Below are 144,179 nucleotides of genomic sequence, written 5' to 3'. Positions count from 1 at the left end.
GGTAAGTTAATTCTCTGTTAACCAGAAGGTCAAATCAAGCTTAACTTCCCATTTCTTAACTTATGGTTAATAAGAAATTTACCTCAGCTTACTATAAAAGGAAGATCGCAGAGAAAATGCTCAAGTTTTCCTATGAGATTTTCTTACATTCTTTGTAAACTTGAAGGAAGGCAACATGTAGGATAATCAATGACTGTACGAGTCAGAGGTATAAATAAAGACAGCTGACAAGGATCTTCCATCGGCAAATCTCCAGAAGGCTGCCTAGCTAAAGTGGCTGTCATTTTTAATGAGCCACAGATCATTATTGTTGGCACCAGGGAACAATTTAAAAATATTCATTAGAGTTGATGAGAAATGGAGAATGGAACCAGAATTATGCTGAATATAATTTTGTTCTTAATGTGTGTATTGTCCTAAAGGCTAGAATTTACCTCCTAGTGCATCTGAGGACTTAAATAAGCAACAGAGCTGAGCTGAAGAAGCCTGTGAGAATGAGGAGATTTTGATATAGCATCATCCTCCATTAGAAGATGATTAGTGTGATGATTTTAGTAGCTCATTGCAAGGGGAAGCAAGAGACAGCAAAGTATACTAGCTAACAGGTCAATCAGAGAATGGGAAAATTTGGTTTGGTTCCCAAAGTCACTCATTATGAGATCCATGTAGAAAGCCATCAGATTAGAGATCTTACAAAATAGCTACTCCATAAATATTTCTTGAATGAATTGATGACTGATAAAATGAATCAATGTATAAACGAAAAGGAGTAAATCAAGAAGGTTAACATCTGAACCATAAAAAAAACAGGCTGTCAATATTAGGTGTTTGTGGTAAGGAGAATAGAAGATGATGAAATAGAGTTTTTAAAGATTCTGTTCTCACAAATTATTTCACATTTTCTCCAACTAAAAATGTTCCAAATGCCTAACAAAATTAAAATAATGTGTATTCTCAGCCAGGCAATTTGGATACATTATCTACTTTATGTCCCAATAGGCTCATTACTTAGATAATAGATATATCACCAATTAGATTAGAAATTAACGCCTTCCAGGACAATAATAACAAGCTCATGATATCACAAATTATAAATTCTAGGATGAAAATTTGAATTCTCTAATCTGAAGCCCAAGTCCTCATATTTTACTAAATGGGTACTGCCTCATAGATGAAGAGCTCATAATGTAAAAGTCAATAGGGTTGATATATTTGAAAAATATTTATTGAGAGAAACATGTCAAAATATAATTTCACATTATAATTACAAGTTGATTTGTAGTCATCTTTTTAAAACTTGATTATTATTTTATTTTATTTTATGTACCAGGGATTGAACCCAGGGGTGCTGAACCATAGAGCCACATCCCTAGCTCTTTTAAAATTTTAAGATAGGATCTCATTAAGTTGCTTAAAGTGTCCCTAAGTTGCTGAGGCTGGTGTTGAACTTGGGATCCTCAGTCTCCCAATTCACTAAGATTACAGGTGTGCCACAACAGGCCCAGCTTAACTTGGTATATTTTTTTTTACAAAGAAAAATTTTCATTAAAAATTTGTTCCCATGATGTAGGCTCCCTATTTACCTCTCTTATTGTTTCTCTTGCTGAGAAAAAACTTTTCAGTTTAAGTAAGTCCCATTTGTTGATTCTTGTTATTAACTCTTGTGCTATGGGTGTCCTATTAAGGAATTTGGAGCCCGACCCCACAATATATATATCAGAGCCAACTTTTTCTTCTATCAGACGCAGAGTCTCTGATTTGATATCAAGCTCCTTGATCCATTTTGAGTTAACTTTTGTGCATGGCGAGAGGAGGGGATTAAGTTTCATTTTGTTGCATATGGATTTCCAGTTTTCCCAACACCATTTGTTGAAGATGCTATCCTTCCTGCATTGCATGCTTTTAGCCCCTTTATCAAATATAAGATAGTTGTAACTTTGTGGATTAGTCTCTGTGTCCTCTATTCTATACCATTGGTCCACCGCCTGTTTTGGTACCAGTACCATGCTGTTTTTGTTACTATTGCTCTGTAATATAGTTTGAAATCTGGTATCGCTATACCGCCTGATTCACACTTCCTGCTTAGAATTGCTTTTACTATTCTGGGTCTTTTATTTTTCCATATGAATTTCATGATTGCTTTATCTATTTCTACAAGAAATGCCATTGGGATTTTGATTGGCATTGCATTAAACCTATAGAGAACTTTTGGTAATATCACCATTTTGATAATGTTAGTTCTGCCTATCCATGAACAGGGTATATTTTTCCATCTTCTAAGATCTTATTCTACTTCTCTCTTTAGGGTTCTGTAGTTTTCATTGTATAAATCTTTCACCTCTTTTGTTAGGTTGATTTCCAAGTATTTTATTTTTTTTTTTTTTTGAGGATATTGTGAATGGAGTGTTTTTCCTCATTTCCATTTCAGAAGTTTTGTCGCTGATATACAGAAATGCCTTTGATTTATGCGTGTTGATTTTATAGCCTGCCACTTTGCTGAATTCATTTATTAGTTCTAGTAGTTTTATTGTAGACCCTTTTGGGTCTTCTAGGTATAAAATTATGTCATCCGCAAATAGTGATAATTTAAGTTCTTCTTTTCCTATTTTTATGCCTTTAATTTCTTTCGTCTGTCTAATTGCTCTGGCCAGTGTTTCGAGAACTATATTGAATAGAAGTGGTGATAGAGGGCTTCCCTGTCTTGTTCCAGATTTTAGAGGGAATGCCTTCAATTTTTCTCCATTCAGAATGATGCTAGCCTGAGGCTTAGCATAGATAGCTTTTACAATGTCAAGGTAAGTTCCTGTTATCCCTAGTTTTTCTAATGTCTTGAACATAAAGGGATGCTGTACTTTGTCAAATGCTTTCTCTGCATCTATCGAGATGATCATATGGTTCTTATCTTTGAGTCTATTGATGTGGTGAATAACATTTATTGATTTCCGTATATTGAACCATCCTTGCATCCCAGGGATGAATTCCACTTGATCATGGTGCACAATTTTTTTGATGTGCCTTTGTATCCGATTTGCCAGAATTTTATTGAGGATTTTTGCATCTAGGTTCATTAGAGATATTGGTCTGTAGTTTTCTTTCTTTGAGGTGTCTTTGTCTGGTTTCGGAATCAGGGTGATGTTGGCCACATAGAATGAATTTGGAAGAGCTCCCTCTTTTTCTATTTCCTGAAATAACTTGAAAAGTATTGGTATTAATTCTTCTTTAAAGGTTTTGTAAAACTCTGCTGTATACCCATCTGGTCCTGGGCTTTTCTTGGTTGGTAGTCTTTTGATTGCTTCTTCTGTTTCATCCATTGATATTGGTCTGTTCAAATTGTGTGTATCCTACTGACTCAGTCTGGGCAAATCATATGACTTAAGAAATTTATCGATGTCTTCACTATCTTCTATTTTATTGGAATATAGGTTTTCAAAATAATTTCTAATTGTCTTCTGTATTTCTATAGCATCTGTTGTGATATTGCCTTTTTCATCCCGTATGTTAGTAATTTGAGTTCTCTTTCTTCTTCTCTTCGTTAGCATGGCTAAGGGTCTCTCAATTTTATTTATTTTTTCGAAGAACCAACTTTTAGTTTTGTTAATTTTTTCAATAGTTTCTTTTGTTTCAATTTTGTTGATTTCCGCTCTGATTTTTTACTCCTCACACTTCAGATAGAGCCCTAATTTCCAGAGTATACAAAGAACTCAAAAAATTAGACAATAAGATAACAAATAACCCAATCAACAAATGGGCCAAGGACCTGAACAGACACTTCTCAGAGGAGGACATACAATCAATCAAAAAGTACATGAAAAAATGCTCACCATCTCTAGCAGTCAGAGAAATGCAAATCAAAACCACCCTAAGATACCATCTCACTCCAGTAAGATAGGCAGCCATTATGAAGTCAAACAACAACAAGTGCTGGCGAGGATGTGGGGAAAAGGGTACTCTTGTACATTGCTGGTGGGACTGCAAACTGGTGCGGCCAATTTGGAAAGCAGTATGGAGATTCCTGGGAAAGCTGGGAATGGAACCACCATTTGACCCAGCTATTGCCCTTCTCGGACTATTCCCTGAAGACCTTAAAAGAGCATGCTACAGGGATACTGCCACATCGATGTTCATAGCAGCACAATTCACAATAGCTAGACTGTGGAACCAACCCAGATGCCCTTCAATAGATGAATGGATAAAAAAATGTGGCATTTATACACCATGGAGTATTACGCAGCACTAAAAAATGACAAAATCGTGGAATTTGCAGGGAAATGGATGGCACTAGAGCAGATTATGCTTAGTGAAGCTAGCCAATCCCTAAAAAACAAATACCAAATGTCTTCTTTGATATAATGAGAGCAACTAAGAACAGAGCAGGGAGGAAGAACAGGAAGAAAAGATTAACATTAAACAGAGACATGAGATGGGAGGGAAAGGGAGAGAAAAGGGAAATTGCATGGAAATGAAGGGAGACCCTCATTGCTATACAAAATTACATATAAGAGGTTGTGAGGGGAATGGGAAAATAAACAAGGAGAGAAATGAATTACAGTAGATGGGGTAGAGAGAGAAGATGGGAGGGGAGGGGAGGGGGGATAGTAGAGGATAGGAAAGGTAGCAGAATACAACAGTCACTAATATGGCATTATGTAAAAATGTGGATGTGTAACCGACGTGATTCTGCAATCTGCATTTGGGGTAAAAATTGGGAGTTCATAACCCACTTGAATCTAATGTATGAAATATGATATGTCAAGAGCTTTGTAAGGTTGTGAACAACTAAAAATAAAATAAAATAAAATAATAATAAAAAAAGAAGAAAAAAAAAGAAAAATTTTCATTACATCTTCTCCTAATTTTAGATCATCAGAAAGGGCTAGTGATAACAATATCCGCTGTGATGTTGAATGTTCACGACTGTCTGTAGCTTTTATATTTGAAGGATAGTATATTAGAATAATTCTTAATTGTAGTAGCAAACACACACTAAATTTTATAATGGCTTAAATACTAAAGTAGTTTATTTCTCACTCACTTTAATAGTACAAAATGGATTCTTCTGTTTGGAAGACAGCTTCCTTCCAACTAATTTTCCTAAGGGCCCATACTTCTCTGGTTGCATGACTCTGCAGTAATATTTACTTTAGGCTTACAGAGTTGCACAGTTAGTAGTTAAATTATTCTCAATTTTAAATAGCACTGAAGCTTAAAAACTTTCTTATATGTTTTACCAGAGTAAGACTACATTTTAAAAATGGAAATCCTCTGAGATATGAATAGCTCAGAAATGGAAACTGTTTGTATCACAGACCAGAAACATTAAAGCCATGAATATTTTCATTCACAAATTCCAGTCTAATTTTTCATGTGGGAACATCAAGATTTATGATTTATTGAAGGAGATTTCTCAGAATCAAAATAAAGCTGAGAGTCTGTCATCAAGAGGTTCTGTAATGAAATGTTGAAAGAACTTGGTGTAGACAAAGACAAATCACTCGAGAACAATGCTGTTCTAAAAAAAAAAAAAAAAAAAAAAAAAAAACAGATGCAAAAATCAGGGTAACAAAGAAACACACATATGCATGTCCCAGCTAACACTGTCCAAATGCAGTAACAAAGATAAAGTTTAACACATGAGGTTAAAAAAAAAAAAAGAAATGCAACTAGAAGACAATGCCATGTAAATAGGAAATAGTGTGATTATTATCTGGCTCTTCAAATGTCCTTGAAAGAGACGGAATGTTGTTTTATTTTAAACGTAATTTTAAATATGAATGGTAAAATCTCACTAAAACAAGAATAATGTACTTTTTATGAGATGAAGTCTCATTACATGGCCCAAGCTGGTCTCAAACTCCTGGGCTCCAGCAATCCTCCTGTCACAATCTCAGAGTAGTTGGGACTTAAAGGTATGTGCCATCACACCTGGAGACAAATAGACTTTAAGTTCTATTTAGTAGAGAGAAAAATGTTAGAGAAATTATTAAGATTTTAATAAAGACAAAGAAAGATGAAAATGAGAAAAGAAAAAGCCAGAAGAGAAGAAATTATATAGATATATAATTATAAATATATACATAATAAACAAAAATCTAATTAAACATGTAGTTATATATGTTTGCATGTATACATTATATGAACAATGTATGTATACACACACATATATAATATATATATATATATATATAAATTGACAAATATATAATATAAAAAAATTACATTCAAGAGGGCATTGAGAGGCATGCTAGAGTGAGAACTTCTGAAAAGGATATACTTCACAAAAGAAGCAAGAACACCAAAACACTTATAGCTGATATTTCAGAACTTAGGAAATTAAGATTCATAATAATCCAAAGACCACTTATTTAAGAAAACTGACTAGATCTCAGCAAAAAAGAGTGAGGATCATAGTGTTTTCACTTTCCCCACTCTTTCCCTTTTCCCAGCGCCACAGAAGCCCTGAGAACCAACAGCCCCAAGATCCCAGTGGGAAGAGGCAGCCTAATAGGCACTGGGAAAAAACATCCTGGATTTGGAGCATGCCAGAAACCTTTCTCAGGGAGCTGCCATCGTTGGCAGCACTGGAAGGACCCTGGCATTCCCCATTTGAAAGGACTGTCTCTATTGGATGCAGCTCAGACCTCAGTCATTGAGAAAAGTCTCTTCCAGGGACATCTGCAGATGATCTCTGATATCAGAGCTTATTAAACTTTGCCTGCAAAGGGTGAGATACTAGGTATTTTGGCTTTGCAGGCCCTGTGGTCACAACACCTCAGTCCCACATTATAGCCATGATTAATACTAAATTACTGAATGAAAGAATGGAACAAAAAGAGAAAGAAGAGCCTCAGGGATTCCTTCCATTGTCTCTGAATTGTAGGGGTCCCTTTCCTTCTCCTACAGGATTTCTCTCCTGTGCCTACTGCACAGTGCTCACTTCCAAGTTTGGGGCTGCACTGGGTTCAAGTAAAGAATACCAGAACCCCCCCCCCCCCGGCAAAAAAAGAACTCTGTTTTTAGTGGTATTTTAGATTTTTGTGTTCTTCCCTAATCTGTCTGCAAGTGTCTACATTTCAGAGTTTTCCAGTGACAGTCCTGGTGTTCTCTCCAGGTTTTATTGTGGAGTTGGTGGGAATTAAAGGAAGCTGACCCCCTCCTCTCTAGAACCCAGAGAATGTATCAAATATTACACTTTATGAAGACGAGGATAAAAGAAAAGAGAAATTTGACAGTTCATGGATCAATTTATCAATGTATACTTACTTGAGAATTCATAGCTTGAGTGGGATTCCTGAGTCTATGAAAGAACAAGATGTAGGGATTTGGTAATTTTGTGGTTGGTTAATTAAGTCACTGCCCCTATAACTTGTGAACCTTGTCCCTATGTGTAGGCATTGTCTGCTTTGGAGTCAAAGTGAATGATGCCTCTGGTAACACCCTAATACTTTTCAGTTCTCACATGAAGGTATAGACCTCAACCATAGGCAAGACATAGCTACATAAGTCACAGCTGAACTGGGTGCCTTCTGTTGATTTAGAAAAATATATATGCTCAATGAGTCTGACTGCAGGGAAAATTTAGTGTGTTTAATACTATATTTTTCATTACTCTTTTGTTTCCTTGAAATTGGTTTTATTATTGACATTAAGTTAGTCTTTGGCCTGGAAAAGAAAATAAACTAAGAAAATAGATAAACAGTCACTGAGGGTTCTGGATTAAATTTTGTCTCTCTCAAATTCATATGTTGAAATCCTAACTCCCAGTACCTCATAATGTGATATTTTTGGAACCAGTGTCATTGCAGATACAATTAATAAGATGATTACTACTAACTGGGTAGGGTGGGACTCTTGTGCCACATGACTGGCGTTCTTTAGAAAGGGGAAGTTTGAATATAGATGCTACGCAGGAAAAATATCATGTAAAGATAAAGAAAGAGATTGGAATGATGCTCTTAAAAGTCAAGTACTGTCAAAGATTGTCATCAGGCTGCAAGAAATTGGGGGAAAGCCATACGAAAGACATAAAATAAATTCTTTTTCATGACCCACAGAAGGAACCAACCCTGAAGACAGATCAATCTTGGAGTTCACCACTGCAAGGCTCTAAGAGAAATGTCTCTTATTTAAGTTTCTCAGTTTGTGATGTTTTGTTACAACAGTACTAGAAAACCAATACACAGAGAAATGTTAACAACTAAGGAAACATATTTCTAGAAATGTATTTGTGTTCAAACAATTTGGATATTTATTTATTTATTTATTTTGGGGCAATACAAAATGATCTTTTGGGATTCGTGCTATATCCTGTAAAAATAATAACAGAGTGAAGATATCAAATTGTTGCTGGCTATCTTAAAAGTAGATGTGCAAAATAGGCTTGAGAGTAAGTAGAAAAATTCTAAGGTCTTGATGTTGCCCTTTGCAAAAATAACATGAAAGAAAATAAAATGAAAAATGAGTTTTATTCACACACATCCAGTCAGTTTAAAGGGAATGCTGGCAGGGCATGATGAGTTGTGCTAATAATTATACCCTACATGGAGACAGACCACAGCTGGAGCTGGAGAAGACACAAATTACACAGGGAATATGGCACAAGAAGTTACAAACAACAGGAGCTCCTGTGTGGTGGGGGAGGGGTTGGGAGAATCTGAACTACTTAGGAAAACAAATGCCAGAAGCAGTGCCCAGATGGATTAGATAAAGACTGTATATGATAACATTAAAAATATTCTTGCAATATATTGCTGGCTTTTATTAATCTTTCACTACTAAAAGATAACCTATGAAAAATCATAAAAACAAAATATAGTCCACCATAGTGGTTTAAGGAGTTTGGGGAAATCTTTCCCCTGGAGAAACGTATATTAAGTTAGTAAAATTAATGAACACAATCATGCAACATATTTGGGGTTTAATCAAAGGGCTTACAACTAATTGAGGACCATCTATATCAAATCAAGAACCAGTTATTCAATGAAATCGATGGAAACTCAGTAAGAACAGAGGGAGGCTGTGCCATATGTACTGGGAACAGACCCATTTCCCTTAGCTCTCTATTGTAGAACAACTGTTCCTGAGGTCTCAGAGGCTCAGCTGTAGTTCCTATCTCCCACAGCTCCCAGGGGAGGAAGAACTATTCTAAGTGGTGTTAGTAGCCCTTGAACATTGCAAAATACCACATTGCACAGCTCCAATCTCAGAAAGTCCCATACCACTTGATTGCAGTAGCTGAGTGGTGCCTGTTTCCAGAGCTATGCAGGGAGGATCTGGAAGGGCAGTTGGGAAAGAGTATGGTCCAATCCCCATTTCCCTCACAGCTCCTTGTTGCAGGAGGCATGAATATTGACTGATCCCATCTTTCCTGACCATGATTTGATGCATAGTGGGTGATGTAGAGTGGGTGATGAAGCAGCAATTAGATTTCAGTATGAGGCTCCCCGCCCCCCACCACACAGCTCTTGCTTGCTATGCAGAAGGGATCTGTTAGGGGTAGCCAGCAGAAAGGAAATCTCACTGCCCTCCACCCAGGTTCTGCACCATAGATCAGATGCTATTGCTGCATTAGAAAGGGTAATTCTGTGCTCCTGTCAAAGGCCTGGGCTCAACTGGATCAGACTCTGGGAAAATTTATGCTCTAGGCCATTGTTAAAAACAATACATTATTTAGCCAGCAATTAGTGGAAACTAATAGTTGGGTGTGATAACAATAGATGCAGACCAGCCAGAAGTTCAATGAAGAGATGAGGGTAAGAGCACAGCTAAAATTAGTCCATCCTGGTGGGCAGGGAAACTGTGTGAATACTCAAGGCTGCACCCCATCAGGAGCAATTTCACAGGCTTCTTATTGCAGAGGAAATAGACTTCACGAAAATAGAGGAAAAAGAAAAAGATGAGAGCAAAATAAACCCCAAAATGCTGGTTCTTTGATAAGAGTGACAAAACTAACAAATCTAGTTTAGCTAAACTCATCAGAGAAGGCAAGAAGACGTGGTTTATTAACATCAGGAATTAAGAACATACATACTATGGACTTCACAGAAAGGCAGTGTGTTATAAGGAAACATCATGAACAACTGTATGCAAACAAATTAAATAATGTGGGTTACCTAATTATTTTAAAGACACAAAACATTAAAACTAAGATCATGGTTAATCTGGATTCTCAACTTGATTGGACTCAGAAACTTCTGGGATTAAGAGATTTCTGGTATGTCTATGAGGGTGTTTCCGGAGATAATTGGTGTGTGGGACAGCAAAGTGATAAGGAAAACCAGCTCTGAATGTGATTGGCACAGTCCCTAAGGGTAGGGGCCCAGATGGATCAAAAGGCAGAAGGGGAAAGCCAGGGATGCAGGCTTCCTTCTGCTTCCGTGGCTGTGTTTATTGCTGTAGCATGCCCAGGGGCATTAGACTGCATCTTCTTCACTCTTCTGATGGGGACTCTAACCAGTGAATCTCCTACAAGTTTCCAGGCCTTCAGTCTTGGACTAGAGCAAAATCCTTGGTCTCTCTTATTTTTAGGCTCTAGTTTCTTGAACTGAGAACTGCTGTTTCCTCTGGTTCTCAAGTCTGCAGGTGGCCATTGAGGGCCATACACCTTCTGATCATGTAAACCAAAGTATATATCTCCTGTTGCTTGTGTTCCTCTGGAAAAATCTAATACACTGTAGAAATTCCAAAAAAAAAAAAAACTAATTACTAAAACTGAACGAAGAACAAATATAAAATCTGAACATTCCTATAACAAGTGAAGAGAATTAATTTACAAATTCACAACATAAAGTCTAGGGCCCATTGACTTCACTGATAGGTTCTACTAAACATTTAAAATGAAATGGAGTCAAGTTTTGTGCATGATGAGAGATAGGGGTTTAATGTCATTTTGCTGCATATGGATTACCAGTTTTCCCAGCACCATTTGTTGAATAGGCTATCTTTTCTCCAGTGTACGTTTTTGGGAACTTTGTCTAATATAAAATAACTGTAATTATGTGAGTTAGTCTCTTTGTCCTCTATTGTGTACCATTGGTCTAAAAGTCTATTTTGGTGCCAATACCATACTGTTTTTGTTATATTGCTCTTAGTATGGTTTAAGGTTTGGTATCGTGATGCCACCTGCTTCACTCTTCTTGCCAAGGATTGCTTTAGCTATTCTGGGTCTCTTATTTTTCCAGATGAATTTCGTGACTGCTTTTTTTTTATTTCTATGAGGAATGTCATTGGGATTTTGATTGGAATTTCATTAAATCTGTATAGTGTTTTGGTAGTATGATCATTTTGACAATATTGATTCTGCCTATCCAAGAACAATATAGATCTTTCCATCTTCTAAGTTCTTCCTTAATTTCTTTCTTTAGTGTTCTGTAGTTTTTGCTGTAAGTTCTTTTACCTTTTTCATTGATTCCCAAGTTGTTGTTTTTTTGAGGCTATTATAAATGGGGTAGTTTTCCTCATTTCCCTCTCAGAGGATTTGTCACTGATATACAGAAATGCTTTTGATTTATGGGTATTGATTTTGTATCTTGCTACTTTGCTGAATTCGTTTACTAGTTCTAAAAGTTTTCTGGTGGACTGTTTTGGGTCTTATCAGTATAAAGTCATATCATTGGCAAATATTGCTAATTTGAGTTATTTGAGTTCTTCTTTATCTATCCATATCCCTTTAATTTCTTTCATCTGTCTAATAGCTCTGGCCAGTGTTTCAAGATCTATGTTAAAATAGAAGAGGTGAAAGAGGGCATCCCTAACCTGTTCCAGTTTTTAGAGGAAATGCTTTCAATTTTTCTCCATTTAGAATAATGTTGGCCTGTGGCTTAGCATTGAGAGTTTTTATGATGTTGAGATATGTTCCTGTTATCTCTAGTTTTTCTAGTGTTTTGAAAATGAGGGGGTGCTATTTTGTTGAATACTTTTTTCTGCATCTATTGAGATGATCTTATGGTTCTTATCTTTAAGTCTATTCATGTGATAAATTACATTTATTGATTTCCATATGTTGAACCAAACTTACATCCCTGGGATGAACCCCACTTGATTGTTGTGTACCATATTTTTGATATGTTTTTATATTCAATTTGCCATAATTTAAATGAGAATCTCTGCATCTATGTTCATTAGACATTGGTCTGAAGTTTTGTTTCTTTGATGTGTTTTTGCCTGGTTTTGGAATCAGAGTGATATGGCCTCATGGAATGAGTTTGGAAGTGCTCCCTTTTTTCCTATTTCCTGAAATAAATTGAAGAGTGTTGGTATTATTCCTTAATAAGAATAATATTAGCACAAGAATTAATATCAAGAATCAATAAATGGGATGATGTGGGGAAAAGGTTGCTGGTGGGAATTACATATTGGTGCTGCCAATATGGAAAGCAGTATGGAGACTCCTTGGAAAACTTGGAATGAAACGACCATTTGACCCAGGTATCCCACTCCTTGGTCTATACCCAAAGAACTTAAAAACAGCATACTATAGGGATACAGTCACATCAATGTTTATAGCAGCTCAATTCACAATAGCTAAACTGTGGAACCAACCTAGATGCCTCTCAGTAGATGAATGGATAAACAAAATGTGGTATATATACACATGGAATATTATTCAGCATTAAAAAAGAATAAAATCATGGCATTTGAGGTTAACGGATGGAGTTGGAGGATATTATGCTAAGTGAAGTTAGCCAATCAAAAAAAAAAAAAAACAAATGCCAATGTTTTTTCTGATTTAAGGCTGCTGATTCATAATGTGTGTGTAGGGGGGCAGGCATGGGAGAATTAAATAAATTTCAGATAAAGGCAAAGGGGAAAAGTGGGAGGAGAGAAAAGGAAGGGGACATGTGGGTAGGAAAGACAGTGGAATGAGATGGACATCATTACCCTAAGTACGTGTATGAAGACACGAATGGTGTGACAGTACTTTGTGTACAACCACAGATATAAAAAATTGTGCTCTATATATGTAATATGAATTGTGATGCATTCTGTTGTCATATATAACAAATAAAAATTAAAAAATGAAAAACTGGAATTGACACCAATCCTCACATACATTAAAGAAAATTTGAAAAACAAAACAAGGGAACACTTTCCTACTCAATATATGATTTCAGTAGTTCCCTGATACCTAAACCAGACAAAAACATCACAAGAAAAGAAAGTTTATGAATAACATCTCTTATGCATATAGGTGAAAAATACTCATCTAAATACTAGCAAACTAATCCAATGAAATTTTAAAACAGTTTGGCCAAATGGAATTTGTGCTAGAAATTCAAGGATGACTTACCACCTGAAAATCAATATACTACACAATAATAATAGAATAAAGGACAAAATAATATGACTGTTATTTCTTTTTTAATTACCTAAATTTCTTATCTGATAATTACTTTTAATTCTCTGTTAATTCCAACATCTCTGCCATATCTGAGTCAATGTGTCAGTTTGGCAATGTCTCAAGGTGTAAACAACTAATTCCCTTGTGATCCAGAAATTTTACTTCCACATATATATCCAAGAGAAATGAAAACATAAATCCACACAACAACTTGTGTGAGAATGTTCATAGCAGCATTTTTATAATATTCAAAAAGTAGGAACAACATAAAGATATACCAAATGATGAATCAACCAATAAAATATAGTACATTACCCTAGCAATTGTGGTACAAAGAATAAGATCCCTTATCTTTGGCAGAGACATCTTTATGCTAATGCTGAGAACCTGTGAATTGAATATTTTATCTTACATGGCATGGAGACTTTGCAGGTTGGTTTTAGGTAAGGATCCTGATAAAATTTTTCTGGATTATCTGGGTGGATCCAATATATACTCCCTCAAGCAGCCTCAAAAAGTAGAAGAGGAACACAGAAAAGTTGGAGATGTGACTATGAAGGATGGTCAGAGTTGCAACCTGGCTCTCCTCGCTGATGGAGGAAAGGGGCCACCAGTCCAGGAATGTCTGCCACTTGTAGAATTTGGAAAATGGAAGGAAATGGGTCCTCCATCATAGTCTCCAGAAAGAAAATCAGCTGTGCTGGCAAACCTGACTTTAATTTAATGAGAACCATACACAGAAATTGAAATTCATAAAATATGTCTTGGTTTAACTCACCTAATTTGTGATTATTCATCGTAACAACATCTTCACCCAGGTTGTACTCTAAGAGAGCACCCTAGACTGTGTAATTTATTAAGAACAGAAATTTGTTTCTCACAGTTCTAGATGCTGGGACCTTCAAGATCAAGACGCTGAAATTCGGAGTCTGGTGAGGGCCTTCCTGCTATCCTCCCAAGGCAGAAGGTCAGAAGGACATTCTAGCCCAGTGCTGCAGCAGGAAACCTTTTATTTAAGGGCTTCACCTCAGGCAAAAAGGAGGAGCCCTCATAGTCTAGTCACCTCTAGGAAGGCTGCACCTCTGATACTACTACATTGGCAACACTTGAATTTTAGATGAGCCACATTCTAACCATAACAAGGAGCTGTGGAAAACTGATATAGCAAAAGCCAAACGAAACCAAACAAACAAAAAAAAATGTTCGGACCCAGGCCAACATAGATGAAACTTATGAACATTATACTAAGTGGAAGAAACCAGATACAAAAGGCCACATATCAAATGATTCATTCATATGAAATGACCAGAATAGGCAAATCCATACAAACAGAATGTAGATTGGTGGTTTCTGGGTGCTGAGAGATGGGGAAGAATGAGGAACAACCCCAGTGCACGCAGAATTATTTCTAGGGGTGATGAAGATGTTCTAAATTTAGACCATGGTGATGGTTGCATAACTGTGAATACACTAAAAAACCACTGGATTGTATACTTCAAATGGGTGATCCTGTAGCATGTGAATTAAGTAAAGCTGTTTTAAAATGTGTTTTTAAAAAAGGAAGGCGAAGAGATATAAGGATTAGCTCAATCTTTCAATTTTACGAAAAAACATAGTGGTGTGTTTTGAGAGTTATGGGAACTCTAATAAGAGTTATGAGAATCCCCTTTCTGGGTTCCCAGGTGTATTTCCCCTGCCTTTTTATTTAATTTATTGTGATAAAATTACTTTATTTTTTGGCCTCATCCTTAAGACTGTGAAGTTCCTTAGGGAAATAGATGTGCTAACCTTTTTATTTTTAATTCTTTGCATATGGAGTAACCTAGTCAGTGTTTTGTGAATAGAATAGGGAAGAAAAAGAAAAAAAAAGACTGGAAGAGAGGTTAGAGAATAATGAAAGAAAAGCTGAAGAGAGTCCCAGTCCAGTTTACAAGAACTTATACTACAGAACTATAGTATCAAAAACCTGGATTTGGCACCAAAACAGACGTGAAAGCCAAAGAAACAGAATAGAAGACACAGAGACACCCACATAGATATAGTTATCTCATACTAAACAAAGACTTCATAAACATACATTGGAGAAAAAAAGTGTCTTCAACAAATGGTGCTGGGAAAACTGGAAAGCAAAAGGAAAATCGAACCCTTAAAAAAAGCAAAAGGAAATCGAACCCTTATCTCTCGCCCTACACAAAAATCAACCGTAAGTGGATCTAGAACAAAATGTAGGCCTGACTTTCCATCATGTTGGCTTAGGAACCAACTTCCTCAAGAAGTTGCAAGAAGTAAAATCAAGTGCAAGAACTAAAATCAAGACTCCATAAATGGGACGGTATCCAACTAAAAATCTTCCTCACAGCAAAGGACACAATCAAGAACATGAAAAGACAACCTATAGAATGGGAGAAAATCTGCACCTCAGATAGAGCATTAATCTCCAGGATATATAAAGAACTCAAAAAACTTAACACCAAAACAAACAAACAAACAAACAAATAGCCTGATCAATAAATGGGCAAAGGAAGTAAACAGACACTTCACAGAATAAGAAATATGAATGGTCAACAAATATATGAAAAAAACTAAACATCCCAAGCACTTAAAAAAAAGCAAATTAAAACTATGCTGAGATTCCATCTTGCTCCAGTTAGAATGGCAATTATCAAGAATACAAGTAATGCTAAATGTTGGCAAAGATGTGGGGAAAGAGATATACTCATACCTTGCTGTGGGACTGAAAATTGGTGCAAGTACTCTGGAAAGAGTGTGGAGATCCCTCATCAAACTTGGAATGAAACCACCATTTGACCCAGTAATTATTCTCCTTGGTATATACCCAAAGAAATTAAAAATCAGAATACTCCAGTGGCACAGCCACCTCAATGTCGTGAGCAGCTCAATTCAAAATGACTAAGCTATGGAACTCACTTAGGTGGCCTTCAATAGGTGAATGGATAAAGGAAATGTAGTATATACACAATGGAATATTACTCAGCCATAAAGAAGAATGAAATTATGGCATATGCCCATAAATGAATGGAAATGGAGACTATCATGCTACGTGAAATAAGCCAGTCTCAAAAAACTAAAGGCTAAATGTTCTCTCTGATATATGTTAGCACACAATAAGGGGGGATGGGAGGGAAGAATAGAAGTTCTTTGGATTATACAAACAAAATGAAGGGAAACAAAGGGGGATGGGAATAAGAAAGACAGTAGAATGAATCTGACATAACTTTCCTATATTTATATATGAATACAGCACCAGTGAAACTCCTCATCATGTGAAAGCGAAAGAATGGGATCCTAATTAGAATAAGTTATACTCCATGTATGTGTGTCAAAATTTACTGTCGTATGTATCTAAAAAGTACAAATAAAAATAAAAGAATGCCCCAGAGTCATAGTTACTAGATTTGTTAGGACATAATTACATTTTAGTGTAATTATTTTTAGTACTAGTACTACAGCTGCTATTACAATTGCTGTGGACAGAATGCTTGCTGCTGGCCAGACTCTCTGCTTGCTATGTGCTCTTTCATTAGGTCCTTATAGCCATTTCAGGAGTAGGGTGCTGTGAACTCTTGTTGAACATGTGGAAGCTGGGGCTTTCAGAGTTTGGTTGTGTGTCACTCAGCTCATTCACATCTGCTCTGGAGATGATTTACTCTTGTATGGTTTGTGCTCAGGGCACTTTGCTGGGTGAGGGGAAGACATAGAAGATTAGGCATGGCATAGAGCCACCCAGGAGAGAGATTAACTCTGCCAGGGGACACAGAAACATTACACAATACATTCTATAATGTTTGGGGAGGTGGCCTTCTTACTGATGCAAGGATGAAAAAAGCAAACAATAATTAGTAGAAGGCCCAAACAGCACAGAGGAAATAATTTTGAGAAGTCTCCAAGGCTGAATAAAGGTTCATAAGGGAAGTACCAGGATTTAAGTTGGAAAATTGAATTGGAACTGGAGTTGTATTGTGAGAAGGGTCTAAAAATGCCCCATTAAGGACTGTTTCAGGCAGTATGAGTGTTATAGTATGAACGTCTGTGTCCTTGTGAAATTCATGTGTTGAAACCTAATCACCAAGGTGGGGCACCTGGGAGGGGATGAGATCACCAAGGTGAAGCCCTCAGAAATGGGATCGGTGACCAGATAAATGCCAGAGAGCTAGCTTGTCATTTTTACCACCTGAGAACAGCTGCAAGGTGTTATCTATGAGGCAGAAAGAAGGCCCTTAGCACACACTGAAACTGTGGACACTTGGATCTAGGACTTCCTAGACTCCAGAACAGTGAGAAACAAATTTCTATTACTTACAAGCTATATAGTCTATGCTATTTTGTGACAGAATTCCAAACAAACCAAGACAATGAGGACACAATGAAAATTTGAGGAAAGGTAATAACATCTTCCATCCAACTTGGACCCACTCTCATATTATCATTTCTTTTAATTCCAGGGTAGGGAATGACTTCACCTCAACAATTACCAACTGCCCCATCCAAAGGAATACTGCAAGCATTAGATGGGCAAGTCTTTGGTTCTGAGCTATGTTTGATACTTGTATTTAGGGCTTACAATGGGGCATCAGAATGGGTAGATAGATCCAGTCCCGTGGAAGAATGCTCCCATCTCTGGTGCCAATCTCCTATTAGGAGCAGCCCCTGCCTTGGGCCCCATCTCTATCTCGGCTAATTGTGATCAGGACTCCAGAGCCAAAAGAAAAAGGTTAAAGAAATCCAAATGCATGAAATTACTACAGGGATCTGCAGGCATAGTAGTTCCGACACATTGATTAGTCAACTCCACATACAAGATGCACTTAAGGAATTGCACAAAAATGAAAACATCTAACATATTTGAAAAACCGTTCCATTCAACCTCCATTAATATATTCACACAATCAAATTGCAGGATTGAGAAATGAAGTCCCATTTTACTGCGACCATCAAAGGACAAGATGTTTGATTCTTTATTTAATTTTTAAGTTATCGTGTTTTAGTCAACTTCCCATCACTGTGACCAGAGGACCTGATAAGAACAGTTTTAGAGGAGGAAAAAGTTTATTTGGGGCTCAGAGTTTCAGAGGTCTCAGTCCATAGATGGCTGGCTCCATTGCTTGGGGCCCAATATGACACAGCACATCATTGCAGAAGGATATGGTAGAGGAAAATGTCTCAAGACATGGCACCAGAAGCAAGGACAGAGAGACTCCACTCACCAGGTACAAAGTGGATATCCCAGAAACATGCCCCCAATGCTCTTCTCCTCTAGCCACATGCTACCTGCATAGGGTTACCACCCAGCTAATCTCTACTGGTGGATTAATGCATTAATTAGGTTAAGGCTCTCATAATCCAATCATTTCACCTCTGAACCCCCTTGCATTTTCTCACCCATGAGCTTTTAGGGGACACCACATATCTAAACCACAACATCACCATAACATTGTCCATTTTTTAATTCTTTACAACATAACGTTTTAAAGTGTATGTACATGATGAAACAGGTAATAACATCTAGCTAATGAACAAATGCATTATCTCACATAGCTATCTTTGTGGTGAGATCAGATAGCATCCACTCTACATTCTTAAAATATATCATTAGTATGGAGGTTCCTCAGGAAATTAAGAGTAGACCTGCCATGTGTTTGATTCTTCAAGGAATCAAGTACACATGAGACTCCCATGTGTCTGCCTTTCTTGTTCATTCTTGTATTAACTTTCCCCAGTCATACTTTAGACTGTTTCTGGGGGAAAAAATATAACTAGATATTCTCAGCTTTTAACTCATATGAATGAAATGACATTTCCCTAAAGTGAAGTGTGGTATTTAGTCTATAGGGTATTATATATCATGACTAGAAAATGATAAATGATTTCCATCCTGAAAGCTGACTGACTCAAGGTTCCTTTTTAGCATTGTCATCAGATAAAGCTCTTCACTTAGAAATAAGTTGCTATTACTTGGACCAACTCTAATGGTACTTTTTTTTAATTAGCTACACATGACAGTACAATGATCTTGACAATTCATACATTTGAATCAAATGGGGTATAATTTCTCATTTTTCTGATTGACCAATGTGATTCTGCAACCTGTACATACAGTCACCTATATATACACAGCAATAATAATACTTTTTAACTGAAAAATTTCGCGTGATAGTTGTAGATCCACATGCAGCTGTAGAAATAATAGAGAGAGATGTTTGGCAAAATCTGACCAGTTTTCCCTGAAAGAAACATTTTGCAAAATTATAGTTTCATGATCAGGATGGTAACATTGGTTCAATTTACTAATCTTATTCAGACTTTCCCAATTTCTTGAATAAGTTACTTATGTTCATTTATGTGTGCATATGTACTTTTTTATTGGGTTCTACAGAATTTAATCACCTATGTAGGTTGGTGTATATACTGCAAGAGTAAATATATTGAATAGCTCTGACACCGCAAAAATCCTTCAAGTTTCCATTTTAGAACTACAACCACTTTCTTCTCCCAATGCCCTGGTAACCACTAATCTCTTTCCTATTTCTATTTTTTTTTAATTTAAATGAATATTATATAATTGGCAAAATCTGGTATGTAACCCTTGGGGATTGACTGTTTCCCCAATGAAGTGTAATGAGAATCATCCAAATTGCAGCCTGTACCAATAGTTCAGTCCTTATTTACAGAGTATTATTCCATAGCATGCTTTCAGAACAATATGTTTATCCATTTACTTGTTGAGGGACATATGGGATGATTCTACTTTTTTGGCAACTTCAAATAAAAATAAACAAACTTGGAGATGAAAATAACTTCAACAAATTCTACAATTAAATGAGTTAACTTTTGATCACTATAATAAAACACTTGAAATAATTAAGTTATAAAGAGAAAAGGTATATTTTGGCTCAAAGTTTTGTTGGACGTTCCAATCTAGGATTGATTGGCCTGTTGTTTTGGGCCTACGGTGAGGGCATTACATCAAGGCAGAAGTAAAGCCAAGTAAAATGGCCTATATCACGTGACAGGGAACAAAGAGCAAAAGGATAGATCCAAGTCCTAAATTGCCTTTAAGAGCATACCCCCCCATCACCCAAGCCCCTCACATGAATCCCCACTTCTTAAAGATTCCACCACCTACCAATATCACAACATTAGGGACCAAACCTTTAGCACAAAGACCTTTGAAGAACTCAGCATCCAAACCCTAAAGCAATATAATCTTAGATCATTTTGGGTCGAGTGAAGGGTAATTTTAATGCAATCAAGCCAAACAGCCCTGCTGTCGACAGATTTTTGCATGAACAAAATTTTTTTAATTTCTTTGGGATTAATGCCTAGAAATACAATTGCTACCTCATGTGGTAAGTGAATGCTTAGTTTTACAAGAATTTAACAAGCTGTTTTCCAGAGTGATTATATCTGTGTCTTCCCAATAGCAATGACATGTGCATCCTTGCCAGCATTTGATATTGTCAGTACTTTTTCTTTTAGCCATTCCAATGCACATGTAGTATATCTCACTGTGGTTTTAATTTTAACTTTGTACATGGCTAAGAAGCTAAACATATTTTCATCTTTTTATATGCCATTTGTATATACTTTTAAGTGAAAAATATCTTCATGTCTTTTGCTCATTTTGTAATTAGATTTTTTGTATTACTTTTGAATTTTAATAACTTTTTGCATGTTCTAGATAGTAGTCCTTTGCCAGACATCTAGTTTGCAAATTCTCTCTCAGTATGTAGCTTATCTTTTCATTCCCTTCACATGGAGTGTCAGAGACCAACATTTTCCACTTAAATGAGGTCCACTTTATTGATTTTCTTATGGTCAGCGTTTTTGTGTCATGGTATGAGAATTCTACGTAGTGATATAGTCCAAAGACTTTCTCCTGTCCGCCTGCCCCCCAAAAAAACCCTTTGTAGTTTAATGTTTTAAATATCAGTTTGTGGTTTATTTTGAATTAATTACTGTATAAGCTGTGAAGTTAGGTCAAGTTTCACTTTTTGCCTGTGACTGTCCAATTTACCCAGGGCCTTTAGATGAAAAGACTGTCCTAACTTAACCAAATTGCATTTGTACCTTTCTCAAAAATCAAGTGAGCATACTCAAATGAGTTCATTTCTGCATTTGCTCTTTTATTCCATTTCTCTATGTGTCTGTCTTCCCACTATGTCCACAGTATAGCTGTATTGTTAGTTTTACATAGCATAGAGTGATTCTACTCACTGTATTTTTATCAAGATTGTTTCAGCTCTCCTATGGTCTGTTATTAAAGTTGGAATGTTTGTACATATCTACAAAAAATAATAAAATAAACCTTGATAGGATTGTGATAGTTGATGTGAAACCTGATCAATCTGAAGAGAAATGACCTGTCCACTATTCTGAGTCTTTTAGTCCATACATGATATGTTTCTATATTTATGTAAAAATTTTGATTTACTTCATCATTATTTTATAATTTTCATCATGTAGGTCTTATATGTCCTTTATATAATTTAAGTGACTTTGAATGGTATTGTGTATAAATTTTGGTTTCTACATGTTCCTTGTTAGTATACACAGAATGATTGACTTTTTTCTGCTGATTTAGTATCCTGCGATATGCTGAAAACTGCTAAGTTTTTGTTTTTTGTTTTTTTTTTTTGTTTTTTGCTTTTTTATTTTCTTTATTTTTTTTCTTTTTCGTTTTTTTTTTTTTTTTGTTTGTACCATGGATTGAACCCAGGGGCACTTAATCACTGAGTCATGTCCTCAGCCCTTTTTAATTTTTATTTGGAGACAGGCTCTCAATAAGTTGCTCAGGACCTCACTAATTTGCTATGGGTACCTCTGAACTTACAATCCTCCTGTCTCAGCTTTCTGAGTCAAGAGGGTTTTTTTTTTTTTTTGTCTTTTTGTTTTGGACTTTTTTGTAGAGTCCTTGAGATTTTTCTGTATACAGCAAGGTGTTATCTGAAACAGAGGTAGGGCTGGGGGTTTAGCTCAATGGTAGAATGCTTGCCCAATGTGTTTAAGGCCCTGAGTTTAATCCCTAGCACTGGTGAAAAAAAAAAAAAAAACAGAGAAAAAGAAATACAGGCAGTTTCATTTCTTCCTTTCCAATATGTGTGCCTTCTATTTTTTTCTTGACTTATTGAATCATCTAGAACTTCTAATATTATGTTGAATAATGAGACTGGACATCCTTGCCTCCTTTCCTGTCCAAGGGAAAATTAATTTTTCAACATCAAGGCATCAAATATAATGTTCACTGTAGGGTTTTTTTGAACATATTCTTTAACAAGTTGAAGTGATTCCTGTTTAATGATTCACTGATCCCCCAAATAAGTGATGCTTCTATATTTGACAATTTTCTTTTTCTTCTGAATGATATTACATAGTGTGACACAAAGTATTAAACTTGTCCTGACTGTACATTGTACACTTATATGTTGTCAATTTTTCCTGTATTTGTATAATATGACAAGACAAGTTGGTTAAGTAATTGATAACTTCCCAGAATATTTTTAAAGCATCAAAAACATCTAAAATTTACCAGAGAGAAAAAAGATAACCTGGAGAGTAGCAAGAATAAGATCAACGTTTGTCTCTCACTGACAAGAAGAAGCCTTACAAGATAATGGAGTACTATTTTCAGGTGCAGGAAGAAAGGTCAAAAGACTAGAATTTTATATTCCATTCAACTACAGACAACTTTAAGAGTAAATTTTGATTTCTAGATCATCAAGAACTCAGAATTTTTAACCTGAAAGACTTTCTGCAAAAAGGAGCAAAAAAAAAATTGTATTTCAACAAAGTAAAAGGAAAAACAAAAAGAGGAAGAAATGGGAACAAAAAACAACAATGTGTATTAGGGTTTTCTAGAGGAACAGAAACAATATTGTGTGTGTCTGCATATATATGTTTGTGTGTGTGTATTTGTGTTTTTATGTATATATACATATGTTATGTGTAGCATATATATTTGATTATAAATGGAATCTAAAATCTAATAGATTGGCTTACCAATCAGAAGCCAGATAGTCCCATAATCACTGTCTGCAGGTTGGAGTAGCTGCTCATTCTCAGAAGCTAAAGCCTCAAAACAAGAGGGAACAATGATGGAGGCCTAGGAATTCCCTGGAGTCAAAGAGATGGAGTCTGCGGTCTTTGGTTGATGGAAGCAACAATAGACATACCCTCTGAGAAATGGAGCTTGCATTCCTGGCTTCCTTCTTCTGCCTTCTGTTCCATCTTGGCCCCCAACTTCTTGGACAGTGTCACTCACATTCGGGACAAGTCTTCCCCGCAGTTTGCTGTACCATATGCCAATCATCTCTGGAAACACCCTCATAAACACACCCAGAACTCTGAATTCCTGGTATCTCTCAGTCCAATCAAGTTGACAGTCCAGATTTACCATCATAAAATGACATTAGTGAAAGGTATCTTTGCCTAAACGAGTTATGCTTCAGCTTTACAATCTAAAGATAGCAACGAAATGCAAGATAATAACACGAGGGAGGCACTGTATCAAACAAGCTAAGACCCCTGCCTTGTTTGGGAGGATACAGACATTGATTTATTGTTTATTTGGTTCAAACATATGTGTTAATAACCTAAAGATAACACCAAGAAAATGTACAATGTTGTATTGGTAGGTTGAAACAGAACAAGCACTTATGAAAAATAAAATAAGCAACAAATCCAAGTTATATATTTGATTCTAAAATGTCCTCCTTTGTGCATATTTGTTTCTTTCAAAGGATTCAATTATATGAAAACAGTACCTGCCATGGAGACCACATCACAAGCAACAAATTTCATTATTTTGAATGTAACAGCAAAATTCTTACTTGGTATCTGATTTGTGTTTATTGAAATATCTCTCAAAGGATTCAAAATGAACTTCTGAATATAGTTTCTCTCACAAGTGGGAACTTAAATTTGCAGGAACTCTATTAAAACCACAAACTTTGAATCTTGGAATTCAAAGAACTCCTTTTGCTCTCCCTTCTGTATTGGTGCTGAACTCAATGGAAAAAGACTGCAGAGTAAGCTGAACAGAAGCTATTCAAATTGTCTAATGGTGGTAATAATTAATGACCTATACTGTTATCTCACCCAGCTCATATGGAAAGCAAGTCATATTAATAGTCATATTAACAACTTTAGATGAGATTTTGAATGTATTATCATTTTTATAGAGAAATAAAAGACAAAATGTGATGAGAACATAGAAACTCTTCAAGGAGCTATATTTTTCCTTTATAAATATGGAGAAAAAAATGTTCTAACTTAAATAGCCAACCAAAAATGATATACTAAATGTATCTATACAGGATAAGATTTAATAAATAAATTGGATAAATATTCTGACAGCAAAATATTTTTATAACAGTTAATGGAAATAATCAAGCGATAAAATATGTAGAAAGATTCTACTTTTAAAAGGATACACTTTAGGGGCTGGGGATGTGGCTCAAGCGGTAGCGCGCTCGCCTGGCATGCCTGCGGCCCGGGTTCGATCCTCAGCACCACATACCAACAAAGATGTTGTGTCTGCCGAGAACTAAAAAATAAATATTAAAAATTCTCTCTCTCTCTCTCTTTAAAAAAAGGATACACTTTAATAAAAATGTACATGTATGTCAATATCCATATCTATAGAAAGAGGAACAATGAAGGTCTCTTCCCCAAAACAAAAATAATTTCCTCCAGGGAGCACATCTGGAAATAAGAAAGAGAGATGCTTCTGCAGCTCTAGGAGCCTCTCAGCACCCAGGACGTCATCACAATGACTGATAAAGTGTTCCTGCCCACTTAGGACACCCATGCCTTCTGCTCTGTAAGCAAATCTTGATTCTATCTCTTGATTCTATCTGGATGTGCCAGATTTCCTGACTTGGCAGTGATGATTTGCTCCAGGACCTGAGTTTTCTAGTGCATTTGAGAAAAGTCACCTATTTTCAGATTGTCCATTTTTTTTTCTTATTTTAAGGCAGACTCTCAAGTGCTTCATGTGTATTAGTGTTCATTAGAAGGTTTCCCTTGCTCTTGATATCACTCTCCTGGCTGTCTTTCAACTGCTTAGGCCATTATTTTCCAACCAATTTCCTCCCTCCTGTTCCTCCTCTCTCTCTTCTGTATCTTTCTTGCTTTCACATACATGCTGATGAACCTCAAGGTTCTGTCCCTGGATTTCATCTTAGGAGATAGCATCCACTTAGTATAACAGATTTGACTCATGACTTCCTCACAACCCATTGAAAAAACTTCCACATTTTTCTAGCTCTTTCTGAACCTCACACAGTGTTTCAGGTTCTTCTCAGCATTTTACAAATACTTGTTCATCATATCCTAAACTGAAGCTATTATGTTAGGCTCTTTCTCCTCAAACACTTCTCCTTCCTGTATTTCTTTCCTAATTCAGCACCAACATCTCCCTCTCAGATATCAAATCTACCCATAAGTCAATTTCATCTTTATCATACATATTAAGCCAATCATCATGTTCTGTCAACACCACAACCTTCTCCAGTTTAAGTTCTCAATATGATTTTACCCTTGGCCAAAATTATAACCTTCTAAAGATCTTTTCTCATGTCTCTATAACTTCTACATAGGTTCTACAATTGTCTCACAATAGCACAAATTAGATTGTGTTCTTCTCTCTGAAACTTGACTTCTGATTTCTAACTTAAATCCCAATAAATCTACCCTGAAGCTTGGCCTACAACTTGTTTTCTCCAGCACTTGACTTGCTGACTTGGATGTGATTTACTGCTCTCCAGCTAACTTCCCAGCTCGAAGTTCATTGACAGATGAATGACCAAACATAGGCTGCTCTTTTTAATTTTGCCCTGTGTCACATAGCAAACCCAGAACAATGCTGGTTATATTGTTTGGCTCCTTGCTATTGGTCTGCATTTTGAGTTGAATATTGTGAAACATGAAGTAATGAATCTACACAGAATGTCAACTTCTCACTTTTGCAACCTGCTATTATTACTAAGTTATATGTTTTACATTAATACACAGTATTTTAAGAAATAAAAGCTACTTTTTTCATTGATTTTCTATTACCTGTGGTATTTGCAAGTGTTTTTTCTTCTTATAGGACTTATAGGAAAGTCCAGCATTCCAATTTTTTTGTTTCTTTGTTTCTTTCAGTAATGGGAATAGAACTCAGGGTCTCACACATGCCAGGCAAATGTTCTACCCAGCCCCTAGCATTTCAATTCTTTATGGCCACACTTTCTATGAAGAGTATATGCTTGGCCTACCAATCCTTGGTGGATATAAATTTTTGACATTCTCACTGAAGTGGGAGTTGCCCCAGCTACCCTCAGGCCTCTGCTCCCCAGCATGGCCTACAGCTAGATATGCAAACCAAGGAGGGTAGTGCAATTCCTCTTTTGAACATATTGATTTAGAAACAGAATAAATTTGAGTTTAAAATCTAGTGAGATTCTGAGGTGTCAGTTTATAATCACAGTCTCTTAATTCAAAATCAAGTAATTTTTTCAAAAAGCTAATCTTTTTACCTGAGATTGACTCTTACCTGTCATAGGACAACAGCTCAACAGTTTCTGGGTAAATTCTCCTTGGTATGAATATTATGGAACATAGCATAGCAACTACTGCTGATTGAACTGAATGCCACTTTTCTCCCTATTTGATGCATGCTGGCAACTCTCTTCCTTTCTCGGGTGAATCAGAACCAATCAGTCTTCTCAGAGTATCTTTTGACAAGGTTGTAATTCAAAGTACGCAAGCCTGGTAATATATATGGAAGCCCCTGTTATGAAAACTGTCAATCTTGCTACTTGACAGCTTGTTTTTTAGAAAGACCAAGTTTTCATTGAGAGTCTCATCTAATCAGATAGCCACTGCATTTTCTGATGTTTCCATGCTCATAGTTAGAGGCAGTTCTATGAAGTTTTGAATTGAAAATCTATACACATAAGCGTGTAGAAAAAAAAGATGCAAGTATAATTGCTGTAAGTACACAGAAATACACTTTCTGAATTCTTAATGTTTTATTTTACAAAACCATATTAAGAAATTCTGATAGAATAGCTGAAAAATCCTGATATAAGCAGAATGTAGTTCTAAATCAAACTTTATTTATAGTTGATAATAGAAACCAATAAATGTACAGGAAAATAGTCATGCTGAGGAAGCAGTTCGGTCTTTTTTTTTTTCTCTCCTCAAGGTATCTTATTTGATGGTGCTATTTTCAGAACGACAATCTGCTTACAGCAGAGGAACTCAGATGAACTCAGATATGAAGCCTCCCTCAGTGTGGCATGATACCCCTTGCCTCCACTCCATCACCTTCCTGCTAGTGACAACCTTATCTTCTCTACGGAAGGTAATTACTTGTCAGAGAATGCCAAGTTCCTGGTCTTCCTGCATTTTCTAATGGAAGAGATTAAGATGGTGGTATTCTCACAAAAAATTGGCAAGGGCCTTTGGGTGTTAAAACTTAATTTAATCTCTGGATTCATTTTGTTGAGTAAAAGCTAAGTACAGAATCATCCAGAGAGCTTGGAGAAAATATTCATGGTTTCCTCTCTCCACCTCATATATTCTGATACAATAAGTATCCAGTCATCAGCATTTCTAAAAATCTCCCAGGAGATTCTACTGTGTCAGTTTAAGAGTTTTGCAGGCTGTGAAGAGCTGGATTCAATTGTTTTTATTAACACTCTCCTAATTTCTAGGGTTTGACCTTATATGTAGCTCTTGAATCTGAGCATTTCTTAAGGATTTAAAAAATTAAAATATGCATTCCTTAAAAGGACTGTGGTGCAAAATCGTATTCGGGAAAATATGCTAAAGTGAATAGCTTTAAGAAATTATCTTTGAAACAACATCCTACAGGAATCAAGATGCACTGCCATAGTTACCAGTGCTAAAAGTCAGAGAGTAAATCATCTGTTTTATTAGTGGCAGGTGACTTTCCTTTAAATTGCCTTGCATTAGATCAGGGTTGGCACTTTTACTACATCTCCGAGAACAGAGTGAGCATGCAGTATTCTGAGATTCAGAGAAAACGGCACCTTCCAAGCTACTAAGAAATATCTCAAATTGAGGGATCCATTTCAGAGAATTTGGCAAGTTAGAAGCTTCCTTGCCAATCACATTGCAGACTAAACGTTATGCTTAGAAGTGATGTGTTTAGCTTGCCTACTTTTCGCCCATGTTCTCAAATGTCTTTGCATGACTGTGACCACTGAGGAAGCAGCAGAGCGTGGTTGAACATTCAGTGACCACAGTGGCAGGATATGGGCTCTGTTTGGAGTCTCACAATGAATTAATGAGAATGCCCCACTGTCTCTGAAGAAAAGAGGAGAGCCAAGTGGGACAGGATCTCTAGTCCAGAGGGACTCACTCCTGCAGCTCTAGTGGAGTAATCTGTGTGCAACTATTAGGAAGGAAATAAAACACACACAAATGGAATATAAATATAAGGAATTTCCCTCACCTTGTAGGGTCACTGGAGCATACGACAGTAGTGTTATAAAATGCAGCAATATTTTTTGGACTTTATGATTAAACCGGGACTTAACAACTATGCTGTCCAGATGATGCAAAAAACAATAAAATAAGAAATGCCATTTAGTATGATCACTTAAAGAGTTGGAGAAAATTCAAAACTCCTCTGTCATTCAGCTTCCCCTCATCTCCCTCCTCATCTCCTTGTCTTCCTCAACTCATATACCTGGGATCTATAACCTCTGAATATACATGTGCCAGAGTACTGGGTACACATCTGTCACGGTAAAAAGAAGTAATCTACTCTACATATTCACTGATTTGATTTTAAATTTAGAATTTTTAATTTCTTACATACATGACAATAGTGGAATGCATTACATTCATAATTATTTTTTTAAATAATGAGATCTGATGATATTAGGGGAAAAAACCTCAAACTCAGTTTGTCTCATGAAACTCTCACAACATTCCCCATACACCACACAAGAAAGCAGTTCTGCAGTGGACATCAGCTAGATGTAATTCAGATAGTGTCTTAATTGAATTTATCTACCAAGAGAAAGGGTCAGATCCCACAGTTTGAGGACTGAGATGTCAAGACTAATGGATCCCATTTCATATGCCAATTGCAACCCTAGATATGCTTCTGACTGACAAGCTTATAATCCAGGGGTTCCACACACCACTCCTTAGGTTTGATTAGTTTACTAGAGCTGCTTACGAAACTCAGGGAAATACTTATATTTATTGTTTTAGTATGAAGGACATTGCAAAGGATGCAGATGAATGAATGTATAGGGCAAGGGGTATGGAGCTTCCATGCTCTCTCCTCGCACACAACCGTCCAGGAACTTCCACATGTTCAGCGGTCCAGATGCTGCCCATTTTTTTCCCTTCCTAAGTTCATAAATGAATACATCATGTACAACCACAAGGATGGGATCCTAACTAGAATAAGTCATGCTACATGTATGGATAGTATGCCAAAATACATTCTACTGTCATGTATGTCTAAAAAGAACAGATTTTTTTAAAAAAAGAAAAAAAATTAAGACAGTGGGCATTGGTTATCAACATAATCTTCAGCCCCTGTTCTCTCTTTAGAGTCTGGGGCAAACCTGAAAATTCCAACATTTTAATAATGCCTTGGTCTTTCTATCCCCCATTCTGAAGCTATCCAGGAGCTGCTAGCCATCAGTCAACTCATTAACACATGAAAAGACAAATCACCTAGTATTTTCAGATTTATAGGCCAGGAAGTGAATGAAAGACCAAATACCTATTTTGTAAGATCACATGTGGCATAGCTATGCTGATCACCACAGGAATTACTAAGAACACATCTACAATTTGAAATAGGAATATCATTCTCCTATATGAAAATATTCTTTGCCATATAAATAGCTATATATACTGTATATCAGATACTGTTCAAAATACAATAACAAAAACAAAACAAAAAAACTTTGCCATACCAAAAAACAAAGATTGGATAACAAACACGTGTAATTATCTAAGATACACCTTGTGATTTAACAAAGCAGTAGCATTCCAACCCTGGCTACACTGGATCCTTCTTTTACATGTTTTTAGCACTTTCTACCTCATCTTAGTCCAAGCTGTGAAAATATAAGCCTTACATATCAGCCCAATCCATCCTTAACCCTTTGCACCACTATTGGGTCTCAACTCTCTATTTCTGAGATTCTGTATTTTATTTTATTTTATTTTATTTTATTTTATTTTATTTTAAAGAGAGAGAGAGAGTGTGTGTTTTAATATTTATTTTTTAGTTTTCAGTGGACACAACATCTTTATTTATTTTTTTTATTTTTATGTGGTGCTGAGGATCGAACCCAGCGCCCCGCGCATGCCAGACGAGCACACTACCGCTTGAGCCACATCCCCAGCCCTGAGATTCTGTATTTTAAATGATTCATTCTTAACCAGAACCTCTTGCCTGACTTGCACAATAGAAGCATAATAGATCATCTGCTTCTGGATCTGTGTATACTGTTCATCTTGACTTGGGAAGCAAAGTGTGACTCAGCATTAAAATCAACCCTCCACATCTAACTTCAGGTAGAAAATATTCCCCCATATACATACTTACTAAATATGTACAGACATTTTTTCTTGCTATTATATCTTAAACAATACAGTATAGTAAATACTTACAAAACGTTTATGTTTCATTGGGTATTATAAGTCATCTAGAGATCATTTAAAGCATGCCAGTGAATTTTTATAGGTTACATAAAAACGTTGTACCATTTTATATAGGAATTTGAGCATCCACAGATTTTGGTATCCATGGGAGTCCTGGAACCAATACCCCAAGGACACCTAATGATAACTATATATTACCTGCCTTATGAAAACTACTAGAATCCTTTACTACCAAGCCCAGATTCTTATAAGTGGTTATATCACATATATTTGGTTAAAAAATAAATAAGTTAAATATAAAATTAATTATTCAAGTCTATGGGAACCACTAAGGGTCCATGTTGGGTTTAGAAGGAGAGCAAAGCTCATTTAGACCAGTGAATACCTGATGTCTGAGTTCCTCTGCAGAACAGTTAGAAGTAACCACTCAACTTCATTAATTGATTCATTTTCACACTCTACCTATGGCTTGAGGTCATTTAAACCAACCTTAATGAAAACATCCAGTGAAAAGGAGCTCAGAAAATCTCAGACTGTCAGAAAGTGTTTTTTTTTTCTCCTTGGTTTAATGGTCATTTGCTTTTCCTGTTTGTTCTTTTTTTTAACAATATTGTGATGGTTTCAATCAGTCTTTTGACAGGAAATCAGTATCACATTGAGGAAAGTTTTAATAAAAAAAATTATGTATGATACAATGGACAAGGTAATGAAAAGAAGCAAAGAATGTTGAGCCATTCTGTGGCCAGAAACTGCAAGAAGCCAAAACCAGACATTGACCTTCAAGGGCAACAGAAGAGAAGAACTATAAAAACTCAACCAGGAAACTGAAGTAGCCATTATCAACCCAGGTATGGAGGGATCCAGGAGAAGAGTCACTCTCTTTACATCACTACAAGCCCTCTGGGTGCCAGAAGACAAGGATATCCATGGTACTGCTCCATGCAGAATCACACCCTGGGTAGAGATGGATGCAGAAACGGAGAGTGGGACAAGCAGGCAACAGCAGACAGTCCACTTTTCGTATTTCTATGTCTATATGAAAAACAAGTGTACTGACCCAGGAAAATCATCAAGTTCTACCAGCTACAGGGTCCTCACGGGAAGATGTCAATTCAGCAACGCTCACCTGAAGCCTAAATTGCCAAATACAATGAGCAGGAGGGTGAACCTCCTAATCTGCATATAGTTTCAGTGGCATACAGGGTCCCAGATGGAAGTTTCAACTTAATGACACCATGATGCATCCCTTAGTGGAAATATTTCTCCATTGGTTACTAGAACCTCCAAACCTAGTAAGCCCAATAAAGCAGGGATGGAAGCAAAAATTTCTACATCTCTCTCTCTCTCTCTCTCTCTCTCTCTCTCTCTCTCTCTCTCTCTCTCTCTCACACACACACACACACACACACACACACACCACACATATACACACACACAATTAGCTTATCAATTAAAATATATTACAATGCTAATGTAAGGTATGTATAACATGGAAAATAGGAGAAAAGAAACTCTTTTACTACCTTTTTAATTTACTATAAATCTAAACTTCTTAAAAAATAAAGTCTATTAAAATTCTTATTTTTAATTTTTTTTAAAAAAGAAACTTATTTCCCAGCCTGGGCTATGCATGCTCTGCAGAAAATGTTTACTACATCCCATTTTCAAATTCAATTTATGTGATGACATCACCACAATGAACCAGTCTGATGTTGAATGGATCATTAACACAATCAAGGTCTCTCTAAGCAACATATTGAGAGAGAATAGGAGAGCAATTCTAGCTTGATGTTAAAAGGCCAAAGGTATATTGTTCTTTTTTCAAAGCAACTGCATAAAACAATTGTGTTTCACTGATAAACTTTAAATGGAAAATGGTCAGATGGTACTGCTCCATGCAGAGTCACACCCTGGGTAGAGATGGATGAAGAAGCGGAGAGTGGGACAAGCAGGCAAAAGCAGACAGTCCACATTTCTTTGTTGACATTATTTCTATGTCTGTATGAAAAACTACAGTGCAAGTGCCAGACTCTGTTTTTCTACTCTAGTTAAAATATTATGTCCAGACTGGGTAGAGAGAAGTGATGGGAGGGGAGGGGAGAATAAGGGTGGATAGGAAGGGCAGCAGAATAAAATAGACATTATTATTGCTGTATGTATATAGGTGACTGTATGACCAATGTGATTCTGCAACCTGTACAATCAGAAAAATGATAAATTATACCACATTTCATTCAAATGTATGAATCAAGATCATTGTACTGTCAAGTGTAGCTAATAAAAAATATTATGTCCAAACAACATCACTGTCCAAGTAAGTGTGCAGTACTTCCCTGTTGGTCATCTTAGATCCTTCCATTTTTTTTGTTGGTCATAAAGAAGAGTTAAAAGGATTGAGATTCTTGGTATATTCCATTTATCTTTCAAGAGCTTTACTATGATAATAAATTCTGAAATATCCTTGGGATACTTATTACCTTGGGAATATAGTATTAACTTGTTGAATAACTTGGGGAGTGTGCATTCAAGAAACATCATTCTCTCTCATGTTACTTACCAAAATAATGTTCATTTTACAGACGAGGAATACAATGTGTGAACTCTGCATGCTACTAAGTCTACCTAGTCCAAATTTTATTCTAGGACTCAGGAAGTTACCACAAGGTGTATCCACAATACCTTAAGATCTAATGTAAGTTGAATTGAAGTCATGATAACATTTCACTATATTACATATGAAAAATACTTTGAATTAGGTGTTTTCCAGGTATCTGAGAGTTGGGATATAAACATTTTCCTTTTGCTAGTATATAATAACTCTAGTAAATGGTGGTATCTTCTCCTGAGGGAAGGCTTAAAGGAGAGTCACAACACATACATACATGGAAAATTTAGGGTAATGAAAATCTTTGCATTCCATTATGATTGTAGATACATGACTATGCACTTGTTGAAATCCATGGAACTGTGTACCATAAATACTGAACTTAACTGTATAAAAATAAAATTTTTCAGAATGTTGAAAGATTTATCATATAGTAACTTATTATTATATGATAAATAAATCTAACTGTATCATAATTCTAATACAACAACACTGAAAATAATGGGGGAGATAAGTTACTTTGAAAAACAGTGTTGACTTGGTGCTATAAAGGTTAAAGGTAAAAAACAACTGAACTACACATTCTGGGATCAGAAAGTTACCACCAGGTGTTTCCACAATACCTTAAGAATTAATGTAAATTAGATTACATTAGGAAGTGGATTATCAGTTCTGAATTTGTTATATAATAGTTCATTAAATAGATGATTAAAATAGATAAGGAAGACAGATCTGTCACTGTCAATAGTGAAGTTATTAATGTGTAAGAGGAGGGAAAAGTCTAAATAAACTCTGAGGTGCTGGGTTGAAGTTAATAATATCAAAATTAAGTCATATAAGTCATACTTACAAGTATATGTTATTTATTTACACATACATGTACACAGATAAATAATTATACTTACATGTGTACATCAATAGTATACAGGGATATATTTTCTAGCTTTGCCACTGATGGGATGAAGAGGCAGTAATGCCCTATAATGGACATACTCAGCCACCAGTTTTTGGTTTCTAATATCATTCTCCAAGTAAAAGAGATAGGGTTCCCTGTAGATATGGTTGATTCTAGGGTTGAGGAAAGAAAAATATAAGATGGGCTTAAAGCATCATGCAGTGCCAAAAAATAATTTTGGAAGGGCTTAAAAAATAACAATAACAAAAAAAGAGTTGCATGTCAAAAGGACCATGTGCCATTCTAAAAAGGTTTCTAGTAATCAAAAACTGGAGCATTTTGAAAAAAAATGAATAATGAAAATACTGAATTATGTGCAAACCATAAAATATTGATGAGTTCATATTGATGACTGGCTGGCAGAATGAATGAATGATATAAGAAATGTAGGAGAAAGTGCAAATCTCAAACTGAGGAATGTTCTACAAAACACTTGATCAAATACTAAAATACTTCTCAATACGGTCCAGGTGTGAAAACAAGAAAAGGTCATAACACTGTCACAGACCAGAGGAGGCAAAAGAGACATGATCACTAATATCCACCAGATTGGATATGAGAACAGAACAGTATTTCACAATAGAAGAAATACTAGTGAAATCTGAATAAAGGTTATAGTTAAATCTATTTATCATGTCAATTTCTTAGTTGTGACAAGCTTACCATTATCATATAAGATATAATATTAGGGGAATCTGGGTGAAGGGCCAACAGCAACTCTGTCCATAATTTTTCCAACTTTCCAGTAAATCTAAAAATAATTCTGGAATAAACACATTTAGATATTTAGATTTTTTTTTTTAAAAAAGGATACTAATTGCAAATCATTCTTCAACTTTCTAGTTGTAGTATCTGTTTTCTCTCATTCCAAGATCTTATGATCCTCATTGGGAAGATGGAATCCAGTTCCATTCATAGTATCTTCCACTGCCATCTCCAGGCTACAACTATCACTGAACTTTTCAAGCATTCTAATATACCAGTGTATTTCCTTGTGTCCAAATGAAAGGATTATTTTCCATGTCGTGTGAGTTAGATTTCCACTACCATGACAAAATGCCCAAGACAAACAACTTAAAAGAAGAAAGGTTTATTTTGGCACATGGTTTCACAGGTTTCAGTCCATGGTTGTTTAGGTCTGTGGCAACACAGAACATCATAACAGGAACACATGGTAGGGAAGATTTGTTTATATCCTATTAGCCAAGAGAGCAAACAAAAAGAGACCGGAAGTGTCTGGGGTCCCTCTATTCCCTTCAAGGACATGCTTTTGTTGACCTAACCTCCTACCATGAGGCCACACTTCTTACAGCTTCTATCACTTCCCAATAAAGCCACAGTTGGTATCCAAGTCTTGAACACACGAGCTTTTGGGGGATATTTCAGGTTAACAGCACAGGGTCTTCTGTGAAAGTTGTTTAGAGCGCAGTTAAGCTCTTCATATATAACAGATCCATTCCAACATGATTATCTCTTTGAGTTTTTCGAACTCCTTCTAGATGTTGCCAGGAACGGTCCCACTTCTTAACATCATGAATTGCTTGCTACCTCTGAATCCAGGCTCCAGTTACACAACTTAGCAGACTGATGTGGTAGATAAGCCAACAAATCACATTTGTGTAACTATGTCTCAAGTTTTGTGCATTCCAGCCTAATATTGTTGTAATTCACTACTACATATGCTCTTCCTGTCCCCTGCAAGTAAAACTTAGAAGATTATCTCAACCACCCATGTATTTGTCTTATCTTAACAAAGTGGGCTTAACCTTCTCTAGATTCTCCTGGGATCCAACCACTATTAACCTGAAGGGAAGAAGGAGTTCTGGGGATAGGTATAAGAAAAATAAACATCTCGTTCTGAGGAAATTTTCACTGGAGGAGAATTTTCCTGGAGAATGCCGATTCCCTCAAAGCTGAGGGAGGCGGGGTAAGGTGAGGAAAAAGATTTGGGGGTGATTTGGGTTTCAAAATTCTTTTCTCTTAATTTAGATACAATTCTATCCTTGTATTAGTTATCTATTGTGGCATAATAAGAGTACTACGGACCTAGAGGCTTTAAACTACCTGAATGTGTTACATCATCATCATTCCTGTGGAACAGGAAGTTGGGTGTGGAGTAGCTGTTTCTCTGCTTTAGCAACTCACAAGCTTAAATCAAGGCATTGGGTCTCATCTGAGTCAACACAAGGGAGGATCTGATTCTAAGGTCATGCAGTTGTTAGCAGTATTCTTACAGCCTGCCAGTCTGAGGTCTTAGTTTCTTGCCAGCCATCAGTTCTTTGCCACATGGTTCTCTCCATATGGCAACTCAAAAATGACACCATCCTTCTTCAGCGTTACTGAGGGGGAGAGTATCTCCCAGACAGACAAGAATTCCCATGTAACCTCATCAGGTGTGAATGATTCCTGATCATCCCTTTTGCCATATTCTATTGGTTAGAAGCAATTCATGGGTCCCAACCACCCCTTGACTGGAAGGAATCCCTCAAGATGTGTTAGTCAGATTTCCATTGCTGTGATAAAATACCTAAGAAAAACAACTTGATGGAAAGTTTTTTTTTTTTTTTTTTGGTGTTCACAGTTTCAGAGGTTTCAGTCTGTGATCACCTGAATCCATTGACTCTGAGCCTGTGATGAGGCAGAAGATCATGGCAGGGATGGTATGGTGGGGTGAAGCTGCTCACCTCATGGTAGAAAATAAGTAGAGCTAGAAAGAGAGAAAAAAGGATTGGAGACAAGACAATACTCTCCCAGGGGACATTCCCAGTGGCCTACTTCCTTCAAGTATGCCCCACTTCCTAAAGTTTCCAGTCCTCTCCCCCAACAGTGCCATCAGTGGTGAAAGTCAAAGTCCTGACGGTCTGTTCACTTCCTAACAGTCCCACCTTTAAACATTGCTGCATGGGAACCAAGCCTTCAATAATGTGAGCCCAAATCACAACACAAGAGCATGAACACTGGGAGGTGGAGATCAGGGAAGCCCTCCTAGAATCTGCCAGTCACCATCCCATGTCTTTGACTGCTTTCCGGTCCAACAGGACTATGATAATAAAGGACCTAGTAAGATTGGATATTTCAATGGAAACTCAACTTTACAACTAATAGTCAGAATGTGGGCTTGGTCCTCACCATGTCTGAAACAGAGAGCTCCTGAATGTCCTCATGCTGAAAATAAAACTACCACTTGCCCTAGCCAGTTGCTACTGACATGTTCTCTCTCATAGCCTTGCTAGATCTGTGCATGGATATCATCTGACTTTTGTTTCTATAAATTGTAAATACTTATGTAGGACCTGCAAGAAGCAATCTAGCTACTTTTTTTTCAGTTTGATGAAACTGCATAAAATTCCTTTTACTTTTTTCATAATCTGCCTATTTCTCATTGGGGTGGGATGCCAAAACCTGGAAGCTGGGATCCAGGCAGGCTTCCTGGGTTGGATACTGGTGACATATCTACTCTGGAGCTAAAGAAAATGAGGGAGTCTGTACCCTGCATCATGTGCTGGCCCTGGGTTCAATTCCCAATACAGAAGAAGAAAAGAAGAGGAAATCAAAGGAAAAGGAGAAGAGAAGGAGGGGAGAGAGAGGAAGAATCCACCATTGCTCTCACTGAGACTTTCTGATTTTTACATCCATATTTTTAGCTGCAAATTCAAGGACTTTAATATACCCTTTCCCTTTTGTGCATTTTCTTGCTCCACCTGGAACAGCCACCTAACCCCACTTCATTGTAAGCACCATGGTTGCCATAGTAACTAAATTCTACAGTGACTTGATTGCTCAATGCCTTGCCTTCATGTGTTTTTTTCTAGTCATAATTAAACATTTATTGTATTGTATAAAATCCCTTAACATTTGAAGCTTTGTTTCTCATTTTCATTACTGAAAACAAAGTGTAGACTTGTGAAAAGAGGGACTCAAGAAAAAAGGTCCTTATGGAAATTTCACTTTTTCAAGCAAAAAGAATGAATGTAAACCTGCAGTTTTATTGATGTGGGATTATATCATTGTATGCTACAGCTTTCCAGTGAATAATGGGAAATCACTTCTAATTCTTAAAACAGGTGGCTAGTCAAGGTTCCAGAGTAAGCCAGGAAAAATTTCCCCTTTTCACTGTCCCCACATGAAGCAGCAGTGAGCTTGAGAAGGGACATTAGTGCTGCTTACCCCCGAGGTCCCCTGGCTGGACCAATGAGGGAGAAAACCTACATGAGTTCTGAGTTAAGCAGCAGAGTTGAGCTGCTGGGGACTTCAGGGAACCGTCTTCCATGTGGGCTGTGGCCTTGGACATGATCCTTAACTCCTCTAAGCTTCAGTTTCTTCATCTGTTCAGTCTTGCTCTGCCTGTAGATAACTGTTAGAGATGCCAAAGGACCACTAAGAACTCAGCATGTCTGCAGAGGGCTTCCTGATCTGCTCATGTTTAGAGTTATTCCTCTCCAAGGAGAACGGTCTGTCCTCTGCCTTCAAGAATTATTCAATGTAGAAGAGGAATGCTAACAAAAATGACATGACAGCAAGAAGCTGAAGCAAAGGCTTACTGTTGGGCTGGGCAGAGTCGACAGATGTGGCACAATGTGTGAAAGTTGATGATACAAAGATGAAATCATTTTGTCAGACCTAGGCAAAATTTGAGCTGGGAATTAATGATTGGGGAAGGCCCATGACTGCATGTTTGAAATAAGGATTTACTTCAAGGACATTCTAAGGGCCCCAAGGAGATTTCTTCTCCTATACAGAAACCCTGCTTTGCACACCTGGAATACACCATTGCTCTCATTGAGAGCAAAGTTTGCAGCAAGTTTGCAACATTCTTTAAGACACTTCAGACAAGATACTCTTGACAAACATTTGCCCAGTAATGGGAACCTCCACCTATAAACTGAGGTCATAATAAACTGAGGCCAACTCCTGCCTAGCCCTTTAAGACCCATGAACTTTGTATCCCATTAGTGTATGTAAATTTGTCCCCTCAACCTTTAAAAACTTCCCCTTGCCTCCATCTCCCTGAAGGTGCTTATAGTCTACTATAACATGCATAATCCACTTGCAATGTTCTACTATTACCAAGTCAATATTATTCTTTGGAGAATCTCATTCTTGTTGGTTTTTAACTAGGTTGACAAGCATCAGCAGGCAGTGGCATGGTAGCTTTATGCTCTTCCAGGTGAGATGGACCAAGAAACACTACACAGCGAACCTGGGCATTGAACTAGAAGACAAAAAATGAGCAAAAGATATACATAAGACCTGTATGTATATCTAGAAATTGAATGAGATTAGGAATCAGAAGCTGGGATTAGCTAAGCTTCACAAAGTGTCACTCAGTTCTCACTTGGTGGACTGTTCATCCAGCAGAGAAGCATGTCCATTAACAGCCTAGGGAACTCACCTGATTATAGCTGGTTGAAATCTGCAGTCTACTTCTTCCTCTTTCTCCCCCACCTCCACCAGTGTCTCTGAGTCTGACCACTCTATTCACACCACCCCACTTGGCTCCCTTTACTCTGTGGCCTGTTGGGGCAATGCAACCACAGAAGGCCTACCCCTCCCTGAGACTCCATGCTATAGCAAACCATAAACTTTCATGATCTCATGTGATCCTGTGGAGTAGTAAAGCCAGAAATATCCAGTCATGCAAAAGGGCAAAGTAAAAGTTGAGCTGAAGGGCAGTGTTCTTGAGTACAGACTTGAGTTACTTGGAAAGGCCGACTAGTTGTACCTTGGAATCTGCTGAGCTCATGCTTAGAATGGAAAATACATATATATTTGAAAGTTAGAGAATAGAAAAGAAGCAAGCTGAAAAGAAAAAAAAATAAAGCACCCTGAATTTCCTCTACTTCCAAAAATATTAAATCTGAAATGCTTCAAATTCCTGAGTTTTGAGTGCCTACATGGTACCACAAGTGAAAAATTCCAAACCATAAAATTCTATTTCATGCACAAAATTATTAAAAATATCACATAAAGTTGTTTTAGGCTGTTTGTGAAGTATATATGAAACATAAATGTCTCTAGACTTCAGTTCCATCCCCAAGATGTCTCATTATGTATGTGCAAATATTCCAAAACCCTCCAATATACTGAAATACAAAACACTTCTGGTCCCAAACATTTCACGTAAGAGACATTCAACCTCTAGTAGGGAGAAGGACAATTTGACAGCATCTATTAAAACTTGTTTAAAAATTTTAACACTCACAAAATGTAAGCACCTTGAAAATGACAACTTGGTTTCCTTCACTGTTGTTCACTACTATGTTCCCATGAATACAAAAAAATAGACCCAAATACCCCTCTCTAAAATATTTTTGGAATAGATTCAACATATGACTCAACAATTATACTTCTCAGGACTTAGTTGCACTTTTCAGCTTTTGCTGTAAGGACTGAATTGTCTTAATATCTCCATGTTTTAGCATAAAAACCATCCCTTTCCACATGGGGCTGCAGGTCAACCCTGGTCTTCTGTTCTTGTGTGAGCATGCTTTGGGACTCAGTCTGGAAAAGTAGCTCTCTTCCCAGATACTCTGGTCTGCAAGCAGAGGGAAAGCACAGCAGGCCAAGTTGAGCTGTATTGCCTCACTGGGATGCAGCAATTGCCAAATGCCCAAGCCTATAATGGAACATGGAAGCATCCTTTGCTGGGAGGCATAGAGAAGGCAGAATAAAATGATTAAATGTAAACCATTATAATACAATTTACCACACTATTATAGGGAAATACTCCAGCACAGCCAAGCAAGTAGGGCCAAGGATATATTTTGGAGGATTGCTTATAAACAATGAAATCTGGAAAATACTATAATAAAGAAATGGATAAAACATACTAAGGGATATACTGCAGTGGTTGGATATGATAAGGTCAATTTTTGTGCAATAAGAAACCCCTCCAAACTGCCTGTTGAATTAAGAAACATTCCAAAATGACATTGAAAAACAAAAGAACTCAACGTCCACTCACATTAGGGAACTCACCTAATTATAGCTGGGATTAGCTAAGCTTAAAAAATCTTAATAAATCTACCCTTTAGTAGGTAGATTTATATCTTTACATGTCTTTAAGAAGAACGGCAAGATATTACTAACTGATAGTAGATGGGGATGAGAAAGAGGGAAGGCTTAAGTAAACTCAAGGCCAGAACTGCTATTTTAAAAAAATTAAATTTGTTTTAATTAGTTATACATGACAGTAGAATGTATTTATGCACTTTGATAAATCATACATAAATGGAGTATAATTTCTCATTTTTCTGATTGAACATATTGTAGGATCACATTGGTCATGCAGTCATATATGTACATAATGTTTCATTCTGTTATTTGTTTCATTTTATTATCCTTCTTATTCCCATATCCCCTCCTTTCATTACCCTCTACCTAATATAAAGTAAATCTATTCTTCCCTAGTTCCACCCCCTTATTGTGAATTAGCAAACACATCTAAGAGAAAATATTCTGCCTTTGGTTTAGGGGAATTGGCTTATTTCACTTAGCATGATATTAACTAACTCCAACCATTTACTGTCAAATGCCATAATTTCATTCTTCTTTAAAGCTGAGTGATATTCCATTGATTATATATACCATATTTCCTTTATCCATTCACTTTATCCTAAGTGAAGGGCCCTTAGGTTGGTTCCATAGTTTAGCTATTATGAACTGGAGTGCTATAAACACTAATGTGGTCGTATAACTGTAGTATGCTGATTTTAAGTCCTTTGGGTATAAACTGAGGAGTGAGATAGCTGGGTCAATTGGTGATTCCATTTCACGTTTTCTGAGGAATCTCTATACTGTTTTCCATAGTGGTTAGAAGATGGAAAGATCTCCCATGCTTCTGGATAGGCAGAATTGATATTGTCAAAATGGCCATACTATCAAAAGCATTATACAGATTTAATGCAATTCCTATTAAAATCCCAATGACATTCTTCAAAGAAAAGTTGTCGACTCTTGATAGAGACCACTTCTTCATCTGCTAAGACAAAAAGGGCAACTGAAAAATATAATGGCCAGATGGCTTTGCTTATCAAATGCAACTCATGCTAACAAATTCCTATTAAAAGCCAGCCTGAAATAAAGGGCTAAATTTGGTTTAATGAAATGTCAACATTGCTGGCGATGGTTTGTTTTATCCTGGGAAGAAGCCTGAAGGATCCAGACCTTGATTTGGCTCTGAGAATTTGTATAGATGCCACAGGTCATTCCATATTGGTTCCTGGACCCTAATGTGGTTTCTGAGTCACTATGCTCCCAGACTAGGGGATATGTTTTCATCTTGGTAACTTTGATTTTAAAAAAAATAAGAGCATATTATAACTCTTTCTACCCTGAATGAACTCCAGTTGAACCTGACAGATGTTCAAGCTTTTCATTTTCTCCTCAAGCAATGCATAATGGAGATTTTGTTACCAGGGTAATCACCATCGTGCTGTTTGCTCTATTAATCTAGGCTGTCTAAGTGTTGACTGTAGATGTATAAATGTGGTCTAAGTATCCATTTTCCCATGGACTTATCAGCTTGGATTTTCATTTTGCAGTTTTAGTCTCCAATATCAGTCTCTAAATTAAAAAGAATGTTCAACTGTCTTGGAAAAAGTAATTGTATACATGTATATATTTTTTGACTTATTCGATATTAGGTCATTGCTTTAGCTAAAACTTCAAGGCAACTGGGTTTTAGAATTACACAAACCCAAGCTGAGTTGGTGGTTCACTCACTTTCTGGTAGAAAAATCATTTTGTGGGGGTTAGGGATGTTGGTCAGTGGTACAGTGCTTGCCTATCATGCACAAGCTCCTGTGTGCATAAAAAAACACTTTTTTAATATCATTTCCTCTTCTCTAAAGTGGAGATAATGACAAGTTCATGCAAATTAAGTAGGAGAATTAAATAAGAAAATGTACATGGGAAAAGTAGTCGAGTCACGTCTTGAATACAAGTTATATTCCCTGAATGTAATATATATGTTCCACAGATTTTGCCATCTGATCCTGATTATCTATGCAAAGACAGGTAATGGCTTACTGACACTGATTAAGTTGGCATGAATTAAATTATTTCCTTTGAGATGCATCAAAGTGGATAGAGAAGCACACCTTCCAGTGTTACTATAGTAATGTTTGCTCTACCTATGAGGGGTAGACTCATACCACTCCACAGACCAATGGCTGCTTGGGTCATTATAGACCTCAAGTGCTCTTCACTGCTCCACTGAGTTGAGAGTGTTAACCAGCCTCCGGGATGGTAGGTTGAGGCCAGGAAGGAATATTGAGCATAAGCTTATTCTTGGCCAGGGGATTTCTATTTCTTATTTTCCACTTAAAACTACATAGCTGAATATTTTCTTTAATGGTCTCAAGTTTCTCATCTGAAAAACTTTGGTGGGGGGCGGCAGGTAAATTAGGTCACCTCTATGATTTCTTCTTGGATATATATTGACAAACCTTCTTGACCCTGCGGTTCTAATCTGGTAATGACATCATAACACAGCCAGCTGTCAGGTACATTGGAACTGGATGGTAACTCACCAGAATCTTGAGCTTCCTGAGGCTGTCCATTTCTGATATCTCACTTCCAGGAAACTGTCACTTTAATGATTCCCAACACCCTCCTGTATACATTTGCTTTTTTATATATAAAAATGTGGTAACTGACCCCCACTGGTCTACTTTGATAGAAACACTCTGAGAAACTGGCAAAGAGTAGTTGATTCACTCTGTTTCCCTGTTGATGGCCCATATGTTCAGCTAACTCTAGACAGAGTATTAGAGTCAATATGACCAAAGTGTTTAAGATCAGACACAAGAGAGCAACAATATTTGTTGAGAATCAACAATGGGCTATGCACCATACTGGAAACCCCATAACCATATTGATATTACTGTTGTCAAAAAATAAAAGAAAACAAACAAGAGTCTCATATATTCTGTAGTCCAGTAGACTTGTATTTAATTTCTAAGTTTTCTCCCTATTAACTGTGTGGTGTTGAATAAACTATAAGCTTTCCAAGATTTAGATTTCTCATCAAGAAAGTAATAATTTAATTTGCCTTACAAAGGCTTGTATAAACTAGAAATATAATCTATAAACAATAACACACTACCACTGGCCATTACTGAGTGCCATACGGAACATATGGAATGCCATATGTTTACATCTTCATTTTTTACTCCTTATTGATATTTAGCAAAAGACTTATTCTCTCAAAGTCCAGTCCCAATGGTTAAAAAAAGAGGAAAAAAAAGAGTAACAATAGTGTATATGTCTTAAGGTTGATGTCAAATGCACTTGGCAGGGTCCTAACAAATAGTGTTCAACAAATAATTGCTACTATATTATGGGTTCACTTCTCTTCTATATTTTCTGTTAAGTGTAATGGTGTTACATTTCATAAGATATTTTTCAGCTAATCCATATCAGTTTCTAAATATTGTTAGTTCAGTTCAGCTCTTGAAATAGACTCAAGACTAGAAAGCTCTGCGATTGTCTGAGGTAGTGCTAGGAGTTACAAAGACCATCTCCTGGCTTGCTGACATTTCTTGATCAATAGGAAAAATACTGCATATGTTTTTTCCTCTGCTGAAAACTAGCAAACTTACATTTACTTCAGATTTCTAGGCAGCAGTACTCAGTAGGTCTCATTTGCAATGCATAGGGCCAGGTACCAGAGGAAACATGAAAAGCAAGGTGTATGACAAAACGAAATCTAAATAGAAAGTTGCATTTCAAAGTTGAGTCTGAGATAGAAGCACTCTTTAAAGAACAGGTGAGGTTTTTTTCCCTATATTCTACTATGAGTTTTTCCTCTGAGATTAAAAGGCAGTCAGCTTCAAGAGGCTTTTCATTCCATTTATGTGCTATTTTTGTACTATTTTTCTAGTATTCAGCCCTGCAGTTCTTTTTCTCCCAGTCTTCTTCACGCTTTTTTGACTGCACGTTATTATCACTTCTGTGTTTGGAACTGGTCCCTAGGAGGCTCAGATTCTCACATCTTCACTTCTAATCCAGGCGATGCTTTTTCACCTTTGACAGTCTGCCTCTGACTTTACTTTTACATCTACTTGGAAGAGTTGGCTCTTTTTAATTGAATGCATTTTATTTTAAAATGTTATCTTCTACTTCTCTGTTGGCTCCATTCCCTTTGGGTTAGAGCTGGAGTTAGCATTAGGGTTTAACATCTTGGCTCATTTGAGATGCTTCTTGTGGCAGGCTATTTAAGAATGAGGTAGCTTCAAGACAGTGATGAGACATGGATGGGCAGAAAGCTCACTGAGGTGTTTTGTTGAATCTTTACTAGGTGTTCCTTTGATGTTATCACACATGGATGCACAATGAAAAATTCCACACCTGACCTCATGCGATGGGTTGTTGTTAAAACCCAGGTCCACTGAAAGCATTATATAGAATTGCCTTTGCCAGGGTGAACAACTGTGTGCTTAGAAGTTTGGAGCTTTCAGTCCCACTCCATACCTCTGAGGAGGGGAGAAAGGTTGAAGATTAACTTGATCAACAATGGCTATGTTGTGATCAATCATGCCTACATAATGAAGTCATTATAGAACTCCAAAACAACCGGGTTTGGAGATCCCTGAGAGTTGAACATGTGGAGTTTCCAAGAGAGGATATGGAAGTTCTGCACCCCTTCCCACATACCTTGTTTATGCATCCCTTCCATCTGGCTGCTTATCTGTATCCTTTGTAATAACTTACATAACTAGCCACTAATCCTGAGTTCTGTGATTAACTGAACCAAAAGAGAGGATTGTAGGTACCCTAGTTTATAATTGGTCACACTTAGAAATTCTAGAGACCCAGAGTTATGGCAGATTTCTAATATAATGGCTGAGTTGTTGGACAAAGCCCAAAATCAGAATTGAGTTGGAATGGAGGATGCCCAGTTGGTGTGCACTGGTAAGGAACAGCTTGCTTGGTGGGTAGGGAAGAAGCCTCTATAGATGTGGTGTCAGTGTGTGTTGTGAGAGTATAGTGGGAAGAATTTGGTTTGTCTTTCACCTATATTATCAAACAAATGCTATCAACCAATTAGAACTAATTAATATTTATAATGCACTCAATACACCACCAACAACAACAACAGCAAAAAAAAAAAAACATTTTTTCTCAAATGCACACAGATCATTCACAGAGACAGACCACATTCTGGGATACAAAACAAACCTTGACAAAGTGTTTTTTTTAAAAATAAACCTCAACCAGGCATGGTGGCACATGCCTACAATCCCAGTGGCTCAGGAGGCTGAGGCAGGAGGATTGCAAGTTCAAACCAAGCCTTAGCAACAGCAAGGTGCTAAGCAACTCAGTGAGACCCTGTCTCTAAATAAACTACAAAATAGGGCAGGGGATGTGGTTCAGTGGTGGAGTGCCCCTGAGTTCAATCCCTCGTAGCCCCGCCCACAAAATAAACACCATACAAATTACGTCTAGAACCATAATAGAAATTAAACTATAAATTCATCACAAAAGAGTGTCTAAATAAACCTTCAAATATTTAAACAATGCACTTCAGAATAACTCAGGGGTCAAAGAAGAAATCTCAAGCACAATACTTTTTTTAAAAAATGAAATAATGCAAAATGAAAGGGCAACATATCACAATTTGTAGGATACACCTAAATCTGTGTTTAATGTTAAATGGATATCTTAGAAAATAAGAAGGTCACTAAATCAATTATCCAAATATCTGCCTTAAGAAACTAGGGGAGAAAATGTAAATGAAACTTAAATGCAGAAATCAGTAAAAGAGAAGAAAGCCAATACGGAAAAACAATGAAACTAAAACCTGATTCTTTTTTGGCTTTTAAACTAGCTTTTAATTTTAAAAGTTAATATGGGCATTACAGGAAACAGAAAAACACAAGCAAAGAGCAAAATCATTCAGTCATAAGCAGCTTAGTTGGATGCCTCCCTCCAAGTTGTGTGCATACATAAACTATATCTCATTTTGTGTGATTTGAGATTATAGTGTGTCTCGTGCTTTTCTACCCTAAAATATGATTATTTGAAAATATATGTGTATATATTTTAAATTGATGCACCTCTAGCCCAATTAACAGAGAAAAAAGAGAGAAAACAGAGACTACCAGTATCAGAAATGAAAAAAAAAGTGACAACACTGACCTCATAATCAAGAACTGTAATTGACACTGAACAATTCTATGGATATAAATTCAACAAATCAGACAAAATGGATTAATTCCCAAAGAAGCAAAAGTCTATCAAAATTTACTATAAAAAGATTATTTAACTAGTAGTGTAAATATTTTTATTAGAATTTTAAAAATGTTTTCCCTGTGGTACTGGGGATGTAGCTCAGTGGTAAAGTGTTTGACTGGTTTTGATTCTAGGTCTATATGTTTTCACTAGCAAATTCGTCCAAAGATTTAAGAAAGAAATAATAGCAGGAATATTAATTATACTCATTTTTTCCAGAAAATACAAAGGATTTTCCAACCTGTTTTATATGGCTAGCAATATAGTAATATCAAAACCACACATATACAAAAAAAGAATCACAAAAAAAGGCCCAAATCCCTCAATAACATAAATGCAAAATTCTTCAACATAATAGTAGCAAATTGAATATAATAAAATATTATAAGAACAATGCATCATTACCAATAGGATTCATGCCAAAATGCAAGGCTGGTTCAATATTTGAAAAAATCAATCAACCTAATTCACTATATTAACAGTTTAATAGAAAAAAAATTATCATTAATAGATTCAGGTAACATTAAAAAATTCAATACCTGTCCGTGATAAAAATCTCTAAACAAATTAAATTAAACCAAGCTTCCTGAGTCTACTGAAAAACAAAACCAAACCTTACAGCTGGAGTTAATGACTGAGATCACGCTGTTTAATGGTAAAAGACGTGAAATCTACCTTCCCTCCTCAGGATTGGAAACAACATTCCCAGCATCTAAGCTGGTGGAATGAGGAAAGAAAATGAGGAAGTGAAGAAAAAGCAGCAGAAGGATGATAGGCGGGAGGGAAAGGGAGAGAGAAGGGAAATTGCATGGAATTGGAAGGTGAGCCTCAGGGTTATACACAATTACATATAAGAGGAAAGGAGGGGTAGGAGAAAAATTATATAAGTGGAAGAAACGATTTATAGTAGAGGGGTGGAGAGAGAGAAGGGGAGGGGAGGGGAGGGGAGGGGAGGGGGGATAGTGGAGAATGGGATAGACAGCAGAATACATCAGTCACTAGAAAGGCAATTTGTAAATCAATGGAAATGTAACTGATGTGACACAGCAATCTGTATATGGGGTAAAAATGGGAGTTCATAACCCACTTGAATCAATCTGTGAAATATGGTATATTAAGAACTATGTAATGTTTTGAACAACCAACAATAAAATAAAAAAAAGAAAAAGCAGCAGAAGAAGAAAGAGAGGGAAGAAAATAAAAAAGAAATAAAATCAGTTTGTATTCATAGACAACATAATTGTATACAATAAATTCAAAAGAATCTATAAAATCTCAATTATAACCAATATGTTAGTTTACCATGTTTGCAGGATACTAAGTCAACATACAGAAGCCATTTGTTTCCCTGCTTACCATAATGAACAATTGTGATTTAAAATGATAAAAACAAAACTATTTCTATTAACACCACACACAGCAGACCCATGAACAAATCAGACATCAGTGCAGAACCTGTGTGCTGAAAACCCCATGTGGGGAAGAACTAACACTGAAACAACACTGACTCTCAATTAAAAAAAAAAAATGTTTCATTAATGCTTTGATCTATAGATTTGTTTTAGTCTTAAAAACTCAGTAAGCTTTTTTAAAAAAAAATATTGGCAAGTTAATTCTAAAATGTATATGGAAAGTCAAATAAAACTAAAATAATAAATAATAAATAAAACTAAAATAATAAAATAAAAACTAAAAAAAAGTAGAAGGTGTAGATTACTCACAGATCAATGGAGCAAAAGGCAGAGTAGAGTCCAGAAACAACCACATCAATAACATCAACTCATTTTTTATTAATACACTAAGGCAATTCAAAGGAGAAAGAATAATCATGTCAAAAAAGAGCACTGAAACAACTGGACATAAACATGCAAAAACTGAACTGACATTTATATCCCTCCTACACTAATGGATCATGAAACTAAATATAATTTAAATTATAGATCTTTAAGAAAACACAGGGAAAATACAATACAACAAAAAAGCATGATCCTTACAAGAAAAAAAAAATAAAAAAGTCTTTATCAAAAATAAAATCTTAGTTCAGAGAAAGACTTTGTTAAAAGAATAAGATAAATTGCAGAGTAGGAGATCCATATCTAAAAATTCATATATATGATCAAGTCCTGTGTCTAGAATATACAAGAACATAACATGCAATAGTAAGAAAATACACAATTTTTAAAAATAAGCAAAATATCTGAACAAAACATAGGGATGGAACCACTATATGACCTGGCTATCCCACTTTTTAGTATTTTTCTAAAAGATCTAAAATCAGTATACTACAACAATATAGTCACCTCAATATTATAGGCACACAATTCACAATAGCTAAATTATGGAATCAACCCAGTGCCTATCAATGGATGAATGGATTAAGAAATTGTCTCACACACACACACACACACACACACACACACACACAAAAGGAGTTATACTCAGCCATAAAAAATAATGAAATTATAGCATGTCCTGGTAAATGGATGAAAATGGAGAATATCTTGCTAAGTAAAATTAGCCAAACTTGCAAAACTGAAAGGTCAATGTTTTCTCTCATATGTGGAAGGTAGAATAAAATAAAGGAAAGAGGGAGAAAAGAACACAAAGAACCACTCATATACAAATTAATAGACAAGCAAAAGGAAGTCTAGTAGAGAAGATGAAGGAGCATGGGAGAGAGGAGGGAGGATGGGAGGGTAAATGGGGAGGGAGAGGGGGTGAACATGAACTGAAATAGATTTTCATTCATTTATGAGTTTGCTGGCATGAAACTAATTACTAGATATAACTATAAAGCCCTAATAAAAAATAAACATACACACAAATAAATATAAAGATTTTGGCAGGGAGAGAGTTAACTAGAGTGGGAAAAAAATCCCTGTTCATAAAGTGAGCTCATAATATAGGGGTAGCAAATTAAAATATAATAATAATAGAAAAACTAAAGTGTTTTGATATGTCTTATGTAATGTGAAACAAACCAAAATAGAACGGACTGTTGATTCACTCCTGAGCAAGGATGAATCTTCAGTGCATTGTGCTAAGTAAAAGGAACCAGATCTCAAAAGCTCCCTGCTCCTCCACCATGGCCCATTCTGAATCAGTGTCTCTGGAGAGGGTCTGGGAATCTGAATTTTCTAACAAGGTCTAGGGTGAGCAGCTGCTACCTGCTGGCTACCACATGTGAGTGGCTCTGTTCTAGCATGTATCCATACCAACCTCATTGGCTGACAGTGTTAACAGCTCCATAAGGAAAGAATAAGGTTGCTGAAAGGGAGAAAACCTGAACATGCTGAACACTTCTATATTTTGGTTTGCTTATTTGTGTTCCTGAGTAGACAGGAGGATAGGAGTGTGGGAAAAATATTTCCTTCAATTTTATATTCTCTGGGCTTACTACAATCATAATCAGATAGTAGGAACTCATTTATGAAGATCAGAAATCCTGAGATCTCTGCCACATATACATATACATATCATGTGGGTGTATGTATGTGTATGTGTGTACACACACACACACACACACACACACACACACACACACACACCTACACAAAACCTTGGGAAACCGACCTGGCTTCTCTCTCAGTTAATCCAAATATAAATGGGAATAACAGTAGCAAGGAACACTATGGAGATGTTATGGGGATAAAAGGAGTTAATTCATGCAAATGATACAGAACAGTACCTGACTCATAGCCAGCTCAATAAACATTCATTATTTTTATTATTGTTGTTATTATTTTATTTTGTGGAATAATGTGAATTATAGTTTTATTCAGTGGGTGCCTCATTGCCTTGGAAGAATAAGAATATCAGCTGCTTTGTTGCCAGGAAAATGTAAATTTCACTAACAGACTGACTGAACATTTTTAGCAGTTTGGGGGTTTGCATTTTTAACTTCTATGTTGCTAGAAGTAATTGTGACTGAATATTTTTCCCCCTCTCAAAATTTCCATTTTTGAAATACTACAAACATAGCATTTACTGAGGCCATTCCTCTTTATTTTGTCAATCAAAAGCATCTCAAATTAGTGTAAAAGACATAGTAATGTTTCATTAACCTGTGTGGAAAAGACAGTGATATTACTTCTCCATCAGAAGTTATACCTGCTGAAAATATAGTTTACAACTATAATCTTATCCAAATATAAGTGAAAAGAATTTGATCAAAATGGCAAAATTTATCAAGTCTTATGACACTTCTTCTTTAGTTAGAAATAGAACATAAAGAGGATGATTCTTAGATGATTACATTCAAATCTGCAGCAATTACTACAAGTTTTATTACCTTGCACCTAAACACACCTTGCCTGGTGCTGAGAGCCAGTAGCCACATGGGGATACTCAGATAAAAATTAATCAAAATTCAATATAGTTAAAATTCACTTCCCCAGTTGCACTGGTCACACTTCAAGTGCTCAGTAGTGGCATGTGACTAGTGGATACTGTATTGGACAGAGTAGGTATAGAACATTTTCATCACCATGGAAAGTTCTCTTGGAGAAATACATTGTTGGCATTAGCCAGTTGTCAGAAGGGAACAATGGATTTTTATCTCCATGACCTTTGAGGAGTTTCTTGAATTGGTGCATGCTTTTTTTTTCTCTAATTCTTACCATATTTTTAAATGACAGATTTCGTGAGCAAAAAAAGTGTCCTTGTGAAGTCCATGAATAGTTCTGAACGTGCAGAAAGCTGGTCGCAACGGACAGCATCAGCACTGTGGAGGCCCACGTGGTGGAACTCAATTAAAAATAACCTCACACCTGCTCATTTGCTGAGCCGAACTATATGGGAAATGGGATTCTGCACTATTCCCAGCATCCACTCACCCAGACAGGTGCTCTGTCCCCTCCGCCCACCTTATGCACCTGGTCTGCTTTCTCTAAAAAAGGTACTGGAGGGAAATTGTGCCATATTGTTGAAATGCTGAATCTATGAATTATACAGGATGCTTCTTTAAGTTAGCCAGTTTCCTTTTCAAGAAATTACAAATGAAACTTACTAAGTTTCAGTCTATTTTCAGGAGTGGGAGACCCTGATCAAACTTCCTCTTACTGTAGGAATATTGATGAAGTAGATCTAGATGACACTGAGGATGTTTTGCAATTGGAAGAGAAGCTGAATTGATAAAGGTAGAGATGTTGAACTGCTGTTCTGTATTTCTATAATAAAATACTTAAGGCTAGTAATTAGAGGTGAGTTTGGCTCAGTATTCTGGTAGCTGGACCGTGAAAATACCATGGCACTACCATCCTGGCAAAGACTTACTGACTGCATTACAACATGGCAGAGCAATAGAAAGTGAACCTGTCATGTACAGAAAGGGCCAAGTGTATGGGTAGTTTATGACAACTTACTCTTACCATAACTAACCCACTCTGTAATAGCAGCATTAATTCCTCTGAAGATGAGGCTGACAGTGATTCAATTACCTCCCACTAAGCCCCATCTTTTAAAAGTTCCTCAATTCTGCCATATTGGGGGCAAGCTTTCAGTACATGAGTCTCCAGGGAACACTCAAATCCTGCCCAAACTATATCAGGAGGTAATAGGAAAATCATTTCTAAAGGGCAATAGGAGGCCACAGGGATTAACTTCTCACAGGAACTGGACAGAAGCAGACACCAGGTGCATCAGAAAGCCCCTGCTTTGGGTTTTCCTCAGCCGGGAGGCATGTAAAGGACCCATGGGCAATGGTCAGTACTACAGGTTAGGAAACCATTAGGTGGAAATGATTTTCCTACAGGTAGGAACTGCTGACCTCCCCACATTGCTCCACTGTGGGATCCTGAAATTATTCAATCTGGCTCTTGACCTGAAGATATCAGGAATATTCTGGGACTCGGTCATGCTACACATTAATAAGGAGAACGTGGACTGTTAGCTGGAATTTCCCTTGTTCTATGCTCCACTGACTCATTCCTTCTGGATATGTGGACAACAATGGAGATGTTCTTTCAAACAATTGTGAAGCAACAAGAGAGGAAATATGACCATATGGTAATACTGACCAGGGAAGGCTCTCAATTCCCCAGGTTCAGCAACCTAAACCTAGAGGTGTCGTGAGCAGCCTGGGCTTTACCTAGGCTCACAAGACTGCCAGTTTATGATGTGCAATAAGTCACGGCTGTCATTTGGACAGGACTATTTCAGGCACAATTCCAGAGGAGGAAAAGATAGAAGCTTAATACTAGGTGTTGATTCAAAGAGGGCAATTTGTTAAGAGGCTTAAGGGCATAATAGTGTCCAGGTCTAGTCAGTCAGAGGGCTTCTTTCTGTGAAAAGGAGAATCTGACTTGTGGACATCTTATCGGTACATGGCATAATGTCCTCTTACTCAGAAAGGCCTTATCTGTCTCTTCCTTAAGGACATATTCATGATCCACATCATTTTCCTGTTCCTCATGGGAAACTCTTCTTGCTGGTCAGTTAATCTCAAGAAGTCATTGCTCCTTAAGCCACCAACACTGGGGCACAAACATGTCTTCATGCTCCAGCTCATCTCCTAAGAGTTCATTGAGATAGAATCAGAGATTCACCAGTGCTGTTGGATATATTTCTGTGCTCTCACACTTACTGGAGATAAGGAAGGCACAAATGATTGATTGGGAAGAGGAATCAGATATATCCAACTTCTTTAGAAAAATTAGTATAGTAAGGCATTAATATCATCTCCCTCTGTCTCTGTCTCTGAAGGATGTGCCGTTGTTCTACTTCATGAACTGATCCCCTCTTCACCATCAGAAAGAATCCTAGTCAGTAAGTCTCTAGGGAACTACTTGAGGACAGATTCCTGATCCTGTTGGAGCAATAAATCTATCTATCTATCTATCTATATATATATATATATATATATATATATATATATATAGCTAGAGTTTGTTAACAATATTTTGTACCAACGGTATTTTTTAAATTAAAATTTCTTAAAGAATTTGCTGAATGCCTACCCAATGTAGGTACATATTAAGGACAGTTATTCTATCCCCTTGAAAAAAGAGTGGGCTTTTTATTCATGCCGTTGTATTTTGGTTTATATTGACCAGGGACACAAGGTGAAGGACACTTGGACCTTCCCCCAGCTCAGCTTGTGGCTGACCCTCCAAGAATCATTGAGTTGTTCTTCCAAAGCAACCAGCCGGTGGTGGTAGCCCGTGTTTCTGCTTGCATATACAGTCTAATTAATTGTGGCCATCTGATCGTAAATATCCCACTACAACAAACAACATAAAAACAAAACAAAAAAGTAGAAAAGGGAAGAAGTAAAGCTAGCTAGAGGCACCAAAGGAGACATGAAGGGGAAAAGAAAAGGAATGATCAGCAAAACAAAATGATCCAGAAAGCAGGAACAAGGACTTCCTTGCCCCACCTTTGAACATCACTGCACTGGGAACCAAGGCTTCATTACATAAGCCCTTGGAAAACATTCCAGATTCGAACTATAACATCACCTATCAGTCTGTTCTGTCTGGTAGGAGTAAGACCTTCAGAGGAGAATCCCACTGAAAAGGTCTGTGTTACAAATCCAAGAGATCCCCAGTGATGTTAAAGTAACTTCTCCTTTTTCTAAAATTCTCCTTATAAATTGTACAGAAATACTGAAGGCTCAGAGTCAGGGGAGGAGATGCAATGGTGGCAACACATGTCAAGATGACATGGGACCACATACCCAAAAATACGGGCGGCTTCTAGCAATTGGAAAAGGCAAGTGGCAGTCTCCAAGAGAACCTCCAAAAAGAACACAGCCCTGCCAAAACCTTTGTTGTAGGGTTTCTGGCTTTCAGAACTGCAAAGCAATAGATTTGTGTTGTTTTAAGACACCAATTTTGTGGTAATTTTCCAGAGCCGCAGTAGAAAATTAATTCAAGATCAGAAATGTTTGATTTGGTTGTACAACACTATTATGAATATAAACTGCCGATTCTTTATGCCTACTAACCACACAGTGAAATATTTATACAAATCATTAAATATGTAGCACATAAGTCTTGTTCTAAATTGCAGTCCTAAACTTTGCATGGGTAGGGCGCTGATTCCAGATACAGCAATACCTGACCGTGGTTCTGAGTTAGGAGCCAAAAGATTTTGGTCTTATCACTCTGACAGTTACACCGGGAATATATTTCTGAGCTTTGAGATTCTTACCTCCAGGCTTCTAAGTTCTCTTCCAGCATGAACAGTTTGTGAGTAAAATGGAATGTTTAATCAAGTCTGAATAAAGTGTATAGAAACTCCATCTTTGCTTTAGTTCATAGCAAGAGATCATTAAGTAGCAACTTAAAAAAAATACAGATTATAATCATAGCCATTAAGTAAAATGAAGGTAGAGAATGGTGTACTGATAAAAACAGATGATTCAAGTCACAGGATATTAAGTATACAAGGCAGAGAAAACTCAAAGGGAGTTTCAATGCTACCTGTATTGAGCCCCTCAAACCTCAAATCTACTCTTACAATCTTTAGCAAACATGACATGAAACGTGCATTTTTTTGTGTAAAAAAAATCTAAGAAAGGAAAGAAAAAGAAATGAAGTGAGAAAAGGGAGGAAAGGGAAGAAAGACATAGAAAGGGAAGGTAAAGGAAGGGGAGAAAAGTAGGAAAGAAAAAGAAACATCCACTTTTCAATCAACTGCATATCCCTTCCTAGGAAGCACTTAAGATTTATTTTGGATTCTTCCTCTTTTCCACTACTCTTACTTCACCTCAAGACAAAAGAAGGAGATCTTGGCCGCCGCCTCCCACAGAGCACCACAGAGCAGACTCTTCACCGCGCGAATGAGCTGCCGAAGTATATGAAACAGCTGATAAGATGAGCGGCAATTTAAAATCCAAGTGATCCGAGAACACGCACTGAGCTCTGGCCCGCTGAATTCAAACTCCCGGTCACCGGCTTCCCGCAAACAAACAGCTATGACTCGGCATTAATTCATCCCGCTGAAACAACGGGTCAGCCCTTCTCATCCTACGAAGGTAAATGCCTACCGAGCCTTCATAAGTAGTGGCCACAGGTTTGAAACAGGGCTTGGGAGAGAAGGACCCACCCGTAGAATTAGTCTCCCGGCAAAGGGAAACCGTGTCATCAGACTGCTGCGGAGATAACTTTGTTGAAACAGGTGTGTGATCCCATAGCCTTGCCTCTCCACACATCGGGAAAACTCTAAGAGCCCCTCCCAGCTCTCCCCTAAGGGCACCTCCCAGCTCTCTTGTGAGTGCTTCAGCCAGCCCGAGGGAATCAGAGGTGGTGCGGGTCTCGCAAGCGGAAATACCGCTCCCACCTGGGCTGATTGCTGAGGCCTCTTGCACCACCTACGGGAAGTGGATACCAGAGGGCAAGTAAAAGCCGCTGAGGATTCTCAGCCCCAAACTCTACAAGCTTAGGGTCTGAGGGAATGGCAAACTGGAAGAGTGTGCCCAGTCGTTCATGAAAACAGGGCTCCCGGGAGCAGCAGACTTGGCGTGTAGCCAGTATTGTGGTGAGAGGGGCCTGGCTAGAGAAAAAGTGGGAAGTGACTAGACACAAGAGGAGGCCCTAGACACTCAGGATTGGAGACTCGCCCAGTCTGGGAGGAGCTGCTGCACAGTGATTGGTTCCCGCGTATTGACAGGAGAAACTTGACCTGGTGGGCACAGCGCCATCTACTGGAAGAGAAGTTAATCAAACTCTAAGACTGCAGTTATTAGGTTTTTTTTTTCTTTTTCCTTTCTCCTTTTTTTTTTTTTTTTTTTTTGATTTAGGTTTTTCTTTCATTTTCATTTTTTTCTTTCTTGTTGTTTTATTAATTTTTTTTTTTACAAAATATTTTTTAAATTTTTTTTCTACTAATTTTAACTTAAATTTTTTTAATTATTATTATTATTTTTTTTAAATCTTTTTCTTTTTTAGTTCCTATTCTTTTTCTTCTTTAGTCTTCTCATTTTTCTTATCCCCCCTTTTTTTCTTGAATTCTACCTGCCTGCTCTCATTCTCTTTAGAGACTTCTTCCCTTCCCTTCAAATACCTTTCCTCCCAAGCATCAAACTAATTTATAGGAGTAAACAGTAACTCAGCAGTCAAACAGAACAAGAAACAACATGAGCAGCTTCAAAAAACAAGGAAGAAAAGGAGTACAAACAACGCAGGACAGCCTAAATATTCAGGAGGACCTAGAGTCATCAGAAAAATGGTCATATAAAGAACTCAAGGAACACCTAAGACAGATGGAATGGAACGTTAAAGAGGATACAAGACAGCAAATTCAAGCAGCGAAAGAACACATTGAGAATGCATTTCACAAACAGATAAAAGAAGAAGTTAAGCATCTTTATCAGGAGATAGAGTCTATAAAAAATAATCAAACAATAATTCTAGAAATGAAGGAAACGATAAACCAAATTAAAAACTCAATTGAGAGTATCACTAACAGAGTGGAGCAAGTAGAAACCAGAACATCAGATAATGAAGACAAAATACACCATCTTGAAAAGAGTCTAGCCAACTCAGAAAGGCTGGTAAAAAATCACGAGAAAAACATCCAAGAATTATGGGATAACATTAAGAAACCGAACTTGCGAGTCATCGGGATAGAAGAAGGTACAGAGATTCAAACCAAGGGAATGAGAAACTTACTGAAGGAAATAATTACAGAAAACTTTCCAGAAATAAAAAAAGAAACAGATATACAAATTGAAGATGCATACAGGACACCGAGCACACAAAATCACAGTAGACCAACGCCAAGACACATTGTTATGAAGATATCCAATATACAGAACAAAGAGAAAATATTAAAAGCTACAAGAGAAAGGAGACAGATTACATTTAGGGGTAAACCAATACGGTTAACCACGGATTTTTCATCACAGACACTGAAAGCAAGAAGGTCATGGAACAATGTATTTCAAACACTGAAAGACAATGGATGCCAACCAAGAATTCTGTATCCAGCAAAATTAAGCTTCAGGTATGACAACGAAATAAAAATCTTTCATGATAAACAAAAGTTAAAAGAATTTGCAGCCAGAAAACCAGCATTGGAAAGCATTTTGAGCAAAACACTACACGAGGAAGAAATGAAAAACAATAACCAAAACCATCAGTGGGAAGTGCCGCAGTAAAGACAGAGGGCAAGGGGAAAGACAATCATGGAGAGACAAACTAAATTTTTTTTTTTTTTTTAAAAAAGGATAAACAATCAAACATGGATGGAAGTTCAAACCACATATCAATAGTAACTCTGAATGTTAATGGCTTAAACTCTCCAATAAAGCGACATAGGCTGGTATCATGGATTAAAAAAATAAATCCAACAATATGCTGCCTCCAGGAGACACATCTGATGGGAAAAGACATACACAGGCTGAAGGTGAAAGGATGGGAAAAAATATACCACGCACATGGTCCTCGTAAGCAAGCAGGGGTGGCCATCCTCATATCGAATAAAATCGACTTCAAGACTAAGTTAATCAAAAGGGATAAAGAAGGTCATTATATACTGTTAAAAGGAACCATTCACCAACAAGACATAACAATTATCAATATTTACGCACCAAACAATGGTGCTGCGACATTCACAAAACAAATTCTCCTCAAATTCAAGAATCAAATAGACCACAACACAATAATTATGGGAGACTTCAACACACCTCTCTCACCATTGGACAGATCCTCCAAACAAAAGTTAAATAAAGAAACTATAGAACTCAATACCACAATCAATAACCTAGACTTAACTGACTTATATAGAATATATCAACCATCATCAAATGGATATACTTTCTTCTCAGCAGCACATGGATCCTTCTCAAAAATAGACCATATATTATGCCATAGGGCAAACCTCAGTAAATATAAAGGGGTGGGGATAATACCATGCATTTTATCTGATCATAATGGAATGAAACTGGAAATCAATGATAAAAGAAGGAAGGAAAAATCCTACATCACATGGAAAATGAACAATATGTTACTGAATGATCAATGGGTTACAGAAGACATAAAGGAGGAAATCAAAAAATTCTTAGAGATAAACGAAAATACAGACACAACATATCGGAATCTATGGGACACAATGAAAGCAGTTTTAAGAGGAAAGTTCATCGCCTGGTGGTCATTCCTCAAAAAAAGAAGAAACCAACAAATAAATGAGCTCACACTCCAACTCAAAGCCCTAGAAAAGGAAGAGCAAAACAACAGCAAATGTAGCAGAAGGCAAGAAATAATTAAAATCAGAGCGGAAATTAATGAAATTGAAACAAAAGAAACTATTGAAAAAATTAACAAAACTAAAAGTTGGTTCTTCGAAAAAATAAATAAGATCGACAGACCTTTAGCCATGCTAACGAAGAGAAGAAGAGAGAGAACTCAAATTACTAACATACGGGAAGAAAAAGGCAATATTACAACAGATGCTACAGAAATACAGAAGACAATTAGAAATTATTTTGAAAATCTATATTCCAATAAAATAGAGGATAGTGAAGACATCGATAAATTTCTTAAGTCATATGATTTGCCCAGACTGAGTCAGGAGGATATAGACAATCTGAACAGACCAATATCAATAGATGAAATTGAAGAAGCCATCAAAAGACTACCAACCAAGAAAAGCCCAGGACCGGATGGGTATACAGCGGAGTTTTACAAAACCTTTAAAGAAGAATTAATACCAATACTTTTCAAGTTATTTCAGGAAATAGAAAAAGAGGGAGCTCTTCCAAATTCATTCTATGAGGCCAACATCACCCTGATCCCGAAACCAGACAAAGACACCTCAAAGAAAGAAAACTACAGACCAATATCTCTAATGAACCTAGATGCAAAAATCCTCAATAAAATTCTGGCGAATCGAATACAAAAACACATCAAAAAAATAGTGCACCATGATCAAGTAGGATTCATCCCTGGGATGCAAGGATGGTTCAACATACGGAAATCAATAAATGTTATTCACCACATCAATAGACTTAAAGATAAGAACCATATGATCATCTCGATAGATGCAGAGAAAGCATTCGACAAAGTACAGCATGCCTTTATGTTCAAAACATTAGAAAAACTAGGGATAACAGGAACTTACCTTGACATTGTAAAAGCTATCTATGCTAAGCCTCAGGCTAGCATCATTCTGAATGGACAAAAGTTGAAGGCATTCCCTCTAAAATCCGGAACAAGACAGGGATGCCCTCTATCTTCACTTCTATTCAATATAGTTCTCGAAACACTGGCCAGAGCAATTAGACAGACGAAAGAAATTAAAGGCATAAAAATTGGAAAAGAAGAACTTAAATTATCACTATTTGCAGATGACATGATTCTATACCTAGAAGACCCAAAAGGGTCTACAAAGAAACTACTAGAACTAATAAATGAATTCAGCAAAGTGGCAGGATATAAAATCAACACGCATAAATCAAAGGCATTTCTGTATATCAGCAACAAAACTTCTGAAATGGAAATGAGGAAAAACACTCCATTCACAATATCCTCAAAAAAAATAAGATACTTGGGAATCAACCTAACAAAAGAGGTGAAAGATTTATACAATGAAAACTACAGAACCCTAAAGAGAGAAGTAGAAGAAGATCTTAGAAGATGGAAAAATATACCCTGTTCATGGATAGGCAGAACAAACATCATCAAAATGGCGATATTACCAAAAGTTCTTTATAGATTTAATGCAATGCCAATCAAAATCCCAACGGCATTTCTTGTAGAAATAGATAAAGCAATCATGAAATTCATATGGAAAAATAAAAGACCCAGAATAGCAAAAGCAATTCTAAGCAGAAAGAGTGAATCAGGCGGTATAGCGATACCAGATTTCAAACTATATTACAGAGCAATAGTGACAAAAACAGCATGGTACTGGTACCAAAACAGGCGGGTGGACCAATGGTATAAAATAGAGGACACAGAGACTAACCCACAAAGTTACAACTATCTTATATTTGATAAAGGGGCTATAAGCATGCAATGGAGGAAGGATAGCATCTTCAACAAATGGTGTTGGGAAAACTGGAAATCCATATGCAACAAAATGAAACTGAATCCCTTTCTCTCGCCATGCACAAAAGTTAACTCAAAATGGATCAAGGAGCTTGATATCAAATCAGAAACTCTGCGTCTGATAGAAGATAAAGTTGGCTCAGATCTACAGATTGTGGGGTCGGGCTCCAAATTCCTTAATAGGACACCCATAGCACAAGAGTTAACAACTAGAATCAACAAATGGGACTTAATTAAACTTAAAAGTTTTTTTTCAGCAAAAGAAACAATAAGAGAGGTAAATAGGGAGCCTACATCCTGGGAACGAATTTTTACTCCTCACACCTCAGATAGAGCCCTAATATCCAGAGTATACAAAGAACTCAAAAAACTAGACAATAAGATAACAAATAACCCAATCAACAAATGGGCCAAGGACCTGAACAGACACTTCTCAGAGGAGGATATACAATCAATCAACAAGTACATGAAAAAATGCTCTCCATCTCTAGCAGTCAGAGAAATGCAAATCAAAACCACCCTAAGATACCATCTCACTCCAGTAAGATTGGCAGCCACTATGAATTCAAACAACAACAAGTGCTGGCGAGGATGTGGAGAAAAGGGTACACTTGTACATTGCTGGTGGGACTGCAAATTGGTGCGGCCAATTTGGAAAGCAGTTTGGAGATTCCTGGGAAAGCTGGGAATGGAACCACCATTTGACCCTGCTATTGCCCTTCTCGGACTATTCCCTGAAGACCTTAAAAGAGCATGCTACAGGGACACTGCCACATCGATGTTTATAGCAGCACAATTCACAATAGCTAGACTGTGGAACCAACCCAGATGCCCTTCAATAGACGAATGGATAAAAAAAATGTGGCATCTATACACCATGGAGTATTACGCAGCAATAAAAAATGACAAAATCATAGAATTTTCAGGGAAATGGATGGCATTAGAGCAGATTATGCTTAGTGAAGCTAGCCAAACCCTAAAAAACAGATACCAAATGTCTTCTTTGATATAATGAGAGCAAGTATGAACAGAGCAGGGAGGAAGAGTAGGAAGAAAAGAGTAACATTAAACAGAGACTTGAGATGGGAGGGAAAGGGAGAGAAAAGGGAAATTGCATGGAAACGAAGGGAGACACTCATTGCTAAACAAAATTACATATAAGAGGTTGTGAGGGGAATGGGAAAATAAACAAAGAGAGAAATGAATTACAGTAGATGGGGTAGAGAGAGAAGATGGGAGGGGAGGGGAGGGGGGATAGTAGGGGATAGGAAAGGTAGCAGAATACAACAGTCACTAATATGGCATTATGTAAAATTGTGGATGTGTAACTGACGTGATTCTGCAATCTGCATTTGGGGTAAAATTGGGAGTTCATAACCCATGTCAATCTAATGTATGAAATATAATATGTCAAGAGCTTTGTAATGTTGTGAACAACCAATAAAAAAAATGTAAAAAAAAAAAAAAGAAAAAAAAAATAAAAAAAAAAAAAAAAAAAAAAAAAAAAAAAAAAAAGAAGGAGATCTTATTCTGCACATTCCAGAAAATGACTGTGCGTAGAGGTGAAGGTGCTTGCCCAGGGTGCAGTGATTACTCTCCATGCTGGTACCAGCTCCCCTACATCCAGGTACGCACATTATGCCCTGATTTCAATGGCAGAGACTGAGCAGTTGCCAACATTCATCTCCTTAGCCACAATAATTAATGCAAAGACACAAGTTGGCCTTACTAAAAGTGCCCCTAGGATTTGTAAGCAGAAGCCAGGAGACAACCATTTTCTTTCCTCTTTGGTAGTGATATATGAGAAGGTGAGAGCCCAGATATAGGAGGCTATACTTCAGTCTCTAGGAAGAAGTGCTAAGAGAGGAGCCAGTCAAAAGGCACTGTTTCCAGGTACCACCCAAAGCCTATAATTGCTATTGCACACATCAATAAATCCTCTTTTGACATAAACTGAATTTTATCTTTTTTACTTGTAGCCAAAAGTGTTGAGGGTTTGATAGCTCCATAGTGGGAACCTGCAAATGTGGCAAGGTTTCACTGTATGCAGTGTGTATCCTCCTTGGTTGGTTTTTCCTTTCATCATCTGCAATAGCAATAACATTCTGCACTCTCCACATAGCAGTCAGACTCTGAGCTACTTGTGGCTTTGACCACACTTTTACATTCATCAGAAGCCTTAGGCATGAGTTTGCAACAATAATGGCTCCTCAAGCTCATCAGCATTTAGGGCACAAAAATGCTCTTAGGGGCCAGCCTTGCTTCCAAGAGTCCATTGAAATTGGGATAAAAACATGTAATGACATGTGATATTTGCCCATTTGTGGGAAAATGTGCATTCTCTTTTACTGAAAATAAAGGTACAAATGACTGATTGGGGGCAGGATTCAGATATGCCAACTTCCCTGGAAAAATAGCATAGTAATCTATCCATTCATATAATATCTGATAGCAACACATTCATCATGCTCTTTGTAGAAACCTAACAATTAAGTGTGTGTCTATTTCTTTACATATCCCCCACCTTTCCAGATCTTATTTAACAAAATGGAAAAGTTTAGAACTAGAGATAATGAATATTATTTAGCAGAAAACCTTAGTTTTAAATGTATGGAAAATCTCTGACATCAGAGTTCCTACTTCAAGAAGTTGGCTACCCCCTGGGAATATACATCCACAGATATTTTAGAAGGGAGAAGCTGTCACCTAGTTTGGGCTATTTTAATGTATTTCTCTCTGAAGCATCTGAAGCCCAAAATAGAAACAGAAGAGTTGTAATAGTCTCTACAAAGAAAACTGCTGTCACACACACAAAAAAAGACAAGGTTCACTATCACCCAAACCCATGAGTGTCACAGCTCAGGACTGAGAAACCACCCATTGTGACTAATCATGACTCAGCTTACAGAATGTTTCATTTCTCCATGTCTGGAAAATCCCCAAATGTACTTTTAGAAGGAAGCAATGAATTAAACCACTTAAAAAATTAAGAACTTGGTGTTTATTTATAGAAAATACAGACATAAGCATGTATATATTGTTAACCTCTTCACCATTCTACTGCCTTGGTAACTCACCCTGACCTGTGGTCCCCAGTCAAAATCTGTTCTTGCACTTCTCTCCTCTCTCCTGGGGCCTGCCTTGGTAACTCACCCTGACCTGTGGTCCCCAGTCAAAGTCTGTTCTTGCACTTCTCTCCTCTCTTCTAGGCCCTCAGAGTATGTGTTAATAGAATTATTTTGGAGATAAATGTTTCTGCCTCTTGCTATGTCTTTTGAATGAGATTCAGCTGCTTCATCGTTAACCAAATAAAGCTGAGCAGAGGTATTGCATACGACATAACTTAGCATGTAATAAAATTCCAAATAAAAATGAAGGTGCACCATCCAGTCCAACAAACAGGATTAAACACCTGATGACCATCAGCCTGGGATAAGCAATATGGGGCATGCAAGAGGCAAAAAAATTCTTAGACTATTATGTATGGCAAGATAGTTCTTAAACACACACACACACACACACACACACACACCACACACACATATTCCCATTATCTGGGTTTCATTTGGGGGTACAGTCTTCAATTGGGAAGAAAAGATTCCAAAGGAGCATGAGAATGTAGCACAGCAAGAAGCAGAAAAATACCACATTAGCCAGTGATTCATGGCCCTCTGATGCTATATCTCATCTTCCAAGCATGAGCTGAGACTTTTCACAATTCTTTCTTTGCAATTCATGATTTTTTAAAAAATGCATATCTTGGGAAAGTAGGAGCTTGAATCTGGTCAGCTTCCAGGATTTCTTTAAGCCCCATACAATATGGATGCAGTTGGAAGCTCTGAGCTTCCTCTCACATAATTCTTTCTCTGTGCCCGGCTGAGCTAGAAGGTGGGTCTGTTCCTTGCCCACTACCATACAGACATAAACATAAGCAATGCTCAATTTGACTTATTAGATCTTGGTAAATGATAACAATCAGTTTTCAAAGAAAAATTCTGAATGATGCCAGACTTTCTCATTTATGACCTCATTTTGGTATTCTCTATATAGAAGAAATATTGCATCACTTAATGTTGTATTTGCAATGATGCCACAGTATTCCTCTATTTCATAAAGGTGTTATGAGAAATTGATAAAATAAAAAAATTATTTTCAATTATTTATGATTACATGGGCTATAAATTGCTCAATTTTAAAATGAGGTATACCATGTTTGGGCCAAATATTATTAGATAGTTGCCTTGACTTAGCCTTCATCTAATGAAGGCAGAAAAGATTAGCACTCCTGAGTAAGAACCACGGAGAAGCAGCCTCCTACTAGGGGCATGAGTTTCAAGATACTTGGCTGCATTATTACTGGGAAACGAAACCCAATGTGGCAACACTAAAATGTTAAAACTTGGCCCACTTGCATGTTCCTGAACCATCTGTGGTTCCTCTGTGTTCTCTCCAATAGGAGAAATGGTCCTTATGTCAGGGTGAGGCTTCCAAATACCTTGGAATGCATCCCTAATACTCCACTTGCTTTTGGACAAGAACACGGAATGGGGATATACTTGTTTCCCAGCCTGAAGAAATTGATAAACCAAGAGAGAAAAACAGTGTGGGCCAAGTTTATAAGTCTGGCTCCAGAAACCAATTGATTCTGTTTTTGTACATTTAGAAATAATATGGAGACAGGCCTTGAAATATGATTCATACCAAATGAATATTTAAAGGTTTAAAACCTGTGCTAACAAGTTGTTTATAGATTTAAGCTGCCCCTTCTGTTAACAACATGAGCTAATTTCAATTTCTCTAGTCCATTTTACCAAACACATACTAAAGTAGATTTAGTAGCCCTGTGAACAATCAAAAATACACAATTTTCTAGCATGTTAAGATATAATAGGTGAAATTATTTGTAGAATTTAAATTACTTTTAGGGATGGGAATAACAATATGAATCTCAGTGTTAATATGAAGGGTAATTCAAATCCAAGGTCCTAAGAAAATTCAGGGGAAAGTATCATGTATTTCTTCATTTCTTCCATTCAGTTGGTGTTTACTTCAGTCTCTGAATCGAGGGGAAATAAATTATATGGTATTTTATGGTATGTTCTTTTTTAATTAGTTTTAGTTATAGATGGATACATATCTTTATTTTATTTATTTATTTTTATGTGATGCTGAGAATCAAACCCAGTGTTTCACATGTGCGAGGCAAGCAGTCTGCCACTGAGCCACAACCTCAGCCTCATATTATGGTGTATTCTTAAAGCAAATGGCCAATGTATTAGTCAGTCCATCAAATGAACAATAAGAGTTTCATGAATAAGTTTCATGGATCTTCTGTACATCATAGTGGCTACAGTTAACAATATGATACTGTGCACTTAGCATGAGAACTTCCCTCTTAGAAATTGTCTAAGTCTTCTTAACTCCCTAGCTATACGCGCGCGCGCGCGCACACACACACACACACACACACACACACACAGCAAAACACAGAAAGAAACTTTTGGAAATTATAGGCATGTTTATTTTCTTAATTATGTGAACAGCATCATGAGTGTATGTATAAGTTCAAAGTCATCAAATTGTACACAATAGACACAATGTAGACTCCTTTTTAAATATTTAATCGATTTTATTTTTTAAATACATGACAGTGGAATACATTATTATTATTATTATATATACAGCACAATTTTTCATGTTTCTGTTTGTATATAAAGTATGTTCACACCAATTCATGTCTTCATACATGTACTTTGTATAATGATATCTATCAGTAGTCTCTTGTATATCAAACATACTTAATAAGGTTTTTCTTTTTGTGTAGGGCATGATGTGGCATGTGGGGCATGTTGCGTCGGAAAGGAGGAAACCTAGCTTGCTGACTTGGTGCCCGCTTCCTGGTCTTGGGGCCATACATGTGGCTGGGATGGCGCCTGGCAATCAGCCAGGAGGTGGTGCTGTGGGTGGTGATGAAAAAACAGACCACCTCCAGGATAGGTCCAGGACTCTTCGGGCCTCGTGGACAGCTCTTGCCTTCCCTTACAGACCATGGGATGGGTGTACATGTGAACTCACTCCACCCCTCTGACCTTTATCCTGATTGGCTCCTGTGCATTATATTAGCTGTGTGTACTTCCTCAATAAACTTGATCCTGTTTTGACTGGTCTCCCTGGCTTGTTTGATTGTCCTCCATCGAGGGAGGGCTGGGTGCGGCGGCTAGTAGACCTTTGCCTTTCTTGGCTTGTCCTGGTCGGGGCTTGCTTTCCCCATCTCTCCCGCAGGTCAGGAGGAAAGTGGGAGGGGGCTAAAAACCCCAACATTTTTGAAAAATAATCTCTCATTTTCTCATTTTTTTTATTGGCACCTGGTGAATATAAGTTCTAACCAAGAAAGAAATTATGGAAACCAAATTATTTTGTGAACATACTTTCTTCTCTGCCTCTTAGATTCATTATATTTCACGTGCTACTCTCTATAGTTGGCTGAAGATAACCTAGATAATTATGGCCAGTGAGTACTTGTATAAGTAGGAGATATCATCATGAATCTTGAAACTAGGCATAAATTGAATAATGTTTTTGGAAAAACATTTTTCATTTGGAAAAACATCTATTGAGAAAGAGTGGGAAATTAAGTAAAAAGTCACTCCATTCAGCATTAAGATAATAGTACACAGTTCCTCCTTATCTCAAAGGGTTTGTTAAGAGACCTGCAGCGAATGCCTGACACTATTACCATGGATAGTACCAAACTCTATATATGCATTAAAATTGTTCCTATCCATTCATACCTATGATAAAGCTTAATATCTAAATAAGATATAGAGAATAGTAATAGCTAATAATAACGTAGAACAACGCACTGTGGTTAAACATTATGTGAAAGGGGTCTCTTTCTCAAAAATATCTTATTGGATTATACTTATCTTTATTATTGTGATGATGGGAGATGATACAGAATTTGCATGATGAAATGAAGTTAAGTAAATGAGATGGGCAATGTGATGTAGCTTTAGGCTACTGCATAAAGGTTACTTGATCAAAAGTATTGCTATACCGGGACAGTTGATCTGATGGCCAGGAGGGCTAAGTAATTAACATGTAGTGTTACACAACATGGCATGTTCTCTTGGGCAGGACAGAAGAGGATGATGTGAGCTTTGCTATTTAGACTATTCTATAGTTTAAAATGTATTACTTGTTTATTTCTGGAATTTTCCACTTAATAAGGTTATGACTTGATTTACCATAGTTAACTGGAACAGTGGAAAGCAAAACTGCAGATAAGGGGATCTAGTGTTTTCATATAGGCTGTTCCATTTTGGTATGTAGTCCAACTATGCTTAAGGAGCTTATCAAACTATCATTTGATCAAATAATCATCTTTGAAGAATAGCAATACTTTTCTAAGTAGTACTCTAATATCTTGACCATGTTAAATAAAAAGACATAAAATAAGCCAGGCATGGTGGTGCACGCCTGTAATCCCAGGGGCTCAGGAGGCTGACGCAAGAGGGTAATGAATTCAGAGCCAGCCTCAGCAATAGGGAGGCACTAAGCAACTCCGTGAGACCCTGTCTTTAAATAAAATACAAAATAGGGCTGGAGATGTGGCTCGGTGGTGGAGTGCCTCTGAGTTCAATCCCTGTTACTCCCTTCTCCCCCCACCAAAAGACATAGTAGTGGAAAATACAGAGGAAGAGCAGCAAAAAGGAAAAGCTGAGGCCTTGACAGACAGACCTGTGGGTCCTCACCCTGCTGGGATGTTATCCAGTGCTGGGTCCTCTCTTGAGGGTAACTCCATGAACCTGAGGGGCCTTTAAAGACAAACACTGGACAGGATTATGATTCAGTGCTCTCTCGACTGTTCCTAAGCAAAGCCTGCAAGGTGTCTGTTTGTTAACAGGAAACATGGATGATATTGTGATTTTATCCAAATTAAATATGTACCACTGTCAATTTTAGCCTCCCTATCATGTGCACTGTCCCTTCTCTGGGGTGGCCCTGATATTCTGTTCCATAAGTCACTGGGTCATGTTAGCTCACTCTTTTATGGAAATAGTAAGCACTAGACATCAGCTATTTGTATTTACTGCTTGGTTCCTTCCTTACAATTTAGATTCAATTCAATTATATTAAATGCAAATGATCTGAAAAAGCATTTGAATTTGGGGGCTTTTTCTTTCTCACTGTAGAATAATGGATTTTGTCATTATTGGTGAAAGGAGTTTCAAGTATTTATAAGGAGAAGAAATATATTGAGGAACATGAATATTTTTTTCCTTCTTACTCAAATGGGACTAAAAATACACCTCTAAAAGACAGTAGAGAAAAAATTCTGATTTTTTAAGCCTCTCTCCAAAAATCCATCTGCTTTTCAAATAATGTGCACTGAAAATGGGCTCTTCGATGTGTAGTGCCAGGAGCTACCAAGAGAAAAGCAATTTAGATACCAGGAGTTTGACCTGTTCAAGTTTAAGTGAGTCCTTTCTTAATAGATATGATCCTACTCTCTTTTTTATTCCATGATTTCTTAATGCTACTATGCCTTTTGATACATTTTAGTGTTGAACATATTATGTCTTCTAATTCTAATTCTAGTTCAGTGGATGCTAAATGAGTGTCCATAGCATACCAGAAGATATTCTAGGTGTTTGAGAACATCGTTGAATAAAATAGACTAAAGCCATTACTGCCATCATGAAGCTTATAGTCTAGCATTACAGTCAGATAACACACAACAAACATAATAACAAGAAAATCGCCTAGTTTATTAGAAGGTGATAGAACTGGGGGATAAAAGTGCTGCAATGTAATGTGTTCAGGAATCTTAGCTTATAGGACAGGTGATAATTTTAAATACAATGATTCAGGATAGGCCTCAGTGGAAGGGAACATGAATGTGGCAAGTTGAGGGTTTAGCCATGTAGGTAGCTGAGGATGGGTGCCCATATGAGAAAAGAGTGGACCAAAGGCTCTGAAGCTTGATCAAGGAATAGGTAGAAGGCTCATGTGGCTGGAGCTGAGGGAGCCAGAAAGAAACATGCAGAAAGATTTGGAGAACTAAGAGGGGCCAGGTGAGGTAGGGACTCGTCAGCCAATCAGGGGAGTCTGTCACATGATCTAACTTAGAAAAACTATCACTCTAGCTATCATGCTGATTTAAAAATGAAGGGATAAGGATGTAAGCAGAGTCCAGTTCAAAGCCTATTACATCAATACAGTAGAAAGTTGGTGGTAAATTTAATCAGTGGCATTGCAGTGGGAGTGGCAAGAAGTGGTTAGACTGTGGGTATATTTTAATTTTAGCAGAATTTCCAGTTGAATTGGAAGCAAGATGGGAAAGAAGGAGAGGAGTCATGGATAACTCTAAGGTTTGGGGCCTCAACAACTAGGTGGTTGGAAAGAGGGCAAAATTTGAAAGTAAAAGAGGTTTGTAGGAAGAAATTGGGAGTTCATATGTGGATATGATGAATTGGAGATGTTATCTATGCAGGCGGAAGAGTGGGGTATGCAGCTGGACCAATGGGTTGGGAGCTCAGGAGAATGGACTGAGCTGAGTGAGAGTCACTCACATCTAAAACCAGGACAGGTGATGAGATCATACAGAGAGTGAGACAGAAGAGAAGAGGACCAAGGATAGAACTTTGGAACAGTCCAAATTTACAAGATGAAGATGAAGATGAAGAAGAATTGATGAAAAACCCTGAGAAAGTGTACCAGTTAAGTAGAAGGGAAACCAGGAGACCATAACCTCCCAGAAGTCAAGTGAATGTCTCTCCTTTGCAAAGGATCAAGACTCATCTATTTGATTAAATTTCAGCTCAGCTCCTACTTATTCAAAGTGACCGTGAATAAGGGTTTCATGTGTGCATGTGTGTGCATGTACACGTAAGCTGTGAAGGCTGCATAGGCTCTTATATAAACTACCTAATTTCACATTCAAACAATATGAAGTAGGAGATCAGGTAGCAGATACACCACTTGACAAACATAAAGATCTGAGGTACAGAAAGATTAAGTGAGTAGTTTTAGCGTTACTGAACTTATAATGGAAGGAGCATGAATTAGAACAGTCTTCCAGGTCTGTTCAATGAGCTCATTGTCTGAGCAATGGATTCATTCATTGCTCTTTCTTCCACCAGTTGGAGCCTAAACTCTGACCCCACTATTTTCCAATCCAGTTAAAATCAGCCTATGAATTCAGTGCGAATTGAGGTGCGGATTGAAAACTTCCTGATCCTCAGGGCACTTTGGTCTAAACTCAGTGCACTAGTTTATTAGTTCTGAGTGCCTACTTTGCTGTTCTGCTGGCCTGAATGTTAGTGAAGTATCAACTATGGACAAATAGATTTGAAATGTTAACTAAAATTTCCAGGAAGTAAAAGCCAAGTAAGACACTCAAGAGCAGGGCTGATACTGGCAGCAGCAGTGCAAGGGGACATGTTGAAAGTTCTTGGGACATGTTGAAAGTTCTTGGGACAGGTGAAAGTTCTCAAACTGCTCTTGTTCAAATCCTTGCTCCACCTATTACCCTGAAACCTGGATTTGGGACAAGTTGTTTAACTTTGAGAATACTCAAAATTATCTGCTCTGTAAAAATGAATGATATAAAAATAATAAATGGCAATTCATAAAGGTTTGAAATTCGAGAAATGAGAAGAATATAGATCAAGTACAAAGTAAACACTCTTTGAATTTTAGATTTCATTATATCTGTTTCCTTAAAATTCATCAGTTTCTTGCACAACATTGTATAAGTCAGTGCCCCATAAGAAGATGAGTGAGACAATGGAAATATGTAAAAAACTGATCAATGTACTGCTATAATATTTTAGAGAAAAATCAGAAGGTAACACTTAATACCCACTTGAGTCAGAACCAATGACCACCTGAGGGAAAAGAATTCACAGAAGGTGCATTTGCTAGGGCTCAGTCCTGAAGCAAGGGTGACAAACCTCACAGGGGAAATACAGTAGGAGGCAGAGCAGGTTAAAATGGCACTTGAACAACCATAGTTGCTGAACACGGGCAGCCTTTTTCATATTTTCTGTTCCTGCTGATGCACACAAGAGACAGACCTCAGAGGCCACAGAAGCTGGGACAGAAAAAGTGCAGAAAATGAATGCATAAGTCCCTAAATATAAGTTAAATAGCTTTATTTAAATTCCAGCCTTCCACACAAAAAAGAAAAAGATTTCTTTTCTTATCTAATCTGTACTTATAATAGGCATATGAGTAGGGGAAACGGTAAAAAATACCAAAGAGCAGTGAGATTAAGGGAGAAAATGGCACTTAGGTATTATATAAATTGATAATCACTTCTAAAAACTAGGAGGTGACTGTTCCTTAGTAAATAGGAATGCCATTTTTGCCTCTGATAAAGATCCTTATTTCATCCTCTATATATTTCTAAACACAAAAAAAGCAGGGCTTGGGAGAAAGAGGAACCTATATTTCAATTTAAGCTCTGTAATTGTCTTGCTCAATAACTTAAACCTTTAAAAATAAATCTCTGTGGGCCCCACTTTTCTGGAACATAAAATATTAATCCCAATTAGAAGAATTGTTTTGATGTTTTGAATATGAAGTCTTATGAAGATCTCAGCAATGTACCTGCTCAATTTAAACTCATTATGCTAACACTTCTTTGACTTTCTTTAATAAATATCAAACTTGAATTTATATTTTAAGCCCTAGTCAAAAAAATCAAAAAAGTAAAAAGATACAAAAATTTTACTAATCAAGTTCAGAATTAACTCTCTGTGTACTCAATACATTTGATATATTTCTCTATTATAGCAATATGGAATTGAACTATATTTTTTGTGTCTCTATATAAGTTGGAGTTTATAACAAAAGCTAAAGAGCCTAACTATGTCTGATTAAACAACAAAAGAGGATGATTTATAATACAATGTTCTCCCTTTTAGACTCTTCTAAAAAGAAGTCAAGAATTCATTAAGGCATAAGTTCACAAATCCAATGGAACAAAAGAGAAGAAATTAGCAATAAGATGTTGGAAATCAGAAAGCAGAGAAGGAGTAATAATTTATTTATAACACTAAATAAGTATAATTATAAACCAAGGAAGGATTAAGTAACCCCTCCTTCCCCTTACCCATCAGAAATATAAAAGCTAGGCTTTGAAGGAGAGAAGTTGCTTCTGTGGTGACAAGACCCAAAGCAGGGGATGGAGGGACAAAAACAAGTCTAAAGATACCAACAATCGGGGACTGCCCAATATGATGCCCTATCCAGATCCCCATAAGACAAAATTTATAGTTGGATTCATCTCAGCAGTTTCCAGTGTTCAATTAAAAAGAAAAAAAAATGATCTACCTTTAGCAAGGCTCTAAGCAACTTAATAAGACCACTTCTCAAAATAAAAAAATAAAAAAGCATGGGGGTTGTGGCTCAGTGGCTATGTGCTCCTGGGTTCAATCCTGGTATAAAAAAAAAAATTGACCTACCATGAATCCTCTCTCAGAAAGCTATGAAAGTCTCCCCAAAATGAAAAATTAATTCAAGAAATAGGGGATCCTAATGAAGATAGTGAAGGGCAACTCCATATAATGGCTGTATCCCAGAAGTCTTTAAAAAGGAACACTCCAGATTGGAAAGCTTAGGAGGCTTAGAAAAGATGTTTCCAAAATCAGAAAATTGATAGAAAAGGTTATAGTTATTTATTTATTTATTTATTTATTTATTTATTTATTTATTTATTTTAAAGAGAGAGAGAGAGAGAGAGAGAGAGAGAGAGAGAGAATTTTTTAATATTTATTTTTTTAGTTCTCGGCGGACACAACATCTTTGTTTGTATGTGATGCTGAGGATCGAACCTGGGCCGCACGCATGCCAGACGAGTGCGCTACCGCTTGAGCCACATCCCCAGCCCGAAAAGGTTATATTTAAGGATATTTTGATAACTAAAGGAGAGGTTAGGATGTATCATTGGCAGTGGAAAGCTTAAAAAAAGTGATAACAAAAATATGATTATCAGAATTTTTAAAAGATTAAGATAGATTCACATAGGATAGGTTAACATACACTACATGTTTCAGCTCTAAAATATTTTAATATTTATCTAATCAAAATATGGTCACATATTGGATATATTTAATTATATTAAAAGTACAGATAATTGAGATGTATAGTATATGTGAACATAAGGAGAGAGCTGTAAGAGAAGTCCTATTAAAAATGGTGTTTAGAATTATGGAAGTAAATACTAAAATAATAATTACAATGATAATGAAAGACAAGAATACTCAGTCTTTGGGTATCCAAAATTTGAGGAGGATTGTAAACTGGCTAGGGAAATGCTGGTTCTCAAACGCAGCACTCTATAGACATACATCTCTTTAAAATAAGTCATCTCCCGGGTTATCTATTTCTAGGAGTAGGTAGGGATTGGAAAGTGACTGCTACTGTGCATAAGGTTTATTTGGAAGGGGGGTGGTGATAAATACCCTAAAATTAGATTATACTAACACCTGCATAACTATTGTTGTACAACTCTAAAAGTTATTAAATTTCACAGCTTAAATCAGTGAATTTTATAGCATTCAAATTATATCTCAACAAGACTGTTCAACATGGATTTTCTTTGGTTACAGTATGATGATGACGTAAGCAAGCCTGGCTAGGGACTACAACAATGCAAAATATTTGATAATGGTTACATGATTAAAATCCAGGATGACAACATAAAAAGCCTATTTGCAAGGATTATATTTAACATGCCCTTGAAAATAATCTGACGAGTAACCATGAAAGAAACATGAAACTGCAGGCATCTGTTTTGAGCACTGATTTAATTTCTTTCAGATATATACTCAATAGTAGGATAGCTGAATCATATGGTAGTTCTAATTTTAGGATTTTTTTGAGGAAATTCTATACTATTTTATACTGTGGCTATTGTAATTTAATGCCCTATTAAGAGTGAGTAAGAGTTCCTCTATACCCTTAACAATATTTGTTATTTTTACTGAAGCAGGAGGAACACAATCACAGATCTTAAATTATACTACAGAACTATAGTAACAAAAACAGCATGGTGTCCACATCAAAACTGACATGAAGACAAATGGAACAGAAGACACAGAGACAAACCTACATAAATACCATTATCTCGTACTAGACAAAAATACCATAAACATATATTGGACAAAAGATACTCTTCAACAATACTGCTGGGAAAACTGGAAATCCAAATTAGCAAAATGAAATTTAACCACTATCTCTCACCCTGCACAAAACGCAGTTCAAAGTCGACCAAGGACTTAGACATTAGACCAGAGACCCTGTAACTACTAGAAGAGAATATAGACCCAATCTTCATCATGTTGGTTTAGGAACAAACTCCAACAAGACTTGTAAAGCACAAGAACTAAAATCAAGAATCAATAAATAGTGATTTAAAATTCTTTGGGTATAAGCCGAGGAGTGGGATAACTGGATCCAATGGTGCTTCCATTCCAAGTTTCTAAGGAATCTTCATATTGCTTTCCAGAGTAGTTTCACTAATTTGCAGTCCCACCAGCAATGTATGCATGAACTTTTCCCCCACATCCTCATCAACAGTTATTATTACTTGTATTCTTGATAATTGCCATTCTGACGGGAGTGAGATTGAATCTCAGTATAATTTTAATTTGACTTTCTCTAATTGCTAGAGATGTTGAAGATTTTTTCACATATTTTTGACTATTTGCATTTATTCTGTGAAGTGCCTGTTCAGTTCCTTTGCCCATTTATTGATTGGGTTATTCGTTTTGTGTATATATGTGTCTTAAGTTTTTTGACTTCTTTCTATATCCTGGAGATTAATGCTCTATCTGAGGTGCCAGTGGTAACGATTTTCTCCCATTCTGTAAGCTCTATGTTCATATTCTTGATTGTTTCCTTTGCAGTGAAGAAGACTTTCAGTTTGATGCCCTCCATTTGTTGATTCTTCCACATCAATGTTTTTAGCAGCTCAATTCCCAAGCTATGGAGCCAACCTAGGTGTCCTTCAACAGATAAATGGATACAAAATATGTGAATATATATATATATATATATATATATATATATATATATATACACACACACACACACACACACACACACACACACACACACATAATGGAATATTAAACAGCAATAAAAATGAAATTATGTCATTTGCCAGTAAATGGATGGAGTTGGAGAATATTATGCTAAGTGAAATGAGCCAGTCCCAAAAAACTAAAGGCAGAATGTTCTTTCTGATAGGTGAATGCTAAACTTTAACACGTGAGGGTAGGAAGAAGATCAGAAGTACATTGGAGTAGGCAAGGAGGAAGGGAGAGAGGATTGGAATAGGAATGTAGAATGAATTGGACATAACTTTCCTATTCTTATATATGAATATATGATCAGTGTAATTTCACATCATGTTCAACCAAAGAATGGGATCAAAACTGTAATGGGTTGCACCTCATGTATGTATCCTATATCAAAATATATCTAAAAATAGAAACCACAAATAAAAAAACTTGTTCTTATAATTTAAAAATAATATCACATAATTTTACATTAAATTATTGAAAAGACATTAAAAAGAATAAATGAGATGGTATCAAACTAAAAAATGTCTTCACAGCAAAGGAAACAATCAACTGTGAAGAGGTGAAGAGAGCCTACAGAATAGAAGAAAATCATTGCCACCTATACCTCAGATAGAGAATTAATCTCCAGGACATATAAAGAACTCAAAAAACTTAACATCAAAAGAACAAATAATCCAACCAATAAATGGGCAAAGGAACTGAACAGGCACTTCTCAAACATCAACACAACATTCATCTTTCTTAGCCCATCTCCAGTTTCTCAGAGCAATGCCCTTACTCCTGCTCAGAGACAACTCTTTCAGCTCTGATCCCACCTACCACTGATCCTCTGAAATCTTGCTTCATCACTCGCCCTTCCTGGTCCAAAATTATCCACAAAGAGGCTTAACATCAAATGGAAGTGGCAAGAACTGGATCACATATTGGAATCACTTCATTCCTGGTAGTTCCTTTCCTGGGGATTTCTAATGTGCTCCTTTCCTTCATATCCTAGAATGGCTTTTCACAATCCCACCCCCTCCTTTAGGATGCTGTCTCTTCCTCATATCACCCAAACGTTGCAGTAACAGTGTAAACCCAAGTCTCAACTACTTCATGTTCCATTTATCTTTCATCCCACCCCAAATTGTCTTCTGCCCTTTCTACTGATGCCACATTTACTGGGAGTGAGCAATTACTCTCCTCATGTGGTGTACAGCAGACACATTTCAGATCTCATGATATTATATTCCATGCAGGACCATCAACCTTGTTCACTACACTCCCTGCTCACTTGTTTTTTTATAGTATCCTGACATTTTCTTACCCATCTCTGCTTATCTACTGGTTCCTCATTCTTCATCTATCCCTAAACTAATGTTTCCCATCAGTATTGTGAATCATTTTTCTCTTTCACTACAACCGTTTATAAAAAAAAAAAAAAATCCTACAGCTGGAATTGCACCCATTTCTGCAGACTCTACATATAGACGGTGCACTGCTCTCTGACCACCACAGCCAGCTGCTAGCAGGTGTGGGCTGAATGACATTGAAATGCACTATCCTGCCAACGCCAGGGCTTCACATCCTGCCAACAAAGAAGCCCACAAATTATCGACATGCCTGGAGAAGCTGAATGAGACTGACCCTTGGAAAGATACATTAATATCCCTGTGGTGGCCAACAGACACTTGAGAGAAAAATCCTGAATCATTGGAAGGGCCTATTATGGGACCATGATTTTGATCAATCATTTGCATAACTTACTTTTTAAAATGTGGGCAGCCACCTCCTATTGACCAAACTGTTGTTTACCCTGTTGCATCCTAGAGTCAAAATTCCAAATTCAGAAGGAGCATCAGAGGCCACTCAGTCCACATACCTCTCCACCATATCCTCTTGAAGCATCCTACCAGGGATGGCCATTCTCATCCAGTCTCTCCAGGCTCACACATACCCTCTGGGCAACATGACCTAATCACAGCACAAAACAACTGTCTAGTGCATGCATTCCAAATGCTGTAACCACAGCTCATGGGAAATACATGTTCATGCCATCCCACCACATGCAACTCCCCTGAGACAATGCTCACCCTTACTGTGTGTATTGCACTCTGGTATTTTCTAGTCTGTTTCAATGCAAAGATTGGTATTTCAACCAGGTTTTTATTTGTGTTTTGTTTTTAAGCAAACATAGAAAATTTTGTTTTTGCTCTTTTGTTTCTTGGGGAATGACTCTACCACACAGAAGAGTTGTCAATGTCATTGCCACTATGCCTTGGAGGCTACTCTCAATGATACAGAATTGTAATAAAACACTGTGGCTACAGTTGCTTTATGCGGGTTGTTGACACTATGTTGGAGGAAAAGTTTCTTAAAATAAAAAAGATAAAAACAACAAAAAAATCCTATATTTTTATTGTTTCAACTATTAACTAAACATTGATGACTATAAAATTTAAATTTCCAAATAACAAAAGATAGCCAGATTCAGACTCACATATATGGCTGCCCCATGGATACTCTTCGACCTTGGTATTCTAGAAACCTTAAATATAACACATTCAGATTGGAATTCTACCTATACCTGCTCTTTCACCTGGGGATTTATTTTAGGTGATATTCTCCTTTCACCTAATCAAAATACCTGGTGTCATCTTTTATTTCTCCCTCCACACACAATTACATCAAATCTCTAAATTTTATACATTTTACTTCCGAACTTTTTTAAAATCGGTCCCATCATATCCATCCTCACAAACATGTTCCAATTTCATGTCTTGATTGTTATTTAAATGGCTTAAATACCTGCCTCTCTTCACCCCCGATACTATCCTTTTCACTCATAACTTTTTCAACACAATCACCAGTTTTAATGAACATTGCAAATTTGGTCATACTTATTCATTGCTTTTAAAAGTTTTTTTTTTTTTTTTTTACCTACAGAATAATGTCCAGAGTCCATCTCCAGACCTAAAAAATCCTATGTAATCTAAACTTTGGCTTGCCTTTGATTTTTGTACCTTCAATTTATATATTTCTACACACACACACACACACACACACACACACACACACACTGTACAATACCTTTCTTGTCTCCATGTCTTTGCTTCTATTGTACCTTCTTCTTAGACTTTACCTTATATGCCTTTTATACTCTTGATACATAAAAAAATTCAACATTTTTTTTTCTTTTGGAAACAAGGATGGCTAAAGGAATGAAAATAGGTGGAAAATATACTTTTTTGCTTCCTTATCTTTCTTCTTGAACCTGGCTAACTCACACTTCTCACTTAACATTCAGCTTTGGAATCACCACTTACTTCCTGGAAGATTTGGTCACTTCCCTTTCCCGAGGCCAGTAAAAAGTCTCCCCCTTTGCTGATAAAAATTATTGTACACAATTCTAACATTGCATTTAGTGTGTTGTGTTACCTTGACACCTGACTGAATTCCAACCAAACATTCTTCATTTTAGTATCATGAACATCCTTCACAGATAATAGAAATTGTTGAACAGAAATTGTTGAATGCTTTAGCAATCAAGCAGTTATTAAATTTTACAGATAATGCCAGGATAAATGATAGATGAGAAGCAACTTCAGAAATCTGACATCAACTTTCCCAGTTCAGTAGACTCCTGGCTTACTTGGTCATCTGAGCTCAGGTGGGTACATGTTAGGAGGGCCAAAGACTAAAGTTCAGATAAGAACACTGCATTATTTATGCATCCTATAAAGACTGTTAACTTAAGAATTTTTAAAATTCCAGATAGAAGCTTTTAGAAAATTAGAACAATTGAAACAGCATGATTTGAGAATTTAATAGACGGAGGAAAACAATTTGCGACAGTCCATATTAGCCATGACAGGTTATAGCAGTAATAAATTAATGCACACTTCAAAAGGACAGATATATAGGATATCTTCAAGGCACAGTACAAGTCATTTAAGATAATGTTTTGATCATCAATTTTATTTTTATTGCATTTCCATTATCAAAAGGAATTCCTGTGCTTTGTGGATACACAAATTCAATACTTCCCCAGCATTTTCTCTGCAAGTTAGCATTAAATAATGTATAGGGAAAACATATTAAATTTCTGGTTGTTTTTTAATTATGTACTCTTGAGATTTTTGGCATAGTTATTACTCTTTGCTGAGTGAGTTAGTATAGGAAAACCAATTTATAAGGCAATGAAAGAAAGGGTTAGTAAGAAACATTTCCAATGTTCTATTACTTCAGCTCCCAAACTGTGCAGAACAGAACTGAACTTTGCCATCTTTTAAAGATAATCAGAAGTACCTGTGAGCAATCTGAACACACTGTACTTGAAACAGTCAATGCATGTTCCATTAATAGATGATGCTCCCTACATCAGTGGTGCCCAGTAGCTGTTTTTAGCCTGATAAATGTTTCTGATGGTACTCTCCTTCCCAAGCTTTCTTTCTTTGCTAGCTGTTTTCTGTCTGTCTGTTCTCCACGTGATAGCTATCTAGTCAGCTATCTATTTTGGGAATTCAATGGCAGTGCTACCATAGCAAGACCAAAGGAATAAAAAGTGTTCAATAAATGTCAACCTTTGAAGCAGGAAAATTTGATTTGGTAGTTCACTGAAAATAGCTTGGTCAGAACAGGCATGGGAATGAGCTAACTATATAAAAGTCAATTCTGGACCACATTACTTCCTTCCTTTAACTCAGCTTTTAAAGAGAACTTTACAAGACATGAACTAAAGATCACACATCCATGAATATTTTAAACAATAAATCACCCTCATCCAGGATATGAGATGAATATGTCCCAGATCATCCAATCTTTCCCATTTTGATCAAGTTCTTCTATCTAATTCTGTCACTAGATGTATTTTGAAACTTCAGTCAATTTAAAATTTTTTTATTGATTCTTTTTAGATATATATGACAGTAGAGTATATTTTAGCATAGTATACATACATGGAGTACAACTTATTCTAATTAGGATCCCATTACTGTGGTTATATATAATGTGCAGTTACACTGGTGGTGTTGTCATATGTAAGGATAGTAAAGTTATGGTCAATTCATTCTACTCTTTCCCAATCCCATCCCTCCTCCATTCCCTCCATTCTCCACTGTTCAATCTGGTGAACTTCTATTCCTCCCTCGCCCTGCCTATTGTGAATCAGCATCCACATATCAGAACATGCAGCCTTTAGATTTTGGGGATTGGCTTATTTCACTAAACATGACAGTCTCCCGCTCCATTCACTTACTGGCAAATGTCATAATTCCATTCTTCTTTATGGCTGAATAATATTCCATTGTGTATAGGTATCACATTTTCTTTATCATTCATCTGTTGTAAGGAACTTAGGTTGATTCCGTAGCTTGGTTATTGTGAATTGAGCTGCTATAAACATTGATGTAGTTGTGTAAATATAGTATGCTGATTTTAAGTCCTTTGAGTATAAACCAATGAGTGAGATAGCTGGGTCAAATGGTGGTTCCAATCCAAGTTTCTGAGAAATCTCCATACTGTTTTCCAGAGTGGTTGCACCAATTTGCAGTCCCACCAGCAATATATGAATGTACTTTTTCCCCCACATCCTCACCAATATTGTTACTTGTATTCTTAATGTTTGACGTTCTGGCTGGAGTGAGATGAAATATCAGTGTAATTTTGATTTGCATTTTTTAATTGCTAGAGATGTTGAATATTTTTCACATATTTTTTGATCATTGTATTTCTTTCTCTGTGAAGTTTCTGCTCAGTTTCTTTGTCCATTTATTGATTAGGTTATATATATTTGGTGTTAAGTTTTTAAGTCTGTTATGTATCCTAGAGATTGATGCTCTGTCTGATGTGCAAGTGGCAATGATTTTCTCCAATTCTGCATGCTCTGTTCATGTTCTGATTGTTTCCTTTCCTTAGCCATTTTAGAAAGAAATTCAGCAAGATTGGGGACAACACTTAAAAGACAAGACACATGGTTAAAGGGGTAAACAGCCATCTCATACATAATGTCAAAGAACTAAGTCTTGTATTGTATATGTATAAAAGAAATTACCACTAATTTTGTGACACTAGAAGGGTTATTTAAAATGAATCCAGAACTTCTTAAGGGAAGACAGTATTTGTCATTGATGAATAGTTTTACGATGTGTATTTATAGCTGAAATGAATGAGAAATATATTCATTCATTCAAAAAGTATATGCACTTATTGTAGAACTATTATAAGTCAAGTATTGCAACACCAGCTTAAACTCTAGCCATGAGTAATACTGACATGATTCCCATTCTCAGGGTTTGATTAAATACACAATCCCACATGTTGATGAATACTATGAATGACAATAAAGAGCATGTGATAGCACTAAACAAGTACACATAACTCCATAACTCAAATCTTGGAGTATTCAGGGAAGGTTTTGCAGAGAAAGAAAAATAATTGGTATAAATGTATTCCTTTTAATTTATGGAGGGAATATGAAAATATATGATAGCAGTGTGGGCCTCTCTGCAGAGGTAACAGAATGCACCTAGGTTATGCTCTAGAGTAAGTGAGGATAGTTTTAGGAAAGAATTAATCATGGATAGGGGTGGGGTATAAGGATCAAAAGACACAAGACATTATTAAAGACATAAGCAATGCCAAGGAACAGTCTTTATTCCAAAAATATGGAATGAATCATCACTATTTTATGTGACACAAGAGATATTGTTTAAAATGGTATGTCAACGAGTTAAGATGACCCCCAAAACAATAAAAAGTGATCCAAGGGTGGAATGGAAAAAAAATTCTGTGATGTATTTATGATTTATTAAACTGTCTGGATTCATGTGGAATATAATTAGGAAGGGATGGAACTGCATTTTAATTCAGTTAAGAGAACTGAGGACCTGGCCTGGAGTACTGCTGGAGGTGAAAGATGTAACAGGACTGAGAATATTTAGGAGGTAATTCTGTAAAGCCTTGGTGACAGATGTGGTGTGAGGAAGGGGAATTATATCCATAGCTTCTGTTTGGGCAAATGAGTTAGCAAAGTATCATGAGCTTTGACAAAGAATCAAGATAAGTGAGTAGTAACAGGTTTTGAGTTTAAGATTTGAGCACCTGTGAGACATACACAGAGTGGCACTCAGTTGATAGTCTAAAGCTCACGAGAACAATTTGGATTGAAAATAAAGATGTGGAAGGTAGTCTAGAAATGATAAATATATCTGGGTAAGCAAAAAATGTGAGTAGAGTTCAAAGATATTGATGGAGACACCAGAATGTAGGAAAAGCAGAGAAAGAGAAATGTATTCAGGAAGTTGGCAGGGATATCCTGAAAGGTAAGTCAGAAGAATATTCATTTTTTTGAGTAATCAACAGGGTCAAATACTACCAAAAAAAAAAGTCAGGAAAGATAATGAGTGGAAATATGCAGTTAGTCATGCCATTATACATTTATGTTTAGTTTTTTCATTTTCCTAGCACATTAATTTTCATTTCCATAGTACATTCATCTTTTCCTCATACTCCACCTCTCGTCATAATCATCTACTTTATAAAAACAGCACTATCTCAATCTTGTCTTTAGACTCACAATATTCTCTGAGCCATAACATTTCAATCAAGGTCAAACACATTTTTCAGAAACCTTCCTCCTAGTATTTAGCCTCTAATGTTTCTGTATCTGAAAACTTGTTTACTAGTTTATGGCTAAAGAAACAAAATGGGCTTAGATTAGTAGAAAATATATTTCATTGGAGCTTAAACATAGATGCTGGTTTAAATGATTTTTGGAATAATTATTTTTACCTCTCCTAACAATCTCTTATCAATTGGGGTATCAATGCTATGAAGCAGATAGCCCCAAATAAGCAAAACACTTTTTAAGTCAGCATATGTTGTTGCTTTGATACAACCTAATTTTAGCACAATTACATGTCTTAATGAGAAAAGAGTCTATTCTGTGATATGTTATTGAAATGTTGTACAAAACCTGCATGTATGTTATCCATAGCTGTATTTTCAATGGTTTTAACCTATTATGGTCAACTCCAATCTTTATTGTATGAAATTCCACGAGTTTGTGTAGGAGAATAATAAGAATTACATTTCAGTAGTACTACTTTGGCTTTAGGGAATAATGATGAGTACTCGTTGGCAAAGATGGGAGTTATAAAAATCTTTGTGTGTGAGCAAGAACTGGATTCTAATACTAGATTCCAATTAGTGACACGGAATCCCAAATGTAAGGCAAGTCTAAAAATACATTGGAGACTAATTTAAATTTTTCAACTGTACTTATTCATAGAATAAAACATCCTCATGTATTGTTCTTATTAATGTTTCTAGATTTATTTCCACATCAAATCACACACCAGACATTTATTATTTGATGATAGAGATAAACCTAACATGTACTGCACAAAAGTCTTTTCTTTGGCTGCAAAAATCACTTTGCCAAATTGTGTAATTAAATTTCATAGTGAACGTCAATTAGATGCAACAACAAAATGTCTGTATTTGCAGTTAAGAAAAGAAAAATTTCCAGTGGATCTACTGTCAAAGCAAAATAAATATCGTCTAAATATCCACAGCATTTAATTTTATGTAAACGTTATTCTGTGCACAAGCTTTGTCCAGATCTTACAGGAATATAGGCTGGACATATAGAAAGCTAAATTTCCTCCCTTAAACAAACAAAACTAGTCTTAGGAGACTAGGTAGCACCTCTCTGAAGACAAGTTATTCAACTGAGTGAGGAATAGGTGGAAGCTGTGTGAAATGCTCTGTTCATTCCAGGGTTTCCTTCATTACATCTTTTAGGCACAGAGAGATGATATGGAACACAGCCATTTCTGCAACACCAGAATTACATGAGTACTTAAATTAGCATAATATGACCATTCATACAAGCAGCTTGATACCATCTTGTCACTTTTCTGTCTGACTCATTCATCCTGACTTCTTTCTTATACATGTATGCAAAGTGTTTCGCCATGGTAGTATATTTATGTTAATAGCAGGAGTATGTTAAGAAATACATGAAAGTAGGAGGATGGCATCATAAGAAATCTTTATAAATATGGATGGAATCAATTCAGTTTTCATTCAGTCTTCATGAAGTTATCATAATGTACTTTGATATTTATCCAACATGTTTAACATGTTGGACGAACTTTTCTATTGTGGGAGATGTCATAAATTCACCCTGACAATCTATTGTATTTTTCTTTCAGAAAAAGTCTTTGGAAATTTTTTTAAAAAAATCAAAGCCAAGCGATATGTTTTCCTTTTTCCTCCTCCCTTCTTTCCTCCCTCATGTCTTCCTTCCTTTTTTTTCTTCTTTTTCTCTTTTTTCTTTTTCTTTGACTTGTTTTTGAGGGATGGTATTAGCTAGATACAGATAAAAAGTAGCAGGAAGTAGTATTGATTAGCATAAAATGAATGTCTTAATTTGTTTAATGCTCAATTATTCATCATATTATCCTTTGGAACACAGGAGTGGGGTGATGCTTCTTGTTACCCATATGCTAAGCCCTGTGCTGTAGGTACAGTTGTCATGGATACAGCTTGCCTGAGCTCAGGCAGACCTTGACTCTCCAATGTTTACAGAGAATTGATAGACTGAAGCTGAATGTTAGACAACAGCACGTTGTGCTTGCTGAAAGCCTGGCAGGGCAGGCACAGTGGAACTCCTTGTTCCCTTGTGGGTGTGCTCTGATAAGATTAGAAAAAAACATCATCAGTCCATTGACTTTTTACTGCCTTTGGAGGAAGAGAGAAGAGGGGAAAAGGCAGGTGGTACAAAGAATGGTCACATGAAATAGGTCCATAAACCCAAATAGACCACTGAACAGGAACATAAGTAGGCAGGTTGTAATCAAAGTAACCTAAAAAAAATAAACAACAAAAAAGTAAATACTGTTTATGAAAATCTCAACTCTGTCAGCTTTAACCACCACATTCATATAGACCATCACTTCTTGACTTCAGAGACCAGGTTTATTCATTTCAGAGCTCCCTAACTTACCTTATAATACACTGCACCCAGTAAGTGGTATGTAATCTTTTGTTTAATGAAATGTGTGCTTTCCTGCCAGTTCCCTTCCATTTCCTTAATCAAAAAATAAACATACACTGTGCCAAGTGATTTTCAAAATAGCTAACCAGCAAGGCTCTGGAATGAACCATGGGGGTGGGCTTTGGTGATGGTCATGGGTCTGATGAGGATCCTAGCAATCCTCTCTGGGACTATCTCTAGGTCAGTAAGATGAGAGGACCCAGGTAAGGGGGAGAGGGACCAAGGGAGCCACAACGTATAGACTTAGAGCACTAGCTTTTGGCCAGCTGGTGTGGATGTGTTAGAATATTTTAACAGCTGCTATGGATATGCTGTCACAGAAGAAGTGAACAGCAGCCTTGCCTACAGAACATCAGGCAGAATCTCTCCACCAGCCATTCAAATCATGAACATAAATGTCTCCATCAGGAGACACTGGCCAGATTCTACCATATTTATCAATTGGTCTCCCTGAAAATTTCAAATACTTATCAAAAGAGGCATAAGATAAGTAGGGTTTTATCTCTCTCAGTTTAAAGGTTTGACATCGAGTGTAGACCAACTCCAGGACCTAACATGCAATGAGAAAATTACACTGCCTTTAGACAATGAGAAGTCCCAGCCTGACAGGATTAAATCAGCTCTTAATGTTGGACTGTAAACAGTAAGGCTGAACTCTCTCAAGGGGTGACTTATAGCTTCAGAATTGTGTCTCTTACTTGGAAGAAGAGGAAGAATTTATATGCATCTCTATAAAGCTATTTAGTATTGCACTTGAATAATGCAAACATAGACACTTGAACAAAATCTGGATAATTTTACAGGCTGGATAAAACCTTTTCCATGTTGATACATATTTTATTTTTATGCAAATAAACTTGATACAAATAACTAAATAGAAGGTCACTAGCAGCATTTACTACTTCTGGAGGAATATTTTGGGAGATTTTTCTCCCATTTCTTCCTAAGAACAACTTAGAAAAGGAAAAATTTATTTGGGGCTCATGATATCAAAGGTCTCAAATCATTGATGGTTGACTCCATTGCTCTAGGCTAAAGAGAAGCAGGCAGCATACCATGGGGGAAGGTCCTAGAAGAAATCTGATTATCTCATGGTGAACTCAAGATGATGATGAGGAGGGACCACAGGGATGAACCCTTTCAGTACAGGTCCCCAGAGACCAACCTCCTCCAGTCATGCCCCACCTACTTGCAGATACCATCTAGTCATAATAATGACTGATTAGGTTACAGCTCTCACATTCTAATTACTTCCTATTTCTGACTATTCCTATATTAACAGGAGCTTTTGAGGGACACTTCAAACCCAAACCATAATACTGCCTGAGAGCAACAACTATAAAAGTATTTTGGAATTTGTGGATTTCTGTTACGATTTTTATCTTTCTCATATTGTTCAAGTTCCTCCCCTCTGTTGTTTATTGACTGAGTTGTATCTACTAAAAATACATACACCGAAGCCCTCTCCTGATATGGGACTATTTGAGATGAAGCCTCTAGAGAGATAAACAAGGTTGTTATGATGGATCCTTATCTAATCTGACTGTGTCCTTATAGGCAGAGAAATTTTGAACACGGCATACAGAAGCAGGACGTGACGAAGATGCATTGAGAAAGCGACCATCAACAAGCCAAGGAAACAGGCTTTAGGAGAAGCCAACCCTGCTTACAGTTTGATCTTGGACTTTCAGTCTCCTAACTGTGAGACAATAAATTTCTGCTATGTAACCCTGAAAATCTGTGGTACTTTGTTATGACACCTCTAGCACACTCATATGTAGTGGGCTCTCTATATGCTTAGGTTCCATATCCCTGGATTCAAACTATCATGGATTGGAAAATATTCCGAAAACAATTTTCTGTGTTGAGCATGTACAGATTTTTTTCTTCTCATTATTCTCTAAGTGAGACAGCATGACAACTGTTTACATACTATTTACATTGCATTACATATTTCAAGTCATCTAGAGATGATTTGAGGTATATCAGATGATGTATATAGGTTTTATATAAATACTATACTAGTTTATATAAGGGACTTGAGCATTTGTAGATTTTGGTACATTCGTGCAGTGGAGTCTTAGAATCAATCCCCAGCAAATACGAAGAGATGACTGTACTCTATAAGTTTTCATGTGTGGACCTGTAAAACTGAACCCAATGGGGAAAAAGGGTTGTTTTAGACTTGTTAGCATCACTGTGATCAAAACTCCTGAAAGGGACAATTGAAGGAGGAAAAGTTTATTTGGGGAACATGGTTTCTGAAATTTCAGTCAATAAAAGACTGATTCTATTGCTCTGGGCCCAAGATAAGGCAGGATATCTTGACTGAATGATGGGGAGAAAGAAAGCAACTCACCTCATGGTGGTCAGGAAGCAGAGAGAAAGAAGGGGTCACAGGGCAGATGAACCTTTAATGAGCATGACCCCAGTGACCCACTCTTCCAGCCATGCCCCACCTTCCTGAAGTTACCACCCAGTCAACCCATTCAAATTAGAGTGGACTAATTAGGTTACAGCTTGGGACCTCAAAAATTCATGCCCATCTCACAATGCCAAATGTATTTAGTTTATCTCCAAGAGTCCCATAGTCTTATCAGTTCATTATCCCCAAAGTCCAGGTCCAGAGACTCCTCTGAGACTCAAGCAAATGCCTGTCTGTGAGTCCATGTAAAAATTAAAAGTAAGTAAAAAACAAACAAACAAACAAAAAATTAAAAGTAAGTTATAAATATCCAAAATACAGTGGCACAGATTAAAGCTTCCCATGCCAAAAGGGAGAAATAGGGGCATACAAGGAAGGGATGGGGCCAAAGTAAGACATGAACCTGGTCAGGCAAACATTTTTATAACTTTAGCTATTACAGCATCTGGGGCTCATGGTGTAAAGATGTGATTTATAAAGGGCTCAGGAAACCCTGCCCCTTTGACCTTCCCAATTGAAGCCACATTCCTCTTTTAGCCTGATTCTCTTCACAGCCAGCAGCTCTTCTTGGCAAAAAGTTCATGCATTGAGAAAGCAACCATCAACAAGCCAAGGATACAAGATTTCAGAGAAGCCAACTAGCATCAGTTAATTCCTGGGGTCTTCACTGTAGCTTTGGTTTCACTTTCACAGCTTTATGCATCACCCTCTCAGGGGTTTCTCAGAGATTCTGACCCTACTTCACTTTTCCTGGCTTCCCGGTCCCCTTCCCTTTTTTAAATTTCAATGGATACCTCTTTGACCCCTTAACTCCAGCATTCTGCAATCCTGCAAAACTAGCACCACGTGGATGATGCCAAGATCTGTGGCCAGCTTCCATGATAAGTGAGCTCCCTGGAATCATGGCTGCAGTGGCATCTGAGTGTCTGCAAGACTGAGTAGTGAAACCTATTCCTGAACCAACCTGTGCAAATAGGATGCCCCCATGATCTCTTCTCAAAGGAACTTTACCTTGTACTTCCTTGAGCCTGCAGTGGATGTGGTCTTGCAAATTCCTGAGATGTCCTAAATGCATCTTTTCTATTGCCTCTTGCAAAGTATTCAGCATCTCTTTAGTGGCCATATCCTCTCTAACAATCACATCTTCTTTCCTTGGCCCTAGTTTTATATGCACTTTTATGGTCAAACCGATTTTTTAAAAATCATTCAGCTTTGCTTTCCCCTCCTGATTCTCAAAGTAAACCTGGATAATATCCTGCTAGAAATATACTTGCCAATGACTGAATGCTATTCAGCCTTGAAATTTCCTTCGCCAAATTAATTAGCCCATCACTTTTCAATTCATTATAACACAAAATCTTAGGAATAGACAAATTGAAGACTAGCTCTTTTTTTTTTTTAGTTATGTGAGTAATCCTGTAACCAAAGTACCTGAGAACTTAGAGGAGGAGTTTATTTGGGGCTCATAATTTCAGAAGTTTCAGTCCATAGATAACCAAGTCCATTTATCTGGGCCCAAAGATGAAGCAGGATATCATGGCCAAGGAGCAGAGAAGAGGAAAAACTCACCTCATGGTGTTCAGAAAGCAGAGAAAAAGAGGATAAAGGGGCCAAAGAGCAAATGAACCTATCCAGGGGATGACCTCAGTAACCCACCTTCTTCAGTCACACCCTACCTGCCTACAGTTACCACCCTTTCAGTTCATTCAAACTAGAATGGACTGATTAGCATCCTCAATCCAATCATTTTACCTCTGAATATTCCTGCATTAACACAGAAACTTTTAGGGGACACCTCATATTTAAATCACAGAAAGAGCCAAAATATCTAAATCCCCTACTTTTTTTTTTTGTAGTGCTGGGAATTGAACCCAGGGCATTGTGCATGCAAGCCAAGTACTCTTCCAACTGAGCTATATCCCTGGTCAGCCCTAAAACCCTGTTTTCTTAAAATATGCTTCCATGTAAATTTTTCAAGCAACACATTTTGGGTTTTTTTCCCCCTGTATACTCTATGGTCATTAATTCTTTCTATGGCCTCACCATATTCTGTCCTTGCATCCATCTTTGGCACCTCAGTTTCCTTCCTGGTTTGTAATTGGACTAGTCCATTTGGCCACCTATCATCAGATCTTCCTCTATTGTCTCTGACATCTCCTTCTTGAGGTAGCTTGGTACCATTATACTTCCTTTGTGGACTCTTCACATTCAGTCCTTTTGTGAGACACATAGAACAACTTCTTAGCATATTCCATCTTGGGGGTGGAGCCAGATCAGGAACAGAAGAAAGTGGAGATAAGTTGTTCATTTTCTTGCCTCTGAAGGTTAACCTCTAGGAGCTAAGTAGCTGAAACTTGGGGGAGGAAATTTACTTTCCACTCTTCTTTTGTATTTTTGTTTATATTTAAAAGATAGTATCATAAGAGTCAAACTAGAAAGTGTGCTAAAGTAAAAATGGGTATAGATAACTGAGTGGTTTATAAAATATTTATCACATGTCTCACAGATCTCTATAGAGCATGTTTATAATCCTGAGCATGAAGATAATTCAAATTTTATTTTTTTCCTCTCTGCAACTTGTCAGATGACGAGGAGAGAAGTTGGAACAGGAGAAAAATGCTGAGGTTGGAAAATGAGACTTATTCTGCTATAATAGTTGTGTATGAATAGGTTAAAAAAAACAGTATTCGTAGTGTTTGGCTCTATCTATAGTTGAAGGCATCCATTGGGGGTCTTAGAACATATCCTTCATGGTTAAGGAGGAACAACTGTACCCAATTGCAGGAGATTCTCTTAAAAGTCATTGTTGTTTTTAAAGATAAAAACATCATTTAAACTTCTGAGTAGACAGATAAGTTTCACAGAGTGACACATTTGGGAAATTCAGGAGAGGTAGCTTGTCACATCGTGAAGTTGTGAATGTTGTGCCAGGCAAAGCAGGTGTTGACTTCCTTTAATGAGGAACTATTTATATGACTTCACTTTGAAGAAAAGCTGAGCTTGGATGGTAAGAAATGGAGAGACAAACTAATGCTATTCTGTCAAAAATCAAGTGCAAAACTATTTAAAACAGAACAACAACAAAAAAAGAAGAAATCTGAAGTTAAATGACTACCTGCTCTGATTATTAAAATGGTTAAAAGCCCTCTACCAAATTTTAAAAAAACACAAAACACTAATGCATTTTTTTTTACATTTTATGAAGCTACAAGTTGAAGCAGGAATAATGAATGCAACTGCTAAAAAAAATTGACTTCCAGATAGCATTTGCTTGTTAAAGGTAGGAAATGGATTCATTTGCCCAATCCTTCAAATCAGTTTTAAAGAGACTGATTTAGTTAATAACTTCTGGTGCCATTAAAACTGGAAAACAGAAAGTAGTTGGAAAGCCAGGAATCAAAGTAATGTAAAAGTAAAAATAAAATAAATTAAAAATAGTGTGCAATTTGCTAGTTGCTGGAGATAAAAATCCTGTTCAAATTAAGAATAGCAAATTTGATGGAGAATACTTGTGAAGATCTTTGACTGTCAACAGCTTATTATATCACATGTGATTTTTTTGTTAGAAGAGTTGTTGTTCCCACGAAGAGAGAGCCTAGATAATGGGAGAAAATCTTTACCACCTGCACCTTAGATAAAGCATTAATCTCCAGGAAATATAAAGAACTCAAATAATTTAACACCAAAAAAAAAATCTCAAATAACCCAATCAATAAATGGGCAAAGGAACTGACCTGATAATTCACAGAAGAAATACAAATAGTCAATAAATATATGAAAAAATGTTCAATATCACTAACAATCAGAGAAATGCAAACTAAAACTACACTGAGATTTCATCTCACTCCAGTCAGAATGCCAAACATGAAGAATATCAGTGCAATAAATGTTTGCAAGCATGTGGGGAAAAAATGTGCATTCATACATTGATGGTGGGATTGAAAATTGGTTCAACCACTCTGGAAAGCAGTGTAGATATTCCTTAGAAACTTGGATTGGAACCAGTATTTGACCCAGTTATCCCACTTCTTGGCATATATTCAAAGGGTTTAAAAATTAGCAAACTATAGACATGGCCATATCAATATTTATAGCAGCTCAATTCAAAATAGCTAAGCTATGGAACCAACCTAGGTGCCCTTCAACAGATGAATGGATAAAGAAAATGTGGTACATATACCCGATGGAATATTACTCAGCCATAAAGAAGAATGAAATTATGGCATTTGCCAGTAAATGGATGGTTCTGGAGATTATCATGCTAAGTGAAATAAGCCAATCCCCCAAAACCAAAGGCTTAATGTTCTCTCTGATATGTGGATGGTGACTCACAACAGGAAGGGCAGAAGAAGGAGTAGAGGTTCACTGGATTGAACAGTGGGGTATTGTGGGGAACAGAGGAGGGATGGAAATGGGAAAGACAGTAGAATGAATTGAACATAACTTTCCTATGCTCATAATTGAATCTATGACCAATGAAACTTCACATCATGTACAAGCACAAGAACAGGAAGCTATACTCCATGTGCAGATAATAATTTAAAAATACCTTCTACTGTCACGTATAACTAAAAGAACAAAAAAATTGACATTGCTCCCAGATTTATAAAAAAAATTTACAACAAAATTTCATCATCATGTTCCTCTTACATAAAAGAAAAACAGGTGATGTCAAAGAGTAAAGATAAAAAAAACTGATTTGAAAAGCATCTTCGTGTAAGAAATAGCATCTAGAGTGTTCCTTCCTTTGGAGATGATATGCTTTAATTTTCAATTTAAAGTTAAAAAGCTGAGTGTTTCCCCCTTATGGTTGGCTGCCACACTGATGATTTAGTTAAAATGGCTTGTCTTTTTGATTGCTAATTCATATTTTATATATTCTTATGGTTTAGATATGAGTTGTCTCCCAAAAGCTCGTGTATAAGACAATACAAAAAAGTTTAGAGGTGAAATGTTTGGGTTATGAGAGATTTAACCTAATCCGTGCACTAATCTTCTAATAGGGATTAACTGGGTGGTAACTGTGGGCAGGTAGGGTGTTGCTGGAGGAGGTGGGTCATTGGAGGGCATGTCTTTGGGTATGTATTTGGCTCTAGGTGAGCAGAGCTCTCTCTGCTTCTGGTTCCATGTCCTGAGCTGCTTTCCTCCACCACACCTTTCCCCCACGATGTGCTGCCTCACCTTTGGCCCCGAGCAATGGAGCCAGCTATGGATTCAAACCTCTGAAACTAGGAGCCCCAAATAAACGTTTTCTCCTTTAAAATTTTTCTTGTCGGGTCTTTTGGTCACAGTGGCAAATAAAATGACTAAAACATATACTTGAAATATTTTCCCTGGTCCACAGATTAACTTTTATATAGTTTAAACTTTTTATTACACAAGAAATGTGTATGGTTTTATAAAATACAATAGAACTAAATAACTAGTAATCACTATAAATTTAGTTTCCTAACACTCAAAGACAACTAACTACCCAAATTGCACTACCTTATTGCCCTCCCGTGTGTGTATATAAGTATCATCTGTGAACACATAGATGAGAACTGTAGGCACTGATGTGTATTCTTTATTTTGTTGTAAACATTAGCCAATGACAATAAATGATCACATATAGTATTTTTATATCTCTTTTGGCATTCCATTATACAGCACTACTATGCCTTATTTAGCCAATGTTTTCCATTTTTTTTGATAGTATAAAAAGTACTGAAATCTCTCTTTTGTAAAATCTTTGTAGCCATTCTTATAAATAAATAAGCTTACAATAAATTTCTAGGAATAAAATGGATGGGTCAAAGCACAAGTGATAATTTACTTTTAAAAGTGATTGTCAACTTTTATTTGACATTCAGAATGGTGGCCTCAGACTTTTATGAAGCAAATATTTTAAAAATCTCCATGATCTTTACTTCTTTTTTTCCAGTTTAGTAGCTCAAAAAATTATATTCTTTCCAAGAAAATGTCACAGGTCACTATGAAGTTTAAAAAAACAGTGTATAGTGCTCCCTTGGTATCTGCAGAGCATGACCTGTTGAGGATACCAAAATCCATGCATGCTCAAATCCTATGTATAAAATGTCATAGTATTTGCATAAAGCCTACACCCATCCTCCTGTGTACTCTAAATCATCTCTAGATTACCTATAATGACTGATACAAGGTAAATGCTATGTAAATCACTGACCTATACAATGTAAGGAATAATGACAAGAGAAAGGTCTCTACATGTTCAGTTCTGACGAATTTAAAAAACACTCTTTCTTCTCTCCATGGTTGGTTGAATTGTGTGTATAGAACCCACAGGTACAGAGAGGTTTTCTGGCCTCAGCGTCTCTCTCCTTAGAATGTGACACTTGCAAGGAACATTCTGGGCCGATTCCTCCTTGGCACTTTCTTTCCTAGCCAGTATCTTTTGATACTGTTCTCTCTACAAATTCTACAGCAGTTACTTCTGTCTTGAACTTTCCCAGGCCTCATTTGAAGTACTGAGTTTTTAATTCATGAAAATTATTCAGCCAGTCATATTGGGGCACACGTATAATACCAACTACTAGGGATGCTGAGGCAGAAGGACTAAAAATTCAACGTCAACCTAAGCAACATATTGAGACCCTTCCTCAAAAAAGGGGGGAGGGGTGGGCTTGGGGTATAGGTAGCTCAGTGGTAAAGAACCCCTGGGTTTAATTTTCAGTAAACGATAAAATAAAATAAATAAAAATAACAACAATAACAGCAATAATTCATGATAATTATTTAGCAGTTCATTATCAATGTCTTTTCCTTTACCCCCTGACACTTTCATATTCACCTTCTGCCATCTCTTTCAAACAAGTCAGCTTTACATACAATGACATGACCTGCCAGGCTTCGGTCTTAGCTAAACATTCTGGAATGATAAACCACTGCCTCATGTTGTATTGGATCTTTTACTTTTAGCTCACAGATTTGAGTGATGGCTAGAGAAGAGATTTCCCTACTCTGAAGTTGCAGTGGATTTTACTATGTTTTCTTTTAGTCATTCCATGATTTAATTTAAGTTCTTAGATTCACTTAAACATCATCTTGCTATTTGATATCTTCCATCTGGCTGGCGATCTGATGGTTCCAATACTTTTTATTTCAATTGTTACATATATTTTTAATTGAAGTATGATTTAGATACAGTAGAGCACACAAACTGCGTGTTAAATTCTGTGAATTTAACATTTTCCCAGAATGTGTCCTCATGGCCCTTTCATTCAATCCCCCAATTACCAGTAATACTTTCTTTTATTATTTGTGTGAATCAGCTTTCTATCACTGTATCAATTACCTGAGATAAATCAATTGAAAAAGAGGAAAGGTTTATTTTAGCTCAGAGATTTCATCCCATGGTCCTTGGCCTATTGCCTCTGAGCTGGTGGTTCACGTAGGTCATGGTGAAAGCACATGGTGGAGGAAACTGCTCAGCTCATGGCACCCAGAAGCAAAGAGAATGAGAGGGTATCATTTCTTGTACATAAAGATTGTAGAGAAAATGTATTCACTTAATAGATACTCTCTTTCTCCTTTAAATAAACATTTATTTATTTTGTTTGTATTTAGACTAATAGTTTTTTATATTTGCCAACATATTGAATTCATCTGAGAGACTTTAAAAAGATACTGATATCTGAGTCTTAGCTCATTTACCATACATCCCAAAAGAGATTCTTACTAATTGCTCCAGGACATGACTTGTACATTTGTAATTTTAAAATATTCCCAGATGAATATAATGTACAGCTAAAGTAGATAAATAGAGAATTGCATCAGTGCCTCAAATGATCAATTCCTTCGACACTTTCAGGGAAGGGACTTCTGTTAAAATCCAGGTTTTGATTCAGAAGTTTTAAGGGTCGAGAATCTGTGTTTTGAACAAGCTCTGAGGTAATGTTCAATGCTAATCTTTGAGAATCAAGGTATTAGTTTGTTTTCTGTTGTCATAACAAAATACTTGAGTCTGGGGGTTTATAAAGAAAAACGTTCTATTTAGCTCAGTGTTTTGGAGGCTGAAAGTCCAAGATCAGGTGCCCTCTTTTGTTTAAGCTTTGTTGAGGGCTTCCTGACAGATAGCATCATGGTGGGAATAAAAGCCAGATAGCCAGAAATATGATGAGAGGTAGGGATGTGGTGCAGAGTGATCAGATGCTAGATACATTTCTAAAGTAGAAGCCAAAGACTGTTCCCATGAATTATAGGTGAATGTGAAAGAAGGCAAAGAATTAATAATGTGTCTATGTTTTTTACTGTTAATTGATATGGAATCCAGGAAGCAATATATATCTGGAATTTGTTGTTACATATTCACACATGCACACAATATAACAATATAATTTGGCCAATTTGGCCAATATCACTCCCTAGTACATCTCCTCTTCCCTCTTCTCATGCCCTGGTTCATTTCTCCTTTTGATTTTCATGAGATCCCTGCCTTCCCCCATCTTTTTATTTTTTTTTATTTTTGCCATTTTCCTCTCTAGAGTCCACATATTAGAGAAAACAATCCTTGACCTTCTGAGTTTACTTATTTCCCTTAACATAATTCAAGTTCATTTCAACTTTAAGATATTGGGAAGATGGTTAGGAACCAAAGGAGGAGAAAATTGAAATATGTGTGCTGTCCTGGCTGCTAAGTTGAAATAAATACAATCCTAGGAGGTAGTCAGCAGAAGGAGGAGGCAGGCAAAGAAGGAGAAGCCTAATATACAAGGATGGATGTGGAGCCTTCCTAGATAGGAGTGAAAGCTTCAGTTTAAAGAGTACTTTTCTAACCAAGTGCAGTGGCACATGCTTATAATTCCAATGACTCAGGAGGCTGAGGAAAGAAGATTGCAAGTCTGAGGCCAGTCTCTACAACTTAGGGAGATCATGTATCAAAATTAAAAGGACTGGGAATGTAGCTCAGTGGTAAAGTGGCCCCTGGGTTCAATGCCCAGTATCAAAAATAAATAAATAACCCCAAAAGTATATAAATATACAAAGAAGCACAAAAAGAACACTTTCTGATGCTCTCAAATCTTTCTCCTCAAAGTGTGGCCCACAAATTAGCAACACTGGTACCATGTGGGAGTTCACAAAAAAATTGTAAATTCTCAAATATCACCCAGACTTTCTGCATCAGAATGTGTTTTGCAACAAGTTTCCTGGCTAATTTGTATGCATGTAAAAGTTTGAGACACACTGCTTTGAAATAGCAGACCCTAAACAGGATCTCCCAGAACTCACAATGCACACCTACCAACGACACCTTTACTTTGAGCTATTCCTACTAAACTTCGCTTTTCTTACCATAGCCCCTTCCATGATCTTTAAGGACAGAAGTGAGCAGGAATTCAGAGCTGGACATCACTGCTGAATGGAATGATGTTCAAATACTGTGCTTGGGAGTGAGTGTTTCTAGGTTTTTAGCAAAGATGATAAAATCTTTCTTTTTCATTTTTTATTATGTTTGTGATGTCTCAAGATTTGAGCTTCAACATGTCTGTCTCAGTTGACAGTACTCGCTATAATTTGCCTGCTTCTGTGGAACAATGGCTTGCATTTTGTCCCTCTTCATCAGGTAAGGCCCACACTCACTCACCCTGCTGTACAAATTCCAGATTTCCATAGCCTGCACTGAGGTATATTGGTTCACCTGTTTCTTTCCTCTTGTAAGGCTCCTGGTCCCCTCTGGAACTTGAGCCCAAGTTGGAGGTATATTTGGTTATTCCATGGAATGTCCTTGTAAGGGTATTACAATGAACCCTTATAGATGACAGGTTTTGGGGAACATTAAAAGTTTTTGCTTCCTCTTAAAAAGTCTAAATATATATCAAAGATCTGTATATAGAAAGAATTTAATAAAACACAGAATCCTGCCCTACCTCATATAGCACCTGATGGTTATGAAGGCCTTCAAATTCTGTCAAACTAGGTATTCTGCAAATACACCATGAGAAATAACAAATTCACAAGACATTTATCCATAACAAAATTCCTGCCTCATCTTTATTATTGTTGGTGTGATCTGCTAAGGCAAGAAAGAGCTGAAAAGTAATTCAAAATGTGCATTGTGTATCTGTAACTTACAACTTACACATCGACTATTTCACAGTTTAAATGAAGATCCATTCTTTTGTTAGAGTTATTATCACTTGAAAAGCTTTTCTGAATCTGTTATTTTATTGAGAATATAAAATACCTGTGGTGCAAAAATCAAAGTAGAAGTTCTACATTGCAATTGCTTTAAATCAGTTTTTAAAACTTAATTTAATTTGGGGTACAGTGCTATGTGCAGTTAAATCTTGTTTTAAAATACACACATGCACTTTAATAGATGTGGGGGATGTTATGTGAGAATTAAACATTCTAAATATGAATATATTTGCATGAAATAGAATGATTACATAGGTTGACTCAAAGTGAAGAATAACAAACATGTTTTACTAAAAGATGTTGCTTATTCTATACAAAATAACCAAAAGTCATCCATTTTCACATACTAATAAACCCAGAATTTATCAATGCTTATTACATTCACATATAAAAATGTCACAATGAAACCCATTATTTTGTAGAATATGTACCCTAATAATTACAATAATGAAAACTCAAATTAATAAAACATTCAGAACTTGAGGATTAAATGACACAACAATAATAAAATCTCTCAGAAGGAAAATGTACTTTTTTTCTCTAAAACATTCTATATTTTTAAAAGACCATTACGATCCTCAGCACCACATAAATAAAAAAAATAAAGGTATTGTGTCCATCTACATCTAAAAAAAAAGTTAAAATTAAAAAAAAAAAACACTCCTTAAAATAGCATGAATCATGGAAGTTTTTAACATTCAAAAGAACTAAAATACATCAAAATCTGCAAAATATCTTATAATCTGTGTCTCTGCATATTAGGAAAAAGGATTTTCATACATAAAGTTTCATATTAAGTTTAACAGAATTGTACCTCAAACTGAAATAAAAAAATATAATGTTGTTAACTTGATTTTCAGGCTTACCACAAACTCCTTTCATATATATGCTGTGAATAAACCTATTACAGGATTAGCTCATACTTACTTCATTACTTGAAATATTCTACTTCATTTTGAACTTAAACAATAATAATTTTACATCTGAGCAGATCAATATACAATTATGTATTTATGATTATGCACATAATATCAGCCAAGAATATTTCTCTTATTTTCTTAAAAATACAATCAGAGTTATACATTTAAACTTATAACTCCTTCAGTGTATTAACCTTGAAAAACTATATTTAAAATAATTCACATTTTTTGGACATTCTCACAGACTTGGAATTAGGATGTAGTTTTAGAATTTTACCAACCTCAAGGGAAAATTTGCTCTTACTATATTACTTGATTGATACATTCTTTGCCTATTTCCCTGAACTTGGCCTGAATAATTTGATTGTTTCTATATAATGATAAAATATCAGACCACATATCAAATATTCCAAATAAAGTTCTAAAATATTTAAACCCTAGTAATACTGAGGCACTGTTTTATTCAGCTTTTTTGCTACCAGGACTAAAGGATCTGACCAGAACAATTTTAGGGGAGGAAAAGTTTATTTGAAGACTCACAGTTTCAGAAGTTTTACTTCATGGAAAGCTGTCTCTATTCCTCAGGGCTCGAGGTGAGGCAGAACTTCCGAAGAGTGTGGCAGAGGGAAGCAGCTCACATACTGATCAGAAGCAAAGACAGATATTTCACTCTCTGGTACAACACCTATACCCCATAGCCATGCTCCCAATGAACCACTTCCTCCAGCCACACCCCACCTGCTTCCAATCCCCACTGAGTTAATCCTATCAGGTATCAATTCACCAATTAGATTAAGGCTATAACCCAATCATTTCTCCTCCAAAACTTCTTGCATTGTCTCACACATGAGCTTTTAGGGGATACCTCACATCCAAATCATAATATTCCGCCCCTGGCCCCCCAAAGCTCACACTCATCTGACAACGTAAAATACATTTAATCTATTCCCCAGTCTCAATAGTTCCAAGATTGCTCAAAGTTTGAGTCCAAAGTCTTCTCTGAGGCTCAAAGCAATCTCACATTGTAAACTCCTATAAAATTAAAAGCAATTTACAAATATTCAAAATATACAGGTATTAAGGAAACATTTCCATTTACAAAAATAGGGGCATAGAAAGAAGGAATGGGACCAAAGCAAGACCTCAAATCCAGCTGGGCAAACAAGCCTGTAGTTCTGTATCCGGCATCTGGGATATATGGAATTGTGATGTTCTCTCCAAAAAGCTTCTGTAGCTACACCCCTATGGCCTTTATGTTAGCTTGCCTCTGCTCAATTCCTGCAGCTTTCTAAGGACAATGTTCCACATTACTGGCATTTCTTAAGATTGGGGGTCTCCACTGCAGCTTCAGCTTCCTCCTCAAATATCCACACATTGACTTCTCAGGAGGTGACTGCAGGGACTCCAGCCCTGCTATTCTCTGCCTGGCCTCCCAGGCCTTCCTTTGAAATCTTGATGGAAGCCTCCATGACCTTCTAACTCCAGAATCCTGCATTCCTGCAGAAACAGCACCATGTAGTTGACGCCAAGGTCTGCTGCCATCTTGAGCAGTAGCCAAATCTCAGGGACCCTAGCTGCAGCAGCCTCTGAGTGCATGGGTAGCTGAGCATGTTGAAAAAAATTCCTAGGCCCTTTTGTGAAAGAAGGGTGTCCCACTGGTCTCTTCAAGAGAGTTTTTACTTTTATTTCCTTGAGTCGGAGATGGATGTGGTCTTGCCAATTCCTGAGATGCCCTCAAGACGTCTCTGTTGTTGAACTCAGGGGCACTCAACAAGAGAGCCACATCCCCAGGTCTGTTTTGTATTTTATTTAGAGACAGAGTCTCACTGAGTTGTTTAGTGCCTCGCTTTTGCTGAGGCTGGCTTTGAACTTGTGATCCTCCTGTCTCAGCCTCCCAAACCTTTGGGATTACAGGTGTACACCACTGTGCCCAGCCTCAAGCCATCCTTCTATCAGTCTCTGGGCAAAGTCTAGTATCTCTTTAGTGGCAGTAATGTCTTTTACAAGGGCAACTTCCTTAGGCCCAGTTTTACTCCTGCCTTTCAAGTCCAGGTTTTTTCAAATCTTACTGCTCTGCTTTCTACTCCTGAATATCACAATAAACTTGATTAAAACCCACCAGCAATACCCTGCCACTTCCTGAATGCTATGCTGCCTAGAAATTTCTCTCACCAGATTAGGAAGTCTACCACCTTAAAAATCAGCCTCACATAGTTTCAGTGAATCTGCTGATTTCTGGTGACAAGGAGTTCTATTTCCCCAGTTGTTGAAGTTTGAACACCAGAGACATGCCAAGGTGAGCATAGAAAGCAAGTGTATTTAAAGAATAGAAACAAACTTCTCCCTGGAGGAAAAAGGGGGCCATAGCTGGTTTCCAAAGAAGTGGGAGTGTCCTGCCCCTTTTATACATCCTAAATTTTCTTGGATCTCATGCCCTCCTTCCCCCTTATCTCTCTCCATCCTGCATAAGTGACCAGTGGCCATGACCAGGCCAGGTGATGCACTAAAAGGTGGAAAACAAATTAGCAAAGGGGAAGGGCCAAAGGGTGGAGTGATGGCAAGTGGGTAGGGAGCCCAGAAGGCATCAATTAACAACTCTTACAACTCCCTGCAGGGAGGATGAATTCCTGGGGCAGATTACCTTAGCAACAGGTTGGAGCAGGAGCAGGGGAAAGGGCTTTGGAAACAGGAGGGGGAAAGGACATCATTTGATTTTTCTCTCCTACTAGTCCCCACTTTCCCAATCAGACCCAATTATTTATTATCTACATTGGCTGTCTTTTGTCACCTGATTTCATCAGGACACAAGCAAAATGCAGAGAAATTCTTAATCAGAACATAATAGTAAATGCCTCTAATTCAATTACCAGTAGTATACTCCTTTTCCTGTAAACCCTCTTGAGCCCTGTCTTCACTGTCTACAGTACTATTCCCGTCTTCTGAGCTCCCAAAAGAATCGGCCATTAAGCTTGGCTTACCGCAGCCTAAAGCATTTCTACCTTGCACTGCTGGGGTTACTACATCACAGAGAAACTGAGAGAATCAGATATTATGAGATCCATCAAGTGACTTAGCTCTGTTTACCAAATTACCTACATTTGAAATATTTCTTGAGATAATATCTTGTGGCAAATATTCTTTCCTTGGCTTCTCTGTTGGTACTGATTTAGTTAACATCAAACCCAAGAAATTCTTTCAGCTTCCAAAGGTTTACGGGAAAATAAAAAAGCTGCCAAAAATCACTTTGCAAACAAATTCACCTGTTTAACCAATGTTTAATGCCACAGACAGTGACATGCTCTATGAAGATATTCCAGGAAAGAAAACATGAGCCAAGGAATTTATGTCTAGTCAAAATGACTTTCAAGTATAAAGGCCACAGACTTCTACAAATATGGGAGAGCTCAGAAAATAGTGTCCTGGAGCCACTCCTAGGAATCCATTAGAGAATGAGCCTGGAGACAACTGCAATTGATGGAGAGACATTGATTGAAAAGACATGGTAACTGGGATTCTTAGCACAGAAAGGGGAGAGAAAGATATTGATAGACATTATATACAAACCTTCTAGTCAAAATTTGACTTGAAAATGTCAGTTGGAACTCAGTTTTAACTTTTTTGAATTTTTTTCATTTGAAAAAATTTGAATTTTCTAACCCTGTTCACACTAATTTTAAAAAACAAACAACAACAAAAATCCCCATGTACATCAAAATGAAGTTGAATGTCTCCTTCCCAGCCACTGGATGCCAGAAACTCCTTGAAGTGGATGATGAATGCAAACTTCATAACTTTTTACAAAAAAGTACATGACCACAAAATTTATTGCTAATGCTCTGGGTAATGAAAGGGAGGGTTCTGTGAATTGACTCATTGGTGGGAACAACAAACATATTTTCCCCATGAAGCAGGTGTTTTGACTCAGGGCTACATCCTCCTGCTACTGGGTAAGGGGCACTGTGGTATAGAACAAGGAGACAAGAGAGAGACAGCACAAATCTGTTTGGAGTTGCATTGTGGTTGTACATTTAAAATTCAATTATTGTAAGGAGAGAGGGTGGGGGAGAGAGATTCCCTACACTGATGAATACTGCTGTGTTCACCTGAGGCTCCAAAGGTAGCAGAGTCTGCAAACTTAAGATGATGTTGGCCAACATGTTGTCAGAAAGCCCTTAAACAAAGGAGATAAGATTGAAAAACAAACAAACAAACAAACAACATAAAAAAAAAAAAACAGAACAAAAACACCCAAGATCCAGCATCGTGCTACTCCAGATGTCCTGCAGCACCAACTCTGTCATATTGGTCTGAAGAAATAGCATCTTACTAAGAAAAGTAAGAAAGAGTTTACAGGATCTACTAAACTTTTGGCCAAGAGAGTAAAGGAAGCCAAAGAAAAACACCAGGAACAGATTGCCAAGAGACACTGTCTGTCTTCTCCAAGATCTTCTACTTCTAAATCTGGGACTGGTCAAAAATAGCAATTTTTTAAGAGTAACCAATAAATAATATCAGATTTCAAAACAAAATAAAGCAAACAAACAAAATAAACCACCAAACAAACAATGGTCACCCTCGTGGTAATGAGAACTCTTGGGGTCCAGATTGTGTTCAGTAACTACTATTTCCTGCTAAAAAATAACTGGTACTCTCTGGGGAAAAAAAAAAAAGGCAAAGTGTAAGAATTATACAACTTGGCCCAGAACACTCCTGTCATTCAAACAGAAGGATGTCATCATCTCAAAAAGGCTAAGGAGACAATTTAAAGAAGTTTTCACTGGCTTAAAAAAAAAAAAAGGACAGTAAGAGAATCAATATGAATAATAACTGCAATGGATTAGGACACATTAGATATGTTTAGAGCTACAAGTTTACAACAATGCTAAAAATAATAGATGTCCCATGTTAAAAGGTGCTATTGAAAACTGTTAAGGAAAAACCAGCCCTAACTAGACTTTATAGACTACAGCAATAGACAAATAAATATTTCAGAGAACTATTTCTTTATAGTCATATTTTAGCTAACACAAGAAGGAATTATAGAAATAGAATGCATCCATTTTACAGTTCCAAAGAAACTAGTGCATCTCAACATTCATCACCAATGACTACTAATATCACAACAAAGAGAAAGAAGAACATAACACCATCCATTAAATTGTTCTCCTAAAAAATTAAGATTCCAGATCCATCTATCCATTTTCAGGAATCACAGAAGATAGAGGAGCATGCTGAATGACACTTGGGGGAAATTCTCTACAAAATCCAAACCATGAGAAACTGTATAAGACAAATAACTTTATTATTTTGTTTTGCCATTCATGTCATTACAAGTCATTTGTCTTATAAAACTGGGACATTAATGAAAATAGAATTACAAGATAGAACTAGTAAATGCAATGTGTAGAGTTGTCCCTTGGTATCTGAAGAGTGTGGTTCCAAGGCCCTCGCCAACACCCAAATCCACAGATATATAAAATGGTGCAATATTTGCCTTGACCTTAAGCATATCCTTCTGTAGACTTCAAATCATCTCTAGACAAATTATAATACCTAATACAACCTAAATGCTATGTAAATAGCTGTTATGCTGTATTGGTTAGTGAATAATGACAAGAATAAAAAACTGTATTTGTTCAGCACAGATGCAATTTTTTAGAAGCCTTTTCAATTCACAGTTGAATCTGCAGATGTGGAACCCACTGATATAGAAAGCAAACTGTATATCTTATTATCAGTAACATACTCATGTCCTTCCTTGTCATCATATGTAAGTTACATTATTTTTAAAAATATAAAATAAAAAAGCACAGTGTTTATGTCCACAAAGTCACAGGTGTTTTCTATCTTGGCTTTACTGCATCCTCCCATTTTGACAGGAGTGTTATAAGAATCCAAGAAGTATCTCCTGACAGTGAATGCTCTCTCCCTGGCTAGATGGATGAGGAACATCAGCCCTGCCTTTATGTCAGTTTGGGTGGGCATTCCTCAAACTGCTCAACAGACATATACAGCAAACAATCAAGCTAATAACAAAATTTTCCAGTTAATTTGAGGCCTACTCTATATGTCATATTTGTGGAAGAATACATGAGAAAGGAAAGTATAAAAAAATGTGATAGGTTGATTGCTTTACATTCAATGGAATTCTGTTTGACAATTTCATTGTACGTTGCCATTACATTTGGAAGTCACTGGCAATGAACTTTCTTTTCTATTTTCTAGTCTACAGGGGTATGTGTGTGTGTATGTATGTGTGTGTGTGTGTGTGTGTGTGTGTGTGTGTATGTGTTATGTGTACATAGTTGTGTATGTTTAACTATTGCCATATAGTTTAACAGATATTAACATTATACTAATAATGTTACTAATGTTAACATATTAACATTATACTGCAAATGTAGTCAGAAAATATACACTGTAAAATAATACATGTTAGTCATGCTGTGAAGCCAAAAATATTGATAGTATATCATGGTGATGTCCTTTAAACATTCTTATTTTCACTTATATAGATCTCTAGGCAAAGAAAATGTTTGGAGCCAGTGTTTATATCCCATATTTATGACACATCAATCTCATAACAATGTACTTAGCATTTGCTAGTAGCTGAGAACAAGACACTATTTTACTCTGAAAGAAACTTATGATCTAATACATAAAGTTAAGCAAGATCTACTTGCACATAAATGCAAAAGGACAAAGGGAATAAATGATGAAAAATGAACACTTTATGCCTAGAATGTGGTAAATCAATCTGCTCTCTATATGCTGCTAGACATCAAAATGCCATCATCCCAGAGTTTCTCTTTTCTGATTTCTCCATTTAATATAGCTATTTTTAAAAAATACTAGGAGGGAGCAGTAATCATCAGGGGGTGTTCTAAAAACTGGAAAGTGATGCGCTTCATTTCAGGATGCACCCCAGTGCACATGAGGTACTGCTGGCCCACCAGGGCTGCTCCTCTCCTCGATACTGGTGGCTCACACCCCTGTTGCCTTCAGAACCCTTTTTAGCAGAACAATCCATTCAGCCACCTCAAGGTAATCAGAGTCTTTATATGAAATGAGATGCACTGGCCATCCCTGATTCAAATTGAATTAGCATTTTTAATGTTAAATATGTAAGTCCAAAGTTAGTGATTAATGTGAAAGTTAAAACTATGGTGAACAGCTAACTAAACTATGATGAACCTCCTTGTCTCTAGCTTAACTTCATCTATCATGTTCATTGAATACAGAGTCATACGAAGGCATCTCTGTTGTTTTTCTACAACTACTGAAAATATGCCTTGTTAGTATATAAACACTCTCATCATCAATAAATCTGAGGCGGACATGTGAACATTTCAGTTGCCCTATAAGGCCTTTGACTTCTTTCGTGGGGAGGTTCCGTTGCTGAAACTTATCCCCCAACTAGTTCTTTTCAAGTACCAGACACTCCACAGTTGGGTTGCTCCATCCAGTAATTAGACATGACACTCCACAGGCTCTTTGAGCTGTCTCTACTTCCTGGGGGCATGATTCTGCTCCTCCAGGATCATACATCTTCGGAAAGAATTTTGATTATGATATCACACAAAATAACTTCCATTATCACTGCCCATCCCTTTCCCCAGAAATGCACAGCCTTGGTTTAAACCCCAACACACTCTGTGCACCACTACAGAAGATGTGTAGTCTTAACATAGGGCAACTGTTTGGATACAAATCTGTTACAACGAGAAATAGCTAAAACTGGGAAGTTTCTCTGCTACCATTGATCTTGAAGAAAGTGCCACATTTGGGCACAGTAGGTATAAATTCAAACAAACAGCCCCAGGTTTGGATTTTCTAAGCAGCAGGTAAATTCCCACATTCTGTTAGCGTCAGTAGATAAACACAATCTTTTACATGCCAGATATTTTACATGATTTATATTTAATTCTGTAAGGAAGTTTGAATGTAGGCATTATTTTACTCATGATTCTTTGAAGAAAAATGAGAGTCATAGAGTTTTCAAGAAGTATGATAAGTCATGAGTGACGAAATCTATGTCCTTCCCACTCTACCATGCTGCCTCCCCTGTGCTCTGTCTACATCTGTTCTCCAGGTGTTAAACAATACCCCTGCAATCAGAGTGTGTCTCCACACTTGTTGGGAGCCACAGCCGAAGGGGCCCCAGCAAACTTCCAGCTGATTGGCTCACCATGGCCCCAGCAAACTTCCAGCTGCCAGCTGATTGGCTCCTCTGTGGTGATGCTCATTGGGCTATTTCCCCGCCCTTTCAGACCAAGGAGCTCATTGGGGTACTCTTTTGGCTCCGCCCACGCAACCCAGCCAATGGGCCTCAAGAGCAGGAGGAGTGGGGGGTTGAGAGGCTCGCTGGAAGCCGGTGGTGGCAGTTGGGCTCTGAGGGAATTCCTGAAGAGCTCCTGTGGTGCTGGGAGTGTGTTCTAAAAATAAAGTTTGTTTCTGCTTGACAAGTGGCTCATGTATTGTGCCCAGCCAGACTGCAACACACACTGAGCCAGGAGCCATGTCACATGAAGGTAGGAATAATTTTAAAAACAAAAAAAAATCTAACAAGCAGAAAGCAGGTACTACAAATGTCTTCTTCATGGCCCTGGTAAGTTTCTGACCAGCTGAAGTCCAGAGAGCACTTTGCCATCCCTGATTAATTCTTGCACTGACATCCCACATGAGCTCTTTCTCAACCTGCCTGTCCTGACAGCTGATTGCTCTATATGGAATCATTGCTTCCTGTCATTTAGTCTTACCTGCTGTACATTTACCAACATTTTTTTCTCTGCTAATTCACTCTTGACTCCAGGAAAGAAGGTATGAAGGAAAATGAAGCAAAAAGCCAGTCTATGATTTAACTGGGCCTTGAATTAGTAAATCAGGGAAAATTATAAATTATTCTCTTATTGAGCATGGTGCTAGCAATGAGAGTAGTTCAGTGGGAGAGTATATGCATAGCATGCAGGAGGTGCTAGTTTCAATCCCCAGCATTGAGAAATTAAGAAAACAAAATAAAATAAATTTGATGCTAGAAGTAGGTTTCTTGTAGATGATTTCTGTCAGTTTAAGGTAATTCCTTTCTATCTCTAGTTTTCTGAGAAATTTTCTCATGAATAAAGACTAAATTTGGTTAACTTCCTTATCAAAATGATCAGTTTTTCTTCTTTATTCTGTAAATCACATTGATTTATTTTTAAATAAATGATAAATGAATCATATATATCTTGTTAATCACAATTTGGTCAGAATTTAGTAGTGCCCTTTCAGTATATACCTAGATAAGATTTACATTTTTTTTTTTTTGGTTACTGTGGGATTGAACTTAGGGTTGCTTTACCACTGAGTCACATCCACAGCCCTTTTTATTTTATTGTTTTGAGACAGGGTCTCACTAAGTTGCATAGGGCCTCACTAAATTGCTGAGGATGGCTTTTGAACCTGCAATCCTCCTGACTCAGCTTCTTGAAATGCTAGGATTACAGGCATGCACCACTATGCCCTGCAATATTAACTATCATTTTGTTAACTAAACACAAATATTCCCTTTTTTTAGTTTTCTGTTCTTGTAGGGTCTTTATGACATTTTGAAATCAAGGTTATTTGGGCTTCATAAAAGAAGCTGGGGAGGGACCAATATCAAAATTGTTCATAACAATAAACAATAACTCTAGGACTATGATAGCTCTTCTTTTGTTTCTGATATTTTTCATTTTTATTTTTTAAGTTGGAAAGTAAAATTGTATGTTTTTTATTTGTTCTAATTAGTTATACTGACAGTAGAATGCATTTTGACATATCATATATAAAAGGGTTATAATTCTCATTCTTCTGGTTGTACATAATATAGACTAACACTGGTCATGCAATCATATATGCATATTGAGTAATAATATCTGTCTCATTCCACTGATCTCCCCATCTCCAAACACCCTCCCCTCCCTTTACTCTCCTCTGCCTAAACCAAAGTGCCACTATTTTTTCCCGGCCTCCCCACTTATTATGAATTAGCATCACATATCAGAGAGAACATTTGACCTTTGGTTCTTTGGGATTGGCTTATTTCATTTAGCATGATATTCTCCACCTCCATTCATTACCAGCAAATGCTATAGTTTCATTATTCTTTAAGGCTCAGTAATATTCCATTGTATATGTATACATTTTCTTTATCCATTCATCTGTTGAAGGGCACCGAGGTTGTATCCATAGTTCAGCTACTGTGAATTGAGCTGCTATAAATATTGATGTGGTTGTATCAATGTAGTATGCTGATTTTAAGTTCTTTGGCTATAAATCAAGGAGTGGGGTAACTGGATCAAATGGTGGTTCAATTCCAAGTTTCTGGGGAACCATGGGTGGGCACTGAGACCTGCAAGCAGCTGGGAAGCTGTTCACTGGACTTGGCAGGTCCAGTAGCAAAGGGGTGGGGGTGGAGGCAAGTTGGAGCTCAGATTCACTGGGGGTCCAGCTGCTCTGGGCCAGGTAAGTCAAGACCAGGCAACAGAACTTGTGTTCTCACAGACAAACTGCAAACTCACAAATCTGAATTTCCAGTTTCTTTAGACTCTGCCATGCTGCAGTCCCAAGATATAGCATATGTTTTTATCATATACAACATAGTCTTTTGAAATACATATTCATTGTGAGTTAATTAAATATCTAGCTATATTTTAACTGTAATTTTTCCTATCTTTATTTTTCTGAATTATCTTGGAAAGATTTATTGATTTATGAATTTGTTCAAAGAAACAACTACAGCTTTAATTCCATTTACTATTTGTCTGATTTTTAAATTTTATTTTATCTCTGCTCTCTTCTATGCTATTTCCTTCCTTAACTTATTCTTGGCTTAATTGGTTCATTCCTTTCTAATTACTTAAGGAAAAAGCTGACTTGTATTTTCATTTGAAATATTTTTCTAATTTCCCTTGAGATTTCTTCCTTGGTTCATGTGTTATTCAGAAGTACATAGTTTAATTTTTAAGATTTAGAACTTTTTATCATATTATTACTGGTTTCTAATTTAGCTTCATTCTAATAACAGAATATGCTCTCCAATATATCTGTATCTTGAAATTTAAGACTTATTTCATGGTCAGGATACAGTCTTAGTAAACACATGTGTCTGTGAAAAGAATATGTGGTAACTTGTTTCTGGGTGTAGTGTTTTACAGATACATAGAATGATTAAAAGTTAATTTAGTCTATTTCGTGCTTCTATAACAGAGTAACTGACACTGGGTAATTTGTAAGAAACAAAAACATACTTCTCACAGTTCTGGAGACTGGGAAGTCCACCATCAAACTACTGGCATTTGATACCTAGTGAAGGCTGCTTCCTCTGAAGGGAAGGAAAGCTTGCTTCCTCCCATGGCAGAAGACAGGTAGGTGCAAGCTAGCCAAATGCTGCTTGCAGCCTCGTGATAAATGCCTTAAATGCATCAGTGAGAAAGGAATCCTCATGGGCTGGTCAACTGTTGAAGGCTCTGCCTCTAATATTATATAGGCAACACCTGGACTTTGGAGGGGACACACTTAAACAATAGCAAATTGTTCAAATTTTCTGTATCTTTACTAAGTTTGATCTAGATTTTCTTTCCATTCCTTAGGGAACATGCTATAATCTGCACCCATGATTATGGGTTTATTTTCCCCTTAAGTCTTCAGATTTTTCTTAATGGGTGCTAAAGCTCTTTTATCAAGTGAATGCACTTTTGTCATTATTATATCTTCATGATGAATTAACTATCTTTTTATTATCAAATATCCCTTTTTATTTCTAATGATAATATTATTTGTTGTCTGATACTTTGCTTATATTGCCACAAGAACTTTTTAATGGTTACTGTTTGAATGGTAGTTTTTTTTTGGGGGGGGGTTTGTTTTGTTTTGTTTTTTGGTTTTTGTTTGTTTGTTTCAATATTTGCTGATCCTATATCTAAAAGACCAAACCAAAACCAAACACACAAACAAAAAAAACAAACAAAAACTCCACCAGAAGACTCATAGAACTGATCAACAAATTTGGCAAAGTAGCAAGATATAGGATCAACATTCATAAATTAATAGATTTCCTACACTCTGGTAATGAATCTTCTCAGAAAGAAATTAAGAAAACAATCCCATTCACAATAACATCAAAAACTTAGGAATAAATCTAACCAATGAGGCAAAAGACCTCTAAAATGAAAACTATAAAATATTGAAAAAGAAAAACTGAAGAATACCTTTGAAAATGAAAAGACCTCCCAGTTCTTGGATAGGCAGAATGAATATTGCCAACATGGTCACACTGTTATACATGTCAAAGTGTTACACTAATTAAATGCAATCCCTGTCAGAATACCAAAGACATCCTTCACAGTACTAAAAACAGTTTTAAAATTCATTAGGAAGAATGAAAGATCCAAATAGCCAAAGAAATATTGAGCAAAAAGAACAGTGTTGGAGGCATTGCAATACCTAGTCTCAAATCACACTAAAAGGCAGAAATAATAGAAATAGGATGGCATTGACACCAAAACAGACGTGAAGACCAATATAATAGAACAGAAGACACAGAGACAAACCCATATAAATAGTCATCTGATACTCAACAAAGATGCCAAAAAATTTGTTGGAGAAAAGATAGTCTCTTTAAAAAGTGGTGTTGGAAAACCTGGATATCCATTTGTAGAAGAATGAAACTAAGTCCCTATCTTTCACCCTGCACAAAAGTCAGCTCAAGGCAGATCAAAGAAATAGTAATTAGACCAGAAACTTTGCAACTGCTTGAAGAAAACCTAAGCTCCACACTCCAACATATTGGTGCAAGAATTGACTTCTTTAACAAGACCTCTAAAGTTCAAGTAATAAAACCAAGTATCAATAAGTGAGATTTGCAGCTTCAAACTAAAAAGCTTCTGCATAGCAAAGCAAACTAGAGTGAGAAGAGAGAGTCTACAGAATAGGAGAAAAATCTTTACTTGGTACTCCTCCAAAAGGGGGTTAATATCCATAATATCTCAAGAACTCAAAAACTTAACACCAAAAAGAACAAAAAAAAAATCAAAACTCTATCTGTGACTTTATATTTAAATTGCATCTCTTTTATGGAACTGGGTGTTTCATGTTATTTCTGAGTTGTTCTGAGTTCAAGCCTCTAGCTTTGCTTTCATTTAGTGTTTATAATAAATTTATATTTAACATAATTAATGTTATGAATGTAGTTAAAGATAACCACTTCACATAAAATGTGAGAACATTGAATCAGTATGCTTCCACTTATTCTCCCCATATTTTGTGCTATTGTTGTTATTTTACGTTTGCATATGTTATAAATTCTTCCATACAGTGTCATCAATTAGTTGTCTTCTGACAGATTAAAAGGAAAGAGATAGTCATTTATGTTTATTCATATATTTACCATTTCTGGTGCTCTGCTAAACCCAATTTTGTAAGATGGGATTTTTTTTTAATTTCTGGAGCCATTTCCTATCAATTGGAAAGATCTTCTTTTATTCGTTTAGTGCTTTTTTTATGATGACAAATTTTAGTTTTAATTAAATTGTCTGAAAATAATATTTTACCTTCATTTTTCAAAAAAGTTTTCATTTTGAAATAAACCCACACCCAACATTTCCCGGTGTTATCAGCCATATGATCACAGGATGACAGTCAAAACTAAATAAATAACATTGGATACAATATACCAACTAAATTGTAGTCGTTCTTCAGATTCCATTATTCTTTTCAACAATATTCCTCTAGGATCTGATAGAGGATCTTACTATGCATTTACTGGTTCTGTCTCCACAAGCTCCTCTCATTGACTACATTTCCTCAGTCTTTTATTTTCTTTTACAACATAACACTTTTCAAGAGTATTGAACTGGTAGTTTGTGGAATTTTCCTCAATTTGGATCTGTCTGATGTTTTCTTGTGATTAAAAAATAATATAAATTTTGGGGAAAAGAATACCAAAGAGGCAATGTTCATTTCCTTGTTCAAGCATTAAGGAGAACACAACATTGACATTTTCCATTCTGATTGATATTAACTTTGATTCCTGGTTAAGATGCCTAACAGGTATCTCCACTATAAAAATCATTTTTTAAAATTATAATTATCAAATGTTTTGGGACAAAAGCAAATATTGAGGCTATGCAAATATTCTGTTTTTCTTCAAACTTTTTCAACCACTGATTTTAATATTCAGTAGTTGTTCCTGCCTGCAACAATTATTGTGGTATTCTAAGATGGTTTTCATTTTTCTTAATTCTTCTTATGTTTATTAATAAAATTCTTCCCTCAGGAAGAGTTGTCTCTTCTTCCCCATATTTATTCCTTCAATAATTTATATTAGAACAAACTCTTTAATATTTATTTATTCTCCGTGCTATGTTCCAATTCTAGTGTTAGTTATTTTTATGGCCCAAGTTGTTTGATTTGATATTCTTTTAGATTGCTACCTTTATCATTTGGAATGCAATCTCTTTTTTTTTTTTTTTTTTGGCACTTTGCAACACTATGGGACTATTGGTCAACAAGGTTCATCCTGTGTTTTACCTGTTCTAGTTCATCTTCTCAAAAAAGCTCATTTTATGGTAGAATGCTGTTTAGAATCCTGGACCTAGTGCTGAGTGTGCTTATTGGCAATGGGACATCACAGCATTTAAACCTTCTCAGTACTGGAAAATATGGAATGTATTCTAATCCCTATAAGCATGCATATCTTTATTTCTGTGTCTGTCTTTACATGTGTTAAAATAATCATGGTATCTTAGGATCTGACTCATAGTCACAGGGATTATTCCAGCTTTCCCACCTCATTTTTTCGTAGCTTCTTTCTCATTATGAAAAACTTTGTTTCCATTATCTCCAGGTTATTTTTTGTTTAACTTTTATGAGCTTGTTTATTATCTCTTGTGTGCATGTTGGTAGATTCCAAAGGTGTGTGTGTGTGTGTGTGTGTGTGTGTGTGTGTGTGTATTATGAATTCTACAGGAGTTTGTATATGGGTTTGTGGAATCATTAGGATTATTGGGTAGTGCCATTTTAAAATACAGACACTTTTATTTCTTGCTTTCCTGTCTAGGTGGCATTCCATTTATTTTTCTTATGTGGTAACATTGGAACCTTCACTACAATGTTGAATAAAAGCAATGAGAGTGGACAACCTTATCTTATTTCTGATAATACCGGAAAAGCCTTCAAGCTTTCTCCATGAAGTATAATGTTAGCTAAAAGGTTTTTTGTAGAAGCTCATTATCAGATTCAGCAAGTTTTCTTCTATCCTAATTAGTTTGAGAAACTTATTATTAATTAGTGACTGTTGGATTTTAGCAAATGCTTTTTATGCATCTATTAAAATGATTTTCTGACTTTTCCTTCGTTCTATTAATATTTTTATTATGTTAATTATTTTTGGATGTTAAACCTATCTTGCATTCTGAGATAAATACTACTTTGTCATGTTTATAATCATTTTCATAAGTTGGTGGATTGAGTTTACTAATTTCTTGTGGAGAACTTTTGCATCTATGTTCATGAGGATATTAGTCTGTAGTTTTCTTTGTCTGGCTTCTGTGTAAGCATAATGCTGCCTGCACAAATTGAACTGGGAAGTATCCCCCCTCTGTTTTTCTGGAGCAGTCTGTGGATGATTGGTATATTTCATCTTTACATGTTTGGAACAATTTACCAGTTAGGCAATCAGGGTCTGCCTTATTTTTCAATGGAAGTCAGTTTAATTATTTATTCCGTTTATTTAGTTACAGATCTATCCAGAATTTCTATATCTTTATGAGTCAGTCTTGGTAGTTTGTGTCTTTCTAAAAATTGTCATATTGTCTAAGTTGTCTAATAAGGTAGCAAAAATTTGTTCATAGTATTTATTTATAATGTTCTAAATTTCTGTAGGGTTAGTTGTGGTGACATCTAATTCACTTTTTTTTCTAATTTGTGTCCTTTTTTTACTTGTTATTCATTTTATTAAATTTTTTTAGTCAGAAATGCTGAGTATTTGTCAACTTTGTTGGGATTTTCAATAAATCTACTTTTTGGTTTGTATTTAGGTTAATTTTTTTCTAATAAGTTTCTGCTTTTCAATGGATTATTTCTTCCTGTTATGCTTATTATTTCCTTCCTTTTACTTGCAAAACAAAATATCTTCTTTCCTTTTCCTTTTGACTTAGTTTGTTCTCTTAAATTCTTAAGATCAAAGTTTAGACTATTGAACTAAAATTACTTCTCTTCTCTAATATATTCTTTTACAGCTTTACATTTCTAAGCACTGCCTTCACTGTATTCAATAAATTGTGATGTGTTGCATTTTTGTCTTCATTGAATTAAAAGAACTTCTATGTTGCCTTTTAATTTCCTCTTTCAACCATCAGTAATGTAGAAATGTATTATTAAATTTACAAATATTTGTGCACTTTCTAGATTCTTTTTTTTGCTTATTTTTAATTTTTTAAAATATTTTTAGTTGTATTTAGACACAATACCTTTATTTTATTTATTTTTATGTGGTACTGAGGATCAAACTTAGCGTCGAGCATGTGCTAGGTGAGCGCTCTACCTCTGAGCCACAACCCTAGCCCCTTATTTTTAATTTGATTGCATTTTGATTGAAGAATATATTATTCTGCATTATTTTGACCTTTTCTGTGGGTGTTGGCGATTGAACACAAGGTCTTGCACATGCTAAACACATGTTCTGCTACTAACCTATAATCCAAGCCTTCTATTTCAGTCTTTTAATATTCACTGAGTTCCCTTTCATGTGGTCTATTCTAGAAACTGTTTTGTGCTTTCTTGAAAGGATTGTGCTTTCTGTTAATACTGTGTGGAGTGTTGTGGTTCTCACTTATGCTCAGTTGTTTGATAATGTCAATTAGATCTGTATCCTTGCTTAATGTAAATTGTTATACCTATTGCTAAGGGGCTATTAAAGTTCTGAAATTGCTGAATTATCTATTTTTCCTATAGTTCTGTCATGTTTTGTCCAATTTTTTTATTTAACATATTTGGTAGCCTTGTTTTCTTCAGATCTTTCACTTTTCTTTAGTCTCTCTTCTCTTTCTGGGATTTCAATATAGTATATATGATTATTTGATATCTGTTCTGTTTTCTTTTGTTACATTTTAATTTCTTTTTGCATCCTAGTAATGAAATATTTTTAAATTTGTTGAGTCTTTGCTCAATTGTGTTGAACGTCATGGTGAGTCCATTGAAGAAATTCTTTATATTGTAACTATTTTGGTTCTTATCCCCAGCATTTCCATTGGATTATTTCTTCAGTTTTTATTTCTCTATTAAAATTATCTTTCTTATCATGACTATTGTCATCCTTTCCCTTTATAATCTTATAATGATTTTTGAAATCTCTAATAGTTCCCATCCATGTGTCTTATTTAAGTTTAACAAATGCTTTTTTCTCTTCAGACTGTTTATTCTTGCCTTTTTGTATGCTTTCAAATTTTCTGTTGAAAGTCTGATGGTCTAAGTAGAGCAATCGCACTGGATATATATATATATATATATGTATGTATTATGCTTAAAAAATGAGTATGTCTTTCCTTCTGTGAAATCCTTGATGTGAAATTTTATCTAAGACTCTTTAGGAATTACATGAGTTTGAAATTGATTGCTGCTGTGGTTACCATCAGCACATCACTGCAGCTTAAAACTCTTCTTGTGTTACCTTATACTTGACTCATTAATTGACTTTACATTGTCCCTTTATATTTCAGGTATGGTCTGAGTCTTGCAGATTTCCCAAATGTTTTTATTACTATTTTTTTCATTGATTGCTAGTATGTAGTGAGTACTGGAGTAAGGGGCTGTGGAATCTCCAGTCCCCAGCATACACTGTGAACTTGTCCTGGGAAGTGTGATCTTCCTAAACGTTCCCCGTTCCTCCTTCAGATGTAACCTTGTCTTAGCACATATTCCTGCCCATCCCCCTAGGGTAGAGCTTCTCTTTTTCCTCTTTTTCCTCCTGAAAATTTAACTGGTGTCCATGTCCATTGGATGTGGTTTTAATGCACTTCCAATGAAGACTTAGGTTTTTGGTTTGGGGAGAGATGAGTCTACTATAAATAAGAGTCTGTTCCTTTCCCAAATGCTATGAGATTCCATCTGGGCCTTTAGGTGGCTACAGTTTCTCCATCCTCAGCCAGTAACACATCTGAGCTTTCCTCAGGATTCCCTTGTTCCCCACTCTTGTTAACATCCAAGAGGAAACAACCTCCCATGTGTCTGCAGCTGATGAAGACTTCACACATTATCATTTGTAGTAACTTGACTCATATTTCTTTAAAAATGCTTCCTATATTATCAGGACAGATTCTATGGTGTTCATTAGTATCCGATCCAGGTAAGCAAATACTTGGATCCCTTTTTATGACCTCATCTAATGGGAAAAAAAATCATTCATTTGAAGTTTGTCCTATTTTTTTTCTTGTTACATAGGAGGAAGTAATACTCTTTCCTGACCTCTGTGTCCAAATTGAAACTAGAAGTCTTGTCTTCCTTGTAAGCAGCTGATCTGCATTTGAAGTAGCACTGAATATGACACATTAAGTGCAGCAATTCTTCATAACATCTATTCCTAGAAGACACAATATTTGGTAAGGGCATCTTCATTTCCTCCATTCATATTTTGCCAAATATTAAATTTTAAAAGTTCCCTATTTAATTACTAAAAATAATTAAATTTACTTAGTATAATTGGAAATATTGCTGGTCAGTAATCAAAGTAACATTCAGTTACATTTTCCAAATATCTTTTTCCAGTACTTACAAACTCTAAATATACTATCCTCCTGTGATATAATAAATGCAAACATTGAAGTAGTCTTTTTCTTCTAGTCTCTAGTACATGTTGAGTTAACAGAAAAGCATGTTACTGTGACCGTTCAAGAATTATGTTTTTAATTAGAAAGAGGCAAACTACAAAGGACTATTAAGTCCAACTTGTACATTTATCAAATTTAATCAAAGCTTTCCAATTGAACTGGGTCTTATTATAAAATTAGAATAAAATTCTCCCGAGAAAAATATTTTTCTTGCAAGGTTGCAGATATCATTTTGTTTCATTTACACTGTAGACCCATCCTGAAATAGCACATAACTCAATTATTCTTTATTTTGTAAATTTTTATAAGTACACTTCCCAGCCCTACCCTGTCTCCCTGGCTCACTCTAAATGGTTACAGACAGCTTTTGATAGATGTAATACACGTGTATCTCGCATACACACACACACACACACACACACACACACACACACTCACACACGCACACGCACACAGTCACATGCTTTGACCACACAGGGTTAATGCACATATTTTGTTTATGGCCAGTAATTTCAAATGAAAATGATGATCCCAAAGTCATCTGGTGAATCCCTAAACCATTGAAATGGTCTGATGTTATTTCTAACCTTCCTTTGAGACCCAAATCTTGGATCTTTTTTTCCTTTGACCCAACTCCCCTGCCCCAAGTTGGAGCTCTTTGGGTACCCCTCCTAGCTACTAGAGCACTAGGACAGATCTCTGTACTGCTTAATACAAAGAATGTTTCCATCAGTGAAAAGGAGGAACAAGGATACTGTTGAAAATCTACTATTTTAGGGATGTGTTTATTTGGGTTGCATTTGAAACTCTGATTTAGGTTTTTCAAGTATAAGTCTTAACTGCCCCTGAGGATGAAATCCCTCCAAGGCAGGGGCTTTACTCTCACTCTGGATGTCTTGCTGGCATGATTCCAGATTTCTCCCCTTGCCATGCTAATCAGACCTTAAAATGCCGACAGGCATCGAGAATCTTTCTTCCAACCTGTTCACTACTTCCATATTGTGGCTGCCTTTGATAAGGCAGCCTAGTGTCACTTATAATTTTTATTTTCAGCAATAATTATTAGACTGCTTGTATCCTTCAGTTCATTTTACACTCAGCAGCTGGAGTGATTTATTGACTTAGTAAATAACAGTCTGGCCACAAGATACTAACATACAAATCTTTCCTGTCTTTTTTTCTAGCCCTTCCTATTTGTGTGACCTTGGGCAAATGACTCAGCTTTTCTGTGGCTTGTTTCTCTCCTCTATAAAATGGGGCTAAGAGTTTCTGCCTAATAGGATCATTATGAGAATTAAAAGCAAGTTGCTTTGAATAAGTCTAAGATATTGCAGGTGCACAGTAAATAGTAGTAGTTGCTCTTCCTGCCTCCACTAGTACTATTGATATCACTCAGCCTGAAGCCCCTCAGTGACTTCCCCTGGTACTTAGATTAAATCCATATTTCTGGCTAAGCCTGTGCAACTCTATAGGATCTGTCCCACCTCCTCTCTTTCTCATGCCTTGCCTGTGTTCTGGCCACAGTACCCTCCTCCATGCCTTCTGTGATGCTCAGTGATTGTCCCTCACATCCACACCTCTGTCTACATGTCCCTCTCTCGTGCTAACCTGAGGCTACAGATCACCCAGCACTGCCCTTGGTCTCATCTGCAGCAGCCAGGCCAACCCTTCGCTGTTTTGATCCTTCTGGAACCAGCCTCATGGTACCCAGAAAGAAGTCCCAACCATAGAGTCACCAACAGCGCAGTGTCCTCAGAGGTCTGCTCTCAGCTCTGTGGACTCTGGGTATGGCTCGCCCCAGCCTGTTCCCTTCCATCTCCCTCCCTCCCACCTCGCATCTCTGTGTCACTTCAGCATACTTGGTGGTTCAGTTTCTCCAGTCTCCAAACCCTGAGTAACCTGTTCCTTAGATGACATTCCCTCTGATTTATGTCTTTGCCATGTCACCTTTGTTTATTCTACTCCCTCTGCTGGTAGTGTTTTCTCCTCCCTCCCCTCCCACCTTTACTCCTTAACTGACTGGTATTACCCTGTCCTTCAGGACTCAGCTTAAAACTCCATCCTGGCTTCCCCATCTAAAAGGCTCTCACTTTTTGTTATTTAGTGCATCATCCAGTTTCATTCCTACCATCTCTCCTGGTCTGTAATTACTGTTGCATTTAGCTTCAGCTTTCTGAGGTCAGCAACCATGTCTCATCTTTGTCTTGGTGTTTCCATGACTAATGTAGTGTGTGGAACACAGTAGGTAATAGCTAGATATATCTCTATTGAGTGAATGCATTCCTACTCCCTTGTGACTCTTGGAGCAATAAGATTCCTTCCTAGAACCTGCTTTTTATACAGTGTATACCCGCTTCTCCTCCTGGTAAGCAAAGAACAAAGCATACTTCCTTTGCTGTGAATAAGTTTCTTCCCCTGGGTAATAGAAGCACAACAATTTTTGCTCACCAAATATTAGAATAGACCTTGCAAAATTACATGGCATCATTAAACTGATCCTTTTAGAGAATCAAGAGAAGTAAATTTTCCTTCTGCTCTTTTTAAAATGGGATTAATATCAGTAAAGCAGTTAACCTTTTATATTACATCAATCAGTTTTGACAAGCACAGCCACCAGGGTCCAGAGGGAAGTGCATTACACCTAATCTTGCTTCCTCTCTTGGTCCTACTGTGCCCTCAATCTCTCTCCAGGCATCAAGGCATCAGAGGAAGATATTTTAATCGGTTATCTTCACCATAGATGAATGTATCAGTGCTTTTTAATGTTTTCTGTACATAAATCCAGAGCATCTCCCTTTGTAATATTTGTCCTCATTGTGAAAGTCCTGCCTCATGGGCCACAATTCTGATATTCATCTCATAATATTATTATTCTTGTTGATCTATTTTGTGTAGGCTACCTTGTTGGCAGCCTTCTCTGGGAGATGACTATATGTAAAATATTGTGGAATCAATAAAATGTGTAGAACATGCCATCTTAAAAATAGAGTTTCATGAATAAGGATGTATTAAAAACTAAACCAGAGGAGACCCTGTAAGCAGCCTATGGAGCCCTTTGGCAATTGCTTTCATCTGATAAGGTTGAGGAAGAAAGCCTTTCTTGACTGTAAGAAGTTGAATTGAAGACCTTACATAAACTAAATTGGTACATTTTTTTTTTACTTCTCCCCAAACTTAAACATTTCTAATTTCTTAATCTCTATAATTTCTACCCAAGATATCTCAACCAATCTCATCTGTACACTGTTTCAAATATCCTGCAGTGTGAATGATTCCCAAACACGTGCCCCTAACCCTATAATGTGTGTCTTCCTTTCTGGTTATTTCTTTACCTGAGGCACCATCAGTGCCTCTCAACAGTGTTCTAATCCAAGGATTCCTGTAAGACCCAGCTCCTCTTGGTGCTGGTGCCATCTTCTCCTATGGACTTCATGTCTCAGCCCTAACCCCCCACTGTACATCAACAGTCATTCTCTCTCACTGCCTGCTCCTTCTACTATTTCATGTGTGAGGGTCAATATTTCCAGCTTCCTCCTTTCTGGATCCATGAATATGGTCAACCTTCTATAGCCTCTTAGAGATTGGTAGGAAGTGGGTGGGGGTGATGGAAGACTAAAGTTCTCACAAGGGGCCCTCCAGGACTTTGGCAGTGTTAGCCATATTTGACAGAAAAGGTGGCTACTCTGTCAACCAGATGTCTTGGGGAACTGAAAATCTGAGATCAGCTGCCAACCAGTGATGGACAGGCAACAGTCACTAAAAACAAATCTTTGTTGTGTTAAAGCAATTAGATTTGGAGACTGTTTATTAATTTGACACACCATAGCTTCTTCCTGGATGATGCCTAGTTATTTAAGAATAATCACCTATTCTAAAACTACTTAATTTAGGAACACAGTCAGCTTCTTTTGTCTTTTAAACCACACACATGGTCATCCTGTTCAGTAGTTGCTCAAAAACAACCTTCTTTAAATTGAGACTAGTCAATGAAACCACACATAAAAGTGAAGAAAAATCTGTTTTTAGGAAAGTGGAATTTTCCTTTTTCAGTTGTGGAACTTAAATATGTAATATGGATATGCTGGTGTTAGGGGGGCAGTGTTCAAGATGGAAATAGGCAAAGATAGTATTGGGTACATTTTCAAAAGCAAAAAAATAAGTTGTGTTGACTTTACATAAAAAAAGCATTTATTTTCCTGACACAGTTATTTCTCAGGACAATACAAAAATACTTGCTTTACCATATTGTTAAGCATGTGTTAGACTTTTGAAAAAAAAATAGTTATCACATACTTAAACCTCCTATAAGCTCAACATTAAATTAGTAGAATTAAATTTTAAAAATGATACCTGTAAAGCTGGCTGCATTTTTACCCAAGCACATCAGAGCTTTTGCTCAGAATGAGTTGATGTTACTGGAATATCATCTCCCACCTAATGAAATCAGGAGTCATCAAAATCCCAAGCAGGGTAAACTGTGATCCCATATACAAGTGGGATGGAGCAGAGGTGACTTCTTGCACTGAGGATCCCTGGATGAGAGATCTCCTAGTCAGATTCAGTGGAAGTTTCTGTGAGAGCAAGACAGTCCATCAGGTAGTCTCTTGACTCTGGAATTTTTGTGCACATACTCTATTCTTTGGGAACCCAATGCTGAGGCAGTAGTCATATCCATCAAGAGTCATTATACTGAGTCATAAAATGAGAATCAGGAGTGAAATTAGAGGTTAACATTTAAAACTGGGTATAAAGTGGGATTCTCTGATGTGCTCTTACAGTTCCTTTGGTCTCCTGATAACACCCCAGGCGGCTTAGAAAGAAAAGAATCCTTTATTATAGGATCCCATAAGAATATGAAAACCAGTAGGACTCATTTATAGTACCACAATGTACCATCCTAAAAGCAAAGCAATGTTAAGAGAGGGACTACACACAGCCCCAACAAGTTCAGTAAAAAAAATTCATAAAAGCTCAGCTATTCTGACACCATACGACCTCAGATTTTCCTTTGGTTTAAAAACTACAAGTGACCATTTTCCAGAAATAGCACTCTTTTTGAGAAGGGCAGTAGTGTATCCCTGGAGTAACATAGGCATTAACTGTAATTTAATTTCAAGATCTTTCACAGTTGTTGTTGCCACCTTTGGAAATCGATGGCTGTGTTTTACTCGACTGTTCAGACTTCTCTCTTGATTTACTGATCTCTCATCATGCTACAGATGGCTGAGAGGGTGGGGGGAGGGATCTCTCTACCTGATCAGGAGATGTCTCTATTAGCTTTCCTGACAAAGTCGGCGGCTACTAGAGACTAAATCTGCTGATTTGTTTTTCCCCTCAGATACAACAATTTTATGTGATTAAATGACTAAGCTTTCATTTTTTTTTAATTCTTCAAGGGGAAAATTAATGAACCTCTATAAATTACATGTAATTTATAATTTTAATTTTTAAAAACTGTCCCACTTCTTAAATAGATGCAAGTAGTCAGACCCACCCAATGCTAAAATTCAAGGGTGAACACTCCACAGTTGTACACCTCAAAGAGTTTATTGTGGCAAACTGGTATACATGTATCTGCTCATTTGTTGGGGAAAAAAATAAAAGTAAATGTGGTGATGAGATGTGTGATATACTATGATTTTTTTTTTTTTTTAGTTCAATATCAGGTATTGAACTCAGGGGCACTCGGCCACTGAGCCACGTCCCCAGCCCTATCTTGTATTTTATTTAGAGACAGTGTCTCACTGAGTTGCTTAGCACCTCGCTATTGCTAGGGCTGGCTTTGAACTCAGGATCCTCCTATCCCAGCCTCCTGAGCTGCTGGGATTACAGGCATGGCCACTACACCTCATATACTATGATTTTTTATTGACACTGAATTGCAAGATATAATATTGATTCACTGTGGTTCATGAAACACATTGTATCCCCCAAAGTTTAAATCAATGCTACCTAACTCTTAAAATTATAACCACTATCTTATTAAAAAAAAACTGACTTAATCACTATAAATACCAAATTGATATAATACTTTGCTTAAAAAATATTTGCCAGCTTTATGGAGTTCTATGAGTTTGTACATTTTAATTCAAAAAAGTTTCAGATACAGCCTGGAAAATAGATGAAACAACTGAGGTTGAGAAGGAGGGTCAAGGAGCATATGTATTCTTTTTTAGCCTCTTAACTAAAAAAAAATCTTGAACACTGTTATATTATTCACCAGATGTTCTGTTTTCTATGTTCCAAATCATTCAATTTAATCCTCCTACCATCCATTTGCTCCATTTTATGGGGTTGCCTCTTCATTTCTCACTGAGAGAATTTACAAAGGCAGGGGGTGCTCCAGGCAGGGCCCCAGTCGCAGGCTTGAGTCTCTTGAGCCAGGTCTTCCCAGGTCTGCTGAGCCCCAGTACACATCTCCTCACCACAGTTACTTCTATTTTTTCCCAACAAATGAGAAAATATATATTTACCAGTTTGCCCAATAAACTCTTTGACGTGTACAACTATGCAGTGCTCACCCTTGAATTTGAACATTTTAGCATTGGGTGGGTCTGACTACTTGCATATGTTTAAGAAGTGGGACAATTTTTCTTAGTATCATTTCTTTTTTTATTGTTATTAGTTGTTCAAAGATAATAAAATGGGACAGTTTTTAAAAATTAAAAGATAATAAAACAAGATCTTATAGAATAAATGGTGTTAGTGATGGTTATCAACTTTTTAAAAATATATAAACTAACAGAACTTGTATAGAAATGTAGGATTAGCATTAAACGGATAACTTCATATTTTGAAAAATAAAGCTGTTTTAAGAAATGAAAATTAAACAATTTATTGTAAAATTAAATAATTTTCTGTAAAAACCTATGTCTTCACTTTCTATTCTTGTTATAAGAAATCATTGCAATGCTACTGGTTAAAACAACACATATTCATTATCTTTGTTAAATTTTTTTATTCTAATTTGTTATATACAGTAGAATGCATTACAATTCATATTACACATATAGAGCACATTTTTTCATATCTTAAAGTCTCAGTTCAACATGGTCTCACTACACTAAAATCAAGGTCCTGGTTAAGGTGAAGGCAAGAAATCCCTTTCTTTGTCTTTTCTGCCTTCCTGAGACCCTCATTCCTTGACTCTGGCCCCTTGTCCTTTTTCTAAAAGGCCATGAACAAAGCATCTTTTGGACTCCTCTTTTATTGCTGCATCTCTCTGACCAGACAAGAAAAATTCTCTGCTTTCATGAACTCATGATTAGACTGAGGCTCCCAGGAAACCTCCCCATCTCAAAACCCTTAACACAATTGCATCTACCAGATCCTTTCCATCATATAAGGCATCACAGTCATGGGTTCCTGGAATTAGTGCTTGGACATCCTTGTCAGGGGGCATTATTCTGATGACAGCAACTGCCTTACAGAAAGGCCCAACTGTTTGAAATGTCCAGATTAGAGTTCTTCAAGAGAGAAAGTAATTGATAGGTATGGTCTAAAGAATGGGGGAAAGAAGCACTGAAAAAATAAATTTTTTTTCTCTGAAAATGTTTATTGCTCTGACATGTGAAAAATTGTCTGCTTTATTTGTACAGCTGGCCAATTGCACAGGGTTACAATTTGCACCAAGCTCCTTTGAAACATTTTTTTTTTTTTATCCCTCCAGGTCCACGGATGACTCTATAATTGTGGCAAACAGAGACACAAGGTTGAGACAATAGTCTTTCCTAGTTGGTATGTCTGTGGAAAGTGTCATCTAGGATAGTGATTGTCATTGTGGACAATTTGCACAACTTTGTAGGGCTTGACTTTGTAAACAGATATGGCCTCCATGCAAACATTGGCATTAACAGTTCTGTTGTCCTGATATTAAATTCAAGTGTTGTGTTGATTCTTCCTTGGTTTAAAACTCCTTTCTTCTTTTTTGGTACATATTTTTTCTTCAATTTAATTATTCAATGGACAGAATGAATATACTTAATCTCCTTAATTATAAAAGAATGCTTCCAAGATTTTAATAACTTTCAAAGAGCAGATAAGTGTCCTGTAAAAAAAAAAATGTGTCACTGATATACACATTGTGCGGAAACATAATGTTGTACTTTTTGATATACACATTTCCATAAAAACCTTCACTTGTTATATTATACTGCAAAATGGCATTGTTTTCCTTTTCAATTTTATCATTTCATTTGTAATTTTAAAAGGTTCTGAATGTACTGTGTAAGATTTTGAGTGTTTTTTTTTTTTAAATTGCAGCTCTGCAAAGATTTAGTTGCATATTCATAACCGCTGGTGACATGGTGCCAAGTGCTGAAACAATTATTCAGTGAATTCTTTGCATGGCACTTCAGGGGAAAGGATGAAAGTGCTGAAGCCGGGTTCTATTTTAAGATCTTTGGCTGATGATTGCTAGAACTACATAAAGGAACACTGCACTGCTACTGAAAAGTTCAAGAGGAGGAGAAACAAAACATATTTGATTAGTTATAAGGGAAAAATTAATATGGAGTATGGCACATGCTGTATTTAGTAAATATTAAGTGGATGATTGAAAATTATTCCAGTTCTAGAATAAATGTCTGACTCTGTAAACAATTCACATGGGTGCCTATTTATTTTTTTAAAATACGTGACCCCCTCCAAAAAATTATTGAATAATATAAGAAAAACAAGTCTATCATTCTTTATTCTTCATTAAACCTGTTAAAGAAAAAAAATTATTTATGCCCTCTCCCCTTTTTTTGGTGGCCCATACAGGGATCAAAGCTTACTTCTTTTGACAAAAGAAGAAACCGAAGCAAATGAATTTAAATGTCTCACCCAAGTTCTCACAGCCAGTAGTGCTAGCCAGCGATGGAGCTTTCTCATTTCCTTGTCTGTGACATTTCTAGCCTGCCCTGCTACAGTTCACAGAAATATTTTTTAGTCACCCAACAGGGAAAATCAGCTTAGTAAAATTTAATTTTTTTTAATTTTATTGAGGAACAAATGGCATACAATAAATAATATATGTTTATAGCACACATTTGATAAGTTTCAACACATATGTATACTCATAAAATCATTATCTCAGTCAAACCAGTGAACATATCCTTTAGGATCAAGGTTTTCATACCCTTTTGTAATTCCACTACTTCCTATCTGAGTCTTCCAAATCCTTAGGCAACTTCTGCTTTGTCCTATCAATTAGTTTGCATTTTCTAGAATTTTATGTAAATTAAGTCATGCCGTCTGCTATCATTTGGATTTTAAATGTCCCCCAAAGATCATGTGTTGGAGACATGGTCTCCAGGGAGTCACTATTGGGAGATGGTGGGAACTGTAAGAGGTAGGGCCTAGTGGAGGGTCTTTAGGACATAGGCCCTTAAAGAGGACAGTGGGACCCCAGCACCTCCTCCTTCTCTTTTTGTCTCTTGACCACAAGGTGAGAGGTTTTGTTTGATTTTCTGCCTCACCACAAACCCAAGAACAGCAAGGCCAACCAATCATGGTCTGAGGATCTCCAAAATCATCTTTTTCGTTTATAAATTGATTTTCTTGGGTATTTGTTATAGCTATATAAAGCTGACTGACCCACAACATGTATGTAGGGAATCTTTCTTGTCTGGCTTTAGAATAGCTATTTTGAGGTCCCCTTAAGTTGTAGCATATATCAACTGTTCATTCTTTTTATTGATGAGAAGTAGTACATTGCACAAATATATCACAGTCTATCTTTAGACCTGTTAGTATGTATTTGGGTTATTTTCTTCTTGGGACTTAATAATGAAGCTTCTATGGCTATATATGTCCAAATCTTTGCATAACCATACTCTGCAATTTCTTTGGGGTATATACATGCAATGAAATGGTTGACACATAAACATATTTAACATTTTAAGACTCTATCAAACTGTTTTCTAAAGAAAATTAAATTCAGGAAGTAAAACATGATTAAAAGTAAACCCAAGAACCCAAGAGACCTATTCAGCACTTGAGCATCACACTTTCTGTTCATTCAGGGAGTGAGCAGTAAACTAGAGCTTTAGTTCCTACATACCCTCACCAGCACTTGGCATGGTCAGTCTTTTCTTTCCCTCAGCTTTATTGAGGTATAATTGACACTTAAAAATTGTATATATTTAAAGTATACTGTTATAGCAAGATTGAAATAAATCCCTGAGTCAATCTTAAAGCAGGAGATGGAAAGTATATTCACCCGGCAGTCTGGATCCACCAGCTGGTGGGCCAAGGGATAGGCTGCAAGTCTACACCCTTTGACCCCCTCCTGGGGTTTTGAGTACACGTTTTATAGTTCAAAACCATATCAATCATAAGTGGCTATTGCTATGATTCAAAACTATAAACAAACATCATGAGATCTAAAATCATAAGCAGAAGGGGGAGTGGGTCAAAACCTCTCTACAGAGGCAGGGCTTTCTGATGGGAGAAGCATTTTTTACATGAGTTGGAGTCTCAGGGTAAAATGGAGTCTGTTTGGTCATTGCCAATATAGCCTGGCCCATCACAATACAACCTAATATTTTATATACATATACATTGTGAAATAATTAACCTCAATCATGCTAATCACACATCCACCACCTCACATAGTTACCTTTCCATATTTAATATCTAAGCTCTTTGCAAATGTCATTAATAATTATAGTCACCGTGCCACACATTAGAACTCCAAAACTTACTGACCCTACAACTGAAATTCTCAACTTTGGAACAACATCTCCCCATTTCCCATACCCTCCAGGCCCTGGAAATCACTGTTCTATTGTCTATTTCTATAAACTCAAGTTTTTAAAAATTCCACATGTAAGTGAGATCATGAGCTATTTGTCTTTCTGTGTCAAATTTATTTCATTTAACAAAGGTTATCCATGTTATCACATATGGAAGGATTTCTTTTTTTTTAAGGCACAGTAAAATTTCATTGAGCATATATTCCACATTTTCTTTTTCTATTCATCCATTCATCTATTGATAAATAGATGTTTTAAGTGGTGTGAAGTGGTAACTCTCTAGCTGGGGATATAGCTCAGCTGGTAGAGTGCTTGCCTTATATGCACAAGGCCCTGCACACAATTCCAAGCACCACAAAAAGTTAAAAAATAAATAAATAAATAAATAAATAAATAAATAAATAAAGTGTAAAGTGGTAACTCTCTATGAATTTAATTTGCATTTTCCTGCTGAATAATGATGTTGAACATGTTTTCACAGGTTTATTTTTGATAATAGCTTTACTGAGATATAATTCAATGACATACAAGTGCACCCATTTAAAATATGCAGTTCAATGGTTTTTAGTACATTTACATATATATATGTAAACATCATCGTCAGTTTCAGCACATTTTTATCACATTTATCACATTTTTATCACCTCAAATTTTTGAAAACCTGTACTCATTATTTGTAATCCTTCAAATTCCCCTTTCCCATCTTTAAGCAAACACTAATCTGCTTTGTGTCTCTATATATTTCCTTATTGTCATGAGTGAAATCATGCAATATGTAGTCTTTTGTGATGGGCTACTTTCAATGAAAGTAATACCCCAGTGTAGAGATATGTCAACTTTTGTTTATCTGTTAATCTGCTGACACTTATGTTGTTTTCATTGTTTGGCTGCTATTAATAACATTGCTATAAACATTCATGTACACATTTTTGTGTGACCATATTTTTATACCTCTTTCTTATATCAGAGTGGAATTTGAGGGTAATCTGATAACTCCATGTTTAATAATTTGAGAACTTTACAGACTGTCTTCCCAAGTAGCTGCACTACTTTATATTACTCCAAGCATTCTCTATGAGACTCCAATTTTCCCACATCTTTGGCAACACTTGTTATTATCTGAGTTTTTTATTCCAGCCATCCTAGTGAGAGTAAAGTATTACCTCACTGTGGTTTTGACTTGTATTTTACAGATACCTGAAAATGTAGAACATTTTGTATGTGTTTGTCATTTAAATATCTTCCTTGGATCCTTTGCTCATTTTAAGTTTGGTTATTTTTCTCTTTGGTTGTTATTTTTTGAGGTTATGAATTCTTTATATTTTTCTATATGCAAGTGCCTTATCATAGTAAACTTCCATGATTTCTTTTAAGAGTTTTTTTTTAGCTCTTTCTGCTTATTGAACCATTTTCAGTATTTTTTAATATTGTATGAGATTCTTTTGCATATAGTTATCCAGTCTTCCCAATACTTTTTTTTTGGGGGGGGAAGACTATTCTTCTCTCCATTGAATGGTCTTGCTAGCCTTGTTGAAAATCAGGTGGTTGTAGGTATATACAAATAGTTGGTAGTGTTTTAAATGAAAAAAAAAACCAAGCACTTGGGAAACTAAAAATGTTTGCTTTGCAATTACTTTAAATCTAGAATAATGGCTCATATGAAGTCATAGCTAATCAAGCCATTGGTTTAAATTCTTCAATTAGAATTAGTTATAGTTGATATCAGATTGCATTGGATTCTGCAAGGGGAAAAATGGTGCCCCAATTAACTTTGTTTTAAACAAGATAGATGCCTTATTTCTCTTTCACATAAATCTAATCAGGATCAGCAGTCCTGGACTGACACAGCCATTGTAACCCCAGAGCCCTCCTAGCTCAGTTTTACCACCTCACAGATAAGCCTATCATCTGCATTCCAAACAGGAGGCTGTAAGATGAGACAAAGAGGAAGTGGGCACTTGTGTTCATCGAGTACCTTTAGTAGATTTCCTCACTCCAGTAGGATTAGTAATAGAATTAGTAATAGATTCTATTAGTAATAGAATATTAGTAATATTCCAGGTTTGAAATAAATTGCAAAAACCCTTTTTAGCATACCCAGTGAGAGTTTTTGTTTGTTTGTTTGTTTGTTTTCTTTATTTAGAACATTTTCTCATATTTTTCAATCATTGAAATTTAATCACATAACCACTACTGGTTATGCCACACAGTAAGGAAGGCTGGAAAGTGTACTCTTTATCTGGTTAGAAGATGTTGTCAATGAAACTTGTTTCTCTAAAGACAACACTGGGTTAGGCAACTACAGTGTTATGCCAGATATAGGGTGATGAAAAGGGTCACCCAAGTTTTACGCAGTAATTTTAAAAAATAAATAAAATTGACTGAAACTTTGAAGGTTTTTGTTCCCATATACCAGTAAATATAAACAATATCAATAGGAAAATATTCCTCCCCCAAAACATCTTTTGATAGTGTATTTACTAAACTGGGTTTTTCAACCTTGGCTCTATTGACATCTTGGGCTGAAAAATTCTTTCTTATGAAGGATGAGGGGGTCTTCTTGTGCATTGTAAGATGTCTAGTGGTAGACTGTTGTCAGTAGACCAACTCCCATTCCATTATGAAAACCAAAAATATGTCCACACATTGAAAGAGTTTCTTGAGGGTCAAATTTGCTCCCTATTAAGAACATTTTCTATAGTTGCTATATGTTTGCTATAGTTGCTGCCAAGTTATATTTCCATATGTATATGAGTATATATGCACATGTATATACAAACACACGTATACATATGTATACACGTATACATAAATGTATGTGTATGTATTTTAAGTTACCACATTTGAATGATTTATCCTTTAATAAACATTATATTTTATGTGAAAGTAAATCTGAGAAAGTTTCAATTATGCTGTCAGCCCACAGATATGAATGCAATTATACACATTCCTTTTGAAATAAGTTTTTTATGGTTTACAATCATTTGAGCTTACTTTGTTTCTGTGATAGCCATCTTTTATCACTGTAGCAAAAAGTTGAGATAATCAACTCAGTCCATGATCAATTAGCCCCATTGCTTTTAGGCCAGTGATGAGACATTATCTCCATGGCGGAGCAAGCTGCTCACCTCATGTCTAGAAAACACACACACACACACACAAAAAAAGAAAGTAAGAAGCCTGAGTACCACTGTCTCCATCCAGAGCACATTCCCAATGAGCTGAATACCTCCCACCAGGCCCCAGCTCTTAAAAGTTCCACCACCTCCTGATAGTTCCTCCTTGGGGACCAAGCTTTAACACTGGGCCTTTGGGAAACATTCAAGATTTAAACAATATCAATCTCCAAGCAATGTGGTACAGTGCATTCCTGTTTTAAAATAATACATTTAAAATAAACCTCGAAAGCACAGTAAATGGAAGATGAAAATACATTATTTGAATTACTTCAATTCTGCCACACAAGGACTTGAAGTTTTTGTATTGAAATACACAAATTTAACGTAGTGCACATTTTAGACCATATGTATAACATTTTATTGATCTTGAATAATAAATTTAAAGTTGAAGTTTCTTCTTCCTAATTGTTATTTATTATTAAGGTCTGATGTTATTTATAACTGTCACATGTCCAAAATTCTTTTCTTTTGTTCCACGTATTTATGTAATTACAATATAATTTTAAATGTTTGTTTATTCATTGAAATAATTATTATTCAAAAACAGAACAAAGCATCTTCTTTCTGACCATTATTATTAGATATTTAATTCTGTGATTGCAATTGATTGAATGTTTGCATCTCCTCAAAATTTATATGTTGAAATCCTAGTCTCCAAAGTTAATGGCAATAGGAAGTGGGGCCATTGAGACCTTGTTAGGTTATGAGGGCAAGATCCGTATACTCATGAATGTAACTTGTGCCCTTATGAAAGAGACCCAGAGAGGTCCCGTACTCCTTCTATCGTCTGAGGGATACAGCAAGAAGTCACCACTGATGAACCACCTGATCCTGACCAGGTACCCAGTATATTGGTGGCTTTAACTTGCATTTCCAGCCTCCAGAAGTGTGAGAAATGATTTTCTACACAGACTATGGTATTTCCATTAAAGCAACCTGAAACTGTCTAAGACAATGACTATTACTGAAAATAACTTTGCAATAATGAGTTGGGGACTGTTAGAAAATGAGTTCAATGAGAAAATGAGTTGAACTGTGCCAGGTGTGCTGATGAGCAGCCTGCATGTGCTGGCCTCATCAGATCCAAGCAAACTACCTGCAAATGGTAGAAAAGAAGTCATCTTAAAAATGGAAGCCTGGGAGGAATCTGATGAATAAGAATAAGAATCTGAGGAATCTGAATACTTTCTCACCCCAAAGTAACTCGTTTCAAAAGGACTCATGGTCCCACTATTATGTGTAATTATAATGCATCAATAAAAGGTTTTTAAAAATAAGAATAAGAACTAATAAAAATTCAATTGCTGCAGGATATAGTCCCAGGTCAGCACTGGCCCACAAAGGTCACAACTGGACAAGTCGATGCCCAGAAGCTGAGCTTAGAGTGGCCCAGTGGCAGCATGAAGAGAACCATTTTTATTTTACATCAGAAAATCTCAACTGTGGTATTTTTCTTAAAGAATAATGAGACTAGAATGTGACCTTCAGGAAATGAGGGTTTCTGTGCTCACCTACAATCCTTACCTGACTCTGTTGAAAGTTGAGGGAGTTTACTCTAAATAAAATATGAAATAAATGCAGAAATTTCCACAATCCTGACCTCTCTGAGCTTTTCCTTTCCCAAAGGGTGAGTTAATTAGAACCTAATGAACAATTCATGGGGTTCTCCAATGACAGAGGTGAAATAGTTCAAGAGTTTGTTTTTTGCTGAAATAGACAGGATCACATAGGAATCCTTAGTTAAAAAACAAAATGTATTTATACCAAAAGCAAATCAAAACAGAACAACTTTGACCTATATATCTATTTAGAAGTATTAGAAAAATTTTTTAAAATTCTGTAGTTGTAGATGGGCATAATGCCTTTATTTTATTTATTTTTATGTGGTGCTAAGGATCTAACCCAGTGCCTCACACATGCTAGGCAAGTGCTCTGCCACTGAGCTACAGCCCCAGCCATTAGGAAGATTTTTGTTTCAGTAGCCAGCTCTAAGTTGTGAAATACTAATCTAGATATGTTCTGCATTAACTAATAGATTACATATTGGGTTTTGTCTCCTTAATGATTTCACCTGGAGTTTGGGGACCAGCAGGCACAGTTCAATATGATTGTGATAAAAGGAACAGACTTTGGTACCAAGTCTTTCCTACATGGGTATGGTACTTGCCTCTCCCAAGTTTCTTTGATATCCTACTTTGTTGATATCTGCTAATATCTGTTAGCATCATTAGTACAAAATTATTTTCTCCAAAATAATATAATTAATTCATTACTAGATGGTATTATTAGGGTATTTATTCATAGGGCATCCATACAGACAGAAAAGTCCAGACATAAATGCAATAAACCTCTATGATAAGAGAAGCAAAACAGAGTCAATGAGAGTGGAGATGAGAAGATTGAGCATGTTAAAAAGACTTACTTACAGTCTCTTGAAAATGCAAATACATATTACTTTCTGAAGCATATTTTTCCAATATCCAGAAAAAAATCACATGCAAATCCATTCATAACCTAGCTTTACTACTTGTAGGAATCTGTCCCAAAGGTTCTATACTGTTAAAAGTATAAAAAGTCTTCTCCATAAGGCAACATGATTTATAAAGCTAAACACTAGAAACGACAAAATTCACACCAACAGGAGTACCACACAGTTTATGGTAGGTTTAAAATTGCCTTTTCTGACTCTCCCACCAAAAAGATATCCAGATATAAATCCATGGAAACTGTGAATGTCACCTTAAACCAATAGTCATTGTAGATGTGATTAACTTAAGGATCTTGTGATGAGTCCTAAAGGCAGCCTTATTAGGGGGTCAAGGGAGATTTGACACACAGAGATGCAGAGCTAGTGAAAGTAGAACAGAGAAAGATGTCAAGATGCTGGCATTGAAAAATTAGAGTGTTGTGGCCACAAGCAAGGAAACTAGCCAGTCACCAGGAGCTGCAAAAGGGACACTGCAGATTCTCCCCCACAGGATCCAGAGGGAACATGGCCCAGCCAACATCTTGACTTTTGCCCAGAGTTATAGCTTGGATGCTCCAAATAATCATGTGTGGAAGATGGGTCCTCACAATAGCAATGTTTGAAGATGGGGCTTTTGAGAAGTGACTAGGTCATGAGGAGATGGCAGAAACCGTGAGAGGTAGTGCCTTGTTGAGAGGTGGGGTCATCAGGGGTCTATGTTTAGGCACTATATTTTGTTTCCAGCCCTTTCCTTTCTTCACTCTGCTTCTAAACTGCAATGAGGTGAGCAGAAAACAATGGAGCCATCTGACTGAAATCTCTGAAACCATGAGCCATAATAAATATTTTCTCCTTTAAGTACTTTTTCTCAGGCATTTCAACACAGTGACAAAAAGTTGACTAACACTCCCATTGATGATGATTTCTGACTTCTGCCATCCAGAACTGTGAGAGAATATATTTCTATCATCTTAATCCACCGTCTTTTGTGGCATTTTGTTACAGCAGATATAGGAAGATTATACACTGATCTAACAAGAAAAGCAAACTATATTGCTGTGGATTCATTTTCTAATATATGAAGAGTGTTTTAGTCATCTTTTTTTGCTGCTGTGACTAAAGGACCCAACCAGCAAAATTGTAGAGGAGAAGAATTTTATCTGAGGGCTCATAGTTTTGGAGGTCTTAGTCCATAGAGAGCCGGCTCAATTTCTTGGAGCTTCAGATAGGGCTGAACATCATGGCAGAGCGTGTGGTAGAAGGAAGAAGCTCACATCATGGTGATCAAGAAGCAGAGAGAGATTCCACTCACCAGATACAAATATATACCCAAAGCCACGCCTGAATTCTCATCTCCTCCAGCCACACTCCTACCACTTCAGTTACCACTCAGTTAATTCCTATCAGGGGATTAAATCACTGATTGGGTTAAGACTCTTACAACCCAATCATTTCTCTTCAGACCTTCTTGTACTGTCTTACTTGTAAGCTTTTGGAGGCACCTCACATCCAAACCATAACAAATAGTCAGTGACAAATTTTTTCTGTAAAGCACCAGATAATTCAGCTTGTAGTCTTCATATGTTGTAGTCTCTGTTGCAACTACTGAACTCTGCCATCACAGCAGAGGACAATATGTAAATGAGTGCACGTGGCTGTGTTCAAATAAAACTTCATTTACAAAAATAGGTGGTGAACCAGATTTGGCCTGTGGGTCATATTCTGTTTATAAACTCAGATATAAAATTACATTAAAAGAAAATCAAAAACATGTAAGATCAGGTATGATGGCATGATATGCTGCTCCATTTATCTAAGAAAGAGAAGTAAGAGTACACGTAGAAAACAATGGAAAGAGAAACTGAAAAATATTTTAAGTGTCACATGTTAGAAAGGAAAAGAATAAAATAAAGAGGACTGTTGTAGAAACTGGGCTTCTTATAATGTACCTTATGTTTATAGATTTGATGATAGGTTAAAGGTTGGGTGGAACTTTATAATGAATAAGAGACACACTATAGCCTTTTACTTTATCTTAATACTAGTAAACATGTGATAATCTGTGGTAGAACACACCCACACCACTTAGAAAGTGTGCTTGACCCAAAACTTGAACTTTAATGAAACTTCTATATCAGTGTCCAAATGTGCAGAGGGCGGAGGATCAAGTTTAACAAGACAAGAAGGAAACAGTAAGTTAAATCAAAAGTGTAATAAGAGTCTCAGAATGACAGCTGCAATTTCCTTAACAAATAGCACAGTACAGAAAGTGAGGGGGAGATGTGCTAGAGGAAAGGAGGCCTAGGAGACATCAACCACATGTGGGTGTGGATCTCTCCTGCACCCTGGTCCAAACAAACTCATTGTGAAAAAGCATTGTTTGAAACAATCAGGAAAATTTGTACACTAAATGAACATTATATTATGATAAGGAATTATTTTCAGTTTTGTTGGTTGTGACAATGGTGTTGCCCAGTCATCCTTTGGTATTCTTAGTAAGGACATAGGAAATTAGTTCCAGGACCCCTTACTCCTCAATCTCTGATGCACAAATCTCTTATATTAAATAGCACAGTATTTGTATAGATGCTACCCACATCCTCCTGTTGCCTTAAATATTCTTTAAATGATTTACAATAAGTAATTTGATGTAAATGCTGTATACATGGTTAATATACTATATCATACTACATCATTTAGGGAGCAATGATAAGAATTCTATACATGTTCAGTACAGATGCAATTTTTTAAAGCCTTTTGATTTTTTTCCTTACTCATAGATGATTCTTGTTCTTTTCCTTCCTTCCTTCCTTCCTTCCTTCCTTCCTTCCTTCCTTCCTTCCTCTCTCTCTTTCTTTCTTTCTTTCTTTCTTTCTTTCTTTCTTTCTTTCTTCTTCTTCTCCTCCTCCTCCTCCTCTTCCTCCTCCTCCTCCTCCTCCTCCTTTTCTCTGACTCTATGCTTGTGCTTTCAATATTTTCACAATGATTTTCGGCTCCTCAATAAGGAATATGTCCTTTCATGGACACATTTAGCACACATGAAACCACCAGAGATGCTGCTGACACGTCTTTTCATTTCAGACAATCTCATAATAAGTTTAGATCTAAGAGCACAAATCCCCCAAAGCCTGTCTGGGCTCACGCCTCCTGCAGATTTTGGTGTTTTCCCAACCTTTCTCATATAAAGGTAAACAATTCTATTACCAGCTGAGTTTTGTTAGAAATCTATGATAGTATGTCAAGTGCTGGACAATTCTGAATGCTTGCAGATACTTTTCCTGCCTGGTGCAATTTTTAAAAAATATTCTCTGTGCACAATTGGTTGAATCTGTAGATGTGAAGCCTAAAATTGTGAGGGTTGACTGTACTTATATAGAACAAACAAAGAGAGTCATTATTCCACTGAGATACCTAGTAAGACATTTACAGGTGAAACAAGATGGAGTTTGCTTTAAAATACCCTAGCCCTTTCACAGAGAAAGTGGATGAAATGGAAAAATTAAGTCAAGTAGGTGACACAAGAAGAACAGAATGGAAATGGTTGTTGGATTTGTGGGATGGGTTTCTGGTGGGGTGGGTCATTTGTTCTATGCTCTCTGCTTTTACAGTGTTTGAAAATTTCCATTAAAAAAAAAAAAGTGCCTGCTGCTTTCTTCCTCGTTGTTAAATATATCAGTTACCAACTGGTTACAATAACAGAATCAATGTTCAAGTTTTTGCTTTTGGAAACAGATATGTCAAATCTGAAATTATTTTTTTCTCTTTTCTCAGTCCTTATGGAGCTTAGGGTAACATTTTTATTTCAGCAAACAAAAGTTTTCAAAATTCCAAGAAGCAAAGAATTTTGGTTTCATTTGGCAAGTGGCAAGAAGCCTTGCTTATAAGAACATATTTTTAAACTATTTAGGAACAAACTGATATAATGGAAGCTAGTAAGTTTGAATGTTGGAATGATTAATGAAAACAGCATTCAGGGCCATTTTTTTATCTAAAAAAGGAAAGGGGAAAACGAAATCTTTCACTCCATGCTTTCTTCTTAGCATTGGAAAACCCTCCCAATGATTCATTCATTCTATGTTCAAATTACTTATTCACAGCAAAGTCCTTAAGCAAAAACCCCGTCTTGTGCCTGCATACATATGAATCACCAAATGCTCTCAGTAGTCTCCAGTGTAGGCTCAGATCCAGGGATAGGAGCAGCAGTTCCCAGAACTGGAAAAGACAAACATGTGTGAACTGAGGATTGACAAGCCCAATGGACCTTGGGCTGCCCAGGACAGCTGTTTTGGGATTTGGGGATGCCCTGATGCTGAAGGGCTAAATCAGACACCCAGGGGCCTCACCTCTGGGCAGAAGCAAAGAAGTGGAAGCCTGAGTTTGTGAACCTCAGGTCAGAGATCTCTCACTCTGGTTGGAGATGCCAAATACAAAGTGCCTGACACCAGGAATTTACAGTGGTGTAGATGAAATATTCGATTTTTTGAGCATCTTCTGCAATTATTATTTAAACATTTACATATAATCAGAATGGGCTGTTTGGGGAGTATATAGTTGTATGAGTTTCAGCCCATGTAAAGATTCACATAAACATCCCTATAACCAGGATACAGAACAGTTCCATCATGCCAGGAAATTTCCTCATGCTGCTGCATTTTTCTGGTCACCAATAACCTCTGGCAACCATTGATCTACTTCAGTCTTTTCAAACTTTTATTTTCAGGTTGTTTTCCATAAGATTAGATTAATGCTACCTGCTTACTTCCAGTGGGCTTCACTGAATATCCTATACTCTCCCCAAACAACTCTTACTATGTTTCAGTTGCCCCACATAGAAAAGGCTAATATAGAGTTGCAGGACTAATTTTTAATCATCGTTAAACTGTCTTTAGCCTTCACACCAAATAAATTGCTGTTATCAGAGTCCCCACGTCATCCCATCCACAATGGAACACTGCTTTGTTTGTTTACCTTGGAAGTCATAGAAGGAAGGGCTGAGATGAGAATCTTAAAGCCCTGTAAAGCTGTACTGCTCAAGAATGCTAAAGACTCAGGTAGCAGCAGAAGAATTTGAGAAATTATGAGAAACACACACACATCTGCACCCCAATCCCATTAAGTGCTCACCCACTCAAGCACAGTAAAAAAATGCAAATAAGTATTAGAGAATGCCAGTTTTATAATTAGCAGCATGTTCAAGGGAGATTTTGGGTAGTTAGATGTAAGCTCTAATTGCAGGTGCATGATATTAGAAAGTGTTGGAATTTTAAAAAGAAAGGAGGTGGAATGTGCAACTACTGCAGTGCCAGGAACTTCTCCTTTCCTAAACTTTTTTTTTTAATATTCACAGTAAGCCTCCAAGGAAAGCAAGATTAGCTTTTCCTGCAATGCAAGTTTAACTAGCATGCTCATGCATCATGCTGGGACCTGAACCCAGGTCTCTCAGATTTCTCACCCCCAAGAGGATTCTGAGGATATCAGAGGAGTAGAGAGGACCTGCCAGGGCAATTTGCCTTTAAATTATTTTATTTCTCCTTTTTAAGGTTTCCATGTCTTAGAGAATTGGAAAATAAATTTTACAAATGAGTTTCTCCCAATGCACCCTTCCCACAGTTGTATCTTGCTAGATAATCAATACTGAGCCTTCCCAAAAGGATGTTTCTTGAATGCAATGAAGATGACAGAAAGGATGGGCTAGAGGTACAGAAGCAATTGGTGTGTGAGCCTAGAAAATATAACACAACCACTTGCAAGCACATTACTCCCTGGCAACTGAAATAGCCCTAATCTGCTTTGGAGAAACCTGAGCCTCTGCAGTAATTTATCTACTCTACTCCCTTACTTTTTTTTTTTTAATCAGTTCTGCAGAGCTCCGACAAAATGAATACTGTGAAACAGTTACCTGTGCATATGCTGCGTGACTGAATCTCCTGGAAAAGGATTCTCTTTTTCCCTTTCAAAAGTAGCAACCAAAACAACGCGGACAATTTATCAGAATTGAGTTTCTAATTAAAGAAGGAGGAGGGGAAATTGATCAAGTAACAAATGCATCCAAGAATTTCCTACAGTCAATTTCTCTTTCCTTAGTGTTAGAGTTAGACATTAACTGTACCACCAAAGAGATTCAGGGATTTAAACACCTTTAACCAGCGCTGATCAGCAACATTTTCTCCTTCAGTTTTGCTGGGTATGCTCCTTGCCATTTACAAAGATGCTGACTAAGAAGCCTCTGGGCAAGTTTTCTTACATTTTAGAATATGAAGCCAACAAACATGCATTTTTACTTAACTTCCATAGTCCCATCTTATCTGACAGAGGGGACATCTTTCTTGAGACTCACCCCCGACTGATGGTAAGGGTGGTCCTTCATCTGCTCTGGCTCCCTATTGCCCTGGAAAAGAGTTCATAAAGGATACTGAGTGCTATTCAGTGGAAGAGTCATTTGCTGAATAAGCGAAAGTGAAAAGACTGTAGAAACACAAGGAAAAAATATTAATGAGTATACCACACCAGACCTGTCTACGTTCTCAAGGGGTTGGGAAAGTATGGAATCTACAGAGAAGAAAAGGTGTCAAAAGAAAATTCAATATCCATCTACATAAAATTTGGAAATGAGAAACAACAAAAAGAAGTACTTATAAAGCGGATTTTGAACTTGTGTATGTTTTTGCTAATTTGTCATATGAGCACTAGCATTTCTGGGGCTGACCACATTCTCCCAGCATTTCTGGTCTCCAGTTTTGCCTTTTCTGGGACTTAATAACAGAGAAAGCAGCACAGAGAACGTTGCAGTAGTAAATGATTCCAGACTGAAACAAGTCCTTACCCGGTTTGCTTATCATTGAATGACCTAGAGCTTTGGCCACACTTATATCCCTGCCAAGCCCATGGTTTCACCAGCCAGTATCAGGAATTAAGCAGTATCAATTAAACCCACTGCTTCCTTTGTCACCTGGTTCTTCGGTTCTCCCCAGGGTATCACAGGGTGAGGGATTTACTAGGAAGGAGACCAAGTGTCTCCAAGCCATGGCAGGCACACCCCAGCTGGTGGCAGGAGAGACAGAAACCCCTTTGGCACCCATAGCTTTGTAATGCAGAACAGCCTGCTCACTGAATCTTCTTATGGCCACATATCTATACGGCCCCCTCAACAAGAGGTCTAGGGAGATGCCTGGAGTCCAAACACTCTGGAGTTATCCTGGCTTTTTGATTCCCAGACTGTTCACTTATCCCTGAGTTATTTGATCAGGCTGAGTTCTGAGTCCACATGCAGCCATCCGGGAGGAATTTTGCAAAGCTTGATTCAGAGCTTCTGCCCACTGTGAACCAAGCACTGGCTTTCCTCATACATCCCCAGCTATGGCTACCAGACCCTTACCATCTCCCTAGAAAATGAGGGTGTGTTTCAAAGAAAGCACTAGACTTCCTTCTATTTATTGATTTATTTTAATTGGTACATTATACATAAAAGTGGAATTCATTGTGATATATTCATACAATCACATAATATAATTTAGTCAATTTCATTTTGTAGTTCTCCTCTTCCCCAGTAGAGGAAGGGGCTCAGTGGGAGGGAGGAGAGGAGGGAAAGGGGGAAGTACTGGAGATTCAAATGGAACATTATGTTATATGCATTTAGGAATATGTCAGAATGACCCCCATTACTATGTGTAACTATAATGCACTATTAAAAATATTTAAAAGAAAAAAAATCACTGGATCATACTTGGGGCTCAAATTGGATTCTCCATAATGTGCAACCCTCTGTTCTATGATTCCATCCAAGGAGATGCAGAAGAGTCCCGCTGCTCTTATATATCAAGGTCTTATAGTCATAATGCCCCAGTCCCCCCTTAGGTTGGTACATCATTACAAGTGCCCCATATGCTGTGGCTACCTTCTGTGCCTAGAGTGCCCCTCTGAAGCACTGCTGACATATTCCATGATTGAGTTCAGTTCACCAAAGGTTGTCTCCTCTGTGCTAGACACTTCCAAAGTCAACAGGGACTCAAAGGTAAGAACAACGCGGTTCTGACACAACAGGAGCTCAGTCAATGGAGGTGGGGGGTGGGTGGAGGGAGACAATCACAGAAGACAATGGTTAAAATGCACCCAGAGAATTGGGACAGTCAGGGGTTTTGCAAGAGGAAAAGTCTGACTGATCAGAGGAGATTATAGGGGAAGAAGAAATGGTAGTAAGAACAGGGAGATGTCATCTGATCAGAAGATGCAGAAAGTCTTGACTAGAGGTCCATGGTCAGAGTGAGGAAAGTGAAAAGTCTTAAGAATGAGGAGGTTCTGTGAGTAGGGAAAGAAGAAAGACCATGAAGTATCAAGTGTGAGCTTAGGAGAAGACATTTCATCGAGAGAGTAGTCGTGACCTAGTAAATGGTTTTGAAGAAACAGAACAAAAAGGTTTTTGTGAAATATATAGTGAATTTATCAAATCTAATTAGAGTTTTCATGTGTGCATGTGCTTACATCATAATGCACTTCCAGCCCTTCTCTGTGTCTGCCATTCT

Source organism: Spermophilus citellus (assembly GCF_964194105.1).
Source record: "Spermophilus citellus genome assembly, chromosome: 4".
NCBI classification, from domain to species: domain Eukaryota; kingdom Metazoa; phylum Chordata; class Mammalia; order Rodentia; family Sciuridae; genus Spermophilus; species Spermophilus citellus.
Note: the sequence above shows the minus strand (reverse complement) of the source record.